Source organism: Sinohyriopsis cumingii, chromosome 12 (assembly GCF_028554795.1).
Source record: "Sinohyriopsis cumingii isolate HCF-2022 chromosome 12, ASM2855479v2, whole genome shotgun sequence".
In the NCBI taxonomy this organism is placed as follows: Eukaryota; Metazoa; Mollusca; class Bivalvia; order Unionida; family Unionidae; genus Sinohyriopsis; species Sinohyriopsis cumingii.
The window spans coordinates 19,898,910-20,043,088 of record NC_142972.1 but is presented as its reverse complement, the minus strand read 5'-3'; the positions used below and the strand labels follow the sequence as shown (position 1 = coordinate 20,043,088).

Sequence of the window (144,179 nt, the reverse complement as noted above, 5' to 3'; positions counted from 1 at the left end):
AATGGTCAGAATTTTTTATATAATTTTTGTGTCAATTTTTCCTTCAAATAAAATGTAAAGTTTGGAAAAGAAATTGTATGCTCTGTATGTTTTGATACTAATTGAATTAACACATGCAGATTTTATGCAACATTGCTATCTACTGAATTCCTGCAGAAAACTTGCCTATGGTCCTAAGAAAAATTAGTGAAAAATTATATTTTGTCACCCAATCAAGAGCAGATTTTGACTTAATAGGGCATGCCCAAGTCAAGTTCTAATAAAATAATTGTATTCAATATTTCATTCTTTAAGTGTATAAAAAGACAACTTCTATGGAAACCATTGCAGATTGTGGACTATAACCTAATTTCAAGATTGATATTGTTTATGATATACAACAGCTATAGTGAAAGCAAAGTAAATAAAAGTATGTAATAGTTTTATAAAGTTTTTGACATGAAAATATGTATATCAGAAGTTTAAAGTAACTATTTTGAACATTATAAATTTGAAATTCCCATACTATCTTTCCACTAATTTGACAACATTGTCCTCTTCTGGCAGGAGAGAGAAGTAATTTCACCCAAATATTAGAATCCAGCATTGACCCAGAAGATTATAGTATGGATAAAAGTTTCCTGTAGATTGGAAAATTGAGAGACTCTTTACGTTATATTGTAGCTTCCATTTCTATTCATAAAAGCTTAATATTTAGTAGGAACTCAATAAGTCACAGTCAGAACTGAGATGCTGCCAAAGAACACAAATGTGCATATCATACAAAAGTTGTATGAATCTGCACACTTGGAATACAGTGATGTGGAAGAACTCATGCATAAAGTTGTGCAGATAAAAATGCATTCTGCACTACATGGAGTTTTTATTAAATTGTTATGGCAAACTGAATAAATAAAAATCTAACATAAAATTAAAAAGTAAGGATACTTAATATATTGATAAAAATACAACTGCCCATTTCAAAGTAGCAGATGTAGGTTAATGTGAAAGGAAATTTGTAAATCCCACTAATTATTTATGACAGAAAAGTGTGTGTACTAGAGGGGTTCACCAGTCGATGCCCTTTTCTCACATTGTCAACATGCATGAACTCTGGTTTGTTTGAGGCCGGTAGGATTATAGCATGGATGGGCTGGGCAGAAATGTGATTATTTTGAACTTAAAGTCAATGCTTGCAAGTACAGTATATACAAAGTGAATGGCAGGATGAAAAAATTGAAGGCTGAAGTGGAGTTTCTCCAACGAGGATGATTATTCTAAAATGATGTAAGATGATTGGTTTGATTTACTGCTAAAGGAGAAACCAAAATGTGATACAGAATTTCAGAAATCTTGGCTGTTACAGTGTAAATGGTTACAATACAACAGTAACATTGGAGGTGTATTGCAAACAGTTGTGTGAGAAAAAATGCATATTACATCACAAATCAGCATTTGAATTTTAGGATGTTCACTCTTACATGCAATTTAGATTTGAGATATCCACGAGACCTGTGAACACTGGAAAACTCTACATGAAGATGCATAAATAACAGTGTCTCAGCTTGTTGAAGCTGGTTTAAGCTAGCTATGCATTTGTTCCTTCATACAGAAAACTGTGATGGGCATTTTCAGCACAGAACACTATACATGCACAGATAAAGAACAGATTAAGCCCAGAAACAGTCAACAGATTAATGTTTATACAGCTCGAGAGGGAATCTTATGAAGATTTGAGACCTAACACAATGTAGGAGGAAACAATAGATATGGGTATTTACGTATTGAGTAAATAATCAACTATGGTCATCCCCCACCCCATTTTGTACTCCTCCCCCCCCCCCAATATTTTATTAGCAAGGGGGTTGGATCACCCACTTCAGATAAGATTGTGCCAGCATCTCTATTTACAAATAATTTGGCATTATATCTATTCATGACTTATAAGCAGACATATTTAGTTTCTGGATTCACCACAGCCATCCATAAATGTTTCTGTCCAGTATCATGGTGTCAAATTTATGAAGTCGTAAACAAAATTAAAAATTCTTTACTGTTATTATTGTACCTAAAGGAATGTATATATTAAGTAACACCAATATTAGGAATGAAATAAATACTTTCATTTTGATCTGTTGTTGCAGGTTACATTTAATGCTGCCAATGAGATGGGTCATGTGATTCAGACTGATGAGGATCGCAGGTGGGTACAGGAGAATTTGAACAAGTGGGACCTGATTGAAGTCCCATGTTTCCCACTTTTTTCAATTCTTCTGGCTCTTCAGCAGATGGAAGTTGATTACTTCAGTCTAGATATCGAGGGCTATGAGCTGGCTGTGTTGAAAAGCATCCCTTTTGATAAAGTGAAGATCCGCTCCCTTACAGTCGAGTTCATGCAAGGGAAGGAGGGGTATGCCAGTGAGATAAAAAGTTTCCTAGAGGCTAATGGTTTAGTACATGTTTTTAATATGAAGAACAACAACGAGACATGTCCTGCTGAAGATGCTGTTTTTAGATTAAAAGAATGAAGTTATTTGGTCAATACTAATACTGATCAGGACTGGAACTAAGTCATTACCAAAGCAAAACTCAAAACTTGGACTCAAACAGTTGAACAAAATACTTTTTAAAGAACTACACCATGTATGGAGAAACATGTAAAATATAGAGTTAATATATTGATACAATGGATTTGATAGTTTATGATGCCTATTATTGCATATAATTTTATGTTTTTGGATGAAAATGTTTAATACATTATTTTTTTTACAAGTATATATGATATATGTTCATTGAATGTTAATCTAATGGAAACTCATCGCTAGTTTATTTATTGTTTCTCAAACAACATCTTTTAGGGTTCAGTGAAGTTCCATTTTAACTGAAATCATTGGTGGAAAATCTGTCGTTGTTAAACTTAAGCCATATCAGACTGAAACCCAGAGTACATTTTTGGTACATGTAGTGAGAATAGACTGTCAGTTTGAATACTGGGAGAATGTTCTAATTGTTAAACATTAGAATGTGTGTTATTAATTCTTGAAATTAAATTTGTGTTTACTGGGATAATAAAGAGGGATTCCCTTAAATTTAAGAAACTCCTCAACTCTTGTTTTAAGAAGAAAATGTTGTCTTCGTCCACTTTTGAAAATGTACACCTTTAGTTTTGACTGTATAGCATGTCTACCTCAGATGAAAATACAGGTAATGTGACCTTTAATTGATAGTGCAAATGTTGTTTGAGCATAAATGTGGAGAATAAATGTGAAACTGACCAAGGAAGTAATGGAATAGGTACAGTGCAAAAGCAGTTGAAATATAGGGCCTCTTACCACATGCCATGAATGCCCTACCCTTGGTCTTATTCCAGGTCACTGAAGTACTGCATTAATTTAAAAGTTTCTTTATTTTGTAATTTTCTTTTCATAGAAAGTTAGAAAGTAGGGAATAATAATTTGGACCTTTCAGTTTGTCCATCCTTCTGTCCTTCTATTCATCCATTTCTTCCACTTCATTTTAGCACAGTTACCCTATTAATTATAACTTTACTTAAACCCAATTTGGTAAGCAACTTGACATTGATGAGGCCTTGGCTGACATTAATTACCAGTGTACCATATAAGCCTTGAACAATATATTCTTTATTTATGATTGGATTTCAATAATATTTGGTCGACAGTTTGATTTTTAGCCATTTATGGTTGACTAAAAAAAATTAGGGTCACGAAATTTGTCTGGTTGTCAGTATTGTATTAAAATATTACAGAAATTTCATTTGGCATGGGGAGAAAAGCAAATCAGAAGCACATTTCCTATATTGGATGCATTGGTGTCTGCATCCATAACACTAAACAGTAACAGCAGTGAATTTTGATTCTTGTGAAATGGTAGAGAAACTAGTTGGCCATATTCCAAACATAAGTACAATGAGTAGCCTACATGACTAAGGACACTGTCATGGAATATCATCGGTTTTTTAATATGCCAAACAGGAAGGCAGACATGTGTTAAAAGATATTTGATCGTAATTGGAACAAAATACATCTATCAGCCAAATTATAATTCTGATTTGAAGCATAAATATTTCTAGGTAAGATGAGGTGCCTGTAGACTTTTGCAATAACACTAACAACATAAGTCATGACTGATATGATGGTGTTCTTTTCAATTTAGTCAACAAAGATCAACCTGAATGAGTGTTATTCAGAAGACATTACATTGAACATTTACGAGATACTAAGAAGACTACATGGTATTATCTTCTTGATTGTAGTTATTCAGCAGAAGACATTTGCAAATGAGAAAATTGCTAGTGAAAAAAAATGAAAACATAGATGTATTTTGTTAGTTACTTTTTCTCATATCTATTATATTTATGACAAACAATACATTTTGAATACGGTAGTATTAATGGTACTTCATCTTAAACATATCTTGTTATGGCCACTTTCATGAGAAAACACTTTACTCCAATACTTTCTCAAATGCCCTGTCTTTGTCATTTCCTCTGCCCAATACAGATCACCACAATGACTGGACAGGTGCATCAATGCACTACTCACATTGCTGCTGATGTGTGCCATTTATTTACAACTAATATTCAAATTATTCAAGTAAATGCACCCAAAAAAATTTTTTAAAAACTTTTGTCCTTCAATTCATATTTCATGTTATAGTCTTATCAGTGTTGTCTCTCTGTGCTAACAAGATTTCTTTGCTAATTGCTGTTACATTTGGCTTTTAGATGTCAGCCAGGTCAGCAGCCTTGTGCCAGTTTGGTCCTCTTGTTAGAAATCTATATGCTTATGGATATATTTGCATGTTTGTTCGGTTTCCTATTAATTCTTTTTAGGGCTGTTCCAATAAAATTTATTTTGGACCCATGGAAGGCACTTTTATCGTGGAGTGGTCACCCATAGATGCAATTTAAAATTTTGCATCGTTTTGGTATAAACTCTATAAGCTCAGTATCCTGGCATATATTTGTTTTAAAACCTTCCCTGGGTACCATGTATGTTTAAATGGAACAGCCCTTACCAAAAAAGAATAATATATTTAATATATTCCTAAAAATAATTTCAGTGGGTGGGAGAGGGTGTTTTTCACACATATAATGTGCTAAAATTGAAGCCTCAGGGAAATATAACATAATAACCTCAAACCTGCATTGAATATAGTTCTTCAAGCTTGTATGTTGGTGAATTTTTGAGAAATTGATTTCTGTAAATATGCCTAATTTATTGTCTATTCTGGAACTGAAAGTTTATGGGGATACTTTCTACCTGTTTGCTGGGGAAACTTTCTACCTATTTGCTAAAAAGGGGAGGAATTATATATATAGGAGGGATTTGAAAAGGAAATAAATGTAGTTCTTGAAAATATGTGATTTTGTTACTTCTTTGATTTTTCAGCATGGTTTTTGTGAAATTAACATTAATTATGTAATGACACGTGTAACGTTTTCTTGACCGACATAAGGTCAGTGTTTTCACAGAGAAAAAAAGGTTCATCCCAGCCTAGCACTTGACCAAAAGAAAACTAGCTCAGGATAAGTAAAATATAGTAGATTTGTTTTATACAAACATTGGAATCACACAGTACAGTATATGTATATATAGATATATATATTACCCTTCTATGGATATTGACATGTACTCAATACTGGAGAAAGATACAAGTTTACAATATCTTTATATTACTGCACAATTTATACAGTATGAAACATCTCATATTTGTGGCCTGTAAGGTTAATAATTTCCTTACTTTACTTCTTTACACATACATATATTATTGCATATATTTTCTTTGGGACTGTTACTCAAGATTGGAGAGAAGATTTTAGAAGCATGTCTCCCTAGATGGAGAAATATGGTAATTTGGAATGTATTTCTAAACAGGATAAATTTATAGTTCATCTGATATTGTTATGGGTGGTTTTAATCCAACTTCAATGATACCTGAATCATTGCCATAGCCATGGTTTAGGGTATTGTTTCTTTTATTACGACCACTTAAGTCGGTGTTTCAGTGTGTGAAAGCAGCTCTCATCTGTCGATGCAGACATATTTATATACAAATATGGTAGTTAATGGAAACTCGGTCAACCTATGAAAACACGTAACGCATCCCGCCTCGTGACATAATTTCAATACCTGCACACTGGAGAGTGTGGTACTAAAGGACTCATGGTACTAAATCATGTCCCATAGTAAACCTATGCAAACACCATGATATTAAAAATTCAATAACTTAAAATATTTGAGTGCTCATTATCAAACCTATATTTATCAGTGTAGATGAAGCCTGGATATCAGATTTTGTGTAGAGGAAAGGATATGAGCCATAGCATTTTCTGGACCTGCATGTGTTTGAAACATGTGCTTTCAATTCCACACCAATGAGTCAGGTGCTAATTTTAGTCAAGATTGTTCCAAACTCAAGACTGTTAAAGGACTGAAATTACATCAATAAAACAATGTCTCTTTTTTTTCACTTAACAACTAGGATAAGCTCTCAAAAGATTCTTTTCCCTAAACCATAACTTACATTATTAACCAATCCTGGTCAGCCAAACCCATATATACTCTATTTTATGTTCACCCGTTTCCAGGCTGATTCCAATTTTTCCATATTATTAAACCCGTGTCCTGTATCCAATCTTGATTTTCTTGACAGCCCTAGGAGTTCAATATATAAGTAAGCAATGTACATAGTTCTGCTTGTTAAAGATGACATTAGTGAATATTAAATTACATTGCAAGCTATGTTCAGCTAAAGAGCAATGGTGCAGTTCAGGAAACATTTAAATATTTTAGATTTATTTAAGAAAATCAGAACAAAAATTAAAATAAAGCTGTCTAATAAGAATCATCTTTTTTAATATCACCATTTATCGCTTTTCAATTTAATGCTGAAATATATTACCAGCCTTGTCATATTATGTAATAAATGAGTGTACATGTATTATTACAGAAAAAGAGATGTAAATGACAAAAATTACCTAAATTTCCCCCATGTAATTTAAAACCAAAGTAAGGTAGATACAAGTCCATTAAAATGCAAAATATGAATTTTAAAAAGATTCACTGAAAGAAATTAGTGGGATGCAAAGTCATGAGAGGTCATCGCCATTAAGCATGGTGGAACAGACTTAAGTGCTCATATCTGAAGCATTATGTTTCAAAACACATCTAGGAAATATCGTATTGCTTACTGTAATTACTCTGAAAATGGTAAATTATATAAATTTCATATATGTATTGCTTAGATATAAACCATAGGTGCAAAACACTTCACCGAACAGTCAAATCTATACACTTTTCCCCCTCCCCCTTCTTGGCAACAGTTGATATATCTGAATATGTGTTTAATATCCCACTGAAAGTCACTCTGTGGTTTACAAGAGGTATTAATTTTGCTTGTTATCCACAAATAAACCCATATGATTGCATTTATAGTAATGTTAATTGCACTTGCATATGTGGAGTCTTTGTATTGCTGTGACGGTCTATAGGACTCGTGGTACTAATTCATTTCCCATAGTAATCCAATGCAAACACCATGATGTTAAAAACTCAATAATTTAAAACTTTTCAGTGCTCATAATCAAATATATATTTATCAGTATAGATGAAACCTGAATGTCAGCTTTTCCATGCCCGACAATTCATAAAACTGAAATTCTGACAGGAGTTCCTCAAATTGTACATAGCTGGTTGGTAAAGTTCTGGATATTGGGCCAAAATTGATATTCCAGAGATGATTTAATATTGTCCTAAAATGCCTTGGGACATGGTCAATAAATTATGTATAAGCTTTATTTTTGTCTACTTCATAGGGTTGCAGAGGGTATTCCATGGTTAGAGCGGAAGTTTCAAATCTGGTCCCCCCCCATGTTGATAATTATCCGCTGTGATTGGCATGCAGCCATACCTGTAAGTCTGATGAAGGACTTGTTGGTTGGTTCATAAGTCATAGTTTGGTCTTTGGGTCCTTCCACTTCATATTCAGAATATATTATTGACAGGGCATCTCTGTCGGGTAGGGTTGATTTGACTGAACAAGCAGACTGGATGGAATCAGCGATGTCATTTTTCTTCTTATACTGTACTGGGTCCTGCCCCTGGCTAGACTTGATGGATGAGGATTGCACTCCAGATTCTTCCTGTTCTACAGGGGTTTCCACCTGGTGGTTTCTTGTTCAGAGGGTAATGAAGGGGTGATCTGCACATGTGTACCAGCACCAGTTGAGCTGAGTCCAATTCTTTCAGATGAAGAAGAGGAGGAGGAGGAAGAAGATGAAGATGAAATAGAAGGAATAATTTGATCAGCTTTGGTCTGCATCTCCCATGGATGCCAGCTCCAGGATTGATGATTATTATCTGATGTTGCAGCAGCCATTGGTTTGGGTACATGTATAGCTGAAACAGAGGCAGTTGTTACTTGAGAGTTGTTGATGAGCTTGGAGTTGGATATTGCTGCGGTCATATTAGACTCTTCCTTATTGATGGCTGTTGTCATGTTGACTTTTACTTTCCTTCTTTTATTGTAAGGCCTGTTTGGCTGTGTCGATCTGTGTAAAGGTATTACATCTTCCTACCTTCTCTTTTGATAGTTTCTTATTGGCAGGATGTTTTCCTTAGCTGGTTTTTCTATGACATGAAGGCCCCTTCTGGTGGCTTCCAGTTTTTCTGTGGCTGTTACAGGTTCCCTTGTAATGAATCATAATGCCTACATTTTCTGATAAATTCGTTGTACTCCTTCTCTTCCTCCTGGCCATACTTCATATTTGCTTTCTTGATGAGGTTCATGGTGGCTGCAGGACATGATAGATGTTTGCTGTCATATTTTGAGCTGCCTGCTTTGCATATGCTACACCTGTATCCAAATCCAGAATGTGCAGTGTTGATGTGTCTTTCACAATAGTGGAGCTTGGCAAATTCCAGGTCTCCACATATAGTACATTTGAACCTTGTAATTGGGAAGTAGGATGTGAAATATACAAGACAGAGCTTAAGAAGAATACATCTATATGTACGGTAAGTAATTATTTAGTTAATTCAACCAGCTTGATTTGTTGTCTCCTGTGTAAGGTTTAAGTAGATTGTGATGAACCACTTTAGGTTTTGATTTTGGAGTTTTCTGGATGCGAAAGATAACATCATTTATCTTTTGTATTTTGAGAAATGGACCTTCCCATGGACAGTGTAATTTTCTACCTCTGCCTTTTATTTGTGCATTATTATATCACCACACAAGATCTCCATTTTCAAAGGGATTTAGATGAATATTTCTGTCATGATCTTTCTTCATGTGTTCTGAAGAAGGCTTATCTCTGTCCTGGCAAATGCATGTATTGTCTCTAATTTCTTTCTTAATCTCTACCCAGAACAAGATCTACTGGTAAATTTATGTTTCGGCCAAACACCATCTTGCAGGGAGATACACCTGTTGATTCATGTTCTGCTGACCTATACGTCATCATGGGAAGGTAAATATGCTCATCCCAGTCTCATGGATTCAGTAGTTCTATATGCCCTTTCCACCATGCCATCAGATTGAAGTCTATAGGGGATGGTGTAGGTTTTCTCTATTCCAAGTATTTTACAAATTTTCTGAAATACATCTGATTCAAAAATAGTACCTTGGTCAGAATGTAACTGCATGGGTGTGCCAAAAATGGTTATTACTCTTTCTGTGCAGCATTTGTAGCTTTTTGATTCTTAATAGCTCAACCCATTTTGTGAAATACTCGGCAACCACCAGTAAATATAAATTCCCTTTACTTTTTGGCAAAGGCCCAAGCACATTAATTGCCCATCATTCCATAGGGGCACCTACTTTGTAGGATTTCATAGGTCCTTTTCCTTTTTGATGAGTGTGGTTTCCTGGAAGCACATTGGTCACAAACATTGCACCAGTGTTTTATATCTTTGCTCATGTGGTCACAGAAGTATCTCCCTAATTTTTGAAAGGATTTTCTTAAATCCTAAATGATGTGCCTGTTACACTGATGTGTAACTGCTTCAAAGCAACAGCTTTTAAGCTTTGAGGAATAACTATTTGAACTTTTGGTTGTCTCCCTTGACCTGGATCCCATTTATGACATAGTAAATTATTGTATATTTCCAAGGAGTCAAATCTTGTGCAGTAATATTTAGTACTTTCATCAAAGTGGGAAATCTCAGACCATTTGGGTCTCACACCACTATTTACCCAAGGTTTCACCTGTTTTAGTACTGGAACTTGTTTTTGTAAACACTCAGTGTTATTATTTATTGTATCGAGGTTATTGTTACTGTCTGTTTTGTCATTTATCATTTCAACATTTTCATAGCCAATATCCTTAGTGTCTGCATTTGGATCCCGAGACCTGGTATGTACCAAATAGCATTTGGAAGAATCTCACTGTTCTGATTGTGACATTTCATTTTCACTATTTGCATTTTCATATTTCCTTTCTGCTCAGGTATAGTGATTACATTCCAGACTTAAGGTCTGCAAGATAATGCATCTGCATTGTAATGTATACATCCTGCTCTATACTCCATTTTGAACTGATAGGAAGACAGAAGTTCAATCGAACGAGCAACCTGACCTTCTGGATTTTTAAAGCTTAACAGCCAGGTTAGAGAACCATGATCTGCTCCAACTTTAAAATATCTTACATACAAATAGGGGTGGAAATGTTTTATTGAACTTACAATGGCTAATAGTTCTCTATGAGTCACACAGCATTTCCTTTCAGTCCTGCTAAAAGTGTTACTATAATAGCATATAACCTTTTCTACTCCATTTTGTACTTGTGACAGAACAGCACCCAGACCTATATTAGATGCATCAGTGTCCAATATGAACAAGACATTAGGTGTAGGATATGCCAGTATTGGAAAACTTGTCAAGGCCCTTTTCAGTTTGTCAAAGGCAGCTTGACAGTCTTCAGTCCAGATAAATCTTTGGATTTGCTCACTAAGTTTGTGTAAAGGTCTTGCTATATCAGCAAATCCATAGACAAACTTTATATAGTATGAACATAGGCCAAAGAATTGTCTAATCTCTTTCAAACTTGTGGGTATTGGCCAGTTGTTGATAGTGTCAGATTTATCAGGATCAGTAGCATTGCCATTCTCGCTTACAATATGCCCCAAGAATTACACAGTCTTTCTAAATAAAGCAAATTTCTTTGGATTTATCTTAAGATTTGCATTCCTAAGTCTTTCAAAAACTTGTCTTAGATTTTCTACATGCATATCAAAAGTGTTAGAGAGGACTATAGTATCAATGTAGATGAGACATATTTTACAAGTTAGCTTTGATAAGACCTTTTTCATCAACTTTTCAAATGTTGCAGGTGTTGTACACAACCCATATGGCATTGTAACAAACTGCCATAGTCCACTGCTAGGTACAGGGAAAGCAGTTTTGGGTCTGTCTTCAGTAGCAACCTTAACTTGCCAATAACCACTTTTTAGGTCAAGAGTGGAGAACCACTTTGATCTAGATAGTGTGTCTAGGGTACTATCAATTCTTGGAAGAGGGTGACTCTTTTATTGTAACATCATTAAGTTTTCTATAATCAATGCAGAATCTCAAAGTATTGTCTTTCTTTCTTACTAAGACAACTGGGGCTATTAGATTCCTCAATTACCCATTTTGCTGCCATATCTTCAATTTCTTTCTGTACTTCTTTCATTCAGGCTAATGGAACCCTTCTGGGCTGCTGCCTGATAGACGGTGAGTCACCTGTATTAACATGATGTTCAGCTAGATCTGTTAAACCCATGTCATTGGTTGATCTTGAGAAAGTGTACTGATATTTCATTAGTAGGTCTTTAAGAACTCCACTTTCAGTCTCATTTTATTCCTTACAGGACTCCTGGAACAACGAGTCTAAATGTTCTGGTAGTGTTTTCAAAAAGGCAAGATTATGTGACCTTTACCTCATTTACAGTAGATTGTTGTTCAATACACAACTTGACCACATCAACTGTGGCCCCTGCAGTGTTTTGTGAAGTTTATTCCCCTTGTCAGTAATATTTAGAAACTGCAAGGTACAGTACCCAAAGTAGGATTGACAACAGTTTTAGCCAACAATATTTCATGTTTTTGCGTGAAGTTTTGTGTTGGTTCCATTAAAGCAGTTGTTTCTTTAATAACTGGGTCAATACGTTTTCCAGGAACAATAATTTCACTATTGGGAGGGATGATAACATCATCCAAGCTGAAACACGGCTGCAAATGGTTCCATTTCAGGGTGATACCGAAAGCATGGAATATTTTCCCCTTTAACTGTTATACAGTTTTTATTTAAGAGAATATTAATAGAATGTCTAGTCATGAAGTCTAGACCAAGGATTCCATTCTGTTCTATATTAGCTATGAGAACCTCGTGCCCAAGCTTTTAACTGCCTAGTGAAAGGTCAAGCCAGCATTTTCCTAGGAAAGGTCTCCTATCTCCAGTGGCGGTAACCAAATTTAATTTCACAGGTTCAATCTTAAGTTTCTCCATACTGCCTAATTTCTATTTAAATTTATGGCTGATGATAGTAACACTGCACCAGTATCCACAAGCAAAGGCACTTCATAATTTTGTATTTTAGCGCAAACAAAGAATCCATGTTTACCATCATTTATATTGCTAATCATAATATCGGTGGGTCTTTCTTTCATTTCTGCTGACTTCTGACCCTCGAATTCAGCAATCACTAGTTTTCCTCTGTCTGTCTGTTCTTTGATTGGCTATTTTTGACTGTATATGGTTGAGTCTGTGTATTATCCCTACCCTGGATGCTTTGTTTGCTATTTCTATATCGGTTATACCTTTGGCTTCCATTATAATTCTGTTGGTTCGTTTTATTGTAACTTTGATTACCATTCCAGGTATTTGTTTGTGTGTTGGAGAATCTGTTCTGTCCACAGTTACCCCCTTTAGAGTTTCTATTAGCTGTTTAGTTGTACTGTTCAGTGCTTTGATTCATTCATTAAGGATTTTAATGTCAGTTTCCTCCTTGTTATCAGGGGCTGCCTGCTTCTGGGTCTGACAGACAGTTTCACTACTTTCATACTGTGCAGATAGTTGGAGGGAATTCCCTCTTTGACATTCAGCAAGTCTGTGTGATTCCAGGCAGATAGCATGACTTTCAGGGCCTAAGTTCCTTTATACGAAGACTTATTTCTGAATCTGATACAGCCAATGAAATAATCAATAGCCAAAGTGTTTAATACGGCTAAGTCAGCTGATGGATAGGCTAACCGGGTTAGCTTTCGAACAGATTGTGCAAGTTCTTACAAGGACTCATCTTTTCCCCTAACTCTTGTTTGCAAGTTTGTTTCATACATTTCTGACTGTTCAGCTGATCCAAATCTGATATTTAGTATCCAAACCAAAGAATCAAAATCTTGCCTCTCTCTCGGGTTTAATTCTGTTAGAACTCCCCTAGCACTACCAATAAGACTTCCAGCCAGATATAAGGCTTTTTTATGGTAGTTCCAGTTATTGATCTGTGCAACAATTTCAAATTGAGACAAATACTCTTCAAAATCTTTATGCCTATTATACTTCTGGGGCTTGGTTTTAACTTGTCCCTTGCCACTGACATGGTTTTCATTTATGTTTGAGTTTTGGATAGGTGAGCAAGTATTTCTGTAATCCCCATGAGAAAACCTATTTCCATTTTCTTCTATAGAAATTTGTTTTTCCAAAGTGTTTACATGGTCTTTTAGAGAAAATAAAATCTTTCCTTAGCTCCCTTACATTTTCATTCATTTCTTGTTTCAGTGAATTTTTCATATCCAGTAAATTAATCATATCTTCTTGTCTAAAGAGATCTAGCTGCTCAGTAAGTTTATTTAAAATATGAATGCGACTAAGAGCCATGTTTTGTATACTTTCAAATGGATAATCAAAAATGGTGCAAAACTGGCGTTTTTTCCTCCTGACTGTCTCCAGCACTGGACTAAGGCTGATCCCTTTCTCTTGGGAAAATAATTTCAGAAACATCCTTTTCTGATTTATGTTTTTTAATAAAAATTGGTCAATACAATTCTTAACTTTTATTCCACTTTTGGGCTTTTTCTATATTGTATTTTTACAAAAAATTAAAAAAATCAGGTGTTCTTTTGGTCCACTAGACACAGAGAAAAATTTATGGGAAATATGAAAATATTTCCATTAATCCCACTGCTTGACACCAATGTAATGTTTTCTTGATCCACATAAGGTCAAAGTTTTCATAGAAAAAAAAACGGTTTGTCCCAGCCTAGCACTTGACCAAAAGAAAACTAAGTCAGGATAAGTAAAATATAGTAGATTTGTTTTATACAAACATTGGAATCACACAGTACAATCATGTTATATATGTATATATAAATACATATTACCCATCTATGGATGTTGACATGTACCCAATATTGGAGAAAGATACAAGTTTACAATATCTTTATATTACTCCACAATTTATACAATACAAAACATCTTATATTTGTGGCTTGTAAGGTTAATAATTTTTTTACTTCTTTGCACATACATATATTATTACATATATTTTCTTTGGGACTGTTACCCTGGATTGGAGAGAACATTTTAGAAGCATGTCTCCATAGATGGAGAAATATGTTAATTTGGAATGTATTTTCAAACAGGATAAATCTATAGATTATGTAATATTGTTATGGGTGGTTTTAATCCAACTTCAGTGATACTTGAAGCATTGCCATAACCATGGTTTAGGGTATTGTTTCTTTTATTACAACCACTTAAGTGGGTGTTTCAGTGTGTGAAAGCAGCTCTCATCTGTTGATGCAGACATATTTATATACAAATACGGTAGCTAATGGAAACTCAATCAACCAATGAAAACATGTAACACGTCTCGCCATGTGATGTAATTTCAATATATCCACACTGGAGAGTGTGGTACTGAAATGATGTCATGAGTCGGAATGCAGCTGAGTTTATAAGAGTTAAGCATGTTAATAAAAAATATCTTGAAAGTGATACATTAATATTTAACAGGGTTTGCATCAAGGTAACTAAATATGGTAATATCAAGACATGGCATGTTTTAATGTATTTCAAAACGTACATCAAGCATAGCAAGCTTCCATAGCATGACAACCTTTGGTTACTTGAGGAAATCTTTATTCTTGTCTCCATCATGACTCCTCATGAGGGAAGGATGTATTTGCATGACTTTATTAGGAAATGAGGACAAACAACTAAAAATTTGTTACACATGTCTTAGAATATTGTCAGTAGTTATACCTTATTATTTGATATATTGACTTCTTTTTATTTCATTTTTTTAGCTTTATTCTTATTGTATATGAGCATAATGAGTTTTAGAACCTCATATTTGACCAGTATGTAGTTTGCAGAATGTTTTATAGTAAATGTGCTTCATACATTAGTATTTGACCAGTATGTATTTGCAAAATGTTTTATAGTAAGTGTGGTTCATTACTTAGTATTTGTCCAGTATCCACATGTAAATTGTTTTATAGTAAGTGTTCTCCAAACCTTAGTATTTGCTTAGTATCCATGTACGAAGTATTTTATAGTAAAAGTGATTTGTACCTCAGTATTTTACCAATATCCACATGTGAAATGTCTAACATTAAATATGATTCATACACTTGTGACATGTTTTATTGTAAATGTTACTTTGGAGTACTTTTCTAAGAATTTACAAAACAGTTTTAATTTAATTGTTTTTATAAATATTAGAAATGATATGTATTTCTGATGATCATTCATGCAGGTCTTTGTCAGTTGAATTAAATAAATTGGAAACAAAAGAAGGGCATTAAGCAGAAAAATGTATTTTTTTATGACATTATTATGGGTTTAGATAGGTCATGATACTGTTGTGAAAATGTGTGTAGCTGTTACTAATGTATTAGGTGGTAAATTTTCACAGCTGGGCAAAATACAACACTTCATAGCATGAATAATGTTTGTATTACATGATGATGTAATCAATGTGATATCACTTTTTTTTACAAGTGTGTCATAGCTCTAGAAACTGGGGGAAATATTGGAAAAAAATTAATGAACTTGTAATTTCTATCTCTTATTAAATGAACTATGATAGTTCTTGTTCACTTTTAATATAGTGGTCCCCCACTAATAAGGCCACACCTTTTGCAGCATGATAGTGGCCTTGGAAGAGGGATAAACTTTCGGTAGATATGGGTAATAATTACATATGAAGAATGAAAGGCATAGCTGAAATAAATTAATATTGAATATTTTCATTCACAAATAGAAGGTACATTATGAAATCATTGTGATCAGACTATTATAAGTGCTCTTTTGAAAAACTGCGAATAATCATCAGTTGTAATACAGATCCATCTTGTCAGTAAAATCAGGGCATAAACACCTGGCAATTGACCATCCATTCCACTGTCACATTACTGTTAATATATAACTGAAGATGTTTCTTTGGATCTTTCTGACATCATCAAATTTCTCTGCTGCAGTGATCAAATAACTCTGTGTTTTTTTAGCCAAATTGTTTCACATTTCCTTCTTAACTGAAAGTGTCTCATGAGCGCACTTTTTGTAACAACTTATTCCTTGATTGGTAATTTTGTAGTTATTATACAAGATATTCAGTGTTTACAAAGGAAGTAAGCTTGTCATGATGGAATGGTTTTAGTCTGGTTCCACTGAAGTACATATAGTAATCTATGAGAGGGAAGACATGATGGCTAACATATGATTTTTACTTTATGGCAGCCAGATGTTAGCTGAACAATACTCTAATTCGCAGTGGTAACTTTTATCATCTGGATTATAATCTGTCGTAATAATAGCTACTAAATATCAGAGTAACAAACCCTGACGTCTTATGAACACACCACAGTAAGGATACTCAGAATACTTACCTTTTTGTATAGACATGACATCTAATGAACACACCACAGTTAAGATACTCAGAATACTTACCTTTCTGTATAGACATGACATCTAATGAACACACCACAGTTAAGATACTCAGAATACTTACCTTTTTGTATAGACATGACATCTAATGAACACACCACGGTAAGGATACTCAGAATACTTACCTTTCTGTATAGACCTGACATCTAATAAATACACCACAGTAAAGATACTCAGAATACTTACCTTTCTGTATAGACCTGACATCTAATGAACACACCACAGTAAGGATACTCAAAATACTTACCTTTCTGTATAGACACGACATCTAATGAACACACCACAGTAAGGATACTCAGAATACTTACCTTTTTGTATAGACCTGACATCTAATGAATACACCACAGTAAAGATACTCAGAATACTTACTTTTCTGTATAGACCTGACATCCAATGAATACACCACAGTAAAGATACTCAGAATACTTACTTTTCTGTATAGACCTGACATCTAATGAACACACCACAGTAAGGATACTCAAAATACTTACCTTTCTGTATAGACATGACATCTAATGAACACACCACGGTAAGGATACTCAGAATACTTACCTTTTTGTATAGATCTGACATCCAATGAATACACCACAGTAAGGATACTCAGAATACTTACCTTTCTGTATGGATTAAAGTTAGTGACTTTATTGGCATGTTGGAACAAAAGTCAGTGTGTTGAATATAGAAATTGACAATTATTTGTGTGATTTCTATCTGTAAATCTAATACATGGCTGCTTGCAAACGGTAAACATTAAGGTTTTTGCACTACCGTGCAGGCAGTTGGCAGTATTACCAGGGTAGCCATTTTAAACAGATGCTTTGAATATAAACTCCTTAGTGCCAAGGGATTCTGGCTGTGTAAAGCATGTGGCTGTTGATCAGTGGGGCCAATTTATGAGGGGAACTAGTGTATATAAAATTACAGTCCTGTGAAAGAAAACTATACAAGTAATGAAACACATACGTGTCATTTGGAAATATAAAGTGATTTTCATCCTGTCTTAAATTGCCTGCAGAGACTTTCAGTTGTTCTGATCTCAGTAAATCATACTGAAAAGAATTCACTCACAAATATACCCTTTCCTTTGTGTATTTGATAATTAGTTTTATATTCAACATGTGAAACTTTTGTCACAATTTTTAAATAATCATTCAGTTATTATTTTATGGACAATTAGTAACAGGTTACTATTTCCTATAATTTTCTATGTAATAACCCTTATTTGGGGGTAGGTGTTCAGCTGAGAGTACCACAAAAAAGAGCTTTATAAAATGTAATGTGTTTCCAAATATATCAAATGCTACAGTATTTTAAAGCAGTCAGCTTAATTTACTTGTATACATGGGTTACTGATTTTCATCGATTATACTTTTTTTTTCAAACCATGAATTTCAGGACCCCAATACCATAATCTTTTGAAACATTTTATTTTATTATTATCTATTTACAGATTATAGTGTTTGTGCTCTTGGATATTGTGGACATCATCAGAGTACAACAGGGTGACATTTTGATCCCTATGTACTTTGGACAAGATGAAAATCTTAAGCAGTACAAAAAATGTACTTTATTTAACATATACTATTAATAACACATTAACCCCTGGAGGTTTTTGTTATTTTCGCCAGAAAATCAAGTAGGAAACACATTTTGAAAGCTATTTCTGAATAAATCTGAAAACACCAAATCCCCGGTGATCTTTCAATAACATACTGCCTAGTTGTGTTAGAAACATCATTTTTCATTGGCTATTTGACTCGCGCATGAGCAAAAGAGTAAAAGTTGGATTTTTTAATTTTTTAATTTTTTTTGCTAAGCAGAGCCATTATTTTTGTATCGAGACCACTCTTTATTCCAAAATGCCCATCTTGTCCATTTTGCAAAGGCTCATCTGTCTGTTTGCAGTTCATACCGGTTTGCTTTAGATCTGAGACCAAAAAGTCTAAAATCCGGACACAAAATTGGATTCCGACCATGGGCAAATTTTGGGTAGAAAAAAGTCAGGTCCAAAAAATGAGGGATTTTATCTGTATTTTGTAGTGCAACTAGATATTCCAGATTATTTGGTATCATTGTAGAGCTGCATCTGTCTACCTTTCTTTAATGCCACCCACTTTAGTGTATCATGCATGACCATGATGCTACAGAGCTTGGCAGTAGGCTGCTACCTCCTGCTACGTTAACTCATCGCTAGGGGTTAATGTGTTAAATTGCATTTAAATCGATTTTAAAATTACAGTAAATATAAATATATTTTGAATAAATCTTGTCTTAATTATTTTTATGACTTACTATAATATCATGATAGACCTGCTGTGGAGTCATGGTGCACGGACAAAATTTATTAAGTTTTATATATGCTAAATAGAAACCATTATATGCTTGACAGTGTCCATTAAGTGGAAAATGTACTGGATCATCACATGCAGTGCATTTATATTGGAAATCACAAGCTGTGTTTAATAATAAGTGTATTTATATCTTGTTTATTTAGTTTATTTATATGTTGCATGAATGCATTTTATATATATATATATATATATATATATATATATATATATATATATATATATATATATATATATATATATATATATATATATATAATAGAGAAATGAATTTCTGGTTACTATACGTACAGGTTAATACAGATACAGAAATTGCTTATGTGCACAAATATTTCAACTTTACACAAAGCATATCAATTTCTTGCTTGATAAATTTCAGGTTTTCATTGCAGGAAAGCCTATCTGGTCATATCATCACATATTATGGTGCATCTTAATTTTATTTTAAAACTCTCATGCTTTATGTTTGGGTGCCTTTGTTAAAACTGTACAGTTACCACTGAATAAAGAATTGTGTCTATGACTTTACACCAATAACAGTTGTAACAATTTCAAAGACAATTGCCCATTAAAAACTGCATATTGTGTAGTTCCACAGCTAGGGCTGTGATTGCTGGTAAATATTTGGTAATCAAAGATCCATGGAAATATGTAACTGGCATTGATTGACTAGTTGAATTCTTAGCTTTAGCTTATAATTACGTTTCCTCACTCATGTAGTCTTTTGTTCAGCATCTTTGTTTCCAGACCACCATTGTCTCCCATTGTAATACAGTCATAATATTGGAGATACTGATGGTCTAGAAATAAATTGTCTAACAGGGGTGACAAGAATGTAGTGATGTATAATAATTACTGACCTAAAGATTCAGATTCAAGCCATCAACCTATGCAGGTTACGTATTCGAAATTCATGGAACTTAACTCATAAAATTTAAGCTGACAAACCCTTGGACTTTTCAGTAGCTTATATTTTTTATATCACCCATTACAGTTAGATCATATGTCATAAGGATAGTGTCATCAAGTTCAGACAAGGCATGAAATAACATGGAGTTGAGTGATATTTGTCCATCTCTTATGCGAGGTTCATTTTCATTTGACATATTATTGACACTTTTTTTAATAAATAAAATCTTTTGAGTCCAGCTATTTGGTTTATATCTTCTGAGTTTTTACTTGTTAGTCACATAAACATATGAATTAAATCCCTGAACTGTTCTGTGACAATTTGTAAAAATTGTCTTAATCAACCAATATTTCTATGAAATGCAAATCAAATCTTTAACATTGTGTGAATGAAAATTTTAATTGAATCACTTAGGAAATTGGTATTTGCAAACAAATAACAAAAGAATAATCCATTTTTTTACCACCTAAAGCAGAATCAGTTGTCATCATTTTCCAACAAATTTAACATCATTAAATTTAATCTTACCATGCTGTTTAAATTGAGTATTTATCAGATTTCTACAAAACTTATTGTAATAATTTCTACAGTAATCATTATTGATAGGGTTAGTGAGCATTACTATATGCAACTGAGTTAGCCATCAGGTCATAAAGACTAAATATAGTCCTTCTGTAACATAAATTCTGCATTTAAGTTAACTTGTACTATTAGAAAAGAGAAAAACAGTTACATGTGATTAAATTTAACAGCTATATAGGATACATTACATCCTGCAGTCCATACACAGTTTTGTGAATGAAATTAGTGTTGCTGTTTTTTATATATATAAAATGGGGAATAGCAATGGCCCAAAAAAGAATTGTAAAATTTGGTTCAAATTATGGCCATCATTTAAAGATATGCATATTGACCAGCTGTTGCATTCCCACATTGCCCATGTCAACTCACAGCTGTATGTATTCTATGGTAAAACCAAATTCACAGTTTCTGATGGATTTCTATGTTCTTATATGTTTATGGTTATCATCAGAGGAGGGGAATCCTGACCAAGGCCTGTACTCCTGTGCTTCATTTTTCTACCACAGAAATTACATCCATACCTAGATCTATGAACAGAGAAACCTTGCAAAAACAAATTTTATTTTTACAAATTCATTTTCCACGTTGAAAAAAAAATATTGCAAAACTTCCAAGATCAAACTGAAATGTGATTATTAACTCATACAATCTGTAAAAGGTCTTATGTACTGTTGGCTGTCTGGTCATATTGGTATTATGGTGATGAAATGACTATTGAATTGGACAGAACTGTCCTGCAGTCAACTGTTTACAAAGAGATGATTCTGTATACTTACTTCAAATATATAAATCAGCATGTTCTTTATTCTTGACAAAATATGTGAAATAACAACTCTATGAACTCAAGAACATGAATCCAACTATTGGGGAGTGGCATCATGGGTAGAGAACGAATCACAGAAATGATGTGGTATTGTGCCGATCACTTTTACCTGACTCATGCATACCTCCTAAATGGTCAGCCTCCACCAGATAGCATACCATGCCAGTGTCCAATGACAGTGGAACACATTCTAGTGGAGTTAGTTGACTTGCATCCTTTGAGACAAGTATTTTTATATGAATTGGGTGCAAAATCTGTATAATGATATGGGTCCACCAGAGAAAATCTTGCACTTTTTGAGTGAATTCACAGTATGTTGGGTGGGGGGGGTCATTTGTCACCAATATATTTTATTTAATATGTCTTTTACTGAAGTGTAACAGCAATACCATTTATATATTAAATTGCTGTACTTTGAATTGATTTGGAAAGATTTATCTTCAAGTGGGGAGGCATTTTCTAACTTAATTTTTACTTGGTACCATGTAGATATCTTTAAACCTTCCATTATACTATATACTAATGCAACACAGAACAGTTACAAAGAATTTATTTCACTTGAAAAACTAAGCTGCAAAATGGGTATGCCATTCAATGCCACAAGTGCTGCATGATATGTGTTAACAATAATTCAACATATTTGTACTATTTACATAGCCACATTATTGAGCAAGTCGCCAAAATGCATATCTTGGCAACATCTTAACTCAAGTGTTAAAGTTGAAATCCCACATTTAATAATTTCAGAAATTGTTAACTCAGCAGTGCCATTATTGCATTGGACCTTCCGCACTGTCCATGGAAGTATTCACTTGGCATTCAGTATATATTTCCTTGATGTGTTCCATTCTGGAATGTAGTGCAACTAGACTGAACCCTTACTGCAACAATTATATTGCAAAATTAGAAAGGGATCAGCAACAATCAGCCAGTTTCTTATCATGTGTCATTCGACTATGTGAGGAAGAGTGCTGCAAATGCTCCACTAAGTGCCATATAACCATCTCTCTCTTTCTCTCGATGTGTATTTAATGTTGAAAAGGTACATACACAATTGTTTCCCCTTCACAACTGGAGATTGGAATAACCTCTATTATCAATAGCTACTCGGGTCTCAGAAGAAAACTTGGAAGTGAACCACAACAACTCGTGTACCTCAACTGACTTCCATTAACTCCTGTATATGAACTGATCTCCAAAGAGTGAAGCATAAAACTTATAAATGCCAATAATAATCACAATATTCACAACTGTTCAGTCCATAACCAAAGAGAAAATAGATGAGACATGAAGAACATGAAATTCACAAGACTGAATGATTAACTTAACAATCAGCTTACATATTACACAAGTAAGCACAAAAAGTTTGCCATATGACGCAGTAATAAAGCATACTTATATAGCTAACATGCATGCAAATGAGAAATACATAATTCAATATAAATAAGTTTTGATAGTATTCATGGGTATTTTCTTAACATACAATTGGGATGAGAAGCAAACCAGTCGGAGATGACATACACTGTGTTGCTTGACAAATCTTCAAAGGGTTAAACTGTAAAAAGTATAGTTTCATGAAGGTAAAGAATTTTAGGATAGAAAAAGAAAGCAGTCTCTGGAAAATGAAAATACATTTAGTATTTTGCAAGTTACTCAAACAAAAGCATATGTAATAGTAAGGTTTAACAGACTGTTAAACACCACAGTGTTGTGGTAAAATAACACATCACAAACCAAATGAAATTACTCTGGTTGAAGCAAGTATCATAGGGCCAGTCACACTGTTACGTCTATTTTATTTAATTTATAATTTGTGTTTGATTTGATTGATTGTGGGTTTTGAAATCTTTTTATTTTCTTTACATGTCAATGTAATGTAATTTTGTTTACATGGAATTTGATATTTTCCAGAAAGTTCAGTTTTACCTAAATCTTTCCATAAATACCTAATAATAGAAACACTTGTTTCTATTTTTGACTTAGTTCCTGACCTTGATTGTGGGTCAAGTAAACAACTTTTCTCAGAGTAAAATGATTGGTTCTTATCAAGGACATACAGGAGCTGTGTGATTTTTACATGTAAACATGATCATTTGATCCTCTATTTCGCAATTAGGCATTTCCAAAATTGCGAAATACTTAGTATTAATAGAGATAGAGATCTGAGAGTCCGGGCTTTTAAACACTTGATGTCAAGTTGTTTTCTTCTGTTGTGACCAGGACATTTCTTGAAAATTTTATTGGATTTCCAAGACCGGAGGATTAATTATTGTGTTACTATAAGGAACTGTAGACTTCAACACAGTACAGCATACGTCATCGCCTTCCATCTTTGATTCTTCGTCGGGACTCGATCTTGAAATGATTAGAACATTTTGTTATTAGGACTTCAAAAAATTTGTTCTTGGATTATTTTGGATTTGATTCTTAAAACCCTAAGTTCAAATTTTTTATTTTTTACAGGATTTTTCCAAGAAAATAAATTATTATATTTTTTTCAAAGCTTTTTGTTTTCACTATTTCTTGTGTTTGTTTATTCGAGCCTAAACATGTAACATAAGAACACACACAGGGGAAATGTAATGTAAGATCTCGTCCTTGATATTTATGTTTTAGTGCTCAACGCCCATCTAACATCGCACTTTATTTGGATCCTAGTGTGGTCGTCGAGGCGCTGTGCTGCTGAACATCTGACCAGTTCCCTCCACTTGTCTCGATCATGTGCCAATGCCTGTGTCTCCGCAAAACTTTTCCTGGTCTATTCTGTGATGTTGTCAGTCCACTTTTTCTCTATCTACCTCTCCTTCTGCCACCCTGGACGCTGCCCTGCATGACTGTTGTGGATAGACTGTTGGCACTAGTGACATGGCCATACCATTTCAGCTTTATATATATATATATATATATATATATAAGAAGTGTCTTTCTCCGTCCCTCCATAATATTTGTCCACCCATTTTAAACTTTGCTTCGCTGGCAGTACATCAACCCAAATGATTAATTTCTATAAGCACCATAGTGGAACATAATGTTAAATTTTATCAGTATCATAATGCCATCGGCAACGTTAGCCAGGTTACAAATAACAATTTCGCCGCATTTTATCAGTTTCTATATTAATTTTGCGATTTTAAATTTTTTTGTAAAATACCACCTAAAGATTTGTGTGTTGCAGTCTGTCTTACTGTCTATCAACCTATGTATATTCTATCTCTGTCTTTTGACATGTACGAGACCAAGTTACATCTCTCTGCATGTATGACGGCTTCTCTCCCTGTCTGTCTGTCTCTCTTTATATATATATATATATATATATATATATATATATATATATATATATATATATATATATATTCCAATATTGTGTGTTGACGTGCCTGTAGTCTCGAATGTGTTAATATGTATGTGGTCTAGAGCGTGGAGATGTGCCAACAGTCTTTGATATTCTACAAATATAGAATCCAATATGTACTTGTTGTCTGAATTCATTATAATTCCAATGTAATGTTTCTTTCCAAGAATATTACTCACTTTGTATTTCCAATGAATAATAATATAAATAAAAACTTCCACCCAAATAAAATGCTGAACACAGCAATAGGACTGATTCTGCCTCTGATCTTAATTACAAGAATGAGTAGTTTCTCCAGTAAACAAGATTATATTTATTAACAAAATAAGGCATACAAATATAACCAGGATGACGGTCAAACGTTCATCTCTAGAACATTCTAAGTTGTCAACAAAATACGGTCTGTTACTAAGATTATATAAAAAGAGCATGATAACATCATGTACACTAGGTATCTCCATAGAGAAAATACCAATGTCCTAGATTCAGGTTAAGATAAACATGTTTACAGTTATAATGATCTGAATACTTAATCCACAATAATGGGAAAATATTGGCTATATATTATGTTGTTTACAAAATAAATGAACTTGATTATCGACAAGGGAAAGTCCAAAACACATTTACAAATAACATAAAATCATGTTGAAAAACACTAACAAACAACAAGCAATGTAAATTAAATATTCATAATATTTCACTTATATATATATATATATATATATATATATATATATATATATATATATATATATATATGGGTCCCGAGTGGCCGAGTGATCTAAAGCGCTCACCGTTCCGGATCACTGCCATCTCACCTCTGTCTGCGTGTGTTCGAGTCCAAGGCTCGGCTAGCGTGGGTACGTGGGAAAGCCCGCCAGTAGCTTCTCGTGTGTCGGTGGTTCTTCTCTGGGTTTTTCCTCCACCAGTTATACTGGCCGCCATGTATAGCCTATATATATACCCCATTATATTTATGGGCACGATACAACCTTTCCTATTTATCTTCAGTTAATAAACAGTTTGGTAATATACTGTTTATTAAAATAGAGATTCCAGGTTGTGTCTTGAAATATATACCTCTCTCTCTCTCTCTCCAGCATATTATTTCCGTTCAATTGGCACGATAAAACCTTTCTTATGTTTAAAGTGCAGTTAATAAACACTCTAATTTTACTGATACTGTCGTTTTAGATGTAGAATAGGCATTGCTAGCTGTTCTTGAAATCCATCCTTCACTATGTCTCTCCCTTCGTCGTCGTGATGATGATGATGATGATGATATATATATATATATATATATATATATATATATATATATATATATATATATATATATATATGTGTGTGTGTGTGTGTGTGTGTGTGTGTGTGTCTGTGTGTGTGTGTGTGTGTGTGTGTGTCGGGATCCCAATGATGCAAGCGACAGGTGGGGGTTCGAGTCTAGGATTCGGCCAATGTGGGTATATGAGAAAGCTTGCCAGTAGCTTCGCGTGGATCGGTGGTTCTTCCCGGGGTTTTCCCGGGTTCTTCCTCCACCATTAATAGTCTGGCCGCCATGCATAGACTATCGTGGGACTTTATGTGTGACTGTACTATGAATTAGCAAAGAACTATATATATATATATATATATATATATATATATATATATATATATATATATATATATATATATATATATATAGTTCTTTGCTAGTTCATAGTACAGTCAGACATAAAGCCCCACCTGTCGTTGTTATATATATATATATATATATATATATATATATATATATATATATATATATATATATATAACGTTCTATTATTAGCACAAACTACAAACTATGCTAACAATAGAACGTGAGTTCTTTTCCCTATTAATCACGCCGCTAAACATATAATTACCGCTTATCTGTAATATGACTAACTTACCTATGATAATTGCAAATTTCTTATCAGCAATGTTAAAAATAGCTATACATACGACTGACATTATGGGTATTTACTTTCCTTGTGGTCCGTCCTTTTATCTTTCTTCCTTAGCATCAATTACTGCTAATGCCATTAATGCGATTTTCACAAAGACAAGATTCACGTAAAAGCGACTTCATTCTCAAAAAAGTTCATTTTTTCACTGAAAGAGAACAGTACTGTTTCAGAAAGATTTGTTTAGCCAATGTTTTTGTCATCTAATAAAAGTTTGGATAAATCATTATATTTTACGACAGATATGCTTTCTAAGTGAATCCAATACCTTAATGACACGAATGTCCATTTATATATTTGTGCACTAATTTATAAACGGATAATACTAAACTACGTATACAGTATTTAATCATAAAACAACTTATAGATTGAGATTTAATATTAGAAGAAAATGTCTAAAAACGTTGAATTTTCCTTACAGAATGTTTCATTGATGACTCGCAAAGATCAATATGTTATCTCCGAAAAAAAAAATTTTAAACATAATTATAAGGAATTGCTGTAGCAACTTTCATGAAAGGGTCTTTTTAACCTTTTAAACACACGCGTGGATGGAAGAGACTATGTCGCTGGCGAAGGGTAAAACGGCAATTTGAAAATTAACTCGTACAAATTTGCGGAAGAAACGTGTACTGTTATAGTGTTAGATTTAAACGTAAAAGAAGAACTGTATAAATCTAATTGGGTTATATACATATATCTGAAGGTAAAAGAACAAAAGAAAACTTCGTAGAAATTAATTTGCTAATAAATTGTCTTTCCGCGGTTTGTAAAGAGCAGACTATTAAAAAAAGTTATTTTGCATTCTTTTATTCTTCAATTCAGTAAGAGCCGATGGGCAGATGGCCGGACGGATTTAGTAAGAAACGGCAGGGTGTCCAGAATGAAATATTTTATATATCCATTTAAACAAATGCGCTGTGCAGATCCTTAAAGAAGTATGACTAGTGCACACTTAATGCAACACCCATCGCCATTTTGCGAGGATCTACACACGTGGGATGGATACAAATTGAGTTGTATATACACCGCGTTCTTTTCTTTTGGTGGCTGAAAGTATCTTGATCTTGACAAAACTCACAAATCCTCGGTCCAGAAAGCAAAGCATTATCACTAGACCAAGACAGTATATACATTAAAATGCACGAATTAATATACAGAAATTTGTCGTGTATCTAATTGAAAAGACTTTTTTTTTGTTAACAAATCCACAGTACACCCAGAACAATAACAGGTTCCCAAAATGATATTAACGCCAATCAGGGTATTATCGGACGAATATTAAATGGAATGAAGCAATAAGACTTATCTGTTTAAGTTTTTCATGCCAAATGGAATTAACAATAGCAGATGACCTCAGCTGCTATTTTGCAGCATCCATTTTGAACATACATATATAACGCAATCATGCTGGGTCATGAAAAATAGAGGCTCAGCATGGGGTAAAATCGGACAACTCCGGGTATTCTCGAACATATATTTGTATATTAAAAACAAAAATGTTTAAACCCTGACATATGTAGTTTAATCACGCACAAGAAATAAATTAAACAAGACAATATAAATATTCAAAATTTTGGTTATATTTATCATGATTGTTACTATCTGTATAAAAATTGCATGATGGGGTTTCAAAAAAGTTTCAATGAACTATGTAACCAAAAAAAATTCACACAGTTATTCCTGATGTCAACACTGCCAGAAAGGTGAGTACTATTTCGTTTTCCAGTAACCCAAGTGCAATAAAATAAATTACATAATTTATACTTCAAGATAATCTTTATTTTTTATTTTTTTTACATTACTAGTCCATGAATTATCAAGCATGGGACTGTTATGAACATTTCATTATGTCTTAATGTGTATTACACTGTTATGTAAACAGTCTTGATGACATGTGATGAGACAGCTAAAACTTTTTAAAATGAAATATATAAATAACAATGATAATAATAACAGACAAGTTGGTGAAATGATTTTATTTTATTGTCAATGGTGAGGGTTAATGTAGAGTATTGACATATTTGATTCGTAATTAATTAATTACAAATGTTATCAACTCAGTTTTGCTGGGAATACCAACTAAATCATCTACAATATCAGCTGAAGTGGTTTTTATTTTCTTTACAAGCTTAATTTATTTGAAATATTAACCAGCTGGTTATACTTCATAACCTGCTACATGTATTTCAAACGTCTGATAATGCCCTCTTCAGGTTTACCCCTATATATTTATCAACCAATCAAACAAATTTCAGTGCAGGCGTCTGAGCAAATATTCAGTCAAACATTACAAGAATTGGTCTATACTATGTCGGATTCATAAGCTGAGTCAGGCATATGTTTTTTGTTTGTTTGTTTTTTTTTTAAATCCGGAAACGCAATAATACGGTTTTGGAATTAACTCTCTGAATACCTGAAGTGCTGCAAAAGTCGCTCATTTTAGTACAAAATACATTTTTAAACTTTTTTTTTAAAATCCAAGTATCGTCGTATTTCAAAATAATGAATACGACGAGGTCACATGTTACATATGATACTACATTTATGGGTTACTACTTTGTCTTTAAATAGTTTTTCTAATTATTATTGGTTTGTCCAGTGTCTCACCAACTGTACACTGATGACACCCAAATATACAAATCTAGTCACTCAACTGAAGTTGATGCTACCATCCAAGGTGTACAGAGGTGCATTTCTGATGTGAAATCATGGATTACATGTAACAAGCTGCAGATGAATGATGATAAAACTGAGTGCATTCTGATCACGACACAAAGACTTTCTCATTCGCATCCTTTACCTCAAACAATAAATATCAGCAGCACCAACATTAAATTCACACAATCAGTACGAAACCTAGGTGTTACTCTGGACAGTACTCTCACATTGCACCAACATGTCATGAACATATGCAAGGCTGCATATCTTGAGCTGAGACGCATCAGCTCAATTCGCAAATATCTTTCAGTTGATGCCACTAAAACACTTGTGTGTTCATTAGTATTTTCAAGACTAGACTATTGTAACTTAATTATGTCTGGTTCAACTCAATATCTGCTCCAGAAACTTCAAAAAGTTCAAAACACAGCTGCTCGGATCATACTTAGAGTACCACAATCAGAGCACACCTCCTCGCTGATCTGTACCCTACAATGGCTATCCATTCGATCCAGAATGAAACACAAAATTTGTTCTTTGTGCTACGTTTCACTGTCGGACTCTAGTCCAATGTACCTATCCGACCTGACCCCTGTGTACACACCAGCAAGATACTTACGCTCCTCTTCTGACAATCGTATACTCATTATTCCCACTATGAAAACAAAGTCATATGGATAGCGTTCTTTTGCATACCAGGGCCCAGCAACGTGGAATGAATTGCCCACTGAACTTAGTCACAAAGACACAGTGATTACTTTCAAGAGTGCTCTCAAAACTCACTTATTTCGACTGCAAGAACAAACTTAAAGACCCAATAATCTTTCCTACCTAAAATATTCTCAGCATGTTTTTGTTTTTTTTTTAATTTGTCTAATTTCATGGTGTTTGTTTTTGTAATCATATCATTATATGTTTTTTAGCTCACAGGTGTTGTCAAATGTTGTAAAGCGCTTAGAGCTTCTAAAGATTAGGCGCTATACAAAGTCCTCACTATTATTAGTATTAATACACGTTGACCGACTGACGTTATGTATTTTTATATAAAAATATTTTCCCTCATTTCTCTTATAACTGCTGATTGATTGATTGATTTGTACAATCGGACAAGACGGGGGAAAATAATAAATTATTTAAACCTCTAAATCCTTTTTTTTATAAAAAAAATATTTTTAACAAAAAGAAAAGAAAATTGATATTTTTGTTGCCAACAAGAATCGCGGAGTTTGTTTTTAATATATCGAGCTCTTATAGCGGAAATGACGTAACAAGTATACCGTAATTTCCGAAACTGGAGTATTCACACCTATGAACATAAACATACGAGATACATATATTGAATCCTTTGTTTATGAGAACTAGATTCATCACATATGACTGACTGACGGCATATAGTTTGATTTTGTCTTTCACTGGAAACTGTCATTTAATAGTTATTTTAAAGATTATTTGTAGCGAACATTTATTAACGAACAAAATTGTCGGGTAGATTATAAATATATTTCTTACAGTATGACATGAGCTCATATCTAAAAATAACATAACACTATAAGTTTTTAAAAAAAACCTGTTGTCGTTACAGAAGATATTACTGAAATACTACCGCATTACATAAAAAATGGCTGAAGCAGGCATACACAGACGTATAACAACTGTACAGATGACAAGAAAAGACTCTTCGGCATTACAGGAACAGTTACCGTCATCAGTGTATGATGCTAATAAACAGGATTTATCATCAGAGAGTAAATCAGGAGAAATAAATCTTAAACGAGCAGACAGCTACAAACAAGCAACCAACAGACTCTCCATTTATGATAATTTAACCAACAATGTGGATTCAGTGAGCAACAATGGCGGTGATCATAAAACCAAATACAATACGTTACCAGCAAATTCAAAACTAAATTTGCCAAATTGGCAAAACAAAACACAGACAATGAATGGATATCCTTCAGGACATAGTGGTAGTGCTATTCACCGAAATGTGTCACAGAAATCTGGCTCTTTTCCATCGCCCGATACAGATGAAGACCAGAGGTCAGTACCTGATATTAAAGTACGTAAAAGGAAGATGTGGTTTGGAAGAAACAAACAAGACCAAATATCAGCAAAGAAAGATCTGGATGATGATAACAGAAAGAAAGATAAAAAACGTTCCTTGTTCCGTAGACAAAAGGTTAGTGACAAGGACAAGGCAGAACACCCTAATAATAGGTTTCCAGTGATGAAAACCGCTCATCTTGAAACAAAATGTTACACAGAGCAACACACAACAAGGAAAAATGGTATGTCTAGAACAACAGAGAAATCTGAAACAGTGGACATTAAATCTGAATATGGTGGCTCACATAGGACACATAGGGAAACCTACATTAAGGAGGTCACTAAAGAGTCAGACACTTCCAGCACAAAGCAGGGACCATTCCATTTATTTGCAAGGCTTAGGAATAGTTTAAGGAAAAAGAAGAAAGGTAATTATATAGAGGTTGTTTGCTTGTATCGAGTGAATATGATCTTTCTTTCAGTGAGTGAGAGATAAGTATTTTCATGATGGTTTGTTGACACCCTTAAGTCCCGTCCCAGCATATATAGCTGGTTGCGACTTAAGAGTGACACCCTTTTATATCTAAATTGTGTATGGTGTATTTGTACCTTGTCCTTCCCCAAGGTCTGTAGGTATTAGTGTTATAAAAACAATAATGCGAGTATAAATTTTGAAGGGTTGATTTTTGTTTTATCCATCAAATTTTTTAGAGTTATAATTATCCCAAGGAAGCAGGTGGTGTACTATCCATCAAGTGTCTGGGCTGACACTCAGTAGAATTCTACCGGTTGCTTCGGATTCAGGGTCGTACTCTTCTCCCTAAGGCTATCAAGCCCAGGGCTAATTTCCTCCCCTTTCCCTGTTGATTATTTGGATAGAGTGACTTTGCCAAAGTCATTTGTCCTTTTTTTTGTTTAATTTTGTGGTGATTGTTGTTGTTGTTATTGTTGATGTTGTTATTGTTGTTGTTGTCAAAGTAGGTGTAAGTGTTATAGGACAGCATAAATTGGTCAAATTCTATTAGTTGTATATTATCTAACTCCCAAAAATAATAATTGTGTGCATTTGTATTCTTGCTTTTTGAGTGTGTGTTCTGCATCTGTAATAAGTATGCCATGGCATACTTTCGTATAGTGTTATGTATTGGGTGTGAGGGCTTGTTAAGTTTTTGTTTGAATGTGCCTTAGCACATGATAATATGCCGTATTTGTTTCTGTTTATTAATTTTAAGTTTTAGTTGGTTTATATGCCTTAGCATAATTAAGAAGTTTGCTCACGTTATGGATCCCAAGGGGAGTCAATTCTTTTGACCTTCCGCCAGAGCTCTTCTTTTTGAAAGTAATTGCATTTTTTCTACCATGTATATCCACTTTGTTGGTCATAGTTTTGTGGCTCAATTCAGCCAATTGCCTCACTTGTTACCTATTTGTGGATTGCCTTCCAATTTTGTTGTTACCTGGGATGGTCGACCAGGGGCAAGAGTTGAGACGTTTATGAATCGTCCCAGCGTTTTAGATCCAATACCTGATGTGGTAGTAATCAAGTTGGGAGAAAATGACATTGGCCATCTAGAGCCTAATATTCTTGTTAATCAGATTTTACAATTATTTAGACTATTCTTGGATCAAGGCATCCAGTATATCATGGTTGGGTCTTTGTTGCCACGCTTTGTCCCACGAGGTTTAACTCGTGCACAATATAGTCGACGAGTTAGACTTGTAAATTTGGAGTTATTCCGTGTTCTGTCCAATAGCAGTCGGATTATTTATTGTTGGCTAGAAGGATTTTTAAGTGTTTTTATGGCCCCTGATGGGGTGCACTTGACCGTTGCAGGGAACCGATGGCTCCTGACTTGTTTCCTGTCAGCTATTCATCATAATTTCCAGGAGAAATGATAATAGAATTTGGATTTTCTTTGGAATTTGACTTTAATTGTGCCAAAAAGTAAAATGTTATGTGCTTTTGAATTTGACTTTAATTGCCAAAAGATAAAGTATTATGTATTTTATATTTTCATTTGTTTCAAAGGGTAAAATATTATGTACTTTTGAATTGGACTTTAATTATGCCAAAAGATAAAATATTAAGTATTTATATATTCATTTATTTCCTATAAGTTAGGGTATTTGATTACCAGTGTTTAGTATTTGCAGGCTGGTGTGGGCGAGGCGCCATACGTTATGGCGCCCCGCACACATCCATAGGTATGAATGAATACAGTGTTGTGTTACAACTGTAGCTATTTATAGCTGTGTGGTTATTATCAGTGAAGCGGTGAATGTATAATCTCTTTTGTTTCTTATACCTAATTTTGTATTATTCATTCTGATAAGTTGTCAGATTTCATCAAATGTTAAGTCTTATAAAAAAAATTTTATTTTATAACAGGCGAGATGCGCCGTATAGGAGTTAGGTGTATCCCACATGTGCCTCTCGCGCATTCTTTCATGAGAATGTAAATATAGTAGTAGTTATTTTTATCATGCTGTAAGACACAGAAAAAACGCCAATAGGTTCCATATAGGTGTCAGAGAATGACCTCCCTACCGCGTTCTCTCTATCTCTTGTTTCTATAAGTGCTTCATACATTCGTTTGTTTAACTTATTAAAATTTTGAAATGGTTCTTTATTTTGTTATTTATGTTTCCCATGATGAAATTAGTGAGAGAAGTGGGAGTGGGTTCCTCAAGGGAGTCATTGGTGACCTGCCCACACCCACCCCGCCCATTCTTTTTCTTTTCCGTGTCTCTCTTTTTTTTTTTTGTTTATGTTTATTCGAAAAGAGGCCCTACAGGAGGCTGCGGGGATGGGTTCCTTGGTACCCGCAGCCGCATTTGCTTCCCAAGAAGTAAATCTGTGTGTATTTTATATATATTGGGTTCCATAATTGCCATTTTATTAAAAGATTTTTTTCATGTGTCATTTGACTAGCAGTTGAGCTCTCCAGAAATGTGGGGGGGTTGGTGTTAAAATAGTGTGTTATTTTTTTATATGTTCTGGTGTCATATGACTAGCCTGTGGGCTCTCCAGAATTCTGAGGATTATGTTTCCTGGTGTTGTTGTAACTAGCCAGTGGGCTCTCCAGAATGTTTTTTTTTTTATGTTACTGTAAGTTTTATCCCCTCTGATGTATTAAAAGTAGCCATTGGCTCTTCAGAGGGGAGGTGTTAAGTAAGATTTATATACTTAAATTTTTCTTTTTCTTTCTTTCATCTATGGCTTTCATTATAAAATTAATTGTATCTATGTATAATTGTTTATTATGTATCTGACCAGTGTATAATAGTTGCATTGGGTTGTAACTGCCTTGTTGTCTGATGATTTTGTTTACAAGTTTTTGTCTAGAATTTGTTAGATAGTTACATTCTAGTATAATGTGGTTTTTGCTGTCTAATGCACTTCTGCATAAATAGCATGGTGAGATATTGGGTAGTATATTTCTTTTATGTGCTTCCTCTTCAGTCCACCACGCATTATTAAGGTATAAATAAATATTAGCAAATTTAGTGGGATCATTGATTCCTTTGCAATGTTTCCAGATACTGGTCCAGTCAACATTATTAATTTTGGTTTCTATGTTATTAGGTTTGTAATTTAATTCTTCCAGCTTAGTTTCAAGTATGTTCTTCTCTAATTGTTGCCAAATTTCTAAGTTAGTAGCAAATTTCTTAATTGTCAAAATTATTTTGCATGTAGTTTTGGGAGGAGTTTGAATTTGTAATTTAAGGTTGTTCATTTTGGCAATGTCTTGGTGTAATTGGGTGTTTTTTGGTATGAAATTACCAAACCAGTATAGATATAAGCCTTGCCAGTAGTATGTTGGTTTGTTTGCTAGACTATTAAGCCTATTTATTATGTTTGTATATTGTTTGATAGATAGGTTGGGCAAACCTACTCCACCTTTATCCGGTTTCTTTTGAAGAGTTTCTTTGGATATCCTGTATATTTTACTCCATATAAATTTCAGTATTAGTGAGTCGAGTTTGTTTAGGTATAGTTTTTCAAAGTCAGTTGTATTAAATTCATACCATATAGAATTATATAAGTAAGTTTTAGCAATTTGAATTTTTAAGGCAAAACCTAAATTCCTATCTGTCCATGTTTCAATGTGCTTTCCTACTTTCTTTCTAATTTGCTCATAGTTTATAATTTTCTGATCTTTTCCAAGATAAATTCCTAGTACTTTTACTTGCTGTCTGATAGCTTCATTTGGAAGGCCTTGAGAATTATTCTTCCAATTTGCAATTATCATGATGGGGAAGCCAGAAGTGATAATACATGAATTTTTGACCCATGAGATGAAATATATCCATTATTCACTCATAACAAAAAATATCTTATTGTGTGTTTAAATCTCAGTGCATTGACAGATAGAAGTATATTTCCCATCAATTATTTATACCATTTATGTCCTGCTGTGTTTTGTTTATATTATCACAGAAAATATTAATAGTAAGATTATTCTCATTCCTTAAGTTCAAAGAAGAAAATTAAATATGTTGTGGGATTTGAACCTGGTACTGTTGCATGAAAGGTGGCCATACTTATCACTTGGGCCTGCAAGTAACAAAATGGCAGATCATATTTCTTTGTCATGATATTATATGTTTATTGACCACTTAAAAAACATAATTTTCATAATTTACCAAGGTGAATTATCAAAATTATTTCTATTGGAAAATCCACTAATTTGTGGGCAAGTATAAAATAAATTGTTTTTCAATAGACATACCAGAGACTTACAAAAATTGTACTAACAGCTGCCTCACTTGGTGCTCAGCAATAAGAGGTTAGTGTTAAGACTGGTCAGCCTGGTGTCAGGATAATGTGACTGGGCAGGACATCATGCCACATGTCTGTGGCATTATGCCACAGTGCTAGACATCCCTATAAACTGTTACACTGCAGACATCGTAGTGATATGACTGAAAAATTGTTAAAAGCTACGTTAAGAATCCAAATAACACACACACACACACTCACCAGTGAAAATATAAGATTCCTATCATGTCATGTGAAGCTTGTGTGTGCCTACAGAAGTAATACTTCATCAACCAAAGCAAGCACTTTATGAGCTAGAACAAATATATATAATGTGCATGAATTTACATTTCTGGCATGGAAATTAATTTTTGCCTAAGATATTTGACTAAATGCCATGTGTGTCTCCCTGAAGCTACTTCCCCTTATTTAAAAAAATAAATAAATAAGTCATTTCACAAGACTGAAAATAAGGATTTGGCACCATATTTTAGACCATAGATGTGTCAGTTCAGTTGTGGTTCAGAACAATCATGTCTGCAGCATTTGACACAATAGACCATGATATATTACTTCACCGTCTCCAGCATGTATTTGGCATTCATGATACAGCCTTACTGTGGTTCAAGTCCTACTTGGTCAACAGAACACAAATTGTGTCAGCAAATGGAATACACTCCAGCCCAGTTGATCTATGTTGTGGTGTTCCACAGGGGTCTGTTCTTGGACCTGTTCTCTTCATTCTGTACACTCAGTCGCTCCCAAGTGTCATAGATCATCATCCAGTGTCTCACCAATTGTATACTGATGACACCCAAATATACAAATCTAGCCACCCAACTGAAGTTGATGCTACCATCCAAGGTGTAGAGAGATGCATTTCTGATGTGAAATCATGTATGACATGTAACAAGTTACAGATGAATGATGATAAAACTGAGGCCATTCTGATCACAACACAAAGACTTTCTCATTCACATCCTTTACCTCAAACAATAAATATCAGCAACACCAACATTAAATTCACACAATCAGTACGAAACCTAGGTGTTACTCTGGACAGTACTCTCACATTGCACCAACATGTCATGAACATATTCAAGGCTGCATATCTTGAGCTGAGATGCGTCAGCTCCATTCGCAAATATCTTTCAGTTGATGCCACTAAAACGCTTGTGTGTTCATTAGTACTTTCAAGACTGGACTATTGTAACTCAATTCTGTCTGGTTCATCTCAATATCTGCTCCCGAAACTTCAAAAAGTTCAAAACACAGCTGCTCGGATCATACTTAGAGTACCACAATCAGAGCACACCTCCCCGTTACTCTGTACCCTAAACTGGCTATCCATTCGATCCAGAATGAAACACAAAATTTGTTCTTTGTGATACGTTTCACTGACAGACTCTAGTCCAATGTACCTACCCAACCTCACCCATGTGTACACACCAGCAAGATACTTACACTCCTCTTCTGACAGTCGTATACTCATTATTCCCACCATGAAAACAAAGTCATATGGACAGCATTCTTTTGCATACCAGGGCCCAGCAGCGTGGAATGAATTGCCCACTGAACTTAGACACAAAGACACAATGATCCGTTCAAGAGGGCTCTCAAAACTCACTTATTTCAACTGCAAGAACAAACTTAAAGACCTAATAATGTTTCCTACCTTAAATATTCTCAGCATGTTTTTATGTTTTCTAATTTCATGGTGTTTTTGTAATCATATCATTATATGTTTTTTATCTTATAGGTGTTGTCTAATGTTGTAAAGTGCTTAGAGCTTCTAAAGATTAGGCGCTATACAAAGTCCTCATTATTATTATTATTATTTATTTATAACATGATTCATAGATGATACAGCCTGTGCATACTTGCTATCCAGATTGACATATTAAGGATGTGTTTTAATGAGGCATTAAGTTCATTACCCACTTACTTTCCATGATTTCAGATAAATGCATGCAATTTCATATCATTGCTGTTTTTTGTCTTACCACTAATTTGTAATTTAAAATTTTGAACTCTACAACAATTTCAGGAAGTCCAAAGCAAATAGTTGTTCCGGAACATTCCATCCCAAAAGAGGCAGGTTTCACAGATATTGCACCAGGTCCCCAGCAGCCTCTCCAGTCAGATGTTATAACAGAGATATTTGAGGCATTAATAGATCCATCATTAAGTGTCAACCATGCCTCAGGTATCTCTCCACCCAAGAAGGCTGACCGTTCCAAACTGCATCTGGATGGACTAAGAAAAGCCCGCCCAGCCGAATCAGAAAAAGGAAGTTTTTGTAGAAGTTCTTCTTGTTCTGTAACTGAGAGAGAATTCATTGATTCCCATAACAGAGCTAAACATGTGATTGATGTTGAAACACATGAACATAAAAGTGAAGTCCTGACACCAACTGTAGAGACTGACGGTCCTGCATTTGATTTTGCAGGTGAGTATAAAAGGAGAACATGAATAATTGTTTATGGAACTACTAGTGTGAGTCATTTATCTTTTTACATAAGAGCAATTGCAACTCTAGGTTTTAGTGTGAGCTGTTATGATAATACATTTATCAATATATATAGATTTTCCACAGTGTATGGTTTAAGTAATTTTTGTCTAATGAAGTCTTGTTCTGAAATCTTCTGAGCATTGGAAGAAAAATGAAACTTTCAATCAGTGAAACTGATTTTGACCTTGCAGTTTTGCAAAGAAGTTGTTGTTGTAGGGTTTAATGTCATTTTTCAGCACAAGATAGGCTGTACATGACAGCCAGTATCAATGTTGGAGGAAGAACCCGGAAAACCCACTGAAAGAACCACTGACCCCTGAGAAGCTACTGGCAAGCTTTCTCATGTACCCTCATTGGCCAAGCCTGAGACTCAAACCCATGCAGACAAGTGGGATAGCAGTGATCTATAACAGTGAGTGCTTTAGGGGGTATACATTTTTGGGTCCCTTCCCTCTGTTCGTTGGGATTGATTGAAGGTCAAATACACAAATATGACATCATTTACATTGCATTTCATATTTTATTTTCTTTGTTATTCTTTTCCATACTGTATACTTGCAGTCTAAGCTGGAGAATGCATAGTATAATAGATAGATTTATGGTTACACAAGTAGATATGAAGCATTGATAGTGGAGGTGTGGGAAATGTAGAATAAATCAAAAAGATTTTGCCATCATGGTGAACCAGGAAGGTTGTTTCTAGTAATTATTATGATTATTATTATTTCAACAGCAAGCTGGGTAAACTAATGTAGATTACCTAACATAACACGGGTTATCCAGGTTTTTCCCTGTTCCCCCCCCCCCCAGTCAGGGCATATATGTCTGCATGTCATACAATTTTATTTTTACTTATATTATCACATTGCAATAATATTTTAAAAGACTTTTTTCCTGTTTCAAAAAAGCACCAAGTTCAAAATAGTTAATGAGTCTAATGTTGAATACATAGTTATGTTTTACTTTCAGTTAAAGTTTTCAAAGTCTAATGATGATATAATAACAAGATCAATATTATAAAGTCAGCATCTTCAGTTTAATAATGTACTAATTTATGAAGAACAGTTGCGTTGTTGTTTATGCTGAAATCTTCAACTACCATAGATATATTGACTGCTCCGGTGGCCTAGTGGTTAGAGCATCCACCTCAGATGTGGGAGGTCACGGTTTCGAACCCTAGCTGAGTCACACCAAAGACTTAGAAAATGGTATTAGCAGCTGCATTGCTTGGCACTCAGCATTAAGTGTTAGTGTTAGGACTGGTTGGCCTGGTGTCAGGATAATGTGACTGAGTTTGACATCATGATACATATCTGCTGCATGAAGCCCAAGTGCTAGACATCATGATAAATTGCCACACTGCAGACATCATAGCAATATGACTGAAAAATTGTTAAAGCTACATTAAAAATCCAAAACACACAAACCCCCCACACACCATAGATATAATTTTAAATTATGAACTTCAGTAGCATCGTATATCAGTGTCAGTAGTATTATAAAATGAGTGGTAAAAATTTTGTTTATCAGAATTTCAACATACTGGCTGTCTTGAATAACATCCATAACCTCAGCTAGGCATGCTTCATTGACTGTTGAGATCTTTATGCTGTGTCTGATTTGCTATCATAGTTGGATTCAGGGCTAGATAAGTTGACTTCTGGAAGAATTTCACATTTATAGAGTCCATTGTGAATAGTAGCCAGTGTTATTCTTGCCCAGCTGCCATTGTAACGTAGGAAGGTGTGTAGTTCATGCCATCTGGCAGTTATTTATGGGTAGTTTATTAATTTTTTGATTTTGAATAAAGGGAAAGGCACAGCTTTGTTCATGCATTTAACAAAGAAAGCAGGCGGCACTGTCATGTAATGCAGAGGTCCCGCTAGGATTTTAAAACTAGGAGTCCAGGACTCCCATTTTGGTAAAAATAGAAGTCCCACCGTCAAAAGTTGCAGTCCCTTCTTTCCTACAGAATCAACACAGACGTGAGTGCATCTATTTTTTAGATGGAGAGGTTTTCGTAATGTAATCACTCACTATCAAATAGCTTCATTATAACAGTCCATTGACAGGGTCACATATTTATGGTTTATTTATTTGTATATGTATTTGTAGTAATTTTAGGCAAATAAATAGTATCTGATTTGATGTTTTTTCCCCCGTATTTTCGCAATTATGTGTCAAGTCAGAAAACAGCTTAGACCTTAAAGTGCATCTCACGAATTCCACAACATAGCATTGTCAAATACATTTCTGACCTCCATAATTTGCATTTTAAAGTTAAAGCTTTAATAAAATAATACCTAGGCTTTGGTTTCAATGATTTGTATACTTTTTTCTGAATATATTTGCCCGATTATTTAAGAAAACAATCTAATAAACTGGTACATCCCAGACTTAGCGAAGTCCGCCATTATTTCCCGTTAATCCTACTGGTTCACTTACAGTTTCAAACTAATTTTATGACGAAATAGTGTATAAGAGGCCGTTGATATGTATCCAGATCACCGATTCTGATCTTAAAACACAAGTTTGTACGTTTTATCATCAAAGGACAGCATGCAGGAAATTGATAGTTGCTACCTTACACGGAAAAGGGTTAATGGTCAATCAGCTATCAAAACATAATGCTTGTGAATGGGCAAGAGTTTGTTTGTCAACGTAATTGATATAAAAACTAGGCCTAGCTACTGATGCCTTGATGAATACATTTTGCTACAACACTAGAACTAATCGGGCTGAGGCGAGGGGCATTTAAAACTTTGGTATGGTCAGTCAATGTACCTCTTAAATAATCACAGGGCAAAGTCGTTTTCGCTTTCCTAACAGAAGAAGGTGAAGTTTACATTTTTAGGCGACTTGTCACCCACTTACAAATTGCATTTTGTCTAAGTCTCAACATGCCTTGATTCTGAGGTCACGTGCGTTGCTTATTCCGCTACATTCGGAAATGAACACAATAACGAAAGCGAAAGTTGTTTATTTGATGTACTTTTATAAATGACCACATGTACATCTCTGGGTCTTGCTGCCTCTGAATTCAGTCACTGTAAATATCTACATATTCCCACGTGGCCACCAGTCAAAACCTTTGAACTTGCCATCCAGCTATTGCATCATGTTCTTTTTTATGTACTCTTATAAAATGGCAACATGTATGTATCAAGGGGTCTTTAAGTCACTGAATTCTGTCATTGTAATTTTAGCACAAGTAACTGATCAACACATTTTCTCACAAAGCAAGTGGCTGAACCAGGACTGGCAAGTCTGAATTTTGCTGCACACATATTACATGTGTACGGAGGACTCCTGCCACAGGGATTTTCTGCGTCCCAGATCAAAAATTGTCGTCCAAATGCGCGTAATTAAGTGTTTCCAAGATCTCTGTAATTTTTTTAGATGGCTCTGCTGCAGTATGACCTTTTATCAAGTGGAGCACATGGATTGACATTTAGACAGTTCATTTATTCAATGGTAAACAGAAAGGATGATTCACCACACCCTACTATTTTATACAGTGTTTAAAATCAAAGGAAGCCAGCACAAATTTTGGTCATTTATAATAATAAATGACCAAAATCTTGAAAACCTGTGGGTTGTATACATCTGCATATAATCTAAGATATTGCAAGTAATACATGAGTGCATGATATAATTGAACACATATTGTATTCGTTAATTTACAGTATTTATGGTATAGTGTATCATATCTGCTTGACCATTTTAGATGGTGTTCATGGTCTAGAACAAGAACATGGCGAGGTTAATGCAGGGGCTGAGTTCAGCCAGGCAGATGATACAGAGCAAAACAGACGACTTACTGATGTTGCACATCGTCTCCAGCAGATAGGAGATCAGATTATATTTCGCAGAGAATCAAGTCAGTCCTCTTCGGAACCTGAAGGAGGTAAAGAAACAAGCATTTACTGTGATCTAAGCCTTAAGTTTTCACTTATCTACAACATTTTTAATGGTGTGTCAGTACTTTGTTTTTTCATTTTTGTTTCACCAGCATCTTTTCAAAAACTTTTTTTCAGTATTCTTTCATATGAATTTTAGTTTAGCCTCTCCATAACATTCAGATGAAACTTGTTGCTCTTGTAGGGTTTAATGCCATTTTTCAGCACACGATAGGCTATACATGGCGGTCAGTATAATTGATGGAGGAAGAACCCGGGAAACCCCGGAAAGAACCACTGACCCACGAGAAGCTACTGGCAAGCTTTCTCACATACCCACACTGTCCGAATACGAGACTCGAACTCACGTAGACAGAGATAAAACTTGAATGGGTTACCACAGAATCTATATCACCAGATGGTATATGTCCATACTACTTTCCAGTGCTGTACATGTATGCTTAGACAAAAGGCTGCAGATTGAAGGAACCTTTTCACACACTTGTGTTGGGATAGTAAATGTCAGACATACGAAAAACTTCTCACAAATATAGGTAACACCTTTGAGCAACAACCATTTTTGGTAATGAAATTAAATGTTATAGTATATTGTATTGTCATCTAAATATCAAAAACTTAATTCTCTTCTGCATGATACTTTGCTTATTCAACCCTCATCTAACACTCCAATTTACTTGAAGTAAGGCCATATTTTTTACTTAAAAAATTTGGCTTGTATGTTCATAGTTGTTGTTGTTGTTGTTGTTGTTTAACGCCATTTTTCAGCACACGATAGGCTATACATGGCGGCCAGTATTAACGGTGGAGGAAGAACCTGGGAAATCCCCAGAAAGAACCACCGACCCTCGAGAAGCTACTGGCAAGCTTTCTCACATACCCACATTGGCCGAATCCGAGACTCAAACCCACACAGACAGAGGTGAGATGGCAGTGATCCGTAACGGAGAGCGCTTTAGACCACTTGGCCACTCGGGGCCCCTGTATGTTCATAGTAGTGAGGTGCCTAATTCAAAATGTATGTGTACAACAATGAGGTGCCTAAATAGAAAATTTGGATTTTATGTGTATAGAAATAAGGTGCCTGATTCAAGAAGTCAGGACATTTCTTTCAAGTGGTTAAGTCTACATTGTACTTTTTCATTATATTTTCCTTGCTATGAATACATCTTTGATATCAGTTATTAGTCATATTATTACATGGTTCATAAAACCTTGAGAAAAAAAATCTAAATTTTAGGGGTTGCCTAGCACACTTCTTGAGCTTAAAACAGTTGGTTTTAGCCTTGAATTTGTTGAAAAACTCAAACTTTGCCTCAAACTTGATTAATTTACACAAGGAAATAAACAGTATTAATTAAAGCTGATTAAAATATGAGATTTTAAATTTAGAATTAAATTTATTGACTTAATGCCCAAAACAACAAATCAATAACCTGGGATCAAATTTGGGGATCAGATGGAACTCGACACTGGTAGTTAACAGAAGTAACATATGGAGATAGTTCAGTCCCTGTAAGACAAAATATTCCTTGAAAAGTCCTTTAAAAAACCTCTGCAGATCTGTATGAACAATGTATTAGCTATTCTTACTGCTTTATAACTGCATATCCTTTTCTATACATTGCATGATTTGAAGCGATGCTGCATCTGCCAGATACCTTTATGCCCATGTCTCTCATTTCACATTTTTTATTGCAGGTTCTAACCTCAGTTCGCTTGTTGAGTATTTAAGACACATTGGAGATTACACTGAATCAAGATATTTCCAAGAGGTAAAGTCAATTCATTTATTTTCACCAGCATTAGTTTTCAGATTTTACGTTAAAAAAGTGTCATTTTCATTTTTTGCATACATTATTGGATTAGGATTGGTGTCCTCTTGTTTCAGCCAGGGTTCCCATGCTACCGGAAAATCAGGGAAAGCCTGGAGAAATGTTTGATTTTTTTCTGGTCAGGAAAAGTCCTTAATTTTGAAAATATTGATAACCCTTAGGGAAAAAGAACCAGGAATTTTCTGCTACCGTATGATGACAGAAACAAATATATAATCGAGTTATAATTAAACTTTTAGTTTAATTTTTTGAGTTCTGACCAGAATGTTCAGAGGTTGTGGTATGGATCATTTGGATGCTTGCTGTAAAATATTTATATTGTCAATTCAAATGCTCAGTTGATTAGATTCTACTAGTAGGCTGGTTTGTCCACAGACAGGTTCATATTGATATCTTTTCTTATAAAAAAGATATGAAGACCAGTCTCACATCAGAACAAGCAAACATGTCTGTGACACATGATCTCAACAAGTTTAAGTGATAAATAATACAGCTCATCTTCACCAGTGTCTGTTTCTATATCTGAAGATATCAAAAATGCATTGTGATCAAATTTGTTATTTATTAGTTAGTAAAGAAAACACAGTGTTAAACATTATTGTCAAAAGTAACTGTCCATAACTCACCTTTGCAGTAAACGTTTTACCAAACATTGCCACATAAAATTATGCAGAAATCTACTGACTTAATAATCTACCAAAATGACATACCACACCATCTGATAGCCTTGTTTTTCGTGGACCAATGAGAGAGCACTGTTCCATTCAGCACATTTCACTTGCTTACTAAGTTAACACGATCATAGCCAAGTCTGGTGATAATGTTGAAAAATGGTCTGCTATTCCTTATAGATGGAGTAGGAAATCAAATTTGATATAGGTCTGAATTGTCTAATTTCGGGGCTGAATGCTCATGCTAAATGATGTAGCTTGAAATATCAGTGTCAATTCTTAAATAAGTTGCTGTAGAAATGGGAGAAGTGTCATCCCTTGTGGTATATATTAAGTAAAGTTTAAGATACAAGTGCATGTGAGTATCAGTGCATGTTTGTGGACTGGTTTATCAGATTACAAGGAGACGAGTTGATTTTACAGAAAATTCAAGCCTTTTTCAAATACAGTAGTCTATGATTTTGAAGTTGTTTTTTTTTGTCAAAATTAAATTCAACCCTTTTCTAAGCTTTTTTTTAAATGTTTTTTAACGAAATTCGCTTAAGTAGTTTAGGTTGTTTGAAAAATATTGATGGCTTTTTGTTTTTATAGGCACATATTAATGTAGGGTTGAAACTTTATTCTTTATAAGATAAAATTCTAATAATACTTTGAATTTGTTGTTTTTTTATACTGTGATATGAAATGTGTGTTTTCCTTGTCATGCATATACATTTCAAGTGGTACATGTGCCAAATCCTTCCCATGGTTTTGAATTTGCTGACACCAATAACATTTGTTTACCATAATTAAATGCTGTGTCTTTGAATAGATATTTTACACGAGACTTCGCTATCTTCATTGACAATTGATTATTTGTTAATTAAAAGTTTGAAAGGAAAGCAAAACTAATTTCATTTCTTCATTTTATTGTTTCTTCAAAGAAAATAATGCAGTTCAGCCAAGTTAAAAATTTTTTTTGAAATGAGTTAAGATGCAAATTTGTCTAAATTTTCATAAGCCATGCTTATTTCTTAGGATACATTTTGTGGTTTAGTAAAGGGTCATTGCCTGATTCAGATGTTATATGATAGGCTTTAAATAGATGTGATGTGATTTTGATTTTTAACATAGCCTTAACAATTTTTCAGTCATATTGCTATGATGTCTGCAATGTGGCAGTTTATAGTGATGTCTAGCACTGGGGCATCATGCCGCAGACATGTAGCATGATGTCCCACCCAGTCACATTATCCTGACACCAGGCCAGCCAGTCCTAACACTAACCTCTTAATGCTGAACGCCAAGCGAGGCAGCTGTTAGTACCATTTTTGTAAGTCTCTGGTATGACTCGGCCAGGGATCGAACCCACGACTTCCCGCATACGAGGCAGACACACTAACCACTACGCCACCAGAGCGGTCCTTTAAATAGAAGCATGTTTGTAATTTAAGAAATGCATGGGATTGTTTTTTTGTTTTTTTTTAAAAGCTTAAATGTTATATAATTTCATTCAGTAATGGTTATAAGTGAACTTTGGAAAAAAATGAATTTCATCCTGGAAAAGACAGAAATTTTTCTTTAAAAAAGGCATGGGAACCATGTTAAGCAGAAAGATCATTGTGGATTAGAAAAGATGTTTTATAATTTCTCAAGAGAGATGTTTGATTGTTCATTAAATTTGTGGTTTGTACTAGTCAAAGAATCCACACCAGTTAGTATGAAACCAAAAATAATATATTTCACAGTCAATAACAGTTAAGTTACTATAGCTCTGTTCTGCAAACATTGGATTCACTGGTTCTTGAACAGGCTGTGTTTGAATCTAATAGGGCTTGAGATTAATGTTAATCTGCTGACCTGAGGTCATTGATTTTCCCAGTGGGTTACTAAAGTCCTGACTATCGCTGACCAGTTGGAGAAGTGAAAAATTTCCACTGGTTGCTATCATAATAGTTATTAAGATGTCTTGTGTAACATGTATTAAATAAAATATGAGATGTCATTCCCTTTCACAGTTAATTTGTCAGCTAATTGAGATGTATATTATGTTACTTGAATACCCATCCACATTCTGCACTTGAAGTGCAGGTTCAGTCCCAGGCCGAGTCATACCAGAGACTTACAAAAATGGTACTAACAGCTGCCTCGCTAGGTGCTCAGGATTAAGGGGTTAGTGTTAGGACTGGTTGACCTAGTGTCAGGATAATGTGACTATGGGACATCATGCTACATGTCTGCTGCATGATGCCCCAGTGCTAGGCATCACTGTAAACTGCCACACTGCAGACATTGTAGCGACATGATTGGAAAATTTGTAAAGCTACAGTAAAAATCAAAATCACACACACAAACCCCCACACACCATATTTAATCTATTTGACGTGAACTTCCTATGGTCTGAATATACCTCCCCATTTGTTTGCACTCTCCTATCAATTTCAAAAATGGAAATGTGATAAAATGTGCACAAAACTTAGTCCATTCATTCACTGGTTTATAATTTATAACCTAACTGTGACCAGAGTGGCCTTAACTCTGGCACCCTTTTTCATGCTAACACACTTTCCATACTAACATTGCGCCATATTGCGTACACCGTGGGCAAGTCTATTTTCCTCGGGCAACAGAGTGGCATAGTTCATCCTATTCGGTAACTGTCAGATAATTCCGTAAATTACTGTAATATTGAGAGCTTAGAGTTATATCCCTTTGCACACATGAACATATGGATATGACTGGCTTGCAGGGATGTCTTTTACACTGAAAACTCCATTTGTCGTGCAGACGATAATGGTGCTGGGGCCCTCCTGGTCATAATCAGGATTGAAATTAGAAATCAATTAACGAACTAAGTTTTGTGCATCTTTTATTTCATTTGTTCTTTTCATTTTCTAAATCGATGGGGGAGGGGTTCAACCAATCTGGGAGGTATATTCAGGCTTTAACAATCCTGCTTTAGCTTTCATTATACTATTATTTGAACTTGTGTACTTACTGGTAACAGGTAACAGTCATTGCAGTGTTCATGTTTGAATTGCTACAGATATAGCCTGACAGAATTTCAAGTGATCCAACATAGTATCATATTTGTTCATCCTTGTTAACACTAGCTTGGCGCTTGTATAATGTAAGTGGTGCATTGTTTCCATTCTTCTTACCCTGATACATAAGCACTGATCCAGTATTAGTATATTTATTTCATTTCTCCTATGTTAAGATGGGGAAAGAGGGATACAGCCTTTAAAATATATTGTGTGGATTTTGTATTATCAAGCAAAGATGTCCTTTAATAGGCAATATTTGCAAAATCTTTGCAAAATTGGGGGTGGGCATATTATGAGCATGGGTTTGTTATTGGATAAATACAGTATGTCCTGATATTTCCTATTTTGCAGAGAGTTCCTAATCTGACCCCAATCATAGTGCCTGTCATCCGTAACCTCATCATGGCAGAAACATATGACCGGTTCCAAAGTGTGATAAGGCGGGAATTGCAGGACACAGTGGGTTGGGAACAGGTGGCATGGTACACTTACCTAACCAAGTCTGCCATCCTTGTGGTTTCTCATGGCAGACAGGTTGGATCACAGCTGAAAGAAATGGCTAGACGTTATTTCTCAGAGTACATTCGGCCATTTATTGAACAGCAGCCAAATGGCTGGGTAGGAATAATTCATTGTCTGTTTGTCTGTGTGCTTGTCTTTTTTCTTTTAGGACACTATTTCCATAACAGACATCCAATTCAACTTAGTGTTGTGCATTTAATATGACTATTTATCATTCCAACTATTGACATAGCTATAACTGTAGGAGATAATTATTTTGATAATCCTTTGATAATTTTTGTTTATGGATGCTGTAATTAGTTTTTTCACATTATCTTCTCTAGATACAGTGGGTAATAAAGTATGACAAGACTGTCATGTTTCAGCATTCTGGAACTTTCAATGAAATTTTTCTGTAAAGGTCAAAATAAATTTTCCATTACAAATGTAATGTTCTGTGATGGATATGATCATGTTTTCAGACGTTTCTTATTAAGATGTGAGGTTTATTGGATATACAGCTCACTGGACCAGTTACTTATGATATAAATATTACATACACCTGTTTTCTTTGAACTATTTAATACATTTTCAAGCAAAAGAGAGCAGGTTGACTAGCTTAGTTATATATCACCAAACACACACACACACACACACACACACACACACACACACACACTAAATCACCAAAGACATTAACTAAAATTAAACATAATAATTTATTCTTTAAAATCAGTCGGACTGTGAAATACTTTTAACTTGTACTTTATGCCATTGCTGACCTCAATAGTTCATGGGAAATTTGAAGGAGATATGTTGATAGTGTTCGTATTGGTGCTTATGCATTTCACTGTAATTAAAGTTTACTAAAGATCTCGTTGAATTTGTCTCAGTACTGAAAGTGATCATTTTGTATCTGTCCCAATGCATGATGAAATTACTTTGTTGCTGAATGTTGTATATCTGAGAATGGCTAAAGTTGAAATTGTGTCCTGCTCCTTAAATTGTTTCCAGGAGAGCAATCCATTGCTGTCCCCAATCTTATTGTTCAAAAACAAAGATTTCCAGATGTTTTGTGAATACATTTCTCAATTTTTGTCCCAGATTTACTGGCAGTAGCCTTTCACAAATACTGATATGTTTGTAGGTTTTGGTATATGACATCATGTGCTATAAATGATGATGCCATAAATATTTGAGGAGAGTGGATAACTCTCCTCAACACTGCCAGGAGAGCAGTTTGTAGCATTTTACAAAACACAAACCCTGACATACTGCAAAACAACATTTCAACAAATCATTCTGTAGTGTAAATCGAAATAGGTGTGCCACCTCTAAGTAACCTATTCAACACACAGCGTTGAACATTCAGATTAGTTCTCTTTATTTTGTTATCTTTATCTTATTAAAATACTAGTAATTGACCCATGCTTTTGAAGATGATTTTAGCCATGAAATAGATTGATTGAAGGACAGTAATAATCAGACCCTCCTGTTTGCACAGTTAATTTTTGTTGATAAAGTGTGAACACCTGAACTGGAAAGAGGTGTTGATTGCTGCTGTATAACCTGAATTGCACCCATTAAACTTGGAAATAGTATTTCCCTCCCCCATTTCCGATAATGGGCAGTCCCATATGTGATGTATATTCATTTTTCTATGGAGACAAGCATACCTTATGGTCAGACAGCATCGGATACAATTCTGACAATGCTAATGTTATGATTGTGAAGAACAACTTGGTTCTGTCCAGGGAAGTTTGAAGAACAGTAACATCCAGGCTTTAGTGAGTGCAAAGATGAACACTAAAGACACTTGCATTATGTTCAACCACTTTGGTGGCCTAAGCTGTTAGAATGCTTGCCTTGGATGAGGGAATTTGTGAGTTCGAGCCTTGCTGAGTCATACCAAAGACTTATAAAAAAGGTACTGGCAGCTGCCTTACTAGGTGCTCAGCATTAAGAGGTTAGTGTTGTGACTGGTGTCAGGATAATATGACCGGGTGGGACATGATGCGACATGTCTGTGGCATGATACCCCAGTGCTAGATACACCACTCCCTCAATAACTCTTTCCCTGATAACTTGTGAACCCGCTTATAATGTGGGGTCAGGCGTGAATCCCATTTTTAAATCAGAAAATACCTCAGAACTGATCCTTATTTGTTGATTTTGAAGAAAATCACGATCAAAATTGGTAACTGAAACTTTGATATATTGCTCGTTTTATCGTCGAATACAGTAGATAGGACTTGGAAATTTTAATCAACATTATGAAATGTCAACTTCAAGAAGAAGCCATAAAATTTGTTACTTTTTCTTTCCAAATGACATTGTTAGTACTCCTTAATTAACGATATTCAAGGAGATTTTGATCAATGAAAATGTCACTTACACCTAGTGGAGTCAGTACTTTAATAAATAAAAGCCAATTAAATATTTTTTTGTTAACTGGAATTTGTGTTCTGGTTCTATCATTTAGTTCCTTTTAAGTGTAATCATCATAAGTGCAATGTGTTCTCTTGTAATTAAATGTAAAACATGTCAATCTACCGTAACAGCTATGTACACGAGCATTTCTCTGAGAACCTAATTAAGTGCTGTGTTTTGATATCAGACTAGCGGAAGCATTTGTTGTACTGTTGCACTAAATAAAAAGCAGGCTTCCTTTTCTATTATCATGTTAATTATGTCTTTGAATCAAAGGACATGAAATTAACAAGAAAGTTAAAAGGCATACAAATCTTACATGGTTAAGAACCAGTGGCCCCAGTTGTATGTCAGGTAACTCATTTCAGTTGATCAATCGAACACTGTTATAAATGTGATTGTGTATGTAATCTAATTAAACTACCTTAAATTAACCTACTCAATCATAACTGATTAAAGATAGCAAGGCAACCAAGTGAAATGAGTACTTTGTAAAATAAAGAGATTTGTTTCACAGACAGTTGTGGGGAAAATGAGTTTCAGAGTATTCCTGAATTTACACATAGAGATATCCTCAGGGGTGATAAGAAGTTTCACTGTTACTTGCAATGAAATCATGGCATCAATATCTTCCTTATTGAACAACTAAAAAATTGAGTTTCAATGTAGATGATCGTCTCACAAAATTTTGCTTTTTTTTGATAAAAAGGAATCTTGTTTGTTAGTGTATTAACATTTGGTCTTGGTTTCCTGCTTGGAAGATCCATTTTTCAGAAAATACTATCCATAACACTCCTGGAACCAGACTAATCAACAAAACAAAAAGCCATGATGTAATACTCAAATGTTGTTGCACATCATGTTGGTTGTCAAAACCAGTTGGAATCATGTTATCAATCTTTAAGATGTTGGACATTTCTAAAAATAAATGTAATTTATATAGATTAACGAACGACTTCATCGGAAAAAGCACTTTATTGAAAATTATTCTCGATGAGATTGTAAAACGAGGATTCAGTCATTAAACAGCCCCGTTTTCATCACCCTATCCCAAACTCCACGGTTCTCTGGATGTCTAGTGGATTTTTTTAGGTTCCTCGGTAACTCGTGCCCTTGCTTATCATGCAGTCTTTGTTTTTGGACCCCGATGTGCGCAAGTTATTGAGGGAGAGTTGTATCACTATAAGCTGCTACATTGCAGATATCATAGCAGTATTACTGAAAAGTGTTAAAACACATTACCTTCAAACCCCCAATTGAACTATTGAGAGCAACATAGACTGCTTTGAAAAAGCATATATTGAGATTTTGCATTTCCAGTCATTTTCTATAACTTATATGAAAAGGTAGTTTATTCTCAGTTGGCTGATTTTGTTGTTTTTTTTGGACCACACACACTGACTCCACTTGGGAATTCAAAACACACTTTTTGAGTCTCAAAACCCCCAAACACTGTCTGGGAATATAGCATGTGAATTTGAAAACTGTATCATTCAAATATATAAGAAATGGTTTCAGCACTTGGCAGTTAAAGGAAAAAAAATGATTTTTTCTTAAATTCCTGGAAACTGTTTTCAGACAGTAGAGCATCAATTCCTTTTTGGGTCTGTTGATTTGTTTTTTGAAACTTTACAGAAAATAATAAACCCAGAAAAAATTCTAAAAGTTCTTTTGATATAACCCCTATGTACATGTGAGAACATGCGCAGATATCTTCACACTGATGTATGTGTATTAAAACCACAGTGGTCACTGATATTGCAGTTGAGTAGCTGCAATTTTACAACTTCATTTGTATGCCAGTAGCTTCTTGTGGGTTGGTGGTTCTACCCGGGGTTTTCCCGGGTTCTTCCTCCACCATTAATACTGGCCGCCATGCATAGCCTATTGTGTGCTGAAAAATGGCGTTAAAACCCCACAACAACAACAACTTCATTTGTAAGAGGTCAGTTCAAAAGAGAATGTGGATCTTTTGAAATATGTCAATTTTTGATGAAGTTTTCGAAACTAAGCAAGTCAGTTGCTTGTTTCAGTGGCAGTTGATGAAATATTTGTACATATTTGTAATTATAATACTGTAATCTTTGTACTCCTATCAGTTAGAATTATTTACAGTCCATAATTTCTAGTACGCTCATGTAAGGTCACATGTAGAGATGTCAAAATTTTAGATCAGTCAACTGGGTACCTGATGATTCTAATCATCAGTTACTTGGGTACCCATTCAAAGGGAACTTATATTAAATGTTAACCTGAACTGCTTTGTTTTAAGTTCATATATGACACTCCCCCAAGATGTACAAGTTTAACTATTACTAATATAAGTGGCAAAAAAGTGTCATCTGAGTATAAAAATAGTGATCTATATATTACATGCCATGATTACAGAAAACTGTATGCAAAACTTACTTTTTGTTCTGATACTCACCTGGATCTGCAATTACTTCAAATTCTTTTAACAAATCAGCTAATTCCATGTGGATTAGTATGAGAATACAGACAATACAAAATGATAAATTTTTTATTCTTAACATTCACTTTAGTTACTCTAGATTATATGTTTAACTTTTGCTCAAAGTTCATAAACTTCAGTCCGCATTCTGAATGCTGTATTATATTACTGTAGAATTCCTCTTTCAAAATTTGTAAAGCGCTATTGATTTGTCCTTTTACTGATGCAGCATGTTCTTCAATTTAACAAAATCCCTATCCTCTAACATATTTCATTCATAAACATCGATGAGTCACATCGATAAAGCCCATTTCATTTGATATTTGGCACCATGTTATTTCAGTATCAACTGATCTGCACCATAAGTATCAAACTGTTATTATTAGTCTATGACAAAAAATTTCAAATTGAAGAAACTGGTCTGTTTTTTTAAAAACGTGTACAGTTACTGTATTAGAAACTAAGGAAACTATTCAAATACATAGACAAATGATCGCACACATTGACAATATGATGATCAGTGGACAGAGGTCTACAATTGCTCAGTGCCACATGACTCATTATTCTATGTCTCACTCGCTCCTGACATCGCCAGATCTGATATTTGATCTGAACTATAGCTAATTTTATTACCAGGGTAATTATGCACGGGCAGGTACCCAAGTACCCAGATACTCATTGACACCTTTTCTCACATGACCAAAATATATAGTACAATGTATAAAGATAAAAATTTGCATGTAAATCTTAACAGGCTGCAGGTTACAAGAATATATTGTATGTGAAGAAAGGCTTTCTTTCTGTCTCTAATTTCCTGCACAGATTTCATTGGAAATCATCATCTTTTTATAAATATGTTTGTATTGGGTTGGAAGAGGGGGTGAGTAAGCAGGTGACATATTATAATCCGGCAGGTATGTTTTAGGAGAAATATTTTGTTGGACTTGGTGAAGAGGCTTCTGAAACCTATGACTAGAATAACTCACATTGGGTCAGTTTTTGTTTTTATAACTTTAGACCTGTGACAAGAATAACTCGCAATGGGTCAGTTTTTGTTTGCATAACTTTCAGACCTATGACAAGAATAACTTGCAGTGGGTCAGTTTTTTTTTGCATAACTTAGACCTATGACAAGAAAAACTTGCAATGGGTCAGTTTTTTGTTTGAATAACTTCAGACCTATGACAAGAATAACTTGCAATGGGTCAGGTTTTGTTGGCATAACTTTAAACCTATGACAAGAACAACTCGCAGTGGGTTAGTTTTTGTTTGCATAACTTCAGACCTATGACAAGAACAACTCGCAGTGGGTTTTTGTTTGCATAACTCAGACCTATGACAAGAATAACTCACAATGGGTCAGTTTGTTTGCATAACTTCAGACCTGTGACAAGAAGAACTCACAATGGGTCAGTTTTGTTTGCATAACTTTAGACCTTTGACAAGAACAACATGCTATTGGTCAGTTTTTGTTTGCATAACTTTAGACCTATGACAAGAACAACTAGCAATGGGTCAGTTTTGTTTGCATAACTTCAGACCTATGACAAGAATAACTCGCAATGGGTCAGTTTGTTTGCATAACTTAAAGACCTATGACAAGAAGAACTCACAATGGGTCAGTTTTGTTTGCATAACTTTAGACCTTTGACAAGAACAACTCGCTATTGGTCAGTTTTTGTTTGCGTAACTTCAGACCTTTGACAAGAACAACTCGCAATGGGTCAGTTTTGTTTGCATAACTTCAGACCTATGACAAGAATAAGTCACAGTGGGTCAATTTATTTGCGTAACTTCATTTTCCTAGTACCAATTATATCAAGCCAGCAATAACTAAGTTTCCAGGTAAATGTTGTACCCCAGCTATGCGACATGAGCAAATGTACAAATATTTGGGTGCATATTTGTCTTGCTGTATTGAATGCATTATTTTGTACTCAAATGACCGTTTTTTTTCACTTTCAGGAATCATTGACTGAAGAAACAGATGGAGAACTGGATTAATTGACAGGAAAAATCATGAATTGTCAAGTAGCTTTTGACTCTAAGTGATGACTGATCCAGTCAGTACAGATTCCAGTTTTACTGCTTTAAAAACTCTGTGCTTGAAGAAATAGATGGGGAAGTGGATTAATTGACAGGAAAAGTCATGAATTGTCAAGTAGCTTTAAACGCCAAATGATGACTGAACCAGTCTGTACACAGATTACTGTTTTACTATACTCAGGATTCTGTGCATGAAGAAACAGTTGGAGAACTGGATTAAGTGACAGGAAAATAGATGAATTGTCATTTAGCTCCTGACTCCACAATGGTGATTCAACCAGCCTGGGGATATCTATTAAGAATGAGAAAGTGACCAGTGAAGCTGACTTCAAAATGGTGATTCAACCAGCCTGGGGATATCTATTAAGAATGAAAAAGTGACCAGACAAGCTGACTCCAAAATGGTGATTCAACCAGCCTGGGGATATCTATTAAGAATGAGAAAGTGACCAGTCAAGCTGACTCCAAAATGGTGATTCAACCAGCCTGGGGATATCTGTTAAGAATGAGAAAGTGACTAGTCAGGCTGCGCCATCTGCAAGTAAGAGGAGGAGGCATTGTTTCATCTTTGCTGTGAAATATGCTTCAGATACTTTGAGAGAATGGAACGCAGGTTGCAGAATATGGAGATCTCTTGACCATGTGCACTGTCTGATCATTTTATATTTTCATTCAGACTGGCAGAACATACATTCTGATTTCTCCACTCAAAGTTTTCTCCAATGTTTACTCAAGATGAGTGTATTGATATTCTGTGCAAACTGATTCAGCTTCTCTAGATTTCCTCTCTACGTGGCTTCAGCAGAGTATCTCAGTTCATCCTTTGTGTTTGTTTAACCAAGATTGACTTATTTTCTGCTTTAATAAGCTCACACCTTGTTTTCCAAGTTTGAAATTTTTTGGATAATGTATTAAATGATGACATTTTATTAAAGTAGGGTAAAAAGAATCTATGAGTTTTAAAAATGTCCTATTTATCACCATGTTTAGCATCATTGTGATTATCATTCTGCACTTTTCATTGTTAATAGCACCCAGATCTATGCATAATAATAACTGATCTCAGTTTGCTCAGAAATATTAAATGTTTCAGAATGTGCCTAGAATTCAAAGTGAATTTACATTAAGGATCTTTGAATTTCATTATTACATAAGAATTTTTATCCTGTTTATTTTGTGAAATATTTATTTTACAGTCAGTATTTTGATGTGACATTTTTTGTTGTGCTCGATGTATATTTTTTTTATACCTCCATTGCCATGGCAGAAGAGGCATATTGCTTTGCTTGATGCTGTCTCTTTGTACATCTGTAAGGTTGTACATCTATATACACAAATTGGCACCATTTTAGTACAATAGTACAAACACTATTGGACTTAGAGAAATAAACTGTATGCATTTTATCTTGGTCATGAGTAGATTTTCAGGCCATTACAGACAGCAGTTCATTCTTTTTTTGCACATTTGCAAAACTTTTTAGGCTTGTTTGTTTTTTAAAAACTTTTTAACACAATTAAACTAAAACCACTAGAGGTAGCAGATGAAACTTAGTAGAATTATATTTTATTATGCTAATATGCAAATAACATGGTTAAATTTTCAATTCATTATAGGAATTTTTCAGAGATTTACAAACTTGCTGTTCTTTAACTGTCAGTGAAATTCATTTTTTTTCCCCAAATTTTAAATGCATATAGGATTATGAGCAGATTTTTTTCTTTTAATTTGACAAGTTCTTATACAGTTTTTCAAAACTTTTGAACGCTGCCAAAATGTTTGCCCACTACTTTTCGCAAACAAGCACTTAGAATAGGTACCACACAGGTGTTACTCAGTACATTTAACGGCAAAAGGACAGTATTTGATTAACTCCTGTCATCATTTGACAGTATTTGATTTACTCCTGTCATCATTTGACTGTATGTGTGCGATTGACTACTGTCATCATTAAACAATATTTGGTTACTCTTGTTATCATTTGATAATATGTATGCGATTGACTCCTGTCATTATTTGACAGTATTTGATTTACTCCTGTCATCATTTGACAGTATGCGTGCGATTGACTACTGTCATCATTTGACATTATTTGGTTACTCCTGTCATCATTTGACAGTATGCATGCGATTGACTGCTGTCATCATTTGACAATATTTAGTTACTCTTGTCATCATTTGATAGTATGTGATTGACTACTGGCATTATTTGATAGTATGTGATTGACTACTGGCATCATTTGACAGTACGTGATTGACTCCTGGCATTATTTTAATGGCATTTTAGTAGTGGACATCAACTTAAGCACACCATCACCCTCCACCCCATCCCACCCCCCCCCACTTTTGTGTCCAAAACTCGCATCAGACATCTTTTTTAAGTACATCTTTTGAGTACAGTAGTACAGTGTGGCTAAGGAAAGGCAAGCAGCTGCTAATACCTGAATAAAAAAATAACAATTTTCATGGAACTCCTAATGGAAAGTCTTTAGAATATGTAAATAAGTGGATACTGTTTTACTCACAGCCACATCAGAAGATGTTTTTTATTTATTTGTCCAATGAGCAATATAAAATGTATACTTTACTTTCTAGAAATGTAAACTAGAAAATAAGTGCTGAGTAAATATTGTTTTGTTTCATACCAAATTAACTGCATATAGATTTGTGATTTACCAGTCCTCTTGTATTTTTTAAATATTTTTTTGGTACTTAGACAGTAAAATCAGCTTTAGCAGACATCTCCATGTAAAGAACATCTGTAAAGGACGTGTTTTTTTCATCCCTTTTCATTTCATGATCTTTGCCCCTATATAATGGACACCTGTCCAGTACAGACAGATCCTACAAAGATGCATTGATGTACATGTGCGCATGTACAGATAGTAGATTGATGAGTAAATGTAGCTGGGTAGGTAATTATCAAATAAATAACTGTTAATTTAATGAGCTTATTGTTTTCAGGCTGCCTGTAAATAGTAAATAATTATGAAGTTCTATTTTTCATTTGCCAGCAGCAAAAAATCTAGACCAAAAGTGCAGTTCATTGTATTTATAATGATTTAATGTGTTTATTTGCAGAATGTGTCATTTGATCTCATAAATTTGACTACTAACAAAGTTATACTGAGTAAGAAAATAATCATTATGTTCATCAAGGTAAACAGAGTGCTTGATGACAGTTGGGTGTAATTGGAACATAGCCACTTTAAACAATACTGTATTGTTGACTGAATGGTTTTTGATAAATTTAATATAATGGAATATAGCCACTAGGTACAACAACGTAGGATATACTAAATGGTGTATGATAATTTTAATATAATGGAACCTATCCTGGTGCATACTATAGTGCAGGATTGAGTAGTCATAAAATTAATAGAGTGGAACATACCCAGTATGTACATGAGTGTAAGTTAGACTGCTACATAATAAAATTAATAGAGTGGTATATCTCAGATATATACAGAGGTGTAGGGTAGACTGAATTCTGGATGATACATTTAATGGGGTGGGACACTGCCAGTGTGTACATATATGTAGGGTAGACTGAATGCTTGGTGGAAATTTGAATGGCCAGGACATGGCTACTATGTACATGTATGTAGGGTAGACTGAGTACCAAGTATTAAGTACATCTAATAGGTAAATTTGCTATTAATACTAAATACTAAATGATGTGTTCAATTTTTGTTATCTTGTATAGGATATATATATATATATATATATATATATATATATATATATATATATATATATATATATATAAACTACTCTAACCAAGAATTACAATAATTATGTTTCATGTATGGTATATCAATGGATATTTTGTTATCAGGCATCTCTTTGCAAACAACATTGTGTTTTAAAAATAAAACAAATGAGTATGAAATTTTAAAATCCACAAGCAAAATTTAAAATTTATACGGTGATTACAATTTACCCTAAGCTTTTTAATTCACCTGGTCAAGGGTCATATGCGATTATGGCATGGGTTTGTGCATGTGACCCATATTTCCATGTTTGCTCACTTTGATTTCTTATAAACTCTGCTGGGCCATTTTGGATTAAACATTGCAGAAATGTTCCTAAGGTATGCTCCACCAAACGTTTGCTTGGGTTTGCTTTCGTAACAAACACCAATTTTGAACTTTTCCAGAAGGGCTGAACCAGTTTTGTTAACTCTTGGTTGGAATATTTTTTAGGGCATGCTCTTTGCAAATTGTGTCTTGGATGGCTCCCCTAATAATGATATTCCATCCATAACAGCCATAGAGAAAACCTTTTCTCAGCTTCTTTAGGATAGCAAAGCCAGTTTTGATCAAACATAGGAGGAATGTTTTATAGGACATTTACTGTTAGAACCTGTTTTGGGATCATTCCCCTGGCAAAGGTGTGGCTTCCATAACAAGTTTGGAAACCTATTTTCTTCAAAAAGGCTGAACCATTTTTATTAAAAATGGTAGGAACAATTCTTCTAACATGTCCTACCAGATTTGTTTCCAGGGTCACTCCCTAGTAATGGTATTACTTATATAGCAATAAGAACAATGAAACTATGTTTTATCAAACTAGGTACAAATTTTCATGAGACATGTTCAACCAGAATTATGTTTGGGATTAACATTTTGACTTTTTCTTAGCATGGCTGAACCAGCTTTAATTTCACTTGGTAGGAACGCTTTTTAGCGTATGCTGTGTTGGAACTGTGTCTGTTGTGAATCCTCTAAAATTTGTGTAGTTTCCATTAAAACCACGTGGAAAACCTGCAAGTTATGCTTATCCCCCATAACTATGTATGGAGAGAGAGAGAGAGAGAGAGAGAGAGAGAGAACAAACGAACAAATGAACAACTTTCCAAAGCAGCCTGACCAGGTCAGACCAAATATGATAGAGTTCAGCATGAGCAACTTTCTTATTAATATGAAAAATGTTAATACAATATCTAGTTCGTTTGAACTTTCACAGAATAGAAATACTGTTCAACGGCATGTCAAGTATTTCCACTTTAAATATTAACTGGAAATTATTCTAAATTGGGTGTCTTTCAATCCAAGTTTCTGGTCTTGTTATACTACATTTGCCTTAGAGGTCAAAATATGCCAGGTGAGTGATATTAGACCCACTTTGGCTTCTAGTTTCAAGATCATTTACACTTAAACTTGATTGTTATTTTGTATCTCCATTGTGTTTATGTTAATTATATTAGAAATAGTAATTATCATGTAATGATTGGTACAACTGATACTTATTTATTATATAAATGAATGCAAATGCCAGTAACTTTATTATGCAGTTTATAGACATATTGTTCATCTCACTTAAACTTTTAGAATTAAAATGGCATTAAAACCCCACAACAACAAACAAAATGCAGTTTACATGTTTGAATACATATGTAGATAACCAGTTTGATTTTCATGCCATCATACTAATTTTCAATTTTTTTCCTAAAGCTTCGAATTTGTTGAACTACTTTTAGTCTGCAGTGGGGGTATGTGAGAAATGCACTTGATTTTTAAATATAAAACTTGCAATAGTAGAAGCTCAACAAAGTGATGACCTTGATTTCAGTGTGCATGCCCGTATCCATCCATACGTGTGCCCACGCATCTATCCACACACAAGAATAAGGTCTAAGTTGAAGTCTTTTTCTTTTAAATAAATTTAAGGTCTATAAATTTCAAGCTATTTTTTTATTGCATAGATGTAACTTCTGTCAGTTTTTACTGCATGACAGACAGTCAGTCACATAGTGGGTACTACATAGTTGCAGATAATTTAAAGTTGTGAAACATGAGACCTGCATGCTGTAATACTTGCTATGTAAATGTTTCCTTACATGTGTGATAGTTTTGATATCATCTCAAAGAGAGTAATCACCCAAGTCCAGTTGGATACTGTCTGTAATTGTATAGTTTTGGATATAAAAAAATTATCATAAGAAAAACTACAGCTAAAATGAGCTGCCTCTTCAATCTCTTTCATATAATTTAGGTTTAAGTCTCTTATTTTTGAGAATCCATGCATAAGGTTGTATTGTTATTTTGGTTGATTCTAAAGTGTTTTAGTTTTCAGGCCACCAAGTTGCAAGGCCAAGGGAGCTTATGGTGGCCATCATCCAGCCTCTGTTCACCAACAATTGCTTGTTACTACTTTTAAGTCTGTATTTCTGATCTGATTTCAGTCCGACTTGGCATATGGGTTTATATCATCAAAATATTATATGAGTACAGTAGAGAGCAAACTTCATGCAGATTGGCTAACCTTGTTACTACATTGGAGAAATATTTTAAATCCCATTTTGATCAGATTTGGAATATATGTTTTTATAAATACATCAATCATAGATGAGTTCAGTGATGAATGAAATGCACACATATTAATCATTTGATCTTTCATCTGGTTTGCAGATCTTGTTTCCACTCTGGAGGCCATAGATTTGATCTGGTTTTGATCCAACATGGAATATATGCATATATTGTTCAATAATGAGCATGATCCATGCATAATACAGTAATGGGGTGATTTTGAATCTGATCTGATGAGACTATTATTGTTTAAGCCATATTTCTAATCTGATTTTTTTTCCAGACTTGCAACATGGGCTTGTATCATCAAGATCTGTAATGAGTGATATAGTAATTAGATAAACTTCCTGAGATTGTTAAATCACTGAATTTTGTATTTGTGATCCAATTGTTATGTCTTGGGAAATATGCTTATACCATTAAGGTCTTGAACGGGTTCAGTACTGAGAGATCAACACATACGAATAGGATGATCTTGAATCTGATTGGCTGCCTTTGTTGCCCCTGTTGAAGTCTTAATTATAGATTGATTTTGATTAAGCCTGAAATGTAAGCATATGGATCTTGGTTAGGTTTGATAATGAGCAAGATTCATGCAGATTAATGAGTAATTAGGTCATATTTCTGATTCAATTTTGATCACTTTGAAATTTTAAGTTATAAATGGACAGTTTTTTCACCAGCTGTTATTGAAGATTATGGTCTTTAGATGTATGAGTAGTGAAGTGAAATGTTTGTTTTGAAAGATTGAAATGCATACAAAACAAGAACAATGAATACTAAAGCAACATATACCCGATGTTAGATTGTTGTTGAAAAAAACCCAACCTTTTAAGAAAAGAATAGAAATATTGCAAAGTGACAAACTGTCCTCAGATCACTGCTGTAGTCCAATCTGTCCATTCTATAATACTATGGAAGAGACTGTGACCCATTGCTAGTGAAGATGTGATTAGGTATTCTGGTACTGTGTTACTGTGTAAAGGTTAACAGAAGAAAAGCATGTGCTCCAAAAACCTAGATGTTTTGGAAGAAAATTGGAATTATTAAATGATCATGATTGGTATTTATCAACTTTGTTTACTTTTTGAGTGAATAAATAAAATTGACACTTCCATTAATACCCAACCGTGATCATTTAATCCTATAAAATCTTCAAGATCTTGGATGGATTCAATACTGAGCAAGGGACAGTCACATTAATGATGTAATCTTGCATCTCATGCCATATTTATTACACAGTTTTGATAAAACATGATGTGTGGATCTTTCATCAGAAAATTTGACTGTTTCACTAGTGAATGAGACTAATGAGGGGATCTTGCATCTACTGTTAAAAAAAAATTGAGTACAGTGTCTTTTTGTGATTATGCAGTAAACAACATTTACATCAGTACCTATACTTTTCATGTAAGAACATGTAAAGGACTGTCATACTATCCTCCTGTTCCATGGTCAGGATGACCTCCTTTTTAACTTCATGCATGTAGTTAAATTTCTTTTTTTTGATTCAGAGTGATTGACACTAGCTTGCTAATTAAATATTTATGTATACATGATTATTTGCATATTACACTGTCCTTAAAATAGGTCACTGTGACTACTCCCCACAAGAATAATGGAGTAACCACGAAATCTGTGGAGTAAAGTATTTTGTGGATAAATTTTCACATTTTCATTTATTTCCAAATTGGACAAAGGTTTTGCCATATTTTTTCAGAATTTTGCAGTGTTTTTATTTCACTCCATTCTGTAAAATTTAATTTGTTAATTTCAGTTAGGTTGTAAACAAATTAAACCTTATTTAAAATTCCAAATAAACAGTATTTTGAGGAAGGATTATATACCTTCTCATTCATCAAGTTTATAGTTATAAATTTTTAAAATCTTTTTTGTGATTGAAAGAGATGAAGAGGTATATTGTGGGTATTGGATTGTTTTTATCATATATTTAAGAATCAATTTTAGTTACTTTCTTTTAATTTGCTTCAAATACATGACCAGAAGGATTTTAGCATTTTTTTTTTTTTTTTAATGTTTGTTTTGTACCTAGTTCCAAAGAGAAAACGTGATATTCATTACTGTTGATGATAATCAGTCAAACCAACAGTCAATTTGATTTTAAATAAAGTTTTTTAAAAAAATAAAATATTGTTTTAATTCTTTCCTGAATAAAGTCTATAACAAGACTAGAAATGTTCTAAAGAATATTCATGGTGAACGTAAATGTAGTCCTGAGGACATGTATAATTGTATTGGACCCAAATTAGAAAACACAAATATGTAATTTAGGAGTAGCTGTGGCCTGCAGGTTAGCAGGACAGACTCACAATTAAAACAACATGGGTTAAAATCTTACAATCTGGTCAGCTACCTTGGTGAGTCCTTTGGCAAGGAACTTTATTCCAAAAGCACTATATTACCTACTTGTGTTGCTGTACAATAAGCACAAAACTAAAACCAAATATGTCATCCAGGAATGGTGAGAGAAAAGAACGAGAATGGATTCAGATGCTACCACACTCCATCCACTTATTGATGTAAAACAGCTTGACATGTGTTTCAACAGCAATTATCTACAGTCAGATGTAGGCAGTCACCTTGGGGAAGTATGAAAAGTGGCTCTTTAGTACAGGTGGTTGTTTTCACAGATTTGTTTCCACAATAATTTAGTATATGGTATCTTGGAAAGAAACTATGATAGGTGATTACTTTATAGAAGTTAGCTTGAAAACAGGTTTGATTCTATAACAGCCTTATACTGTCTGCACTCTTGCAATATCAATGCTTTCATAAGACTTACAAATTTTAATGTAAACTCTTCAAAAGATTAAGAGCTTCTTAGATGACAAGGGAAGACTGGTCTTGTTGAAAATGGGGATTTATAAGAGAGTTTCCATTATTCCCAAGAAAATGAATTTTTAAAATGTTTTGCTCAAATCTGTGCTTAAGAGTTAAAATGTATGAATGTGGAGCAAAACCCATAGTCACAAGCCATGAGTGACAATATCCCATGTTCCATTATCTTTTTATAAGTATGCAAAATAAAAATATGTCATTAACAGCACAATATAACAATCTCTTACATGTCAATGAAGGTGTCCAACTCTTACATGTCAATGAAGGTGACTGTCTCCTAAATGTCAATGAAAGTGCCCTTCTCCTACATGTCCATGAAGGTGACTGTCTCCTACATGTTAATGAAGGTGTCTGTCTCCTAAATGTCAATCGAAGTGCCCATCTCCTACATGTTAGTGAATGTGCCTGTCTCCTACATGTCAATAAAAGTGCCTGTCTCCAACATGTCAGTGAAGGTGCCTGTCTCATATATGTCAGTGAAAATGCCCATCTTCTAAATGTCAATGAAAGTGCTCATTTTATCCATCAGTAAGTGACAGGAAGAGAAACTTTAATTGGCTTATTTAAACAGTATGAAAAATTAAGTTGGCAAGAAACTTGTACTATACTCACAGTGAATAGTTAGCATGTTTATGGTTTATTCATAAGAAACAACGAAACCCCAGCACAGCAGCTATGGGGATAATGAAGTGTATTTGATTGTCACCTGTGGCAATGCATTGATGACGAAAGCCAAACAGTGCATACTTTTATACATGATATGTTGCAGATTGTAATGAAAAATCAAAAAAATGTATTCTATCTTGTTCAAACACCAGTTACTTTTCTTCAGTCCACTGGATCTTGATATTGCAGATTTGAGATTACTCAAGCATGGTTATAATGTTTTAGTTGAAGTGTCCTTAATTAAAAGGTAAGTAATGGAATTAACATGGCTTTAGCACACTTGTAAAATTTGAATTTTTATTGTATTTTTGTGTGAGCTTTGCCTATAAAGAATAAATACAAAAAAATGTTACACTGATAAAATCTATTTTTAACTCTTAAGCTGCACTACCACAGCTGCTGACTTGGCATAATTGTAAAATTTAAATCAGCATGATTCTTATTTTGCAGCTTCAATCATGCAGAATAAACAAAAACTGAGAAATTCTAATGTATTACATCTGACATTTCTGACTCATGGTAGCCATGTATTACATCAGAAACTTCCTACTCATGGTAGCCATGTATTACATCAGACATTTTCTACTCATGGTACCCATGTTTTAGATCAGACACTTCCTATTTCATGCATTACATCAGACATTCCTACTCATGGTAGCCATGTATTACATCAGACACTTCCTACTTATGGTAGACATGTATTACATCAGACATTCCTACTCGTAGCCATGTATTACATCGGACATTCCTACACATGGTAGCCATGTATTACATCGGACATTTCCTACTCGTGGTAGCCATGCATTACATCAGACATTGTCTACATATGGTAGCCATATATTACATCAGACACTTCCTACTCATGGTAGCCATGTATTACATCGGATATTCCTACTCATGGTAGCCATCTATTACATCAGACACTTCCTACTCATGGTAGCCATGTATTACATCAGACAGTCCTACTCATGGTAGCAATGTATTACATCAGACACTTCCTACTCATGGTAGCAATGTATTACATTGGACATTCCTAATCATGGTAGCCATGTATTGCATCAGACATTCCTACACATGGTAGCCACGTATTACATCAGACACTTCATACTCATGATACCTATGTATTACATCAGACATTCCTACTCATGGTAGCCATGCATTACATCAGACACTTCCTGCTCATGGTAGCCATGTATTACATCAGACACTTCCTGCTCATGGTAGCCATGTATTACATCAGACACTTCCTGCTCATGGTAGCCATGTATTACATCAGACACTTCCTACTCATGGTAGCCATGAATTACATCAGACACTTCCTGCTCATGGTAGCCATGTATTACATCAGACACTTCCTGCTCATGGTAGCCATGTATTACATCAGATACTTCCTGCTCATGGTAGCTATGTATTACATCAGACAGTTCCTGCTCATGGTAGCCATGTATTATATCAGATACTTCCTGCTCATGGTAGCCATGTATTATTACATCAGACACTTCCTACTCATGGTAGCCATGTATTACATCAGACAATTCCTGCTCATGGTAGCCATGTATTACATCAGATACTTCCTGCTCATGGTAGCCATGTATTATATCAGACACTTCCTGCTCATGGTAGCCATGTATTACATCAGACACTTCCTACTCATGGTAGCCATGTATTACATCAGACAATTCCTGCTCATGGTAGCGATGTATTATGTCAGACATTCCAGCTCATGATAGCCATGTATTATATGGGACCTATCCGGAGCCTAATAAGAAATATCAACTGCTATTAATGTATATAGTGCCCAGACTAGCACTGATTTTATTCTCACTGTACATGTTGTTGCATAGGTATGTCCCTGCACAGTGAATGAAATTTATTTGTCTGTCTTTATACGTTACTATATGATATTGAAATCATGATACTGAAGTGTAACTCGTAAAGTGCAGAGATAGGACAACACTTAAAAGAAAAATAGTAGCAAGCACAGTGCAGCTACAACCGAATAGTACGGGGCACCCAGTGGTAGAGTGGTCATTAGCGCTCACTATTCTTGATCACTACCATCTCACCTCAGTCTAGGATTCGGCCAATATGGGTATGTGAGAAAGCTTGCTAGTAGCTTCTCATGGGTCAGTGGTTCTTCCCGGGGGTTTCCAGGGTTCTTCCTCCACGATTAATACTGGCCGCCATGCATAGCCTATCGTGTGCTGAAAAATGGCGTTAAATCCAACAACAACAACAAAAACTCACTTCAGTCTGCATGGGTTGAGTTTCGGGCTTCGCTAACGTGGGTACACGAGAAAGCTTGCCAGTAATTTCTTGTGGGTCGGTGTTTCTACCCGGGATTTTTACTTACGAGTTAATCATATCTGTGTAAATATCACATTAAAGGATGCAGTGAAGGCGCAATCATTTTACTTTTGCAGATGCCACATTATTTATTGTGCAACAAATCTGTCATTTAAAAGTTGATTGTGCTGTTACTGTATATAGTTATGTGTGAACTAAGTGAAACTGGAATAATTAGCTTTACAAATTTTTCCATATTTGTGATTTATTGTATACCAGTGGTTAACTTCAATTACTTTGTCGAAATCATGACGTAGGCAACATTAAGAGTAGATATTATTGTTGCATGGTGATTTGTGTTGATAATGGTGATTTTTGCTTTAAAGCGTGTCTGAGATTTGCTTGTATGTTGACAAAGTCATATTATGTTGTGATTTGGTTCATTGTTGATTGTTAACATCAACATCCGTTACAAAAGAATCATTCTCTGCGCACCTGCTGAAGTCATGATGTTGAAGAGTTTATAAAGAAACGACTGATTTTTGTCAAAACAATCAAGATACACAAAATAACTACATTACCACCTGTTAAGTAATAAATCGTGCAGTTTGAATTTTTATCATTCCTTTATGCAGCCTGCTTATATCAGCCTGTGATTTTGTATAATTTTGTTCTTCATCCTTGAAACGTTCAGCTTTGCGGTTTTTTAAAATAAAAATTTCCATATCAATGTTTTCCAACTTGTTATTGAAGCTCAACGCTATGTAAATGTTTGGGTATGGGAGAAGGTAGCCTTTTCAGGTTCTTTACCAACATTGTTTTCGTTTTCAATTTTAATTTTGTCGCGTTCTCTTGAATTGATTGCAATGGCATTCTGGAGGTTAACTAACCGCGAATTCATGAGGAAAAGGTTATTTGTAAGTATGTTTTTTAGTGAAAATTACTTTGAAATGTGATTGCTAAATAAAAGGATTGCTACCAAGACATGTTCCAGACGGTAAATAAAAAAAAGATATAAATAGGTTTAAAAAGCAGGTAGCTATTTGCAAACCGTGCCAAAGGGTATACTGCAGAAAACTGGTAAGATGAAAACAAATGCTGGAACGATTACAACAGAAATACACGAAATAAAGATACCAAAATAGCTCAAATTTTAGATTACTTAGCAATATGAAAAGTATAATTTTGCAATAATTGAAAGAAGTATTAAACCAGACACGTCGCTAAGAATGTTTGATGTTCCGTCTATTGACTTATACAGGAGATTGGTACATTCTATAAACCCTGAGGGTCTGGGTGATGGCGACAACCATGCTGATCATATCATGACATGTTCTTTGTTTGATTTTTCTAATCTCGAGCAACAGAGGAAACGTTTCGACTGGAAAAATTCTAGAGATATGGTAGTCAGCGAAACCATTTAAGAGCACAAGAAAAAAGTTTAATCATTCCGGATGGCTAATTTCATCATTGAGGAGACTTCGAACCTTATTATCTTATTTGACCTGTAAAATTTTAATGCATAATAGGCGGATATTTATGTTCTATAGTTTGTCTGAGGTATATATCTATCAACAACAATGCAACTGATACATATTTATTTGTCACACGTTTTCAGTCTTTGACTTTGCAAAGTGTCATTTTCTATATCTTCCTTCCATTCTGTTTGATTGTGTGTTTAAAGTCACCCATTTGTTAGAACTTGGAATAGACAGATGCAGTTCCATTTTAAACGCATGTTTATCTTTCAATAACTAAAAGTCTTCCTAACTTTCAATCGTGCTTTAATTTAATTTATGAATTGTGATTCATTCATCCCCTAAAGAAGGGTTTACTTTTGCAAAGTGTTTTCAGGTGGTTGTAAATTGTTTTCAGCTGGTTGCAAATTGTTTTCGGCTGATTGCAAAGTGTTTTCAGCTGGTTGCAAATTGTTTTCAGCTGGTTGCAAAGTGTTTTCAGCTGGTTGCAAATTGTTTTCAGCTGGTTGCAAATTGTTTTCGGCTGGTTGCAAAGTGTTTTCAGCTGGTTGCAAATTGTTTTCAGCTGGTTGCAAAGTGTTAAACGATTCATCATATCATTTCTATTTCACTTTTATTTACTTTTATTTAATGTTTACTGTATTTAAAGTCTTTTCAACTTTGTATATATCATCCTGCTTATCACAAAGAGAAATCACGTATCCGTAAGACATGCTGCATATATCCCCTCTCTTTAAATATTCCGGTCGTAAACTAATAGATCGCTTAAAATTACTTCCTTGATTTGAAATATTTCCTCCATCAAGCCAGGAAAGTGACCCTTTGCAACTATTTTTTTGTATCTTAAAAAACTGCTTCAATAATTGAAATTTAAGAGTTCCGAATGTATCTGATGTCAAAATAACAAATAAGATTAATGCATACTCTTGCTCTCTTTTCTTCCTTATTTGTTTCAACAGTATGCATAGATATTGGTGTATGATGTGTGCTACTGTACCCTTGATTAGGTTTGCTACAATGCCAACCCGCTTTCTGATTGAAGTTTGAGTCAAGTCCTCCCACATTCAAATCTTTATGGTTCTGTTTAACTTGTACACTCCGACGTCAGCTATTTAAAACGGAACATAAACATCTAGACCATACCTTATGCTTGATACATTACATTTGATGTTATCAACAAGCAAACAAAACATCTACTTAGAGTGCCTTTTCACCGATTTGCGATGTTTTTCAATCAATTTTAGATTTATGAATTATTACAGATTTACGTTAAATTTTGCCATCCGTATGGCTAAATCTAAAACAGTTACTTCGCATACTGAGTCTTCTTGTTTTGTTTTAAATCGAAATTTCTGGTTGTTTCTAATGGATACTGACTCTTCTTTTAAAATTAGTGAAATCTTTAAATTATATTGGAATTTACACACATTGTTTACGTAATGTTATTCCTTTTTAGTATTGCTATCTTTGAGCCATCTTGCTATCAGGGCTGCCTCTGCCTTTTCATGTTATCAATGTAGTAGTATATTATGCATAAATTTTCTGAAATATTGCAAGATATCTCTTTCATTTCTTTAAAATAAATAAATCAACATTTTTCTTCTCTTGATTGTTATTTATAACAGAACTGCTATTGAGCACACGTCCAGACATGTAAGTGAATACACAATATATATTGATAATGACATGATAATGAGATGTTTCCTTCACGTTCAGACATGTAAGTGAATACACATTATCTGTTGATAATGACATGATAATGATGTTTCCTTCACGTCCAGACATGTAAGTGAATACACATTATCTATTGATAATGACATGATAATGAGATGTTTTCATCACGTCCAGACATGTAAGTGAATACACATTATCTATTGATAATGACATGATAATGATATGTTTCCTTCAAGTTAATTTCATGCAATATTTTTATCACCTCATTAAAACCTGCTGTATTAAATGCGTTGTAGAGTTTTGTCATTGCTTATATTGAGTAACAAGATTTACATAGTTTATGTTCTAGTGCTAGCTCATTAACTCTCTTAGAGTACATAGATTATATACGTTTTGTACTATTCTCACCAATATGGTTGTTAAAATTGTATACTTGTGATTAAAGTTTGTTCGATAGCTTTTGCAAGTACTGAATTTGTTTCCTTGCAAAACTTTCAAATTAATAATTCCATTCTTTAGTTCTAATAATTTCATAATTTATATTAAAGTAAGGTTTATTTTCATTGTGGATCCAAATAAGTCATATGCAAATTTATCTCACGTTTATTTGCAGTTTGCTCTCTGCTTCATTTTTATTTCAAATGCATTTTACAGCCGAATGAAGTGAAGTGGCACTTATTTATTAATCTGCAACATCAGCTGTGTGAGGATTGTGTTAAAAAAAAACTTTAGTGGCTGAAGCAGTTGAATCAAATACGTAAACTGTATTGCTTCAAAGTTAGTAAAATAGTTAAACCGATTAAGATATAACAAATGATGGGAAAGAACAAACAATGCGTTCATGGTACATGGCCGCTTTCAAGTGTTAGGAATGCAAATATTTAGTAAACAAACCATAACCTTATGACGGTGTTCATTTAAAACCCTGTAGATAATACTCGCCGCTAACCTAGAAGTATTATCAGTCATGTAATTTCTGATAACTCGCGTGGTGACATTATAATAAAAGATAACCGGGATGGATGGCGTAAAAGTTTTGTCTACCTTTCTGGCCTTATTTATCTTTCTCTGTTTTGCCAAGTGTGTTGAAAGTGGACCTTTTGGGCCAGCATACCCAATCACAGCATCTTGGTTCAAAGACCGCTTCACAAAAGTAGAATGGAACAGCACTTTGACTTTGTTTCAGAAACAAGGGGGAGATACAGTTCTCCTACGTGCACCTCACATAAGGCTTAGAACTAAACAGGACCTTGCTAGTGACCCCGATTTCCGATGGTGCGTAAGTAATAAGAGCAGCACCGGGGAAAATGGCCCCCGATGTTATGACAAAATTGAGCAAGATTTGTCTTCAAAAGGGGTCAAAATCGCGTCTTTCGCCACGTTCCAGTATGAAGAAGATTTCAGTGAGACTGGACTGGTCAAGTGTCCACTGGACATGAAAATAGACAGTGACAGAATCTATTATGTATTGGTTTTACCACTGAGTCCACAGAGGTAAGAAACACTTGGTATAGAAAATCCCTTAGTTGCACATAGAAGTCATAAACAGCTTTATTGTGGTTTTTTTTTTCAGACACATTCATGGGACATAAAGAGGTATGCATTAAAATAGTATCACCCGTACATTACAGTGCTTCTTATTTTCGAAATTTACCTTGAAATAGTAGAACCACGATTACCCATATCTACTAACACTAACATAAGTTGACAATGACAAAACGGATTATCATGAGTATGCTTGGTGGTTGGTCAAGTAAAGACAAAATCATTTTGAGACATAACTATCTTTCTCTTTATTTTAATTTTGAAATGATAAATGAAGAAATTTACCCAACAAAACAATAGGTAGGGCGAAAAAAACAAAACAAACAGTAAACTAGGTAAGCAAGTATGCACATGGTGGTTAAGAGAAACCTACATTATGATTCGATAAGTGCAGCTATCGAATATAAATGTTTTCTTTATATAAAAAAAATCGGTTAGAATTTGTATTGTTGTATTTTGTCTACAGTAATAAAATGCTTTGAAGTGTCGACGTCGTATTCTTAGATTAGTGCTGTCTAACCTTTTTGACACCATGGACCACTGATAAATGTTTTTCTTGAAGCCGAGGGCCGCAGCAGAAAACTGAAAAGCAACGACTATATAGTTGCTCGAGCCCTGGCGGGCCATTTAAAATCAGCCCGCGGGCCGCGGGTTGGACAGTACTGACTTAGATGGTATCTGCGGGCTGAAACGGAAGTGTTGGATTTTTATTGTTGAGCTTTTTACTTAATATTTCTTCGTTGATGAAAGGACGTAGCACTGATTGACTTTAATTATTAATGTTCAGTAGTCAGCCATTGCAAACTGGTATCATCTAGTTAATGTTGTCATCCAAAGCAGTCACTTATTGTTTAGTGTTCACAGTAATGCATTTTATATTGCAAATTGGGTACATTCATTCGGAAAAGGAAGTCGGACCATTAATGTTATATTGCTTTCTGGTATCTTATTCATTTTCTAATATTGTAATTTTATTTATTTTAGCGATCCATGCACACTTTCGTCGGGATCAGAGGTCTTGGTCCTGCTGACGACATATGCAGGCCTTGACCCTCATGAACTTTTGCTTCAAGAAGCCGTAGGAAAGAACATGTCGGTCTACTTTGGGTTACCCGGTATGATAAAGGATTATTACAAGGACGAAATTTTGCAGCAATATACCGAGCCATATTTGGAATTCGTACAGCGAGTTATATCGGATCATAACCTCCGATTCTCTGGTAGTGATGAGAATAAAGTTCTGAAAGGCTATTATTCTAGAGATGATGTAGATTTGGCTGATAATAGTTCGGATTCAAGATCAGTGATGGCTGTTTATTCACAATTGGGCCAAATAATACACAAAGCTGAAAGACTTTTGGTGATCGCTCCAAGAGTTGACTTGCGACGTGCAACCATGAACGCCACCATTGAAATGCACGTGGCTGGTTTCCAAGAGATCGTAACATCTGGGGCTGTGGATATCATCGCAGTCAGAGAAGGGAGAGGTAACGGCAGAGCTGCATATTACTGGCCCACGCAGAATAATAGTCGGATCAGCGTGGCAGATCCTGCTTTGTACATGGTCCTTCAATTTAGGGACATGAATATCACCGCTAACACAACGTTCAGTGAATATTACACGGGAAGTGTACAGGAGGTAAGCAAAAGTGCTGTTTACATAGGTCCTGTCAAAGTTTAACAGTTAAAATCCGAGATCGCTCTATAAAATTGAGCTAGTTACCACTGAGAGACTCAACTTGAATTTAGCTGTTATTGGATGGACTGGCTGCAGATCATCAAATAGGCCTTGCGCTATTCACACATTTGTTAATTTGTTTTAAAAGTCACGATTTGTTTGATAAATCAAACCTCATATATGCTACCTTTCTATCTCAACCTACCAATTAGAAAACCGGCCATACATCAGAGACAATACCTATATAATACCGATATAGAAAATAGGCCCTATATCAGAGGCAATACTTATGTGCTACAGTTTTCTTTAAATGCAAAGAAACTTTTGTTTTAAAAACCTGATAAACTACGTAATTTTCTGTAACCATGTTTGGATAGTTTAACCTAATCATATTTTGCACTTACGTGATCGTTAATTATTTTAAGGGCTTCATTTAAGAATATCCTCTGTAACAATGCATACTGTCATTCATTTGCAAATTCTGTGTGTCATTTTCGTCTCAACCTTAGCAAGGAAAGCATCACTTATTTTGCAGCTGTTTGAGATGCTGGCACAAACTCAGGACGATATGACGAAGGCAGATTCTAAGTCCGAACTCTGGCTGGATATTGAAGCTTTTGAAGATCTTCGTGATGATCCCTGTCTCCCAGTGGATACATCAGAATCTGGAATGGGGGAGATTCGTAACCGCGCCACGCGGTACCGTATAGAGAGTGCTCTTAATGCCGCCGGGGCAGCTATCAGCAAAGTGGCAGCCTTCGCCTGGGACCCGGGCTTCACGTGCGGAACGAAGCGAGACAAGTCCAATCTGGCTACTGAAATTATGAACAATATCAACAATCCGATGATATCTCACTGCTCCTTCCATTCATCCTTCAACAGGTCGGTGGTGGTCATCGGATATAATCTCGAAGGAGAAACACAAGGTTTCATGGTACGTTCAGCAAATGTAAAGAATTACATTTGCAAGTAGTGAATGGGGTCACCCTAGCCTCAATGGGAATTAGCATTACAGGACCCCCCTGGGTCACTCTAGCCTCAATGGAAATTTAACATGGGAAAAAACCCTGGGTCACTTTAGCCTCAAGGGGAATTGAACATGGGAAAAAGTCTTGGGTCACTCTAGCCTCAAGGGGAATTGAACATGGGGAAACAGTCTTGGGTCACTCTAGCCTAATAGATCGTGGGCCTGTATAGGGTCAAGGGAAATTGAACATGGTGGGTCTGTATAGCGTCAAGGGGAATTTAACATGGTGGGCCTGTCTAGGGACAATGATGGTAGAGGGCCAAACACAACAGAGACAGAGACAGACATACACTAGTAAAAGCCTGAGATTTATATATAAAGCATTACTAAGACCTGAAATTTTGCTGGGCTGTTCAAAAATTTGCATAATTGTAATGATGCTATAAATAGCTATAATCAAGAAATGCTCAACGACAAAATGGATGTGACTAAAAGTAACGCTAAAATGACGAAATTGTCCCAGAATTTAAAGGAAAATAAACATATCCCCGAAAATTAAGTTACAATGGTTTAGACTAAAATGGATAAAATTAGTAACTACTTACAATATCAACTTGTTTGACGATCGTGGATAAACACCCATGTATTTATTTATAGCTATAATCAGCTAAAATTCCTATGAAATCCCACTATCTATTTATACTACAACTTGTGGGTTATTCCTTTGGAAAACCCTACTATCTTTTTATAGCCTCAGCTTGAGTGACGTTCCTGTTTATGAACTCTAGTACATATGTATAGCTACAACCTGTGGAAATCCCCAAGTCCATATTTATAGTCTCGAAATTTCCAGCGTCAGTGACGTCACTGTACTGAACACTAGGGGATAAATGTCAACAGTGTTGCAAGTGGCTGACCTGAATACGCGCTACTGCAGGTAGGTAGGTAGAGTGTATCTGATAGGGATAAAGTGAGTTTTATAGGGACAAACAGAGACCAATACACACACACACACACACACAACGTACGCGCGCAGACACACACACACACACACACACATACACACTATAAAATGGATAAAATTAGTAACTACTTACAATATCAACTTGTGTGACGATCGTGGATAAACACCCATGTATCTATTTATAGCTATAATCAGCTAAAATTCCTATGAAATCCCACTATCTATTTATACTACAACTTGTGGGTTATTCCTTTGGAAAACCCCACTATCGTTTTATAGCCTCAGCTTGAGTGACGTTCCTGTTTATGAACTCTAGTACATATGTATAGCTACAACCTCTGGAAATCCCCAAGTCCATATTTATAGTCTCGAAATTTCCAGCGTCAGTGACGTCACTGTACTGGAAACTAGGGGGATAAATGGCAACAGTGTTGCAAGTGGCTGACCTGAATACGCGCTACTGTAGGTAGGTAGGTAGAATGTATTTGATAGGGATAAAGGGAGTTTTATAGGGACAAACAGAGACCAATACACACACACACACACACACACACACACACACAGACACACATACACACACACATGCACACCACAGAGGGAAGAATAAAAAACAAACCCAAAATATACTATTCACACAGGGAAGAGGAAAAAACCCAACAAATATACTATCCAGACGTTCTTACACTAACACACACACACACACACACACACACACACACACACACACAACAGATCCAAGAATAAAACCAAAATTAAAATATAGCATCCATGCAAACGTACGCTAACGCGTACAAACCCCAAATATACTATCCATACAAACGTACGCGAACGCATACAAACCCCAAATATACTACCCACACAACGTCGCTAACGCATACAAACCCCAAATATACTATTCACACAAACGTACGCGAACGCATACAAACCCCAAATATACTACCCACACAACGTCGCTAACGCATACAAACCCCAAATATACTATTCACACAAACGTACGCGAACGCATACAAACCCCAAATATACTATCCACACAACGTCTCTAACGCATACAAACCCCAAATATACTATCCATACAAAGGTACCCGAACGCATACAATTCCCAAATATACTATCCACACAACGTCGCTAACGCGGACAAACCCCAAATATACCATCTATACTCGGGAGGAAGAAGAAAAAAACAACCAAATATACGATTTACATAACGTATGCGAATACACACACACACACACAAACACACACACAGAGAGAGAGAGAGGGAAGAGGAAAAAGCCAAACCCCAAATATACTATTCACACAGAAGGGAGATAATACTAACCCCAAATATACTATCTACACATGGAAGAGGAAGAATACAAATCCCATACCTACTATCCACACGGAGGTGAGATGTAAAAAAAATAAACCCCATATCTACAATCTACGCAGAGGGAAGAAGAAATAAATAACCCAATATACGATATCCTCAAAGAGGGAAGAAGAAAAAAGCCATAATATACCAACCACACAGAGGGAAGAAGAAAAGCATTATACACTATCCACACGGAGTGAAGAAATAACCCTTTATATATAATATCAACATAGAATGAAGAAAATAACCCATTATATTCCATTAACACAGAGTGAAGAAGAAAAAGTTTTTTGAAAGCACCTAAACCCTCACCTGCAATGACCAACTCTGCCAAGCACCTACACCCCACCCCACTCCCAACACTACAAAACCCATTTAACCCGTTATTTTATGGCATCAGTGTGTGATTTAGGAAACATCAAGACACAAAATGATGGATGAATAGACTGACTATTGTTTACCGACTTGCATGCCTAAAGAGCGTGCGTGAAGGAAAACATCCTTTCATTTCAATTCTAACTAAAACATGTTCCAGAGGGATAGAGAGAGGTGAAAGAGCACAATTTCATAAAGTGTGAGTAAAAACAAAACACGTCATCCTTATTATAGAATGTCAAGATTAAGAGACACTTACGTTTTCTTTCTGGTCTATTCTCTTTTAGAAGGTAGTATGAAATTTCACATCAGGGCCAACGCATCGGCTCACATTGTCAATTTTTCCATTTCCATGTCTTCACTGGCACAAGTTCTTCCTCATCTTCAATTTCTTCTTCTTCTGAATCCCTCTCCTCTGTTTCGTTTTGTTTCTGTTTCTTCTCTTTATTCGTAGGGCACTCTGAATCCCAGTGTCCTTTCTCCCGACAGCGATATTAGGCATATTGACTTTTGTCTCTCTTTCTTAGACGAAGCAGGTATTCTGGAGACAAATACCCATTTACCTTTGCAGATATAGCAAACTTCATTAGTACTTACACACTTTCGTATGACTCTCATCAAATCAACGACCAAAAGAGTAAGTTTTGTTGCCACTTTCGCCTGTGAATTATGCTTTCGTATGACTTTTAGCAAATATTTGACCAGCAGGTCGATCTGTGCTGACTCTTCCATCTTCTTGATCGTTTGAGAGTGGAATGAATACTCTGACGCTAAGACACTCTCCCTATGTACAGGGACCTGCTGCGTATGAAACCTAGTCAAATGTAATTTTGCAATAAGATGAAACGATTTCATTGAGGAAGTAAAAGGCAATGACGTGCCGTGTCGCCTCACACAAGAGCTGAAGTGTTAGCTCAAATCCGTGTCAGCGATTTCGAAGACGACATAACTGAGCTTTCATCAATGTTCTCCACATATGCCACAAAACCACGAGTCCTGCTTCACGCCAAAAGAAATTTCGTTCAGTCCGTAAAATATAGTATCACATCTGAGAAACGCAAAAACGAACTTCCAGAAAACTGAGAACGAAGACTTACACCTACAACGTAAATGTATGAGTTCAAGTAGTGCGTAAAATTTAGTCAAATTAAATTTTTATAGTCAAGACGAAACGATCTCTTTTCGAACAAGAAAGCAGACACCAAGCGACAATGGCGATCCGTGTCACACAACACTTTTCAAAATATGTATTATCAGAGGTTTGTTCTAGCGATCTGCACGGTTAAATTAAATGTTGCTGTATTTTGCAATAAGACGGACACAATTTCCATGGGATCGCCCATGGTACGATTGTTCGTGCATTAGTTTAATTTTTTAAAATATTTTTTTATATAAATCGCCTATAGGATAGACTCAGTAAAGCATGTCCATTCTCGTCACTGTTTGAATAGCTACTCAAGTCAATTCGAAGCGAACGCGGTAAGAAAATAAGTATAGCCAATGAAATGGCTTACAACGGGTGATGCATTGTTTTGTTCTAGGACTGTGTGGCATAATAATCCCTACGTTCTTGCGTTGTTACCATTACAGTGCAGACAGACTGAAATGTGAACTTACAAGCCCTCTTTGTGTGTGTTGTACCATTTCTTCTTACCACATCAAAATACTGAGCGTCACAGTAGTGGTTCGCGTTTACAAGCTGACCATTTTTTTATATCTCACTTAAACATTTTAACATAAACACTCACACTCACATCGGTAGAGTCAAAACAGACGTGTTACAGTATTGAGGGGCATGTTATCTTTTTTTTCCTTCAAACTAATACATTTGGGGTTTGTATGAAGTAAAGAACCGAAAGTACAGTGAACCTCAAGGATGATGACCCAATCTGTCGGTCTATTGATGCGTGTATTTACTTAAGAAGAAATATGACCTCTAAAACACAAAAGAGATACGACAAGCATGATTAGAATGAACACAACGATGTTTTCCTTCACGCCCGTGTAATTTAGAGTTTCAATCCTGTTTGAAAACAAACTTGGTCTCTTGTTGTAGGGCTTGAAATAATAAAAAATGAAAAATCTTAAGCACTTTGCTATAGATAATTTCATCAACAGACTAAACAACATAAATTCCGTTACAACACCAGAAAGCCTTAAATCTTCTATCAAAAAGAAATGCATCAAAAAATTAAAGATTAACGATAACTAACCAATGAAACCGAATTTAACAAAGGCAATGACATGTGAAGAAATGTCTCTCACTTTGGAAAGGTAGGCGAATGTAATCTGTCATGCACCATCAACTTGAAAAAATTATAAACAGAGAGAAATCTGAATTCAAAATTCATTTTTTTTTTTTAAAAATTGTTTCGTTTCTTTTTTCTTTTTTGGAACAAATCTAAGCACTAATATAGAGTGGAAAAGGGAAAATGCACATAAAAGCTTTGATAGTTCTGAAAAAATGAGTGGATATTCCTAACGTTCATAATCACCTATATATGCTTGGACTTGTCTGTGACTTATCCACAAAACAAGATGTACATATTTCTGGTCAAGCTGCAAGTGTGTGCGTGTTTTGGAAAAGGGTGAAAATTGGATATGCAATTTACTCGTGACACTTATAAAGTGAAGAGTCTGTGCAAGTGTCAAAAGCCAAAGCCATATAGGTTTTGTATTTTGTACGGCTTGTAAAGATTTCCACTTTAGAAAATGTGAAGTATCACAAGTTATTATCACAAACAGAAGTGGAACATAGGGGGCTTGCAAGAAAGAAAATAACCCAGACAGTTGGTGTCATCAAGAGTGCTAGAGACGGTACCCGAACTTGCTTGCTTGCTTACTTGAATTAAAGTGATTTTCGCTCTAATGGAGCACGTATCACTGGTCTAATAACGCACCTCGTGATTTTTAATTACTCCTGGGGAAGGAAAGAGAGCCTCATTCCCCAGGCTTTTATGTACTCACAGACTATTTTTAAATTTAGCCACTTAGGTGTAGGACTAACTAGTCCTTAACAACCTGACTGAAATGCTTTAAACATGAGTGGGAATTGTCTCACCACACACTCATTTTTCTGTCCGAGCGTGGTAAAGGAGGAAAAAGGTGCTCAGCAAGACAGCCATGGATGTTAAGTACTCACCAAAACGCTAGCCCGTACTTATTTCAAATCAAGTCGTGTCACCAAAACAGTCGACGTGTACGACATCAAAGGCATTGTCAAACGCAGAAACCGTAAAGTGGGCAAACGACGTGTCAAAGAAGTCAAATTACGTTGGAAAGGATATCCGCCCAGTTTTCATTCTTGGATCGACGCTTCGCACGTCATCGACTATAAAAAGAAGTGACCATCATTCCCTTTCACACAGATTCAGTTACTGCGATCACTCCTTCACCCAATTCTTCTCTGTAAGATTTACAAAAACTACCCTTGTGGGTGTGGTATGGAGAACGTGTGCCTAAAACGCAAATCGTCTTTTTCTGCCAAACCTTCGTGGTGTATTGTGTCATCGGTGCAGCCATTGCCAATTTGAGTTTGCAACAAGGAGACAAACAATTGTGGACCATTGTATTGAGCAGTTGCATCTGTTACCTGCTTCCTAATCCCTCCCTGAAATTCTCCTCGAACGGGAACCACTGGAACCTTGTGTCCAGTGTCAGTGCCAGTCATCACTCTAACAACAACAACAACAACCCCATTTTGGGCGGAGACACTCCTCTGACGTCCAGTAACCCCTCGGAGAGCCACAAAATGAGCAATAACAACCAATTTTACTTAACCTTACCCAGTGACAGTTCCATGGAGGTGTTTCCCAAGAACACGTTGTGCTGTTACACGGTCAAATTTCCTCAGACCATCCAGTTAGATCACGAAGCCCATTGGGAAGTGGCTTTAGTGGAAATCATTCACCCAACACAAATCAAAAACATCACCGAAAAGCAAAACACTTTCGAGGTGGAAATCCTGAATGCCCAATTGGAGGAAGAAATCAATAAAATCGGGTTTTTAGGGGACACAAGACCAGCCAGCAATCCAGCCTTCATTATCTACACCTTGAAAATTCCTTCAGGTTATTATTTTAGTGGTGAACATTTGGTGGACACTATTGCTGACAGGTTCAACTTAGCCTTTGGCAAAGCACTGAACAGAGCCAAAAAACGTGTGAAGATTGAGTACCATAAAGTGGCTCATCGTCTCATGGTCAAATTTCAAGATACGGACACATTGTCCCTCAGGTTCAATGGTAGTTTGTTCGAAATTTTGGGTGGACATGCAGAAATGGTCGCAAACAATTTGAGCCCCAAGATCAACAGTAATATGGATTTTTACAGAGCTTTTGGAAACCCGGTAGAACTGAACCAAGGACTTAATTTGATCTTTGTGTATTCCGATGTGGTGGAGTACAACGTGGTGGGACACACCTCTGTGCCGTTACTGCGTGTCATTCCTTTCAAAGTGGATAGTACCACAAACAATGACCAGGATGGTGCAAACACCTATCACGTACACCGTGAATTTGTACATCCTCACTATTTGCCCGTCAGTAAGTCGTATTTAGACACTGTCAACATTGCTATAAAAGGAGACCTGGGACAAAATATTCCATTCTCCAAAGGGAAAGTTACAGTGAAACTCCATTTTCGAAAACGGTTCTCTAAAGAATTGTAAGTCAAGACAGCGACGAGTGACATTTTCACCCTATAAAATCCGGCCAGATGCGTGTGGAATTTCAGGTTGCAGAAAATCTACGCGCAGATAATGCGGTGAACGTCATCCTGTATGCTGAATTTGACAATACGATATAAACCAACAGTTTGAGAGAAGTCATTCTACACTATTAGAAGTCATGGAAGACTTTTATCAATGTTTATATAGTAGGGATTCTTTGGACATGGAATGTGAAGATCCTGAGGAAGGAGAACCCCAAGACAAAGACGAAGAAGTCATCATGATGAAGTCTAGATGGCCACAACAAGAATCACATTTAGTTTCCTGTTATGCTATAGTCTTGACAGAAAAAAATTAAGGAATTGATCAAGAAAGATTGCTATGGATGTCATAAAGATCATCCCAGTCAAATTCAACACGATAAATGCCTGATGCTGAGTCAAGAAGAAAAATTGGACGAATATCTGGACGGTGCTTGGAGTCTCATCTCGGAAGAAGACGTGTTACAACAGTGGTATAAAGGCTTGCGTGAACATTATTGTCCTCCATTAACAACTCAAGAGATCCATCGCATCGAAGCTCTCTTGGATCAGAGTTGGGAGACAAGGCGAAGAAACGGTTACTTGTCAGACATTTTCAAGCAAAAAGTCAGGATCGAATTGATCACTTATCATTACCTGTGAAGAAGAAAAAAACAAAAAATGGATACTTGGGAACTTTATTACCTTTTGAACCACAGTTCGTACACTGCTTCTTGGAATCATGTCGTCTGTGCTAAAGATGAACTCCCTCATCGCAAACCTCAAGGCCATCAAGCTTATGTGATCAACACGGACGACAGTCATCTCCCAGGAACCCACTGGGTAGCCGTCTACTTTCCTCAAGAAGGATGTGTGGAATATTTCGATTCGTATGCATTGCCCCCTTTGGAAGACGATATCATCGACTTTATGAGAAGAAATGCTCAGACCACACGATTCAATAATGTGAAATAACAAGGCACATATTCCTTGGTGTGTGGACAATATTGTGTGTATTTTCTGCATCATCGTAGTCTGGGCTATTCTTTAGAACATTTAGTGACTTATTATGATCGTCATTCATCTAGAAACGATGAGAAAGTAGATCGATGGTTTTGTGACCAGAATGCTTATCTTTTGTCTCTAACTAGGAAACGTAGTGTGTCCATCAATGGCCTAATGACTTCCAACAGTGGAAATCACAATTTCATTCACAACGTTGTCAGCCCTGTCCAAAATAATGTGTGAGTTGAAAAAAAATGTTTGTGATTAGAAAAAATGTTTGATGTTATATTGTTGGATTATTGTTAAAAATGTTATTGTTGTTTGTTAGTGTTAAGTAATTTGGAATAAAAATGTTGTGTTTTGAAGAGAAAAAAATGCCTTTGTGGTTTGTTTAACTATAAGTATCCTGATTCATGCTCTTTGACTTCTCTGTATCCCTCCCATAACACTATTTGAACGGTTCGACTCGAAAACCGTGTAGTAATGATTTCCTTCCCGTCCGCGCTTTGAAAATAAAAACGGGACAGTCTCCAGTCTGCCCATCCATTGTCGACTCATTTTCCTACGAAGATGTGCTCAAGATAGCCAAGTTGAACAAAGCCTGTGTGAATTTGCATAGGGTCATGACAAGTCTGATACCGAGACCTGAAGAGATAGACAATATCATAATGTTGAAAGTCACTGAAGACCTGAAAGAAGAGCTCTTCAAGGAGGAATTCAAGAAGGAGAAAGAAGAATGGACGGAGAAGTACAGACTTCATAAACAGCAGAGACAGCAGCAACAGCAGCAACAGCATGAACCTGACAGAGGCTTTGTCAACAGTTATATCGACACCAAAGAGTTCTTCTTCTCTTTCCGAAGAAGCAGACCTTATCCTGTGAGAAAGCCTGTCGTCAGAGGAGGCCGCCATCTTATAACCTAAGCGATCGCCATAGCTTCAAGTTCCCCAAAAAACAACAAAATTTCAGGGCTACCCATACTCTCGAAAAGAAATAACATTCCATTGCCTATGATATGTTAGTCAGTTAAAAGAAAAAATACAGAAGTGAGTCTATCAGCACATGATTTCTTTATCTTGGTTAGAAAGTGTGACTCTAAGTCCTTCGTTTCCGTCGCTTATCAAAATTTTAAAAATAGTAATGTTCTGTAAAAAGTGAGTGAGTGTTTCTTTTAGGTCTGTGCGTTTTTTTTTGTTTTGGTGATAATATGGATAATGTAAGTTCAGGTACAACGAAATTAAAAGAATTAGGCTCAGAACTCGGTGTGGAGGGAAGAAATATACGCAACAGCAGCGGGAGCAAGAAATGCAGACCTAGCCAGTTAGCACTCCACCCACCTAGAGAACACAAATAACATCTAGTCAACAGCCGACTATACCTAACAAACAACCCGCCCCGGAAAGAGTGGTGACAAAACAAAGGGCCAATTATGTTAGACAAACGGTATGGCAAACTCAAATGTAATTATCGGAGGCACTGCGTTCTTTTCTCACTCCGATACTACAGGCAATCTCAGCTGAAAGAAGAACCACAGCAGCAATAACAGCAACAGACACCATAGCAGCGGATTTGAAACAATCTACCTCAACTGAAGAATTAGTATCAGAACCAGAAGAGGAAATTGAGGCGGTTGAGGAGGAGGAGGGGGACGCTGAACCTCGCTGAGAAGTACACCGAAATGGGGCTAGATCAAGCATTGTATGACGTCAACAAATCAGGGCAGTTTATTAGAGCCATACAATACGTTGCCTACAAATCTCTAGACACCTTTAAACCAAGACCTTCTCAATGGGGATTAGGGGTCAGAGCTCTTCCCCAATTCTACAGACAAGCCTACACTGGATACCCCCTCAGTCAACTGGTAGAAGCCGCTGCTTACATTACCGCCCATCATGGCTACGCATTTCTTGATATCAAGAATCATGAGACTAGGAGTGCGGGAAAGAACGTGAAAGCAAAAGAGAGACATGTTACCTTCTAACAGAAAAAACAGATTTTTTTAGGGCTCCAAAACATTGCTTATTATTAAATAGGGAACCATATTTGGCTTGGTATCCCTCCTTGACTAAACTATTCTCGAAACAAACTTGACCCATTGGAACACCGCAACAAACTTAACTTTTTAAACCTAACAGTGACCAAACTGGTATATGTCGCTTAGACATAATAATTTAAATAAGATCAGTATGGCTATTTTTATGTACACTAAGTACTAATATTAGACAGATATGTCAGGAAGTAGGAAATTTAACAGACTCGTTAGATTTGAACTAATTGCACAGGTGGTTAACACATTATTGGTACTTTTTATTGTCGAGTAGCAAAAACGGGACTTGATTTGAAATAAGTACGGGCTAGCGTTTTGGTGAGTACTTAACATCCATGGCTGTCTTGCTGAGCACCTTTTTCCTCCTTTACCACGCTCGGACAGAAAAATGAGTGTGTGGTGAGACAATTCCCACTCATGTTTAAAGCATTTCAGTCAGGTTGTTAAGGACTAGTTAGTCCTACACCTAAGTGGCTAAATTTAAAAATAGTCTGTGAGTACATAAAAGCCTGGGGAATGAGGCTCTCTTTCCTTCCCCAGGAGTAATTAAAAATCACGAGGTGCGTTATTAGACCAGTGATACGTGCTCCATTAGAGCGAAAATCACTTTAATTCAAGTAAGCAAGCAAGCAAGTTCGGGTACCGTCTCTAGCACTCTTGATGACACCAACTGTCTGGGTTATTTTCTTTCTTGCAAGCCCCCTATGTTCCACTTCTGTTTGTGATAATAACTTGTGATACTTCACATTTTCTAAAGTGGAAATCTTTACAAGCCGTACAAAATACAAAACCTATATGGCTTTGGCTTTTGACACTTGCACAGACTCTTCACTTTATAAGTGTCACGAATAAATTGCATATCCAATTTTCACCCTTTTCCAAAACACGCACACACTTGCAGCTTGACCAGAAATATGTACATCTTGTTTTGTGGATAAGTCACAGACAAGTCCAAGCATATATAGGTGATTATGAACGTTAGGAATATCCACTCATTTTTTCAGAACTATCAAAGCTTTTATGTGCATTTTCCCTTTTCCACTCTATATTAGTGCTTAGATTTGTTCCAAAAAAGAAAAAAGAAACGAAACAATTTTTAAAAAAAAAAATGAATTTTGAATTCAGATTTCTCTCTGTTTATAATTTTTTCAAGTTGATGGTGCATGACAGATTACATTCGCCTACCTTTCCAAAGTGAGAGACATTTCTTCACATGTCATTGCCTTTGTTAAATTCGGTTTCATTGGTTAGTTATCGTTAATCTTTAATTTTTTGATGCATTTCTTTTTGATAGAAGATTTAAGGCTTTCTGGTGTTGTAACGGAATTTATGTTGTTTAGTCTGTTGATGAAATTATCTATAGCAAAGTGCTTAAGATTTTTCATTTTTTATTATTTCAAGCCCTACAACAAGAGACCAAGTTTGTTTTCAAACAGGATTGAAACTCTAAATTACACGGGCGTGAAGGAAAACATCGTTGTGTTCATTCTAATCATGCTTGTCGTATCTCTTTTGTGTTTTAGAGGTCATATTTCTTCTTAAGTAAATACACGCATCAATAGACCGACAGATTGGGTCATCATCCTTGAGGTTCACTGTACTTTCGGTTCTTTACTTCATACAAACCCCAAATGTATTAGTTTGAAGGAAAAAAAAGATAACATGCCCCTCAATACTGTAACACGTCTGTTTTGACTCTACCGATGTGAGTGTGAGTGTTTATGTTAAAATGTTTAAGTGAGATATAAAAAAATGGTCAGCTTGTAAACGCGAACCACTACTGTGACGCTCAGTATTTTGATGTGGTAAGAAGAAATGGTACAACACACACAAAGAGGACTTCTAAGTTCACATTTCAGTCTGTCTGCACTGTAATGGTAACAACGCAAGAACGTAGGGATTATTATGCCACACAGTCCTAGAACAAAACAATGCATCACCCGTTGTAAGCCATTTCATTGGCTATACTTATTTTCTTACCGCGTTCGCTTCGAATTGACTTGAGTAGCTATTCAAACAGTGACGAGAATGGACATGCTTTACTGAGTCTATCCTATAGGCGATTTATATAAAAAAATATTTTAAAAAATTAAACTAATGCACGAACAATCGTACCATGGGCGATCCCATGGAAATTGTGTCCGTCTTATTGCAAAATACAGCAACATTTAATTTAACCGTGCAGATCGCTAGAACAAACCTCTGATAATACATATTTTGAAAAGTGTTGTGTGACACGGATCGCCATTGTCGCTTGGTGTCTGCTTTCTTGTTCGAAAAGAGATCGTTTCGTCTTGACTATAAAAATTTAATTTGACTAAATTTTACGCACTACTTGAACTCATACATTTACGTTGTAGGTGTAAGTCTTCGTTCTCAGTTTTCTGGAAGTTCGTTTTTGCGTTTCTCAGATGTGATACTATATTTTACGGACTGAACGAAATTTCTTTTGGCGTGAAGCAGGACTCGTGGTTTTGTGGCATATGTGGAGAACATTGATGAAAGCTCAGTTATGTCGTCTTCGAAATCGCTGACACGGATTTGAGCTAACACTTCAGCTCTTGTGTGAGGCGACACGGCACGTCATTGCCTTTTACTTCCTCAATGAAATCGTTTCATCTTATTGCAAAATTACATTTGACTAGGTTTCATACGCAGCAGGTCCCTGTACATAGGGAGAGTGTCTTAGCGTCAGAGTATTCATTCCACTCTCAAACGATCAAGAAGATGGAAGAGTCAGCACAGATCGACCTGCTGGTCAAATATTTGCTAAAAGTCATACGAAAGCATAATTCACAGGCGAAAGTGGCAACAAAACTTACTCTTTTGGTCGTTGATTTGATGAGAGTCATACGAAAGTGTGTAAGTACTAATGAAGTTTGCTATATCTGCAAAGGTAAATGGGTATTTGTCTCCAGAATACCTGCTTCGTCTAAGAAAGAGAGACAAAAGTCAATATGCCTAATATCGCTGTCGGGAGAAAGGACACTGGGATTCAGAGTGCCCTACGAATAAAGAGAAGAAACAGAAACAAAACGAAACAGAGGAGAGGGATTCAGAAGAAGAAGAAATTGAAGATGAGGAAGAACTTGTGCCAGTGAAGACATGGAAATGGAAAAATTGACAATGTGAGCCGATGCGTTGGCCCTGATGTGAAATTTCATACTACCTTCTAAAAGAGAATAGATCAGAAAGAAAACGTAAGTGTCTCTTAGTCTTGACATTCTATAATAAGGATGACGTGTTTTGTTTTTACTCACACTTTATGAAATTGTGCTCTTTCACCTCTCTCTATCCCTCTGGAACATGTTTTAGTTAGAATTGAAATGAAAGGATGTTTTCCTTCACGCACGCTCTTTAGGCATGCAAGTCGGTAAACAATAGTCAGTCTATTCATCCATCATTTTGTGTCTTGATGTTTCCTAAATCACACACTGATGCCATAAAATAACGGGTTAAATGGGTTTTGTAGTGTTGGGAGTGGGGTGGGGTGTAGGTGCTTGGTAGAGTTGGTCATTGCAGGTGAGGGTTTAGGTGCTTTCAAAAAACTTTTTCTTCTTCACTCTGTGTTAATGGAATATAATGGGTTATTTTCTTCATTCTATGTTGATATTATATATAAAGGGTTATTTCTTCACTCCGTGTGGATAGTGTATAATGCTTTTCTTCTTCCCTCTGTGTGGTTAGTATGGCTTTTTTCCTCTTCCCTCTTTGAGGATATCGTATATTGGGTTATTTATTTCTTCTTCCCTCTGCGTAGATTGTAGATATGGGGTTTATTTTTTTACATCTCACCTCCGTGTGGATAGTAGGTGTGGGATTTGTATTCTTCCTCTTCCATGTGTAGATAGTATATTTGGGGTTAGTATTATCTCCCTTCTGTGTGAATAGTATATTTGGGGTTTGGTTTTTTCCTCTTCCCTCTCTGTGTGTGTGTGTGTGTGTGTGTATTCGCATACGTTATGTAAATCGTATATTTGGTTGTTTTTTTCTTCTTCCTCCCGAGTGTAGATGGTATATTTGGGGTTTGTCCGCGTTAGCGACGTTGTGTGGATAGTGTATTTGGGAATTGTATGCGTTCGGGTACGTTTGTATGGATAGTATATTTGGGTTTGTATGCGTTAGAGACGTTGTGTGGATAGTATATTTGGGGTTTGTATGCGTTCGCGTACGTTTGTGTGAATAGTATATTTGGGGTTTGTATGCGTTAGCGACGTTGTGTGGGTAGTATATTTGGGTTTGTATGCGTTCGCGTACGTTTGTGTGAATAGTATATTTGGGTTTGTATGCGTTAGCGACGTTGTGTGGGTAGTATATTTGGGGTTTGTATGCGTTCGCGTACGTTTGTATGGATAGTATATTTGGGGTTTGTACGCGTTAGCGTACGTTTGCATGGATACTATATTTTAATTTTGGTTTTATTCTTGGATCTGTTGTGTGTGTGTGTGTGTGTGTGTGTGTGTGTGTTAGTGTAAGAACGTCTGGATAGTATATTTGTTGGGTTTTCTCCTCTTCCCTCTGTGAATAGTATATTTTGGGTTTGTTTTTTGTTCTTCCCTCTGTGGTGTGCATGTGTGTGTGTATGTGTGTGTGTGTGTGTGTGTGTGTGTGTGTGTGTGTGTGTATTGGTCTCTGTTTGTCCCTATAAAACTCCCTTTATCCCTATCAAATACATTCTACCTACCTACCTACAGTAGCGCGTATTCAGGTCAGCCACTTGCAACACTGTTGCCATTTATCCCCCTAGTTTCCAGTACAGTGACGTCACTGACGCTGGAAATTTCGAGACTATAAATATGGACTTGGGGATTTCCAGAGGTTGTAGCTATACATATGTACTAGAGTTTATAAACAGGAACGTCACTCAAGCTGAGGCTATAAAACGATAGTGGGGTTTTCCAAAGGAATAACCCACAAGTTGTAGTATAAATAGATAGTGGGATTTCATAGGAATTTTAGCTGATTATAGCTATAAATAGATACATGGGTGTTTATCCACGATCGTCACACAAGTTGATATTGTAAGTAGTTACTAATTTTATCCATTTTAGTCTAAACCATTGTAACTTAATTTTCGGGGATATGTTTATTTTCCTTTAAATTCTGGGACAATTTCGTCATTTTAGCGTTACTTTTAGTCACATCCATTTTGTCGTTGAGCATTTCTTGATTATAGCTATTTATAGCATCATTACAATTATGCAAATTTTTGAACAGCCCAGCAAAATTTCAGGTCTTAGTAATGCTTTATATATAAATCTCAGGCTTTTACTAGTGTATGTCTGTCTCTGTCTCTGTTGTGTTTGGCCCTCTACCATCATTGTCCCTAGACAGGCCCACCATGTTAAATTCCCCTTGACGCTATGCAGACCCACCATGTTCAATTTCCCTTGACGCTATACAGGCCCACGATCTATTCCCATATTAAATTCCCCTTGAGGCTAGAGTGACCCAAGTCTTTTTCCCATGTTCAATTCCCCTTGAGGCTAGAGTGACCCAGGGTTTTTTCCCATGTTAAATTTCCATTGAGGCTAGAGTGACCCGGTGGGTCCTGTAATGCTAATTCCCATTGAGGCTAGGGTGACCCCATTCACTACTTTTGTAACTTTTCAAGGACAGGGTTGCACTTAAATTATATATTTATTTTAGTAGATACATGTATCACATATGAGGAAACTCTTAAAGTTTGTTATCCGTTTATGTTGCTTACTGATAACAATACACAGTTAATACGTTCATTATCAGCCAGTTTGAGATTTGAGGAAGATCAAACGATCTTGAAATCAACAGCCTCTAATTTCATATGAATTACTGCCTATAATTAATTTTCAACTTTACAGAAGACTGGTTTGGAGTTTTCTTTTTTGCGAAAATCAATTTACATATCTTTTCTACACAATCACAGTTTTATTATTACAGTCAATTTATAATATGCCGAAAGTCTTTCTTAGATATGCAGAGTATTGGTTTATTGGGTTTGCATATTCAGCACAAAAACATCTTAGTTTTATATATATATATATATATATATATATATATATATATATATATATATAACCAGAAGGGTCTGGTTACAAAGGTTAAAAGAGCATCGACCTGTAACAAGAAAGCGCATATATCATGTTTACTTGTAGATGAAAACTGTCCATATTAGAGAGGTTGTTTAATACATCAATGCCAAACGATGACACTTTCTTATTGCATGAACTTAAGACGGGCGTGATATTAATTTGAGACCTAAGAGATCTGTTTAATTGTATCCAATTTGTTTCATCATCATGACCAATGATGTAAACTAATCTCGAGTTCACCAAGGCGTTTTGTAACCATCAATTATACCAAATACATCTTTGCATGTGAAGTTTTGTTTCATCTGGAGGCTGGGGTTCTTTTTATGCAGTATGCATTTTGTAGATTTTACTACCCATGAATTTGCGCATTCACGATAGTGTTTGAATGTGGAAAACCTATTACTGTCGAGAATGTGAAATGCGCATGAACTTAAGTTGGACTTGATATTAGGCAACTCAATATGTGGTTAAAATTTCAAAGCGATATTTTTCCTTCTTTTGTTGTTGTTTTTTTTCTTTTTCTCTCCTTGTTTGTTTGTTTTTATTTTTATTCTGTTTTGTCGTTAACACGTATTTCACGTGCATGATTATCACAACTGATATAAACCAGTAATCCAGAAATACTTTAAGAAAACAAGACTTGTAGCCAAAAATACTGCACATAACTGATTCGAAATGAAATATATGGTCACATTGTTATATGCTAAATGATGTCTTCACCTTCATGGCCACAAATTCATATTTTTAAAACCATTCATTCATATAAAAAAAACTCCATGTTTTATAAACTATGTGTTTCATGTCTGTATCTACTAGGTTGATTGGCCAGATACGAATAACAAACGCCATGTTGACAAAGTCTACGGATACTACTTTGAACTGGACTGGGGCATCGTGCACCATCGAGTTCCCTCCCTTGAGTACGTGCAGTTCTACGATCCATATAACATCAGCCAGCTGCGCCCATGGGGTTATGTCAAAGTTACTGTAATCGGAAATAACCATCCGTGTTTCTTCACCTACGATTTCAGAAGTGTGCGTGCCACTGATGTTGCCTCTTATTTAACCCGATACAGAAGGCATAAAGAAAGAAAACAACAGGAAAGGAGAAGGATAACCAAAGTCGGCTCTCGAGTATTCCATACCAGTGTCTCAAACCATTAGATTTTTGTAAAACCAATCATAACCAGTGTCTCAGACTATTAAATTTATGTAAACCCAATCAAAACAGTTTCTCAGAATATTAGATTTATGTAAAAGCAACTATACCAGTGCCTCAAACTATCAGATATTTGAAGAAGAAAAAAACCCAATCATAACCAGTGTCTCAGACTACTAGATATTTGTAAAACCAGTCATACCAGCGTTTCATACTATTAGGTGATTGTAAAACAGAACGTTTAAATTTTGCATTGCTTGAAGGGAAGATCACACTTATCGGAAACGGTACATACAACAATATCATCTTATAGAACTACAAACGTATGGATTTCAAGTACTTTTTTATTTACAAACTTTTAAATTTGAGATAATATTGCCTTTTATTCCTTTGAAGCCAACGTAATCCCTGCGACTAACTGCCTAAAAGATGTATATTTTTCCTATGAAGATAATATGTTCCACGACACACTAAGAAAATGAAATCTCGTGACGCCTTCATTTATGATGTGAAAAAGACTGCACATAAGATACAAAGTCAAGAATTGAAAACAATGTCAGCAAATCATGTCATGGCAATAACATAACAGCGGGTTGTTCTCTAAACAGTTTTCAAAAATACAATACACATGCATTAACCATAAGAAGGGATCAAACATTTTGATAGGTAAGAGGTAATTTTGTTTTTATAGTTTAAATAAAAACACTTGATAAGAAAGAACTAAAAACGAAATGTTTTAGTGAAGGATGTGAACAAACATCTTTTTACAAATAATTTTTTCTCCATGCAAAAACAAAGAAAGGTATAACTATTTCATTTGTGATTATCTGAATCGTCGTCATCAAAAGAATAAAACAAAATATTTAAAACATGAGATTTTATTATTAATTTATAATTTCGAATCTTAATTCTTTCATTAAATCTTTAACTTTAAGGGAATTTAAAGTTACGTCTAATTTTATTCTTTTTTTTTAAATGATAGTGTGATTCGAGTATGACTACCTACTTGATATATAGTTTAAACGGTAATCTTAGTCTGACTACCTACTTGATATATAGTTTAAACGACACAGTTTACTACCACATTTATTTATCCAATTGTTCGAATACGCCATCACAGTTGCAAGGCGACTGGGACTGATGGCGTAAGTCATAGAATGCATAAAGGCGTCAGTGAAACAATAGCGATCATTCAATCATTGAAGAAAACTAAATTTCCAGATAAATGGAAACTTGCGTACATTCATTCCGTAAAATAGGCAATCCACACAAGCTTGCGAATTATAGACCAATCTCTCTACTTAACTGTGTCACAAAAATATTTGAAAGATTTATTATTAACCAAGCATATATTTTAATTTCATAAAAAGACTGTCTTTTTATAAATATCAATCAAAACTCCTTCCTGTTCATTTCACTTTTTTTCAACTTATTGAGTTTTATCATAGTATTTGCAATTTATTAGATATAAATATCAATCAGAACTCCTTCCTGTTCATTTCACCTTTTTTTCAACTTACTGAGTTTATCATAGTATTTGCAATTTATTAGAACAATCTCATAATTCTTGTATTGTATTTGATTGTGTCTGGCACACAAGGCTTATTATTATTTAAGCTGAAAGAATACGTTGTTTCAAGTAATCTGTTTAAATTGTTTGAAAGTTGTTTAAGTCATAGAAAAGAACCGATCCTTTTGCTCGATACTTATTCACCGGAGATTATTATAAATGCTGGTGTGCCACAAGGATCCGTGCTTGGACCACTCTTGTTTTTAATTTATGTAAACGGTATTGCCGATGGTACGAGCTCTCTCACTCGTCTTTTTGCAGATAACTCATCTCTGCATTATTCATCCTCTTACTGTGCTGAAATAGAGCTTGTCAACAATAATGATCTAATAAAGCTGAATAACTGGTCCAGGCAATGGCTTTTAAAGTTTAATCGAGAAAAAAAACCCCAGTGTCTATGCTTTTCACGAACAAAAACGTAATATAATAATCCTGAACTTGTTGTTGGAACATCGAAGTTAGATATGCGGATTCTCATCACCATCTAGGATTATTATTTTCATCAAATACCAAATGGACTTTTAACGTTGATAGCATTTAAACAAATCATCATCTAGTATAGCCAAATCTACGAAAATACTAAAATACAAAGCAAAGCTAGGAAGCTAATTTATCAAAACTGTTATATGATTTATATCATGCCTATCTTGAATTATGCAAGTGTAGTGTGGGACAGATGCTTGTTGATCAGATCAGAAAAAGACTGGAAATACTACAGCTTGAATCGATGAGAATAGTTATAGGGCTTCCAAAATACATTCTTAGACAATCTCTCTATTTTGAAACAGGGTGGGAAAGTCTGCAGTCCAGAAGAAAAAGACAAAAATTATTACATTCTATAAAATTTAAACGAGCCAAACTCCTGACTGTCTCATTGAATTATTTATTCTCTCCCCCAGTGTCCGAACAAACAAATTATATCCTTTGACATTCAAACAATATTGTCATTTGCAAGTTCAGGCTAAATTATACCAAATTATCTTTTATACCTTCAACAATATGTTTGTTAAACAATCTCAAACAGAATACTCAGCGTAGTATGTCTTACAGCACTTTGAAAAAGCGTTTATGTCCCAAGTACAGTAGACAACGAACTGAGTTGATGAGAAAATTACTTTATGCCTCTATTACATTAGATTTACTGCTTTAGGGAAAGCCTAACGCAAATGGCAAAATATCGAATTTTACATCATGTATGCAACTATATAATTGGTACAGCACGATTTCAAGAACTTACTCAAATCGTAATTACTGTTATTGTGTCTGTCCCCCTCTCTTTCTCTCCAATTAAGTCAAGTGTTTCATTATTAGTATTATGGTGTCATGTTGAATATGTTCTAATACTTTTGTTGTGTGCGGACATGGCTAATTTAAGTTGTTTGAACTTGTACCCAGTCACAGTGTATCTGTTGTGACAATGCAGTATGTTTAAACAATTTTTCCTACAAATCGAAATACTCCTTCAATTTAGCAACAAGGTAACGAACTAATCCGAACATTCATGCGCATTAGCACACTGGTGCCTGACATGCAAATGTAAAGTCTGACAATTGTCGGACAAATCCAAATATTCCATCACATTAGAAGAAGCAAAAACTTGCTCGACAAATGTAAATAGGCCCTGAACATAACACCAATTCTCGACACTTCCAGATACGTCGACATATTAGCAACATTTATAGTGGAAAACTCTGAATATATCATATCATTAGCAACATTATTTTTGATTAATAAGAATACTCTGCATGTTACTGTTGCTAAACAAATCAAAATACCCCATTAACTTGCAAATCCAAATACACCTTGCCATTAACAACACTATTGCCCGACAAATCTAAATACACCGTGACATTAATAACACTATTGCACGACAAATCCAAATACACAGTGACCTTAACAACACTGTTGCCTGACAAATCCAAATACACCGTGACACTAACAGCACTGTTGCCCGACAAATCCAAATACACCGTGACATTAACAACACTATTGCCCGACAAATCCAAATACACCGTGACATTAACAACACTGATGCCCGACAAATCTAAATACACAGTGACATTAACAACACTGTTGCCCGACAAATCTAAATACACAGTGACATTAACAACACTGTTGCCCGACAAATTTAAATACACCGTGACACTAACAACACTATTGCCCGACAAATCCAAATACACCGTGACATTAACAACACTATTGCCAGACAAATCCAAATACACCGTGACATTAACAACATTATTGCTCGACAAATCCAAAACATCCACAGTTATATTAGCACTAATATTGTTTGAAGAATCCGAATGCGCAATCGCATGAAAACAACTTTTGCTGGGCAAATTCAAATACTCCATCATATTAAAAACACTTTCAATCTATCAGTCCAAATGTACCATCACAATAGAAGCAGGACAGTTCTACAAATCCAATCCAATGCAGCGTCAAAGGACCAGCATGACTGTCCCACAAAGTTAATCCAAATGTACATCAGAAGACCAGCATGATTGCCTTCAAATTCAATGTGTGTGATTTGGATTTTAAACGTAGCTTTATTAATTTTTCAGTCATATCGCTACGATGTCTGCAGTGTGGCAGTTCATAGTGTTACATATATTTGATTTAATTTATATTTGATTTAAGTTGTGTTTGACTTAATTTGATTGTTTGTGGGTTTTGGAATCTTTTTTTTCGTTAGATGTCAATATAATGTAATTTTAATTTGAAATTTTCCAGAAAATTCAGTTTGACCTGGGTTTTAACTTAGATTCCTAATAGTAGAAACACTTGTTTCTATTTTTGACATAGTTCCTGGCCTTGATTGAGGGTCAAGTAAACAACTTTTTCTAGGAGCAAAATGATTGGTTTTTTATCAAGGACATGCAGGAGCTGTGTGACCTTTACATGTAAACATGATCACGTCATCCTCTATTTCGCAATATATTTCGCAACTAGACACTTCCTTAATTGCGAAATACTTAGTATTAAAATTGATGTTTTGAGAGATGAGAGAGAGATATCTCATAGTCCAGGGCTTTTAAACGCTTGATGCCAAGTTGTTTTCTGCTGTTGTGACCAGAAATGAACTTTTGAGTTTTTGAGTTATTAGTTAATTTTTCTCTCAAGTATTAAGACTCTGAAAGATTAATGGGTTTCTCTGGAAATATTATTGTATCCATGCAGAATTCTTGAACAGGGACATTTACTGAAAATTCTGTTTGGATCTCCAAGACCGAAAGATAAATTATTATGTTTCTACAAGGAATTGTAGACGTCAAAACAATACAGGCTACAACATACGTCATCGCCGTCCATCTTGGATTTTTCGTCGGGATTCGAACTTGGAATCATTAGAACATTTCAATATTAGGACTGCAAAAACTTTATTCGTGGATTATTCTAGTATTATTTTTGGATTTGATTCAGGAAACCGTAAGTCCTCAATTTTTTTCATTTTTACAGTATTTTTCCAGGGAAATAAATTATTTGTTACATTTTAAAAAGCTTGTTGTTTTCACTCTTTCTGTGTTACTGTTTATTTGAGCCTAGACACGTAACAATATTGATGTCTAGCACTAGGGCATCATGTCACATTATCTTGACACCAGGCCGACCAGTCCTAACACTAACCTCTTAATGCTGAGCACCTAGCGAGGCAGCTGTTAGTACCATTTTTGTAAGTCTTTGGTATGATTCGCCGGGGACCGAACCCACGACTTCCCACATCCGAGGCGGACGCTCTAACTACTAGGCCACCGGAGCGGTTCTCAAATTCAATGACGTCGCCACAATATCATAGTTGTAAGACAAATTGCTGTGCACTATTATATTACAAGGTTGCATTAGTAACACTTGAAAGACAAACATAAACTCGGACCTGATGAGACGGGCCAGTAGCGAAAAGAATCCACAGTGGAGTTAATATCAGTCAGTTCATTCAAAACTTTTAAGAGATGTTTGTCAAAATTCTGGAATCGTGTACCTGTCTGACTATTGTAAATTTCTCGATAAGACGTACAATTCAGCACATATAATCCTTATATAAAAGGATACATCGCAATTTTGAGAATATGAAGTGATTTTATCATTTTCTTTTTCTCCGTATTGTATAAATTTTATTTGCATGTTTTCTTCATTTTCTTGCAAAATTTGTTTTATATCTTTTGAAAAATAAAAGTAACCTGGATCTGATACAAGCAATACAACATCAGTGTAGTGGCTTAGAAAACAGTTTCTTTTGCTACCCTGTGAAGAAAATCATATATTTACAGATGAAATATTGAACTGATGCTTTTTTAATTATCGGCAAACATGGCATTTTTGTTCTTCTTGTTTTTTCTTTTTGTCTTTTACTCAGATCGCAAGTATGAAACCTTCATAACGTTTTTAGTGTTTTTTTATATGGATAAAAGTTTCATTAAATGTTACTGAAGACATACAAATGTTTCTAGCGCCACATCGGAATTTAGATGAATGAGGTAAACCTATACTTGCATAGAATAAACTGTGGTGTTGATACCGTTGAGGCTGAAACTGAATGTGTACGATCAATGCCTTATCCACGGGCATTTGTTCAAACCTGAAAACGGTCTTGCACTGGATATTCCTAGTGCTTTACTCTCATTTATCTGCCTACATTTCAGTATTTGACTGCAGCAGATACTGATTGGTCGCACCGTTTCAATCTGACTGTAGATTTTGTTATAAAGTCCAAATCACATCGTTCAACATTTAAACGATGAAACACAATAAAAGAAATTGGAACATGAAATAACTTATAATAGTGTCCTTTGCTTACAACAGATTTGGTCAATTTAGTAGACTAATTAATATTACATGAATGAAAGGCATAGCAGGACAAGAAATGACTTCGATTATGGCTGGGTACAAATTTTACTTCAGACTACGCTATAAAAATTAAATTAGTATGGTTGGGACATGGTGGCTAACGAGATGACTCCTGAATTTTCAGAATAATGATAAACAAAATCGGTAGATGTATTTAGGAATAGGCATGTAAAGAGACGCATGCAAAACAGGCACATTAAAAACTGGGACTCGTGAAATTAGAATTTTTAACTTTTATATAAGAACAGATATATTATTTGCATTGTTTGTTATTCTTTTTCTAATTCATTATATAATACTGGTTATGTAAAATTTTATTTTGTAGATGACCTTGTCCAAAATCCAGTTCATTGTCTACTGGAGAGGAATCATTTCTTTTTTAATTCTGTAAACAATTAATACATAGTTTATATTTCTCTGTGATTTTATTTTAAATATTAGCATTATTAGCTTAATCCGAGTCAATGACAATATGTTTATCATGTTCTTTAGTATAATTTTAGTAACAGACCTTCTAATTATAGCTTGGATTGTTACGGAATTAACTTTTGTCCTACATCCTGGCTCTTCTTTTGTGGCTTAGATATTTTTTTGTATATAATCTTGTTTATCTAGAAATTATTAATTTGTGCTGTGAGATCTTGAAGTAGAATCATTTCTGTTCAATATTTTGATTTGTGTGAAATTATTTAATTCGAACAATTCTTCTCCGGAAATACCAAGTGCTTTATAATATTCTTGGAAATATAGTGAATTCAAACAAGAAAACTGTCACGGAATTGTGTATATTTATTGTTTACATGTATTTCGAACAAAAATGTACTCGGGTTTATGTACATTTATATCATACATTGTGTCATGTTATACGTACGGAACAATAGCCAGATTGCAACATGTATATGCTAGACCTTGAGGCTAATTATTCGCTTCATAAATGTTGCGAGGTAAGCCGACATCAAAAAGACGAAAGGGAGAAGCCAGTTGTGTATAACATGGCCATAGGAACTTGTTACTGGCGCCTTATTCTGCTGAATGCGATTCACAGGTAAGTGACATAAATTGCCGGTGTTGGCTCAAAGGAAATCAAGTGGGGGTCGTAAATCCACCCTTGACAGACTGCCGGGAGGGGGCAATGTCTGCTAATTATGTAGACCACGGGTGAATCGCAAGTTAAATCTAGTGTCTTGAAACTAAACGTCAGTAGTCGCTAAACCATCTTGCGGGAATTACGTAAGGAAGTTCTAAGCTACTCCGACGTCATTCGAAATTGGCGGGAAACATTGTTATTCTGGGAATTACAAAGGAGCTTTGGAAAGGTCAGTGACTTATTTGCTCGATTGTTGCAGTCTATTACGGCAAGGTAATTGTACTTTAATTATGTGCAGTATGTTAGATTGTTGTTTAGTGTGAGGCTAGATACTAGAGGAACATACTAATGTCCTTGTGTGTGTTCGGACAGGAAGCTATTTGTGACCGGAGGAACTGTAGGAGACAGAGAAGGGAAATACCCTGGTACAGTTGGTCCCGAGTCTCTGGGAGACAAGAAAAGGAGAGAACGGAAGTGGAGGAAGTGAAGGGTGAAGGACGTGGTTGTTGGACTGAGGTGTACTGGGTACCAGTCAAGAAATACTACAGATCAAGAGATGAGTAGAAACACAGGACAGAAGGAAAATCTATTACACTAAGTCAGATGATGAAAAGAATTCTGTATGAGCACTCAAATATTCCAGAGAAACAAATTAATCTTTCAGAATCCAAAAAATCTGAAGAAAATTTACCTTATAACTCAAACCTGGCTACAACAGAAGAAAATGACTTGACATCAAGTGTTTTTAGCCCAGACTGAGAAATATGTATATATAAACAATGAATATACAGTAACTTGAAACGCAAAACAAATTCCCGGATGAGGGTCAACTTTCCAGAACCTTCGAGGAGTATTTACATATAAAAGCACGTAGTCCCAGTATGATCTTGACAAAAACCAATAATTTTACTTTAAGAATAGGATAAAAATATAACGTTGTTTACTTGTCTCAGTGATTTCTGAAATCAAGGTTGGGAACTAGGTCAGCTTTAGGTGTTTAGAACTGAACAGTCAATGTCAAAACTATTTTCTGAAAAATTGAAACTCCTAGTAAACAAAAGTACATTATTTTGACATGTAATGAAATTAAAAATAAACATTTTAAAACTTACAAACAATGAAATTAAATTAAATATACGTAAGAAACTACCGGCAATTCCAGGGGCATGAACACCTTAAGCGTCGGAAATTATTTTGGAATACCACCAATGTGTATTGAGAACTGTATTCACTAGGATTTGTGTTAGTAATTCTATGATTATTTGTGATAATTATTTTAAGACCATAGAATCTTAATTCAGTAAAATGGTTCATCAAATAGAAGAAAATGATTTTGTATGTACGGTCATTTTATATTCCTAACAGAAGAATTCTTTAATCATTCAAGTGTTTGTTTTGTATAGTCCTAATAGGATTAATTTTATCATTCAAGCGTGAGTTTTGCATATTCCTAACACAAGTATTCGTTTTAAAAAGGGACCACATATTAGCGCTAGAACTATGTGTTGACCTTAATAGATTTGTTAACAAAATCCCTTATGAAATCATCACATACATTTGAAGACTTGTACTGGACGATAAAGAATATTGATCATATACTACCTTGCGATTTAGTTGCTCAGATTATTTTGTTTTGGAACGTCAGTATGTAACTTGCATTGACTGGGACAGTTAGAAGTCCAGGTAAAGACCATATGAGTAGTATAGTGGGGCACTTGAGAGCCAAATAGAACTTTGAAGTTAAACAGGTCGAAATGTGAATAGAGCCAGGCGGGAATTTAACATAGGTGACATGATGGTTCATGTGAAATGGTAACATCTTAATAAGTGATTGTCTTCAATGGGATGCAGCATTGTCAGTGTTATTAGTGGTTGGCCTCAGTGGAGGCTACAGAGTTAACGTGTACAGAGCCAAACTGGAATTAACATTACGCCGTATAATTAAGGCGTGGGAGGCACTCTGATGTCAAATGATGATTCCATAGGTCCTCGTAGCTTTACATGTGGTAGCCACAAGAGATACTCAGACCTAAAAACCTAATTTAACAGACGTGTGGGTGGGGTCACTCTGGCCTCGTATGGGAATAATAATGTTGATGTGTGGAGTTTTCTAGACCGTTGTCATGTTGAAAACAATATAGGTATCTACTGGAAATGTAATAACATATTTGTATTACAATCCAACACACACTTATACTATCCAGAATCCACTGTTTTGGATAATATACAACATCCAGTTTTCTATTCGATGCCTGCCTTTTGAATACTACCCAAAACCTCATGCAGGCTATTCAAAACGTCTTGTCCAGTTTCTAAAAAGAAAAATCTATCCAACGAATAGGATATGTTATAAAAAAGGGATATGAAATAACAGAAAACATACTACCTAATACACAAATTTTTGAGTACTATCCAACAGCCATTTTTTGAGCATCATACAAGACCTACTATTTGATTACTAACCAACACGTCACACATACTTTTCCAAAATGCCTTGTTTAGTGTCTAAAAACCTCACGTACTATCCAACGAAAAGGGTATGATGTCAAAGAAGTGGGATGAAATCAGACAATTAATGCAATATTCAATTTTCGAGTACTCTCATGCATCCTCTTTTTGATTACTATACAACACCATCGTTGTAATTATTTTCCAACATCCCATAAATACTATCAAAAACACCCATGTCTAGTGTCTCAAATACCACACCTACCATCCAACGAAAAGTATGATGTAAAAGAATGGGGTACAAAATCGTGCAAGCAGACTATCACACCACACCAAAATCTTAAGTTCGGTACGCGGACGCGAAGGAATGTATCCCTTAGACTAAGTGAGCTAACTCAGAAGAAAAGACTGTTAAAGAGCTTGTTTAAACAGAATTTGCACACGAAAACAAGTCAGCAAATATATTTGTTTTAAAATGGACATGTTTTGTTTAATAAGCCCCGCAAACAGAAACAATGAAGAGGAAGGTTGTCATCGTGGAGGTGTCACTGTAGACTTCCAAAGATCAAATACATTTTGCCATCGATAGCTTCGTTTCTGAGCTAAACAAGAGATAATGTTCAAGAAACCAACATTCTATTTTATTATCCTATCTGGAGTATCCAAAAACAAAACAAGCCATTATATGTTGTTAGAGAAATATAAGACTTCGTTGATCGAAACACACACAATATTGTCCACGCACTATGGAATCTGATCCTTGTAATATATCATTATTGAGCTGAATAGATACGGCATAAAGTCGATAATGTCGTCTTCCTTACGAGTTTATACAAAAGAATCAAAATATTCCACACTGTAATAAATGGGAAAATAGACAGCTATTCAGTGGGTACCTGGTTGGTGATTGTCGTATGTGTTGATAACATATTCTCGCACGTCTTTAGATTGTAGATGTGAAAGTTCCTGTTCATGTTTATCAATCACCAATGGATTCCATGAAGCTGGGTACAGACTATAAATCAAAAGGTAATGAAGTTCCTGTATCAAATATTTCTTCTTTTCTCAAAGGTAATGATATGTCATCAGTTTACACTTGATTTATTCCTTGAAAATATATGTTAAGTATACAGCCCTCCTCCTAGTAGAAAAAGCAAGCTGACTAAATCTCTCTTTTTGGAGCAGTTTCCAAATCTCCTGGAGTATGGAAATTCGATAGGTGACAACCTGATTATTCTTGGAGATTTCAACTTTCACTTCAACTGTCCCGGAAACCCAAACACATCAAAACTCCTAGATTCCATTAATGTTTTCAACCTCAGTCACTTAAACAACCCACCCATAAACATGGTCACAATTCAGACTGGATTCTTCATAGACCTGATGATAATATTCTACGGTCCTCCCTCGTATCCCACGAACTTGCATCACATCACCTCTGCATTATGTTCCATCCTGACGTATCAGTCCCTAACCCTCCACCTTCATTTGCTACTAAGAGAAACCTCCGTATGATAAATAGAACTAAACTAATGCATCACATCCAAGCAAACCTAACAACATGCTTACCTCCTACAGCAGAACAACTCGATAACTGCCTGCGATCATTGCTCGACAAACATGCCCCAGCCACCAAGTGCAGAGTATCAATTCAAGAGTGTTATCCATGATATATCAATGTTAGGGACCAGCTTCGCACTGCTAAAAGAGACCGCCGTAAAGCAGAGAGGCTTTGGCTTTCCACCATACTCACTATTCATTAGCAAATCTGTGAAGCTGCTAAGAATAACGCCACAAACATAGTCCATGCAGCAAAATCAGCCCACTACAGTACTAAGATCATGGAAAGTTCCAGCTGCAGAGAGCTCTTCCAGATTACTAACAAGCTAATGTCAAGGAACAAATGTACACCACTTCCAACTACCTTCTCCCCAGTCGACCTTCCGGCATTTGACTAAAATAGATCATCATGTATTACTTCACCGTCTCCAGCATGTATCTGACATTCATGATACAGCCTTACTGTGGTTCAAGTCCTACTTGGTCAACAGGACACAAATTGTGTCTGCAAACGGAATACACTCCAGCCCAGTTAATCTATGTTGTGGTGTTCCACAGGGGTATGTTCTTGGACCTGTTTTCTTCATTCTAAACACTCAGCCGCTCTCACGTTTCATAGATAATCATCCAGTGTCTCACCAATTGTACACTGACGACATCCAAATATACAAATCTAGCCACCCAACTGAAGTTGATGCTACCATCCAAGGTGTAGAGAGGTGCATTTCTGATGTGAAATCATGGATGACATGTAACAAGCTGCAGATGAATATGATAAAACTGAGGCCATTCTGATCACAACACAAAGCCTTTCTCATTCACATCCTTTACCTCAAACAATAAATATCAGCAATATCAACATTAAATTCACACAATCAGTACGAAACCTAGGTGTTACTCTGGAGAGTACTCTGACATTGCAGAAGAACGTCACATAGTCCATGCAGCAAAATCATGAACATGTGCAAGGCTGCATATTTTGAGCCCAGACGCATCAGCTCAATTCTCAAATATCGTTTAGTTGACGCCACTAAAACACTTGTGTGTTCATTAGTACTTTCAACACTGGACTATTGTAACTCAATTCTGTCTGGTTCATCTCAATATCTACTCCAGAAACTTTAAAAAGTTCAAAACACAGCTGCTCGTATCATACTTAGAGTACCACGATCAGAACAGACCTCCCCGCTGATCTGTACCCGACACTGGCTATCCATTCGATCCAGAATCCAACACTAAATTGTTCTCTGTGCTACGTTTCACTGACGGACTCCAAGCCAACATACCTATCCGACCTCACCCCTGTGTAAACACCAGCAATATACCTACGCTCCTCTTCTGACAATCGTATACTCATTATTCCCACTATGAAAACGAAGTCATATGGACAATGCTCTTTTGCATAAAAGGGCCCAACAACTTAGAATGAATTGCCCACTGAACTCAGACACAAAGACAGTGAACCCATGCAAGTGTGCTCTTAAAACTCACCTATTTCGACTGCAAGAACTAACTTAAAGACATAATAATATTTCCTACCTTAAATATTTTTCAGCATGTTTTTATGTTTTCTAATTTCCTGGTGTTTGTTATTTTGTAATCATATCATTATACATATATTTTATGTTGTAGGTGTTGTCTAATGTTGTAAAGCACTTAGAGCTTCGAAAAATTAGGCGCTATACAAAGTTCTAATTATTACTATTACTATTGTTATTATTATTATTATTATTATTATTATTATTACTACTACTACTACTACTATCAAGTAAATAGGTAAACAAGTAGTCTCCGTACTTTGTTGCAAGACAGCTTCAATGCGTTTAGTGTCCAGAAAAGTCAATGAAGGTAAAGAATGGTCGCACCGGTCTTTATATCATATTCTGTTCTGATATGAGAACCTAATCCTCTTAAAAATGCTCTTCCACTGTTACCTCTTGCGCATTATCAAGCGTTTCTCATGTTATTTATGACTAGGATGATTGATTTGACATCGAGAACAATATTCCATGTCTAGGCCTGCACAATTGTCAGCCAAGTCACGAACAAAAGAGGAGGCTAAATGTTGTTCTTGTTCTGGCCATTTTGATATCATGACTATATTTTTGCCCTGCTCTGGATTTAAAATAAAAAGATCATCAACGTCTGTCTCCGGGATTGTCTTGTTCTATCAGTACTTTCTAATAGTCGAGGATGCCTTCACTGAAACCGTTGATTACCCGAATATTGTCAAATTATGCGTACATGATGACGTTCACTGCGTTTGCCAGAGCTACTGCAAACTGATATTTCACACATAGTTTGCCAGATGTATTAGGTGGAAATGTCATTCGTTGTTGCTTTGGTCTGGATTTGAATCAAATCCCCACAAACCGTTGCCTGCTGAATAATTGTTATACGAAATATCGCGGTTGATGTTGGTACCAAAATGTCAAGTGGCTTCAAACGGTGTCAAGTAAGATCTCAAGTACTTTTTACGTGCAAAGTTTGTTTAAATAGATCTGGTACAAACGATGGCAATCTCTTGATTTCTATCTTGGACACAGTGAAGTGTTGAAGCCCGAAAGTATTTTGATTGATATCTCCATTCTAGGATGTATGATGACGATGCCAATGATGTTTTGTTAACCACCATTAGAAAACATGCACTTGGATCTTGTATCAGATCCCAGATGCAATAGTGAAAGTTTTCACTTCCACTCGTCGCAGAAGATACTTGACTATCGTTGTACGCAGAGTTTGACCGATGTCGTTTCTCACTTTAGGTAACACTTCCACACGGCACACATACAGTTTTGCTTCTTTCATGCTAGTTTTGTACCTATTAGTAGTAGCTACCAAATGGAACTACGGCACTACTTTGAGTGAGTCTCAGGCGTACATCTACCCAATTGAACAAAATTACTATCTTGTCCAAATGCAAAAATTAATAATGTATACACTGCGCCCTTGTTATTTTCTTTTGGTTGTCGTTAAATCAAGCACTGTAATGATCGTCATCCGCAGTCACCTCTATATCATTAACCTTACTTTTTCGAACTTCAAGAGACTTTCCATGTACACTTGGTAATGGTTAGTGTCCATTGCATCTGCTGCTCACCAGTATGCTGAATAACTAATGCATGAAATTGTTGACTGGAGCTACTTCGGCATCGGCGCTTGGTTTGCCGTTGTCAACAATGCGAACTTTGACTTTCGGGTCCAAATAACTGTTATTCAGATCGATAAAATATTTGGTTTGTCCTTTGATTTCAAATTAGAAACTTGGGTGGTCAAAGAAAACAGAGGATGAAATTTTACCCATTGGCATTCTTGTATCGTCAGCATCGTTGAGGGCACAGCAAACATGCTGAGTTATGACTTGATATATTTCCTTTTTCACTTAGTAATCAAAAACGTTAAATTCTTTGATCGCTTCTGTTCTTCTTTCCTTATTCGTTTTCTGAACATGTATATTGGGTGTAAACAGTTTTCTACGCCTCTCGAATTTATTGAGTGTCTTGGCGCCTTAAGAGGTCTTTTCCTCTTTGATTGAATATATTTAATCATGTTGTCATGAAGGCTTCTTTATTACTTTCTTGGTCGATGAGTATGCTGCGGAGAACTTTTTTTTCTTGGTGTCAAAGCTGTATCTTTTAAATCATGATATCCATGAATGACCATAGGTTTTAAAATGGGTGCTACCGAACAAAAAGCTGACTTTAACATATCTCCTAAACCATGTCCTCGTTGTCGAGCGACTCGCTGGTCCACATAACAAATCTCTTTTCTTATTTACCATTCACTGTAAAATCGTTTTTAAAATGTGGTTTCGCCCCGACTTTAACTTTTGGGAATACAGTATTTTGTTCGAAATCTCCTTTTATGCTAATATTAACACTATCAACATACGATATACTGAAAGGAAGAAACTGACGATGTACGAATTCTCGGTGAACGTGATACATGTTTCATCCTTCATCGTGAGCAGCATTGGCAAAATCCATTTTTGAAATGGAGTTAAATGTTCTTACTATGGCTTTATACATGACGTCATTTAAATAAACACGTATCTGTTCAGTTCCATAGGGTTGAGAAAATACTTGTAAAATTGAACGTTGTTGTGAATGTAATTTGAATATGGTGCTATGTTCGTGTTTCCAACAAGAATAGCAAACAAACTGGGAGAAAATCTGACATCATTTTGCCGTCGAAAATGTACATTTAAGGCGGTGATAAATTCTGTGATACTCTTTCAGCCATTTCGGCGAGTTTCCCCCCTTGCTTTGCCAAGTTGATTGTTAAGCATAGCTTACATAGTTTAGACGAAATGTTGAGCATTCAATTAAAATCATGAAGGTATTTGTCGCAGAATAGAAACCGAGTGGGTTTTTGGACTAAATGAATAAGACAAACACAATGTGAGAAAGATGGAAATTTATGAAATGAATTAATAAAGAAAAATATATGATGTAAAAATACAATGATTCTCTCACGCTCTCAACATACGATTGACTCAAATCACTCTACACAACATTCACACAGTGAAAATAAAACCAAAATATTAAATCAATATGAAGTACAGATCCAAGAAACCTCATGGACTGCAGATACGCTTCAAACTGTATTTTACACTATAAGAGAGATTCACATAATCTCGAATATGAACTCTATTACGATTCACAATGATCTTATGAACACAACTAAGATTCAAAATAATCTTATTAACACAACTAAGATTCAAAATAATCTTATGAACACAACGAAGATTCAAAATAATCTTATGAATATAAAAAATGCCATGGAGCAACAATTGATCCAAACGTGTGCTTCTAGACCTCTTGTAGAGTCGCACGATTCATTGGGTTGGCCCACACTCTTATCGGCCGCTCGCACCCTTTATGGATCCACCACGTGTACAGTCATACGTATACACACGTACAGACAGCATACAGCACCCTTTTTAATTTGCTACGTCTACGTCCGTGCACAGACATACGTACATACATACATACATGCGTATCGACAGCACACAGCCTTAAATACTCTGGAAATTTCAAGACAGCTCTCAACAACTTTAGACAGCTTCAGACAGCTCTAGTCATATTCACAGTCACATTGACAATCACACTTCACAGCAACAGACACAATCAGAGCGACAGACACAATCAGCCCTATGGCTGGAGAACAATGGACAGCGCACACTCCTTGACGTGATCCAAAACGACCAGTGTCGGTTTTAGAAATTGATCTTGCTTAAATCCATAGGAGAGTGAGCAAAAGTCAGGGTTAAATACCCGTGCATATCATGTTAGTAATGTTACTTCGTCACAAGTAATTTCTGGCGAGGTACATGTTAATACAGTCGCTTACCTGGAAAAACACGTATTCACCCTAGATAACGTTGTTCGCATGGACAACGAGAAATAGTAGAATAGTTCTAAGGCAAAACCAAGTTATTTCTTTGCCTACTTCTGTGACAGTATTCTCATAGAATATATATTCAATTGATAATTAGCTGGTCATGGTACTTTGGATTTTTAAATGAGAAGATAATTTTTTTTACAAATGTTCATGAACTTGTTCATTTCATATTTGGAAGGTGAAAGCGGTTTAATCTCCGACCACGTTCTTGACTTGAGTGGGAAAAAACGATTTATAGCAAAGCTCCGTTCCATTGAGCTTCGTCATCCAAATGTATAGCTTGAGGTTATTTGGCTGTACAACAACATAATTTTGTTGTTGGGAAGAATATACATGGCACTTTCATTAGGTAATGTTATATAACATTGATTATCCATAGGTCATTGGTTCTGGTCTCCAAAGAATCACTGATTATCAGATTAGAATAATTTTTCCAAATGTTCCAGAACATTTTTGATGATGTGATTGGAAGAATTGTTTTTTTGGCTGGCATTGGCGAATCTATGGTTGTTATTTTTACTGTCTGAATATTTGAACGCAGGACTGAGAAGATCACCAATACACCTGCTGAGCATAATAGCCCACAGCTGTTCATCTACTTGCTCCAAACTCAGACTTCGAATGGCTGCTCCAGTACGCCACAAGGATTTAACAGAAAAAGACGATTTTATTTTTTGGGACATTCTCAACGCCAAACTCATAGCGGTTGTTGTTGCTGTTTGTGTAGTTTGGGAGAGAGGAACTCTGAGAAGGTGATATAGTTAATATGTTTAACAACAACATGGTCACTTTTACTACGTTTTAAAAAAGAAAACCTGAAAGGGAGAACTGAAGTAAAATCCATTGTCCTCTAAAGCAAGTTTAGAGTTAGTACGAGATTCAAAACATGTCTTAAAACAAAATGAACGTTGACTAAGAGGTAAACTTGGTTATGGATGGTATATAACTGGGTGATGATTACTGCAAGTGTAGTATTGATAGAATAGCGTGGGTACTGGCCAGCTGATAAATTGGTCTTGGATAGTAGATACAATGAGTGTTGGTCACTCGGAATGGCGTTTTGGGTAGTAGGTGTCCAACATTATTTTCCTTTAGAAGGCATAGAGGCCTACAATGTTGATCATATCGACACTTTTAGTATTACATTGCATGGTAGAGATCATAGAGACCCCCAAAACAGATATTAAACCTCAATGACAACTTCTCATTTTTGGTTCAGATTTCCCATGTATTACTACTCACTGTAATTTAGCAAATCGATTTCCATGGACCATATTTTTCGCATATCCTTCCTTGTGTTTTTTTGCTTGGACTACAACCCATCTAAGCTTTACCTACTAGCGGAGATATGAATATGTCTAGTTTATATATTACATTTAATAGATTTATTTTACCAGTTAAACATACGCAACATTGTTATTTTCATTAAAAAAATTATTCTTAAGAAAATTGTTTGATCGTAGGATATACCTGAGCAAGCGTTTATTGTTTAATATGTTCATACCAATATCAGAAAGGTTTCGCATTTGTGAGGAGTGAAAATTTTCTGTTACTAAATGTAAAACTGCATCCTCTACGATATAGACTTTTTAAATATTGTTATCTGAACACTATATAAGAAAGGGATACGTTGGGTCAGATGACATTCCTGTCAATGGACATTTTAGAGGAGCATGTCATAATTTACCTCCTGAACTACGAGAAAGCATTTACAACTACTTTATACAGATTCAAGTGAAAAGCAAAGAACAGTTTGCATCCTGACCGGCATAGGCGTTTTAATTATTGGTATCTGAACGATATACGAAGAATAACCCCTTTACAAACGTTCAAATGGTCAGATATTAATCAGCTAAGAAGACATAGTAAGACTTGCCATGCCATTACTTCTATCATCCATGTTACACCAAAGTCTCTGCAAGAACGTCAATTACACTGTTCAAGACCTAGTGGAAAACCAAATACTTTGAAAAGAACCGATTTGAATACAAAAATGAGAATTTGTACGCAGTGTCATTTGTGTGTGCTTTCTTTTGTTTATTAACATATCTTTTGTGTGGCAACTTTATGAACAGTACATGCAAGGACTGGTTCTGGACAACCTTTGGGAGTATAACTGTTTAAATTTAACAGCGTCAGTGAAATCTGTCGTTTTAAAATTTTATAGAAGCCACGTTTGTGATAGCTGGAATATGAAATAAAATCTTCAGTAGCTGCCGAGGACTCTTTCTTGGTTGATCACGAAGCAGGACAGTAGATGACGGGGTGTTTGTCACTCTCAATTTTTCGTTGCTTGTAAATGTGAGCTGTTGGTCATTCAGATGGTGTGAAATGTTTTACACGTATCTTTCACAGTTTTGTAAACAATTTAATTGTAGCTTTTCCTTTACATTTGTAAAATCCTTTATGCAATTTCAAATATGTAAGGACGTTTTTTGTCTTCGTGAAATTCCATATACATTGTTTAGTTTTTTTACATGTAAATTTACATATCATTCTTCAATTTTTTTTAATTTGTTAAACTTCTTCTACAAATGTTATATTTTGCGAAAAATGCATTTTAATAACTGCTAAATTCCACTGAAGTTTAGAAATTTTAGTATTACTTTTAGCGTCGACCTATTTTTAGACTGTTTAACCGATACTTATTAATTTCTGCTAAAGTCCGTAAAGGTTTAAGAATTGTGCTGCTACTTCTAGCCTAGGCCGAATTTTTTTATATATTTTTTCAGATTTATTTTCAGTCGCAGCTAAAGTCTATATAAGTTTTGGAAGTTTAATACTTCCACTAAACCAACAACAAACTAATTTACCAACGCCGTCAACATTATCTTTTGTGTAGATAATACTTTATATTCAAATATGGTTATTTAGCCACTAGACACCAGGTAACTACACGCGGTGTATTGGATAGCACGTGTGCCATTTGAGGTATACAATATAACGACATGGTTCCATTTAATGTCAGCAACTTCTAACAATGTCGTCATTTAATGTCAGCCACTTCAAACAATATTACCATTTACATGCAATGTTTAACATAGGGATAATTTTAATGTAGGATTTTGTCCCCAACCAGGCTCATCTGCCCCTATATTTATAGGGCAGTCTGGTAACAAGATAAATCCTATTGTTAAAATTTCCCTTTGCTCCAAGAGAGGCCCATTCATTGCTAAATCCTGTTTGTCTCTATGATATAACTGCCCTCACTGGAGAGCTACTGCATAATATTTATTCCTGTGTGGTTCTATATAATTAGGCGTTGTAGCAGCCATTGTGGTTAACCACTAATAGCACTGTAACAATGCTGCCTCCAATTGAGATCAATCATTTGTATACTGTTACTATTTTATACACGAGACAACATGGTACCAGTTATAAATTCCCGTTTGGCGCTATATTTCTCGATTCGTCTAACAAGAAAGCCCCATTTGGTTCTCGAGTATCAGACATCTCACATTATGTAAGCAATGTACAATTGATATAAATGAACGTTATTTTTTTCCTCCATCGTCGATGATTAGTCACATGATAAATTTGGTTCAGGTGTAAAGGACACAACTTGGGGCCAGAGCTACTCGATGACGACAATATATACGAAAAATATACGTTAATTTAATGATTTGATGTTCAAGTGACTTTTAAATTCAACATGAGTAGAAAAGTAACTCGTCAATATTTACTGCATATATTCTTAAATGAGATGTGTTTTATATTACGGGCAAATGCGAAATGAGAATCAGCTTTGGAGAATATTAACTTTTGCTTAAAATAAAAAAGAGTCAAAAATAAATTAAGAAGTCTGCTGAAGTCACATTTCTGCAGCAAATTAGCATAAGCGACTGAAACAATGAACGTTTGCTGGAAAATCCTGAAAATATAGCCATCCTCAGCGCTTCCAAACTGAACTTGTGAATTCGACACACTACCAGTCAACAGTTGATGTCAAGGCCTTTTATCTAATTCCACCAAATGACACATTCACACGTTCTGATACGTCTGTCAAGATTGTAGACTTAACTACCTCGCGTTTTCACTGTAAGTCTCTATCATGATGGTCAATGCTTTTATTTTTCTGAACCTGATTGTCTTTGGAGATGCCTTCCTTTTAATACCCAATGCCCCAAGAAGTGCCGTGAAGATCATAGCCGTTGGCAATGGTGGACCCTGGGGTAGCTGGTACCAACCACAATATTGCCCTAACGGAACATACGCAGTTGGATACAACATGAAGGTACGCAAAGGTACTTATTTTTTTGTCAGATCCAAAATATCCAACATAATTTTGAATTTCCTTTTATCCTCTTTCTTAAACTTCACGGCGTTTCCAATATCTTTAATTTATCATGAAGCCATTTTTTATTTCGGTTTAATCACAGTCCCACTATTGATAGTCATTGATAAATAGCATGAAATCATCACAGCAGTCCAGTTATTGATAGTCATTGATAAATAGCATGGGATCATCACAGCAGTCCCGTTATTGATAGTCATTGGTAAATAAGGTGACTTTTATATTTGTGAAAGAGAATGATTTTTTCTTTTTTTTCTTGTATCATTTCTAAAATATTTCTTCATTTATAACCCCAATATGACTATGGTTAGTTTGAAATTTAAAATGATTAATCTAAATTGGTATTTAATACACACAGACGTAAAGATGTTGAATTCAAATTCTTATATTTTTCACTTTCAAAAATGTGTATCTTTTAGACATACAGAATAATACAAATGCTGTCTTTTTTAGGTTGATATCCTTCTTTTGCATACATCTACAGATAACATTTCCCATACTAAATACGCAAAATACAACTTATGACGTCAATAATGACGTAATTTCTAAGTTTAAGGAGACGATATAATGTCCAAGCATCTGAAGGTATTTAAAACATATTTTACGATACTATTTTTAAAATTCTTTTAAATAAAATCAGCATTTTTCGTAACCCGATATATACAATCTGACGCATTTGTTCCTTTCAGTAATATGTATCACATTAAATAAACGTTTGTTGTATGTTGTTTGCTTTAAACAGGGCTCGCAACAAAACGTGCGTTTCATCAGTTTTGTTAGGGGTTGGTGTTTCTTTTGTTCGGATTACCTCGAGCCCTTATAGTTTTCTCACGATTGATTTGACTGTTGGACCAAGCAAGTATCGAGATGGTTTGAACGCGGATGGATTTCACATGAATGTGTCTCATATGGATGCGTCAATTGAATAGACAATTCTACAAAAATAAAGTGTCCGGCAGCGATGCCATATAAGCATACAAAAGACGCCGCCGTAAAGCTGCTCAGCAGTACCCAGAATTGCTTAAAAATGTAATAGAAGACCGCAAAAAGTTAAAGATTTATTACGGTCGCTACAGACTGCGCAAGAAGATCTCACAGCCGGGTTTGAACAAAAATTTGCGCCGCTGATTAAACCCACCAAAGTAATTGCCGAACATGCCGAGAATATTAAAAAAGGCCACAAAAGCCTCAACAGAAGATGTAGCAGAACTTACTGTGGCTAAAAAAAGCCTCAGGCAAGTTGTTTTGATGAATTCTAGGAAAAGCAATGAAGCACTTCAAGCGATAGAACATTTTCTACTTCGTGGACTGTGTGACCCTAACGACCTTGTGGATCAAATGCAAATAATCGTGGTATCAGTTAGTGCTGAAAACAATGTACCCAAAGTCATCAAGGAAGTGACATTGATTTGTCAGCAACTGTTCGCTAATGATCTCATGGATAGATAAACGTACCGTGCGTTGCTGCATGAACTTGTTGAAGATATCCACAAAATATGCAACACCGATGATGAGTTATGAAACAACTGAGACTGCGTGTGGAGACGTTTCGCGAATTGGGCGAAATCGGTGTATCAGTGCGGCAGATGGATGTAAATACAGCCTAGAGCGTGACCTCGATGATTACCATCTCATCTCATCCACCAAAACAGAATTCAGAGTGACTTTTTCTGCATCTATTTCTGCTGCGGTCTCGCGTACACTTGAGATTGCCTTAGCCTGGCTGCTAGTACATTACAGTTGGTTTAATATCCTATTCCACTCGTTTGGTGGAACAATTAATGTGTCTCTTCAGCAGTCACGCGCACAAACTGGCATACTCTGAATCTTTCTTCGGGCGAGGGATTCTAGTGGTAACTGGCAAGGACTCCTACATTTCCTTTCTTGTCCATGAGCTCAAGCTCAATTCTGTCATTGACTTCGAATCTCAAAAGTATGCGGTGGATATTGCACGGCCGTCTAAAAAGTCAGTGTTAGATTGACCTGGCTACATTCCAGATGATAAACTATTCTAGCGTGTTGGATATAATGTGTGCCTGACATTGTGAGAATTACTTCAACAACTCAGGTTAATTTAATTTGTGACGCCGTCAGTGACACGTCGGACACGACAGGTGTAGTTCTACAAGAGTGCATTTTGTTCTGGTTTTCACACACCCTGAAGCCAGGCGACTTAATTTCGACTATGAACGCAGCACCTGCATATCTGCCATGCCTTAATATTCAGCTGACTAACATTCGTTTTTCACTTATGGATCAAGACGTACACGTTGTTTATCTAGGAAGTGCAACATTAATAATACAGCTGTTCATTGGAGATCAGCCTGATATTTAATAATTATAACAACAAACAATGACAGTCTTGCGTGGATATAAGAAACCCATCCGCTTAGTTAACGCTAGAAAACCCGTGTGCATGACCTATTACGGAACTGTCTTCGGTGATGTTGTTCGTGGATTATTACGTGGATATAAGAAACCCATCCGCGTAGTTAACGCGAGAAAACCCGTGTACATGACCTATTACAGAACTGTCTTTGGTGAGGTTGTTCGTGGATTATTGGCGCACCAAAGGTGTTCAGAGCTCTAACCTCGCGCGCTGCACCCATCGCTGAACAAGTGGCCATGCGAGTTGGTGATAGCACCAAAAGTGCCACTGTGGATCGATCGAAACAACTTTAACCACAGGTGCTTCCCTCGGTAAAGGCGTATCAGATGAACTGCCTTTGTTATCTCCTTCACTGAGCACAGAAGTCACTCTTGTTGTCGCTTATACAGTCGGAAACCACATCAACACTGTAGTTTCTCGTACATACCACAGGCGCACAACCACCAACTGGTATTGCGGGGCAGTTTACATGGAAATAAATAACCATCATAATCTTACTGCAATACAACATATATTCCTGGCATTTCAACTTGCCGCGCGACATAATGACCAGGAACAAACTAACACACAAATGCAAAAGAATGGTGGTACTTTTCTGTTCCTTTGAACCATTACAGCATTGTTGACGGTAGCGGTTTAAGCGTTTGCAAAGGCTGAAACGTTAGAGGCTGTAGGATCTGCATCCGGAATGGCTAGAAAAGTTCAGTCGGTGGACTCATCGAAAAGGAAGAGGCCTTCGATTACCAGACACGAGTCGTTGAATACCTTCGGGCAGAAGTCTTCGATTAACCGGGCGTAGAAGATTACGCTGTTGATGGAAGCCAATTGTCCATTGACCAATTTTGATTTACTCGCGGTAGCAAAATGGATTAAACATTTTCCTTGTGTTTTTATGTAGCATGAACTTGCATTTTTGGTAACACACACATAGTAGCATTGTCAATCTGGATTCATCAACATGCCCTGGAACTCACTGGGTCGCATACATAATAACACCGTCTACATAACATGTATTTTGATTCGTATGGACTTGTAACGCCAGTTATTATTGTTAATTTATTTAACCAAGTATCTTAAACAACCGTTGTTTCATACGACTATGCAGGCATCTTGTCGTTGAAGCATTACCTGCACTACAACGCTCACTTATCGAGTTTGCATTAACGTACATGAACTAGTATTATACAACTATGTCATTTATGATCAGTTCTTAGTTCGACGACACGGTGCTCATATGGATCTGAGCCAATTTGCCACCAAAACAGATTTGTATGAGTTTACCAGTCGTGAAGTTATTGGCGTCGATCCAGGTGAGCTTGTGATTTTTGAGGATCAATCTGGCAAAATGAAAAACGTCAAACGTGGAAATTCAAGATATTAATGTTAAGTTGAAAGGCAAAGAACCTGGCTGAGGTCACTGAAAATGGTGGAATCAGAGACAGCATGAGTGTCGGTTGTATTTATCAAGGACTATGTCGATACTAGGAATATTGCAACAAGATAATATACAATTAATCAAATGGCTAGCTTAGCTGCACCACCATCCGTAATAACTTCATTTACATTATGCAATTGAATTTTGACCAGCGAAAGAAAGGAGGAAGTAACTGCCGTCACAACAAGTGGTCAACTTGTTTTTGTTGACGTAAATGGTTTTGATGAACTTAAATAGTAATAATAATAATGATAATAATAATACTGAGGACGTTATATAGGGTCTAATCTTCAGAAGCTCTAAGCGCTTTACAACATTAGACAACACCTATAACATAAAAAAACATATATAATGATATGATTACAAACACAAACACCATGAAATTAGAAAACATAAAAAACATGCTGAGAATATTTAAGGTGGGAAACATTATTAGGTCTTTATCTTTGTTCTTGCAGTCGAAATAAGTGAGTTTTGAGAGCACTCTTGAATGAGATCACTGTGTCTTTGTGTCTAAGTTCAGTGGGCAATTCATTCCACGTTGCTGGGCCCTGGCATGCAAAAGAACGCTGTCCATATGACTTTGTTTTCGTAGTGGAAATAATGAGTATACGATTGTCAGAAGTGGAGCTTAAGTATACTGCTGGTGTGTACACATGGGTGAGGTCGGATAGGTATGCTGGACTAGAGTCCGTCAGTGAAACATAGCACAGAGAACAAGTTTTGTATTTGATTCTGGATCGAATGGATAGCCAGTGTAGGGTACAGAGCAGTGGGTAGGTGTACTCTGATTGTGGTACTCTAAGTATGATCCGAGCAGCTGTGTTTTGCACTTTGGGAAGTTTTTGGAGTAGATATGAAGATGAACCAGACTGAATTGAGTTCCAATAGTCCAGTCTTGAAAGTACTAATGAACACACAAGTGTTTTAGTGGCATTAACTGAAAGATATTTGAGAATGGAGCTGATGCGTCTCATCAAAAGATATGCAGCCTTGCATATGTTCATGACATGATGGTGCAATGTGAGAGGACTGTCCAGAAGAACACCTAGGTTTCGTACTGATTGTGTGAATTTAATGTTGGTGTTGTTGATATTTATTGTTTGAGGTAAAGGATGTGAATGAGAAAGTCTTTGTGTTGTAGTGAGAATGGCCTCATTTTTATCATCATTCATCTGTAGCTGGTTATATGTCATCCATGATTTCACATCATAAATGCACCTCTGTACACCTTGGATGGTAGCATCAACTTCAGTTGGGTAGCTAGATTTGTATATTTGGGTGTCGTCAGTGTAAAATTGGTGAGACACTACATGATGATCAATGACACTTGAGAGCGACTGAGTGTATAGAATGAAGAGAACAGGTCCAAGAACAGACCCCTGTGGAACACCACAACATAGATCAACTGGGCTGGAGTATATCCCATTTGCAGATACAAATTGTGTCCTGTTGATCAAGTGGAACTTGAACCACAGTAAGGCTGTATCGTGAATGCCAAATCCATGCTGGAGATGGTGAAGTAATATATCATGGTCTATTGTGTCAAATGCTGCAGACAAATCAAGGAGGGTGAGGACTGTAATCTTTCTGTTATCCAACGCAGAGAGAATGTCATTAACTACTTTTAGAAAAGTAGTTTCAGTACTCTGGCAAGGGCGATATGCAGATTGTACATTGCTAAAAAGACTGTTTGAATTCAGATGAGATACAACCTGGGGTAGAACAACCTTTTCTAAGATTTGTATATGAATGGGAGATTAGAAACTGGGTGGTAGTTCTTTAAATCGTTATGGTCTAGTGATGGTTTCTTCAGCAGAGGCTTTACAATGGCAGTTTTGAAAAATGATGGCAATTCCCCTGATGACAGAGAGGTATTAATAATATCAGTTAGTGATGGCAATACTGGATCTAAGCACTCAAGCAGCAGTGATGTTGGAATTGGATCAAGTTCACATGACTTTGGTATACTCTTCATAACGATTGTACGTAAGAAATCCATAGAGACAGGTTCAAATGCTGTAATGGTTGCCACTCAAATTCTGTATCCCAACTGTATGATGACGACGAGTCAATTGAAATTGTGGTGTCAAGATTATCTCTAATGGTTTGTACTTTGTCACGGAAGATATTTGCAAACATGTCCGACAGGTCAACTGGAGAGAAGGTAGTTGGAAGTGGTGTACATTTGTTCCTTGACATTAGCTTATTAGTAATCTCAAAGAGCTCTTTGCAGCTGAAACTTTTCATGATCTTTGTAGTGTAGTGGGCTGATTTCGCTGCATAGACTATATCTGTGACATTCTTCTTAGCGGCTTCATAGATTTGCTTATGAATAGTTAGTCTCGTGGAAAGCCAAAACAATAGCATTGCGAAGCTGGTCCCTAACACTACTATACCATTGAGAACACGTTTGAATTGATACTCTGCACTTGGTGGCTGGGGCATGTTTGTCGAGCAATGAACGCAGGCAGTTATCGAGTTTTTCTGCTGTAGGAGGCTAGCAAGTTGTTAGGTTTGCTTGGAGGTCATGCATTAGTTTGGTTCTATTTATCATACAGAGGTTTCTCTTAGTAGCAGATAAAAGTGGATGGTTAGGGACTGATACGCCAAGATGGAATATAATCCAGAGGCGATCTAAAGGTGTGCTAAAATGGAGTTTATTTATTTGTTTTAACCGGTTTTTCTGGTGGGTGGATTACAATAGCAGTATTACAAAGTTATATCCAGACTGGTGAATTAATAATACCTGACTCAACAGATAACAGGTTTAATAAAAAAGTTTCACATTTGCCATGTCAGGGTCGTTGGTCGCCGGAAATGTAACACAACTCGAAAGACTGAACATCAATCCATTCGGGTCCTTAAACGTTTTTGGCGTGTTTGTTTAAGATTTTTTTAATTATTATATACGCGCTGGATTCTGATCGCAGTAATAAAGTTGCTGAATTTAAGAGGTAGTGTTAGACCAAGAGGAAGTCGATGTTAAAGTTGATAGCAATTTTGTCCCACTTGTTGACGAATAGATGCTCCAAAATGTGCTTCCAAAACCTCGTATACGTTAAAATACGATATACTTATGGGGCAAACAGAAATCAACTGTTTGAATCATCCGGATGTACCACAACGAACTCTACGCATACAAATGAAAAACGCCTGAAAATGCAGCAACGGGTGTAAGAACACTCCGTGATTGACTTTTCAATAACGAAGTGGCATTCAGCGATGTCTCCACCCTGTTCAATTCACCAACGAATATTTTAATCGAACATTGACTCATCTGAAAACGAAGGTATCAAGTGTTATTTAACAAGAACGCACTTGTTCTGGTAATAGTTATTGGGTACAATTGCTAAAGGAAGAGGGAATTTGGATATAAAGGGAAGAGCTGAATGAGTAGCCGCAAAGGTCGAGCAGGTCGCCATCCTCTTCGATCAGCGTAAAGAGCAATTTATTGTTGAGGGACTTTGCAGGGGAAGTACCTAAACAGGTAAGTGCAATTGTCAGTATCCATAACTGGAGTTGTAGCTGATACTTGATTCCACGTAGCAACTGTCCACGGCCTCACATGTAAGCTACACAGGGATTGTGGTGTTGATTGGCACTATGTCTGACACAAAGTTGTAGCCTTGGCTAAGAATGGTGGCCACAGTCCGATCGTGTCGGATTATACAAGCAGTTGAATAGTTTTGATATGTCAACGCCGTCGACTGTGGAACTGACATATGTTGCTGCGGAAAATGTTGGTTCATTGGTAGGAATATTAATTTTCGTGCCGTCATAGTCTGCCTCTGGTCTTTCCTATTAATAGCGTCTATTTCGTAGCCATATCGTTTCAAACAAGGTGCCATTGTCTGAAGAAAAACACAGAAATTTTGTTTGCCAGTAAGCTGCAAAAGGGTCGGGAGTTGTTGTTTGGGCCAGCTATAGTATGCTCAGAGATATGACAGCGAAATCTCATGTCACTCTTTTGGCCGCCACAGTTGTCATCAGAAAAAGGATATGAAACACAAGCTGTTTTTGCTCGCTGAACGAGTTTTGTACTTTGGGTGTGCGGTATGTTCTTGAAATTGTCTTGACTTGGTTCTGGTCTACCGTTTATTACCAAACTACACCCATCAATCATGCACCAAAATAATGGGAATTGAAAGGTGACATGACATTAAGCCTGACATGACAGATGGGTTGCCGCACGATGAGCGACAAGCCCATTTGCACAAATCTGTGTGTGGGGTAAACGACCCCACTATGTAGTAATAGAGTAACTTTTCGTACTGCATCAACCATACTCTGGATTTGCTAGTCTGAGCCTGTCTCTGAATGGATCATTGACAGCTTTCACTTACAAGCAATATTCTGATATATGTGTACTATATCCGATCCTTTGGTATAATGTGCACAAGGGTTTCTCTAAGTCCATTTCCTAGCCTCTCTTAATTACTGCAATACTTTCTCAAACTGTTTCATGGCCCCATTTCTTCACTGGTTGATTGGATCATTATCTCCAATTCACAACACATAATTAGGAAGGTTTATTACTTCAAATTAGGTTTCTGACTTCAAATAAACCGTAAAGGTATCATGCGATTTTTGCGCATGTCCTTTTAAATGAACATGTATACATAACGATTTAATAAAAACACGAAATTAGTATATAGTTATCTTGGTCTTTGACTAGTCCATGATCAATTATCTGAATTTACATTAACTTGTATCTCACTGTCTCTTCTTGGGAGCCTGGAGTGCACATCCCTATACGACATGCTACGAAGTTTGCATCCGTAACTGTTTTTGTAATCGCCAAGATCAACCAGGATTGGCAGCCTCAACGTGTCCATATAATATTTTTAAGCACCAATTTCGTCGGCACGATATAGCAAATAATATGTAAATGCGACCTAGAAAACAACAAAACAATAGATTTCAGAACTTTTTTTATGTGCTTTGATTTATTGATGCAATTATGAAGCATCTACTGAACAAAAATTAAAATCATTAAGGCATGATGTGGTGATGTTTGTGTGTATCCTGTCTCCTTATAATCTTTTGCCAAATCCACTGGAACTAGTTTATCTGGAGTGTCTTTTGCTTAATTTCCACTGCAACGGGAAACTAAAACGGTGGAGTCATGGGTTAGTTCCATTTTGACTCATTTTACTTTCAGATACAAGGGGATCAGCGTGATCATGACGATACATGCCTAAATGCAATCTCCCTTCGCTGTCAGCCATTGGACGTTTCTCGCGACGTCGGTGATATCACATCCGAGGAAGGAGGATGGGGTACATGGTATGGATGGAGAATGTGTCCTAATTATAACCATCGGACCTTCCTGACTTCATTCACTCTGCAGGTAGAGGTAAATCAGGTGGGTAAACGGTCATCACTTTGAACGGTTCGACCATAGCCTTTGAATGGTTAATTAGATCCTATTTTAAAGTTCTAAAATAGTCAATCAGTTAAAAACGGCATAAACACCCTGCTGGTATACTGTACAAGGTTGATCCAATGGAACATCTCATGTTTCAAGCAATCTACTAAATTATATATAAAACACTGATAAATTACCAAACCAGTCAAATGAATTAAAACAACATAAAAATCCACGAACCTTTAACATAGCATATCAATAAGATATTCAGTTTTAAAACACAGCAAACACAAGAAAGGAGATATTTATCAGTTAATATAGCGGCCAAAATTGACTTTTGTAACAATAGATATGATAGCAAAAATCTATATTTTTATAACTTCCATGTTTTCAGAGATATGATATAACTACCTGATGATTCAAACATAAAACCATTAATTCCAGTATCAAGAAATAACGTATATTCGTTCCCAATATTGAATGGCACGATATTATAATCAAACCTATTTGTGGTGCACGGGAACATAAGCGGGAATACAAATGTGAAGACGTATTTATGTTAATTTGCCGATATCAAACATCAAAAAGATCTCCTTCGATGATTTAGGAAGATGAATGTTGATATAGATTACATTTGTAAATGATAACAGAGAAATAAACATTATTAATCCCATATCAGTATTGTGACAACAGTACAATATAAAAAAAGTATTTAATGAATAAGCATACGAATTCATATTCGGATAAATTAGCTATAAGGTTTATTACCAATCCACGATATATCTGCATCAATTCCACAAAACATAAATTCATGGAAAAGAAAGTTCATTTAAAAACGAGACAAGGTGACTCAGTACAAGTTAAACAATTTTTCAATCCCCGTTGGAATGATAATACTTGCATAGTCACAATAACTGATACATTTAGAAGTATTGAAGAGAGGTTGCAAATCAATTTGCTGTTGTCGATTGTTGTCTGGTTGACTTGTCGGTAATATCTCAAGAGAATTTATCATATCCATCTCTGACGGTGTTTTAATATCATTCTACGGAGCTAATAAAGAACATGATTTACAGAATCTTTACTACAATCCTGAAAGTACAGTTGTTTACAGAAATATCAATCAATTGAGGAAACCAAGAAGAAAAAAAAGAAAGATAAGTACTCGGAATTGAAAGAATGGCTAATATCCTTACAATGAAAGTGAAGTCATTTACGAATATGTTAAAGGAACAAAGTAAACGGGACAGAAAGGAAAGGAACCATACTGGAATTAAACAAAAATGGTTAACTGAGCAATCTTCCTATACACGACACAAGCTACAAAAATATTTTCATTCAGAAAGATTTTTTGTAAGTCACTTAGATTAATAGTAGAAAGCAAACATCGTTGACATGCCATCATATAAATGTATTATTGATGGGTAAAACCTAATTTTTACAGATTGCTGGGACTCGAAAAGAGAGATGACATACGCATCACTTTTAGAGAATTATCCAAAGAGACAAAGTGAAAAATTTAGTTTGATGAAGAGAAAGAGTGTCACAACATAAAATATAAGAATGTGTTGGAACAGGAAGACAATGAATGCAATTCATCTTACTCAGACCAAAAAAGTATATGAAATGGAAAGGCTTCCTACGGACTAGAATCAAAAGCTATTTCAATTAAAAAGAAGCTAGAAAATGATTTTACGTTTTGTCAAAAGTAATTTACGGATACAATTACACGTGTTCCATGCCTATGCACATAACGCCAGTACAAGCGATCAAAAACAAAAATAGTTCAAAGTATGGGCCTATTTTTTAATGATTTTTGACAGCTGATATATTGGAATTCTTCAATCAAAAACTGGTGAAACAGAATTTCAAAATATTCAACAATATTGGTAAAAGGATTCCTAACTTTACCTAGGAAGTATTGGAAATAAGGCCATTAGCTCGGGGAACTGGAGGCTTACAAACTGAAGGACTTAAAGGGAGTGGAGTCAGAGAGAGTACGTTTTGCGAAGAAGAGTTTTCTCCATGCAATATACCAAGTGACACATACAATTGTAAATGTTTTCGATGACCGTACTAATGAAAGATAAACGGTTCTACTTACAAAATGGAAGTATATGATGGATGGTTTATCAGATGGTAGTAATTAAAATGTTATTCATCTAAACTACACGAATGTAAAACAATATGCAGATGGTAGTCTTAAGGAACGTGAAAATATTGGTTTTTGTAACTAATGTAATCTTTCGGGAACGTAAAATCAGACTAAAGAAAACATATAATCAGAAAATGAACGAGTTCAAACATCCACGTCAAGTATATTTGTATCGATCACAAACAAGATAGGAAAAAAGAAGTAGAACCACAAATATCACGTGGAAAAAGCGATATGCTACTACGCTGTAGGTACTGTCCTGAGCTGGTAATTAACTAAATTGCAGATGAAATTAAAAGAGGTAGCAGAAAAAATATAGGGTTATTTCTAGCTATATCTTGATAACGGTAAAAGTATATGAAATGCATTTTGTGTGAGAGTTTTTTGAGGAAGACTCAAAGTTGTGAAAATCACACAAATGTTGATGCACCCATTGGATTCAGATTCAGATTGTAATTAACGAAAGAATGTAGTCGATGCACATAACTATTTAGGTCAAATACGCATATTTTCTGTAGATTTGTGTAATGAGCCATTTTTGAAAATAATGACTACAAAAATAACAAAATCAATGTGATATATTAAGAGTTTTTATACCATCTGGTTGATGTACAAACCAGTTTCATAATTTATATTATATATTTATACATACTTTGACGTTCAGATTCACAGACTCTACATTATTATAACAGTAATAATAATTTTTAAAAAGCTGTTGAAATGAATGGTGAAATCATATTCATGGAAGATGGTTACAGTTACAGTTTCGTAAGAAACAACAGTAGCTGTAAACGTTTATATTGTCCATGAAAACAATGATATAAAATTATACATGGCAGATTCCAAGATTGCGTAACAGAAACGAGATTAATCTGGTTTCGCAAAAAGGGAAATGAGTAAATTAGCGAAAACGATCAAAAAAGAATGTATGTGATAAATGACTTTTTAGGACTAAATGCTTTATCACAAGAAAAGCCAATTCCGTATGCGAGGTTAAGAGAGAGAATATTGTTAATACACACAATGTATTACAATCTAAATAAATGGTTAACATCAGATAACATTTTAATCGACGAAATGGATTACAGATTAAAAATAACAAGACAAAAACCACACCCATGTCCAGCAACTCAGTTAGATGCATTACAATAGTTAATTCACATTAACCAAGTTACCATATCAAACGAATTCATTGAAATACAAGTTACTATGCTTAAACACAAATTATCACAGAGCAATATTTATGATAACTGCAAAGTAAACTTTGAACGAAAATATAAAGAGCGCAACATGTCACGAGACTCGGGCAGAATCAAGTAAACTAGGCCATGCGAATGGTAACATATGGATTTAAGAGTTCCAACTGGCATTTAACAGCCAAAAATATACCAGAGATTTTTGAAATTGGACATTGTTGTTGATGGCAAAAGTTTAATTTTGGTATTTAGTGCCATAATAATGACAAAATGAGTATAGGCAGTTACAAAATCAAGTTAATGAAGTCCTAGCTTCAATACCTATATAAAAAAGAGTAGTATTTCAAAGACTGATAAACAATCTGTAACAGTACAACATCCAACTGTATAGGATAACATCATAACACAGCGAGCAAAGGTTATGTTGAGAAGAATGACCTTGATAAGATTGATGCCCATACTGTTAAATCTGCTAATGAGATCCGACACTCAGACGTTCAGAGGATAGAAGACAATTTAAAAACGCAAAAAGCAATATTAACCATGAAATCAAACAACAATGGTTGTATAAACTTCTTTTTGAAATAGATTACATATTATCACTAACCTCTTACCCATCTAGATGCATTCTTTCCACCTTTAATCCAAAAATGCAAATAGCATACTAATGTTAAGATAAGTTTTATGCGATTAGCTATGGCAGAAATAATTTGACCAGAACTCTTAAAAAACCAATTTCACACACTGCCAATAAGACCCGGTAACCCTGATATTACCTTATGGCTAAACCAACCAACGATTCTGCAATTTTTGAAGACCGCTTTAGCTTTGCGAACGAAAGATTCGTTTGGAATACCTGCAGAAGGTAGTATAGGATTTGTTCAGGCTGATCTCTATCAGCTACAGGGACTGAACACCATCTGTTACAGAACTTTCTAGACACTTTGCTTTATTTAGAACGATTGTTGCTATATAGATACAGAAGCTAATGTTTCATTCTTTACTTTGAAAAACAGTTGTATCCTTTTTCTGAGGTGGACATTTCCTCTTTCTAGTTCTTGTTTTAGGATAATTACCCTTGGAACATTTTGTCAGGTTATGTCTTCTTTAGTTCCAATCTCTCTTTTGTAAGTACAATTTTACACTGGAAGACAGCGTACTAATTCACCCAGTTCAATAATGTTTTGCCCTAATACATTCGTATCATTCAAAATGCTTTCCAGAGATCACTTGCCTAAAGAATATTGTATCGGTTCCTTTTATTCAACATAATCGGTTAGAGTAGGTATTTAGACTGCATTTTTATGTGTTTCTAAGTGTTTTTAATCTATGATGCTATTCATCCGTTATTTAGAAGTATAAATACACAGTTGTCCTCTTTTTCTATCTAATGAGCTTACACAATTGTGGGTGGTTCTGTTATAGTGTATATCACTGTTTGTTCCTTTGATTTTGATGCATCATCTTTCCGTCAATTATTCATACCTTAACGTTATTGCCAGCTGTAAAATTATAATATTTAAAATTTCCTTCAATTGTCTTTTGCTGTGACTATATTCTATTCATTTTGTGTAGTTATCATCAAAACCACTAAGAATGTTTTTATTACCATCGACTTGAATTTGATCTTGCGTTAGTCTTGAATCATCGCTATCGTAAATATCATCATCATCATCATCATCATCATCATCATCATCATTCCGAAAGTTTAACCACACCCATCCGTTTGTCATTATTAAATATCAAAGTAATACAGAAGTCACGGCTAGAAAAATAATTGAGATTTATAGAAGTCAAACATGGAGAAAAAAAAACATATTTGCACAACAGGCAAATTGCAATCTCAACGTGAATATAGGTGTTGCAAATGGAGCATTAGAACAGTATGACATATCTGTAAATACGAGACAAATTTCACGAATATAGATTTTAATAGACCAGTGGAAAATAAAGTAGGATCAAACGATAATTGTTGGGTATTTATCGATGTGTAAAGTTTCCCTAATCGCTCACAAAGTAACTTAAGTCCAAAGGACTTGATGTTCAATTTGTGATTGCTTAGGTAAAATTTACACAAAAATACCCAGCCAATATCATTTAATCGTTATAATTCCAATTTACTTCTTTTCTGTCATCATATCAGTAAATATCACGAATAAACTTTTTAACTTTTAGGTTGATCGAAGATTGTTTTTCTGCATTAGCCTCTTTACTGCGACAGAATACATAGCCCGATCATCGCTAGCCAAGAGTCGTCAATTGTTTATGTAGTAATACAGGGTAGAGTGTCAGAGCGGATCATGACAGTGATATATTGTTGTGATAATAATTTTAGTATATAAAAATTGGTTGATGCTGTTTATACCACGCTATTCCTTTCTTTCTAAGATTATGCTTGCGTATGGAAAGTGTTTTCATAGCATTTGTTGCTCTTGCTTTCCGTGCATTTCGATCTTTCAAAAGCGATAGTGTGTCTAGTTGTAGCGAGATCACTTGCTCGACATATGGCCCTGACTTTTAATAACAGCCGGTGAACTTTGTCGAATCAAAAGGTAATCATTCCTCACAATTGGCTTGTAAAGCCGCCTGCCATATAGTTTCTTGACAAAAAAGGTTAATGCTGGAATGCATGAATGACTGTTCAATTACAGTTTTAACTTCTACTTTCATATTTTGGTCGAAAATCACAACGATGGGTGGGTGGGGTTTCTCGTTGCTAGCATTATGATGCATGGCATTGGCATCAGTAAAGCTTTACATAAAATTACCGTGAAACTGTATCACAATTCTTGATCAGTCTCGATTGACCTTTTTTATCTAATCGGATTGCAGAAAAATTGGTCGATTCATAACAATTGGAATTATTGATAAAATGTATAGATATTGAGACTGTGGAATGGTAAGGCACACAGTTAACAAATACTTGATATATAAACTTTGTACAGGTGTTGTTGTCGCTGACGCATTTGTGTATTTAGTCCCACATGTTTAAGCAGCTATCATTAAATGGATCTCTTTGCAATATGCGATAAAGCTTAATAAAGAAAACATCTTGAAGAATGCGTGTCTTTTTCTGGTGTTCTTCTATTTATTACATCAAAGGCATTGTTGACTGCTCAATTCGGTCTTACTGCTATTGCATATCTGGTATTAGCCAATTGAAAACATTTCCTTTGTTGGTCTAATTTAGACAAGTCGAGTGATGAACAAATAATGGATGATATGGTGATTATCAATAGTACCAGTGAATTTAACGACCTACAATAAACGTCAGTAAATAATACATCTTGCATATTTTAATGCAGTGCCTGATTAAATGTTTTTCCTCAGCGCCGATAAAAGGCAAGGTCCTGTAGATTGAATTAAGCTTAAGTTTTTATCTAGATGACTCATTATCGGATTCTCTTTTAGTGTGTCCCTTTCTGATGTATTCATTCTTGTGAACTATTTCATTTTGATTTTTAAAAACTGCTTGATTTTATTTTTGTTGTGTTCCATTGTTTGTTTTACTCTCATTTCTGTATTATATTTTCAATGGCAGATTATGACAAGGTTTGCAGTAACTACTAGTTGGATAAAACTGAATCATGTCTTTATCTTTTCCTTATTTTGAACATTACTCAGAATTAATCCTTTTCTAAGTAAATACATTTCGAATTAGTTTACACCTACAAGTAACCTTTCTAACATCTTTAAATCGTTATCAGTTAACTTTCAAAATGTTAAATAAAGGGAAAACAAGATAATCAAAGAACCAAAGAAAGCAACTTCAGAAAGTAAAAGGATCCAGTAGAGCTGAACATGAAATACAACAAAGTAGAGGTTTATAAGAATTAGAACAAGGTTAAGTCGAACATTTAAAAAAGGAATATCAGCACTGAAAAGCATCGTAATATAATGATTAAAAGAATAAAAGCAGAGTCAAACGTAATGAATTTTATTGTTTGATAGTTAGTGACATAGCTGTTTTAGGCCTATTATTAATTCTGTCGAAATTGAAAGATTTTTGTTACATACTCTTCAACATGCCGCTAAAACAGATGGTGAGTTCAGTAATGAATGATAATCCAAAACAAGCTTTTGGAGCCTGTACAAAGGCATACACCTCTCCGAAGAAAACTAAAAAAAAGTTTGTTTATATAGATCCCAGTACCATAAATTTTTTAAAGACATTCACGTCGGTGCTAACGTTTGGTAACGTTTTGCTTTCTAAATGAGACAATGTTGAGCGAAATACAAAGCGTTATCAACACAATTTACCATACAGCATTGTTCTCTTCTAATATGTTTGCCTACATCGAGCTTGTGAAAGAAGATATTTAGGTTTACTGTTATTCCACCATCAGCAATAGACATAGAACTTATAAAGCTAATAATTCCAGTTTTCTTAAGTCAGCTCCCAATAGACCACATAATAGTAAATTGTATTTTCCTGATAAAACTGTTATTCGATTGTTACTCGGTAAAAAGAGCAGGAAACCGTTTTCGATGAATGAAGTAGAAATTTGTCATTAGACAACAGTTACAAATGTTGTTCGTTAAATAGATGTGAAAAATGGTACCTGATAAATAGAGCAGCTATATATGCATACATACACTATTTAAAAATTAATCAGCTGAAACAAAAATTGCAAAAAGTGAAAGAAGTCATAATAATAAAACACAACATTTATTTGATCAAGGAATTAGAACATTACAAATGTATGAATAATAATTTCATAATAGCATGCTTGAACTGGTTATATGCAAGAAGGGAAACAATTTCAATTTGTGTTGGTGTTTTAGACGCTTGATTGTGTTTATTGAGAAGAGCTAATGGTATCGTTGATCCACTAACTTGTATTTGATCTAGCACGGCCGTTATAAGAATTGTTTGAAAATATTTAAATAATTAAATAATTCGTAAAATGCCCGAAGCATCATGATAATTGAAATTAGAAAACATCAAGTTAACAGTAAAGTATTTATTTTTATAGTCAAGCCAAACGGATCCATATAGATAAAGAGACAATTCAGATAAAAATGAACATAGAAATAAACATTTTGAAAAAGCTTCAGTTACTTTAAAGCAATACAGTTTAAACGAACAAACTATTACTTATTGTCTCCGCTATTTTTTCTATACCAATTTTTCGCATAACGGGACATAAAATAAGTATCCTTGTACACAAGCAACCTTTATCTCTAGGAAAAGAATGATGGTGCCTGTGCAGTGAAAAACATCTATATTACAATCGATAGTCTACATGAGTATGAAACACGTGCGATCACTCCAATTGATAACCGAAATGAAAATATAATATTCATTGTTGTTACAGAAAATTTATATTTTGTTTGGTTACAAAATTTTTTCCATTGAATTCAAAATATGTTTGTACAATCGTGACAAGAGCGAAACAAGGTCTGCTGTAATTCTTGATGGATATCACAACCGTTAAAATGTACACAAAAAATGAAAGAGCGAATTTATTCAACTGGCTATAACAAAGAAAGTATCGGATGTTGAATATTTGACACACACAACTCAGAAGGTTCAATAATTCCAAGTAACAATTGCACAGATGACATGGTCAAGTACAGTTCAAAATTGAAGGTGTACAATATCCAGGAAACTATGCAAACTGATACAGTGTGTCTGTTTTTGAAGCCTAAAATGTACACATTTATGTCGAGGAAGTCAATATCACCCCAAATAGCTCTAATGTTTATAATCGAGTTTACAAGACTTTTTGCATCGGGATATCCCTAGCCTGCAATGTTAACGGACATTACAGAATATTTTACATGGTCAACTTACCAAGATATATATCAACACCAGAGATAAGGATGAGAGTTTATTTTTTCACGAAATGCCTGTAAAAAAAGATACGACACATTCAGAATGGGTAGAGAAATATGACTTAGAGGTCCTTGTGAGTTCTTGCCTTAAAAGATTTTTACACAAAAGATGAAAAAGTACTGCATATGATAATACAATGTAATTTATCTGAGACGTGATAGCCTTCAGCCATAATATAGCTTATGGGTTCTAGAGAACACGTCCCATAGTCTGAACCATTCGATTTGCGGGTCGTTATGAATAATGTTTGCTTAATTAACGTTTCAATAATCAGAATGGTATATCCAGTGCTCCATGTCTCACGCTTGCTGTCAGAAAGCCATCGCTGGAGCATCTCATAATTCAGTGCTTACAATCTCAACTTGAGCAATTACCGAAAGACTTAAAAGATGAAAATTAACAAAACATAAAAAATATAAAAATTAAAAAATTGATGAATAATTTTGATACACATACTACTGACCTCAACGACAAGAAAATAGCTGTCATTAACAGCATGTCCGAGTTGGAGAAGATTAATGATTGAACAGAGATATGAATGAAAAAATGGTTGGTTCTATGAAAACATCCTGATATTTACAGACAGAATTTTTCAACAAATTGCATGCTGATGTTGAAAAATCTGAACCATTATCAAGATCATATCGTGCTGGAGCACTAGTTGAAATATCCATAAGCTACAAGCTAGTATTGACCAAACTACTGAACGGATGAAACTAATAAACAAATATTTAAATGATTTGTTGCTATCTTGATTTTAAAGGAAGTGGATTTTTGCCTTTGCGTATTTATGTGGTACCGTACTAATTCCACGAAGAGTTCCACTTTCGATCTGCGAAACATGACTTTAAATCATATGCATTCCAATTGTCAGCGTGTTTAATTGACCTGCCGTATGTATCGTATCAGAACCGTGTGGCATGTTAACAGTCACTGTCCTAGTATGTTCAATTCAGCGTTTAGAATCTAATATGAAACGTAACGTCTAGGAGAAACGAGCGCAGTTTTGGACATGAGTAAAACTTTGTGTACTGACTGAACGCTTCTCAACACTGAAAAGTATGATACCCGATAGAAACAATAATACTGAGTCACCTCATATCAATGTTTTGCATTGTGTCACGTGGATTAGCCTCTGGAACGGAAACTTTCATGGCTGGAATATGAATGTATCGGATGAATATGGACCATATATTAAAGGGGTGAATTTATACAAGGCCAATTTATCTTTGTTTGCTTTATTTGTTTTTGTTTTTGTTTATTTTACACGCTTCTAATTTCTATATTACTATCATTCTCCTCAAGTGTCTTCTGCTTTAGTATTGTTGTGTACTGTTTTCATTTTATAACTTTGATAGTGTATGTTTTGTCGCATGACTATAAGGCTTGTTCAATAACGGTTATGTCACTTGACTAATTAATTCTCCTAATTTATCCATAATGCGATGTTCTTTACCGTGAGCAAATCTGAATAGTAATGGCGCCAAACAAAGATGGGAAGTAATCTTTTGACCTGAAAAATTTTAGTGTCAAGTACCTCTAGACTAACTTCGTGTATATATCATTGTGCATGCGGAAATTATGGTTTGAAGCTGTTTGAATAAACAAAATAAACTTTAATATAAATGATTTGATATGATCTAATTGTTGATTATTTTACTATTTCAATTACAATTCATGTAATGACTGAACTCGGATGTCCTTGAAAGGTCTTATGAAGGGCAAATGGTAGTAAGACACAGACAGACGCCTTTTGTCAATATAAAAGTAGGAAATAAGCCACAAAGTTTGTTTATTTCTTTAAGAAAATAAAACCCGACTATCGAAGTGGCAAAGTTGAATTAAGCTATATCTGTCACCATGATTTGCCGACGTTACGCATGCAACCAAGTTAAATTTAATAAATACGCTACTACTTTTATATTCTGGTATTTTCATTTTTTTGTTCCACGAAGTCCCTTTGCAAAATAAATCTAGGGACTAGACTTTGACGGAAAACAAGAAACCTGATAATGTCTGGATTTGTTCATCACTTAAGTAACTAAAAGTATAGACAAAGATTTATTCATTCACAAGTCAAATAGTCTAAACATTCATAATCCAATTTTAAATACGCAATTTATATTTTAAAATAGCACAACCTTATTACATCGTTGACAGAACTGATAATTTGCTTTTCTTGTTTGAAAATGTCATTTCCAGACAAATCTAAAAAGTCGTCATGGGTTCAAGTCATGTGTTTTTGGAGCTCCCAGTTTTTCATCAAATTGGATGGTAAAATGTGATTGTATTCATTGATACATGTTGTGGATATATTCATGAAGTGATCAGTTGTGGTGTGGTGTAAGTACTATTTTTAGAAGTTTTCTTTCAAGTATTAATTTTGTGTTTTTAATATTTCTTAGTCATTTATTCATTTAACCCATTTGTACCAGGAGTACCAGGAGTACGGACTCTCATAGCTCACTTATAGCTCACTTATAGTTCAGTTCTATATTTGGTTTGTTTAAGCCTTAATGGGTTTAGTGAGTGCAAGTCAGAGCTAATCTGGGCTAAGCACATGACTTGGTATAGGCTGTCTTGATAACTGCTAACTCATGTTCATCTAAAGAGTGTGAGCTCTTTAAGAATCTATATTGCATGAGAAAGTTAGATAAAAGTTGACAATATGGCTGAAATGAAAATATACTACCTACAATAAATAAAAACAAAATAAATAAATAAATAAATACTTGAATGTTTTGGGAGATTTTCATTAGAAAACAACAAAAATGCTCTCTCAGCAGGATGTTATAGATGATGTGGACATTGAGAGAAAGTCTCAAAACAGTTTTGATGTTGCTCAAGATATGTTAGATAATGAAAATGAGGACAACACCAATTCAAGGCCGGATTTAAACTTATCAGAGATGGATGATATGGGAAAACCGAAGGGAAATGTGAGAAACATTGAAAGTGTCACTGATGAAAATGAGGACAACATCAATTCAAGGCCGGATTTAAACTTATCAGAGATGGATGATATAGGAAAACCGAAGGGAAATGTGAGAAACATTGAAAGTGTCACTGATGCTGATACCAAAGACGATACCAATGATGATGCTCTATTTGTTTCACAGACATCGCAAGCAGAACAAGATTCAGATGTAGACGAAATTAATGAAGGCATATACATGCAAATCAAAACCAAATTTTGAACTCTTAATAGAAGTGCCTTCAAAAAAAGATTGAAATCAACACTTGATGTCAAAGGTCTCAGGGATTCTAGGCAAGCTCTCTTTGATCTAGCAAAAAGGAAGAGATATGATTGTCCTGATGGTCGATTAAGTAGAACGTTTACCTCGAACAAATAGTGCTCCTGTGGAGGATAAGTTATCGGAAGATATTTATATTATATTCCATTTCATTGAAGGAGAAAATAATTACAGTGACATGAAAGCATGTATATCTAAATGGGCATTGAAACATAATTATAAAACAAGATCATCCCAGCGTTTAAACTCCATTCGCAGTGATTGTATATCACAAAGTCCGAAAGCTCCGGTCAATGATAACGCCTTACAAAGAACTCATGAAGATGCTGATAGAATGAGCACAATATTTGCTCAGATAGCGATAATGAATTATAAGTTTGAAGAAAAATTCTCCAAATTGGAAAACCAGTTAGGTGATATTATCACACAGACAAAAAATGAGATCCTAAACTTAAAGTCAGACTTAATGGAAACAACGAAGAAACTCGAAGAGGCGAACTATCATATAGAACAACTGAAATTAAAGGAAGAAAAACTAATCAATGATAATAGAGGAATGTATTTCCAGATGTCATCAATGGCAACCCGGGAAAATGAGATTAAAAAATATCTTCTCATGTACATCAACATCTAGATGTGATGATGAAAAAGATTAACTGTATTGAGGGAAAGTTAGACACAATTTGTACAAGACACAAACTTTTATACAATCAGTCTAACAAAGGAAGTGGTAGAAACGTAGACTTGCAAATGAAAGAAAATCATGGAAATCATGAACTATCAGCATACAAGGAGAGTAGACATGTTATCTCTCCACCTATTGACCAAGAAAATGTAGTACATGGACATAAAGAAATACACAAAGAGCCTGCTAGAGCTCTTCCAGCAAATTTGCCTGGAAATGGTCCCGCTATGTTTACATTGAAAGATTTCCCGCCACTTTCACGGAATGATCGGACTAACTTAACGGAAAATGTGAGTCATACTCAGCGCACAGAAGTAACATTTAACAATGCAAGTACATCAACCCACAATCAGCAAAAGAAATTAAGATATGAAGATAGAGCTAACATAAATATAAATGAAAACATAAATAAAGATCAAATAGGGCACAACAAATCACCAAATGATCAAAGAATGCTTCCGAATGACGAGGAGAGACAAAAATAAAAGATACATCGTATAGACATATTGAGACAATTATTACCAGACCCAATCAAAGGAATATAGAATCAGATGTGTTTGAACCAGTTGTAAGAAACAAAATAAGACGCATTTTGCTATCAAATGTCAAATCGAGAAAAAATACAGATGTAGTAAGGACAGCTATCGCAACTCAGTGCAAGGAGGAAGGTGTGACAGTAACATTCGTCCGCCTCATAAAGGAACGACCCCATTGGGAGGGATCAAATATATATACATTTAGACTAAATGTACTGGATAAAGATTTTGAACTGATGATGAATAATGAATCATTTTGGAGTTCTGGAATAAAATGTAGGGAATGGATAACAAACAGAAAATGGAGAGAAGGCTACTCACTTGATGAAACGCATGAGAATTACAAAATATATTCCTAATGAGCATAGCCATATGACTAGTAATTGCTTCTTAATTATAATTATGCTCATTATTTCAGCATGGAATGTACGTGGTATAATGTCTAGCACGCAGAAACTAATTGAATTGTTACCAGGCACAGATATATTTGTTATCACTGAACATTGGCTTTGTACAAAGAATCTAACGTATTTAGATAAATTACATGATGATTTCAAAGTAGTTGCCCTACCTACTGAAGAGATACAACAATGCTATAGAGGTAGAGGCGGGGTTGACGTATTTTATAGATCAACACTATGCAAAGTAATCACCTTACAAAATGAGTTCCCAAATATTATGGCGGTGAAAATCTTAGTGAGAGACTTAGAACCTATAATTTTGATTGCAACCTACTTTCCCTCGACAACTAGAACTGATGATGCATATGACAAATTTTGTGAAAATGTTTTTGATGTGTATGATAGGTATTCTGCTGAAATTATATGCATAATTATAGGCGACATGAATGCAGATCTTGTGTGTAAAAATCCATCAAGAAGAAATCTTGCTCTCAAAAAAAGAATAGAACAGAGAAACATAGTTGCTACGCTGGTGATAAAACCACATGAACATTACACCACGTATAGATCGAAAGACATGTCACGAACGTCCACACTTGATTATATATTAATACCTGAAATAATTAGAGGTACTGTAAAAAGACACATAGTAAATGACAAAATTGATTTCTCAATATCGGATCACCTACCTATTACAGCGGCACTTGCAAAAGATATATTGAAGGAAAATAAAAAGACGTGTATCTCCAAGAATGAAATGGAACTTGGCAAATCTGTTAGAAATGAGCATGTATAAATCTGATGTTAGTGCATTCTTGAATTTCACCTATGAGTGTAAAAAGGTAGAAGATATAGAGAAGTATAATGAATTGATAATTAAGAGTGTAATAACTGCATCAGACCGATATATTCCAAAGTCCGAATTCAAATCGCACTTGAAACCATATTGGAAGAAAAGTGGGCTTGAAAAATTACATCAGAATATGAGAAAAGCGCGCGGAGAATGGATCGAAGCAGGAAAATATAGAAGCACAGAGTGTAACATCAAAAGAAGATACAAGGATGTGAAAAGAAAGTTTAGAAAGAAACATCGCCTACAGAAAAAGGTATATAAAGAGTGCATATTTGAAGAGATAGAAAAGAGTGCAGAAATGGGAATAGACGAATTCTATACAGTCATACGGGAAAATAGAAAAGATAAATCGGACATTGGTAATATTGCATTTCGAGGAGTAGAATCTAATACTTTGGATGAATGTGTCAATCTGTGGAAACTATATTTTTCTGAATTAAATGGTACAACAATGAGGATCATAATGATTGTGTCAAAATGAAGAATATGTACGAAGAAAGCAAACTAGAGACTGATAACATAAAATGTAATAATATTACAGAGGAAGAAGTGTTGCAGCATATCAAGTCTCTAAAAACAAAAAAATCACCAGGCATTGATTGCGTATCGAATGAGCACTTAAAGTATGGTGGAAAATATTTAATCAGACATTTAACTGCCCTTTTTAATTACATGATCCAGTATGAGTATTTACCTAATGTATATAGATGTGGGATGATTATACCGATATACAAACAAAATGGTAAAGATAAAAAGGATCCGGTGAATTATCGTGGTATAACACTGACATCTTGTCTGGGAAAATTGTTTGAAAAAATATTGATGACCAGAATTCAAAAGTATTTAGACAAAATAAGCTTTCCACATCCTTATCAATTTGGATTTCGTAAGGAGGCTGGAGCTATCTCCGCTGCATTTACTCTTCAAGAATGTTTGATGTATTTTAATAATCATAACTCTAATGTATATGCTGTTTTTCTGGATAACGAAAAGGCATTCGATAGACTGGCATCGTGGACTACTAAAAAAACTAAAAATATTAGGAATTAATGCAAAAATATGGAGAATAATCGCCCATTCCTACACACAGTCAAGTGCCTGTGTAGCGTGTAGAGAATGTATATCGAACACATTTCCATTACGGAGAGGCGTTGGTCAAGGGCGTGTAATGTCGGCATTTTTATTTCTCGTGTACATAAATGACCTATTGAATGAACTAGTAATGACTAATTGCGGGATAACAGTGAATCAGATGAACATACCTGGCATGCTTTTGGCAGACGACACTACTCTACTAAGCTCTACGCTGAATGGATTGCAAATACTCGTGAATACAGCTTATCAGTATGCACAGAAGTGGAAATTGAAATATAACTCTAACAAGAGTAATTGGATGATATTTAGTAAAAAAAAATGAAGTGTACTCATCAAATGGAATTACTCTGGGGTCGCAGAATATTCCTAGAGCAAAAAAAGTGAAATATGCAGGAGTTACCTTTTCACAATCAATGAAAACTAATGATCGTATAGTCTATTCCTACGATAAAGCTAAACGTGTAACAAACTCACTATACTCAACTGGATTAAATGCAAATGGGATGAATCCTATAGTTTCTGTGAAAGTCTGGGAAAGAGTTATATTGCCGTCTGCTTTGTATGGCTCAGAACTCTGGTTTAATATGTCATATCAGGGCATTGAATCAATGGAGAAAATACAACGACATTTCGCCCGGAGAGTACAAGGTTTCCCTCAAAGATCGCATATTGGATCTACGACATCATTCTTGGGGATGATATCAATGGAAGCTCGCATGGATAAGCAAAAACTCGTATTCCTTGGTCGCATATGTAGAACATCAGCAAACTTAACTGCTAAAAAGGTTTTCCTCTGGGCTGTTGGAAATTTGATTTTTGACCCCCAACATAGCTACAACTCTTTTATATATGATATAAATACTGTACTCAAAAATTATGATTTAGAAGACTATCTCAACGACTTTATTTTCACTGGAAAATTTCCAAACAAAATAACATGGAAAAACTTAATTGGGACAAGAATACAGATATTTGAGGAGAGAAAACATGAAATGAGTATCATAAATCCATCAGAGGGATTCGGTAGATTTTTAAAAATTAATCCAGGACTAAAAATGCATCATCTATGGAAAATATCTTACACTGACTCAAGCAGAAAAATGGAATATGGGACATTAATTCGTATTGGAGGAATGCAAGCAAGACCTGGACTGTGTCCCCTATGTGGCAAAATGAGTCATGACCGTATTTTGCATATTTCGATGAATTGTGTCTTAACCTCAGACGACAGAAACCACTTGATGGAAAGTCTATTTTCGTATATGCCTCCAGTGATTTACCGTGATTTCTGTGATCAGATCGATGATGTTATACTGATTATACTACTTGGTGGTTTAAATGATATATCAGAACGTTTAGAATTTGAGGCATGGATAAATATGATCAGACTATCTACCAAGTATTTCATTAAGATAAAGGATATTATATATTCGATTCAATAGAGAACTCACTCAGAATATAAGGAAAGAAATACTTGTACTGGATTGCAAAGCGATTAGGAAACTAACTGTTTTTGTTGTAAGGATACATTTTCAAATGTTCTATCATATATATATATATATATATATATATATATATATATATATATATATATATATATATATATATATATATATATATATATCTTTCTAGTTTAGTAATGATTTTAATTTATTTATTCGTTTGCTATTGTAAATAATTCAATAAGTATCGAATCTACTATTTCTGTGATTCTATGTATTTAAATGCATTTCTTTTTTGTCTTAAAATCTTCAGAAAATGGAGGAATAAAAGAATATCATCATCATCATCATCATCATCTCTCTCTCTCTCTCTCTCTCTCTCTCTCTGACCCGCGCACATTAGATTTCATCTCCGTTCTTCTTCTTCTTTACCATTGTCACCATTTTATCTTCTTCCCTTTATATCCTTCTCAAGAAATATTTTTGTTATGTATTCTGAAATTGACAAAACCATGATCAGCTAGCCATTAATGAATCAAATTTTAAGTCAATTTTAAAAGTTTAGCCTGGTTGAATTATATCATTTTCATGCCGCTTTTCACTGCCCTTATATACGTCGAGTATTTTGATATTCAATTCATCCATTCTTTTTCAGTTTAGTGGTGACGACACGGCAGCAAACTTTATAAAATTCATGTGCCGTGATTTCAATTCAAGTTTCAACCAAGAGGAGATTTATCAGTACCCTGGACATGGTCCATGGGGCAGCTACGGCGATTGGAGTCAGAGCTGCCCATTAAATTCTGCTATCTGTGGTATTCAAACCAAGATCGAACCGTTTCAAGGAGAGGGCGGTTTATTCGGTGGCGACGATACGGCTCTCAATGACGTTCAATTTATTTGTTGCAATGATACATCTCATTAGTTTCATAAATATAAGATACAAATAAACTGTAACGAACGCAATCGTCATGTTTTTTCTCTTGTCCCTCTGTTCTTGTTATATTTTATACCTACTGTTGTAAAAAGGCAATTAATTATAAGTCTTACAAATATGATTGAATGTTAGGGTTTCTTGAAAATCAGTAGGCCAACAAATGTAAAGCAAGATTGGCAAACACGTATCTAAAAATAAATTTTTCACCATGTGAAGTACGTTATTATTTTCTTGTATTTCTATAAGTTTATGACCGTGCCTGCCTATGTAAAACAAGGGTGAGGACAATCTCTATATTTCATCACGTAACTGCTGTCTTTTATGACATGATCTTCCCTGCATTCGAAGCGAAAATCGCCCTGCTTTCCATCCTCAGTTAAGCATTACTTCACAATAAATAATAATAACATTAATTGCAACACCGTATATCTTTCAATGCGCGATGCTTGAGTTAGTGCTCCGCAAATAGGGCGTTGTGTACACTTAGATCTAGCTACCAGACTGATAAGGATTATGTGATTGTTATTTGTACCATTTACCTTCGCAACAATTCTATATAAGTGTCGAATCAAAAACTTTCTATTATAATGTTAATGATAAGGGTCTATCACTACCTGTTCTCATTCGTATTACTCTGCAGGGTAGTTTTAGCACACAATTCGGACTCGGTGAATTGTCATTATCTAGACAATCGTTATTTGAATGATGATACGTGTTTAGACGTCATTCACACTGATTTTTATTCAATGCATTACACATTACTTATTATTATATGCTCCTTTCTTTCTCTGTTAACTTTTCATTGTCAGAATCGTTCAGTATTTTACTATATTGAACTCGCGTGCAATTGATATTGAACTCACGTGAATAAAAGAACTACTTTCTATTGCAAACAAACAATGGACGCAGACGCCAGCATTTTTGATTATTTTATTTGTCTGTGGATGAAGTAGACCAACTGAATGGACTAAAGCAGATGTTTCGTGGACTGCCACATATCAGCTGCTTTGGCACATTCCGCGTTAATTTTTTGATATAATGTTTCGGATTTAGGCAAGCTATAGACGCCAGACAGGGTCCTTACAAATAACATCCAAGTGACAAGGCATAAACTGTCTTCTTTAGCAGGTAATAAGAATGGCAAAAATATACTTACAGTTTGACATCCTGAATTTTTTTCAAAATGTACTTTCTTGGTTCTGTAAATCCCAAATACATGAGACACGTCAAGGGTTCTCTAGCTTGATTACGCATTTCCAAATTGTACTGTAATTTCGACTATATTCCAAGTGCAATTGCATCCTCCTTACTTCACTCAAAATGAAATAAACACTATCGTCCATAGCGTCTTTTTGATCATTGCAATTGAAAGTCTTCACATTTTCCCCACATTATGATTTCAAACATTCAATAGCAGAACAGAAAAAAAACCACTAGCAGATGTCAACAGTACGCTGCTCCGTCGCCGCTGAAATCCAATGTACTTCATGCAGAATTGGCACAGTTTATATGTCACAGTTCTAACCCGTGGATATACCTTTTCTATCCATCATATCTCCCAAATATCATAGTGTCTGACCTAATAATAATAACATATTACTGGCATGCGACAATCGGAATGTCCTTCACATGCTAGAAAAGAAACTCGCTGATCCAAAACATGTTTGTTTTAAACTGCACAATATCCCCTAGTTACTAATACGTCATAATAACTTATTGACACTACAATGACTATATGATGTTTTATTACCAACAAGAACGTGAGCAATAGTTTCAGGTTATTGAAACATAATAATATGCTAATGATATGCTCATTTATTGTTTAATTAGAAATTGTGGCAATAACATTTAAAATGAAAGGTACGGGTATTTAATTGACTGTTGAAATGTCGTTGTGTCGTTTACAACGCTTATTAGTTTATAAGAATATGTTCCTTTTGCATCTGGCCGGGGACTCGTTCGCCAAAATCTTGCAAATCTGGGTAGCAGGGTTACAGATTATAGTAAACACTTTGTTAAAAGAACGGTTATAATTATGCCCACGGACGCCCGGTTCCTCACGAGTGTGGCCGACTATAATAGTGAGTGCACAAAAGAGGATACCAATGTACATGCGCAGCGAAGAGGAGAGTGAATGTTTGCCTGCACAAGATGAGGTGTAGGAGTAAAGGCTACTTATGCCTGCTGTTTGCGGTGCAGTCGCGGGTTTGCAGCGAAAAACAACGTCACAGTTCTCTGAGTTTCCACACATAGCTGCCATCTACTGGAAGCCAATTACTTTTATTTAGAGATCAATTTCCAAATGAGATATACACATGCGATTACGTAAGATGATAATGCCAATAATGAGGTCAAAAAACAGAAAATCCAACACACTACAGCGATGCCGGACCTTAACCCAGAAGCCACGAAGAGCTCCATCTTCTTCATACATGGCTTGCCATAGTATGGGCTGCTTATTCATAGGTTCCAGAATAAGGGAAGCAGCAGT

The 144,179-nt window shown here is 35.4% G+C and overlaps 4 protein-coding genes across 6 annotated transcripts in view; all 4 read left to right on the top strand.

Moving 5' to 3' along the window:
• Window positions 1–5,360, top strand: part of LOC149786060 (uncharacterized) — an 11,129-nt gene extending 5,769 nt beyond the window's left edge. For all 3 annotated transcript variants that reach the window (XM_089976348.1, XM_089976349.1, XM_089976350.1), the window contains one exon: window positions 2,124–5,360. In XM_089976348.1, the coding sequence (XP_089832474.1) occupies window positions 2,124–2,507 (384 nt within the window). In that variant the 3' untranslated portion in view covers window positions 2,508–5,360. The remainder of the gene's footprint in view (window positions 1–2,123) is intronic.
• A 25,512-nt stretch (window positions 5,361–30,872) lies between these two features.
• LOC149786059 (uncharacterized) lies at window positions 30,873–64,228 on the top strand. Its single transcript, XM_089976347.1, has 6 exons — window positions 30,873–32,047; window positions 38,429–38,830; window positions 42,621–42,800; window positions 44,512–44,585; window positions 48,694–48,960; window positions 55,691–64,228. Exons 1-6 carry the CDS (start codon window positions 31,192–31,194, stop codon window positions 55,727–55,729), a joined length of 1,818 nt encoding a protein of 605 aa, XP_089832473.1. The 5' UTR covers window positions 30,873–31,191; the 3' UTR covers window positions 55,730–64,228.
• A 7,798-nt stretch (window positions 64,229–72,026) lies between these two features.
• Window positions 72,027–93,682, top strand: LOC149786058 (uncharacterized). Its single transcript, XM_089978144.1, has 4 exons — window positions 72,027–72,536; window positions 73,572–74,226; window positions 74,801–75,199; window positions 92,551–93,682. The coding sequence occupies exons 1-4, from the start codon at window positions 72,061–72,063 to the stop codon at window positions 92,896–92,898; spliced, it is 1,878 nt and encodes a 625-aa protein (XP_089834270.1). The 5' UTR covers window positions 72,027–72,060; the 3' UTR covers window positions 92,899–93,682.
• Window positions 93,683–113,764: 20,082 nt separating this feature from the next.
• On the top strand, window positions 113,765–141,717 carry LOC149786057 (vitelline membrane outer layer protein 1-like). Its single transcript, XM_089978142.1, has 3 exons — window positions 113,765–114,040; window positions 123,089–123,292; window positions 141,407–141,717. Exons 1-3 carry the CDS (start codon window positions 113,858–113,860, stop codon window positions 141,674–141,676), a joined length of 657 nt encoding a protein of 218 aa, XP_089834268.1. The 5' UTR covers window positions 113,765–113,857; the 3' UTR covers window positions 141,677–141,717.
• The last annotated feature ends 2,462 nt before the right edge of the window (window positions 141,718–144,179 follow it).

Bases quoted from the DNA above. Each gene is read 5' to 3' on its own strand.
- LOC149786059 (XM_089976347.1), top strand. From the start codon at position 31,192: ATGGCTGAAGCAGGCATACACAGACGTATAACAACTGTACAGATGACA. The intron at 38,831-42,620 runs GTGAGTATAAAA...TGACCATTTTAG, and splicing joins TCCTGCATTTGATTTTGCAG to ATGGTGTTCATGGTCTAGAA. The intron at 48,961-55,690 runs GTAGGAATAATT...TTTCACTTTCAG, and splicing joins AACAGCAGCCAAATGGCTGG to GAATCATTGACTGAAGAAAC.
- LOC149786058 (XM_089978144.1), top strand. From the start codon at position 72,061: ATGGATGGCGTAAAAGTTTTGTCTACCTTTCTGGCCTTATTTATCTTT. The intron at 72,537-73,571 runs GTAAGAAACACT...TATTTATTTTAG, and splicing joins TTACCACTGAGTCCACAGAG to CGATCCATGCACACTTTCGT. The intron at 75,200-92,550 runs GTACGTTCAGCA...TGTATCTACTAG, and splicing joins GAGAAACACAAGGTTTCATG to GTTGATTGGCCAGATACGAA.
- LOC149786057 (XM_089978142.1), top strand. From the start codon at position 113,858: ATGATGGTCAATGCTTTTATTTTTCTGAACCTGATTGTCTTTGGAGAT. The intron at 114,041-123,088 runs GTACGCAAAGGT...TTTTACTTTCAG, and splicing joins CAGTTGGATACAACATGAAG to ATACAAGGGGATCAGCGTGA. The intron at 123,293-141,406 runs GTGGGTAAACGG...ATTCTTTTTCAG, and splicing joins TGCAGGTAGAGGTAAATCAG to TTTAGTGGTGACGACACGGC.